The 144,179-nt window shown below is 45.7% G+C and overlaps 1 protein-coding gene across 2 annotated transcripts; it reads right to left on the bottom strand.

The window, feature by feature from the left end:
• Positions 1-44,732: 44,732 nt before the first annotated feature.
• ALKBH6 (alkB homolog 6, nucleotide demethylase) lies at positions 44,733-123,710 on the bottom strand. 2 transcript variants are annotated; one of them, XM_078661109.1, is made up of 8 exons: positions 117,592-117,663; positions 117,346-117,397; positions 101,238-101,380; positions 91,131-91,199; positions 83,931-83,991; positions 65,158-65,309; positions 46,819-46,935; positions 44,733-46,001 (listed from the first exon to the last, which is right to left on the bottom strand). In XM_078661109.1, exons 3-8 carry the CDS (start codon positions 101,289-101,291, stop codon positions 45,729-45,731), a joined length of 726 nt encoding a protein of 241 aa, XP_078517235.1. In that variant the 5' UTR covers positions 101,292-101,380; positions 117,346-117,397; positions 117,592-117,663; the 3' UTR covers positions 44,733-45,728. The 2 variants fall into 2 exon arrangements, with proteins under 2 accessions (XP_078517235.1, XP_078517234.1); XM_078661108.1 differs by lacking the exons at positions 117,346-117,397; positions 117,592-117,663 and adding an exon at positions 123,589-123,710.
• Positions 123,711-144,179: the final 20,469 nt, after the last annotated feature.

Raw genomic sequence — 144,179 nt, 5'->3', positions numbered from 1 at the left:
GAAATAAAGTATATTCTGTATCCACCCCATGGTTTACTAAATAATTAACCCACCCGATTAATCAAAATGTTACCTAGCCATTGCAAACAAATAAAGCAGCGTTTATATTTACCAGTCTCCGTTTTTCTATGAGACCCATATGCACCTAGAATAGTAGAAATGACATCATACAGACAAGGAAAAGCAAAACAAGCACATGCTTATTTTAAGTATGCAGCAGTTAGTAATGACAAAAACGAAAACAATAAATTATTTTATTATTTTGCACGAACAAAAAGATGCAACATTTATGCACATTTATGAGCACACATGTTAGTCCCCCCACGTGTAAAGCTTAATCTAGGTTGTATTAGCACGACATATCACAAATCATTAATAATTTTATTCATGTTATGGAAATGTGACTTTGCGAGTTTAAACAAAATTTTGTTTTCTATCTCGCTCCATCAACTCCCTCATCTGGTGATTAACAAATCACCACACCAGCACTCAAAATTTTGGTAAATTAGATTTTAAGAAATCGATTCAAATTCATTTGTATTAGTAAACCTAAAAATCTGTTTCAGCATAATCCTTGCAATTAACATGACGCTCTCTATGTAACTCCTGCAACTCAATCTCCCTTTCCTCTTCTTTTCTGAGTTTATAAATTCTCTTCTTTTCTCTCAAATGCTTCTTTCTTTTATGCAACAAACAACCTACTTTAGTCAAAATAAAAATGAATATAATTATAATCAAAGGTGCCAGAATCTTGCCAAGAATTGAACTTCCGATATTATGAAACCAGTTTTTAATTGCTTGAAACCTATTTGAAAGTTTCCCAGTAAAATCTTCTTCTTCTAAAGGAATTATTTCAGAATGCATTTGTGTAATATTCTTAATATACATTTCAATATTTTTACTTTCATCCGGTATATATGTACAGCAATGTTGGACATGTAAAATGCCACAGACTCCTCCCTCTTTTGCTAAGAGTATGTCTAAAGCAAGACGGTCTTGAATTACCATGGATCTAATTGCAATAACTTCAACATTCACTAATTGAAATCCATCAGCAGTGTCAGTTGATAATCTATCAACTATAGTGGACAATTTTCTGATTCTCCCTGCATTTAGGGTTATACCAACAAAAGGTATTACAGCTTGAAAAATATCTCCCAGAACTTCAGTAAAAGTTTCTCTTTTAGCTCTATTTACATAATTATGGATTTTAAATAATCCTTCTGAATCTCTGTCAACATGAAACACTTTAGGAAAAACAATTCCCACATAACAAGTTCCATACCAATGGTCTGGAAGGTTGTAGTAGGCTTTGTCACCACAAACAAAATAAATTCCAGGAAAGATAGGATCTTTTCCACCTTTAAATCCCCAACCTCCCATAATCTGATAAGTATCTTCACAGTTGCTTGCACCTACAAAATAATTATCAAAAAGTGTGTTATCTCTTCTAATGCAAAGCTTTCCACTAACAGGTTTGTCTATGTGAATTGCAATATTTTCAAGCATTTTGCCATTTAGTTTCTCATCCTCTTTTTGCCAGAATGATGACTTAGTCTGCTTGACTAATTCATTTCTCTTATAAATTGCTCTTCTCTCCTCAACCATATTCAGAAATTTCTTACCTTCAGCACTCAATTTACATGTTAGATTATTCTTGTAAGCATACTCATAAGTGAGTTCATTAATAACAAGGAAATATTCTCTCAATTGTTTAGCTTTCTTATGCTTATTTAAAGCATTATCAATCTTGATATTAGCAAAAATATGTTTAGTTTGGCTAGCCAGAGCTTTGCTTGTTATGTTAACTTTATGTAATTCTCTATTCATTTCTAAAGGTATAATCACAGCTAGTACCAACCAGAGCAGAACTAAAATGAGCAGACACACCAGAGTCATCTTACAGCATCTTTTAAAAACAGAGCATTTTGAAGTGCTCTCCTTAATGTAAGGCATTTTAGGTTAGTTTTAGCCTCAAAAATAAAATAAAAAATAAATTTTAAAATTTATATACACCCCCCTTTTAAAATATATTTTTCTTTTATAACCCTAAACAAGATTTCTTCGACCTTATGTCATACATAAGTTTTTCTTCTACTAGACAGTTTTTCTTCGACCTTGTGTCAACTAACAGGATTTCTTCAGCCTTATGCCAATTTAATAAATTTGTACTTCAATCATTGTCACTAATTTCTTGGATTTCGTTTTCTTCTTCACTACTATCATATATGTCTATAACAGGTGGAATTACTAAGTAAGTCCACTCAGGAGACTTGTATTTCTGGTTTGGTCTAATTATTCTCTTCCCTTTTCTTGATATCACTTCTATTTTTCTTCCAACTCCAACCTCTTTTCCAGGACTCTTTTGACTACTGATTTCTTCAACTTGTTCTATTGGCTTTTTAATCAATCTGACTCTCAATCTTCCACCAGGCCAGTAGTCTGCTTTTCTCACGTACTTTTTCTTTGGTTCAGAATTATTCGATTCTGATTTCCAAGTCCTTTTCTTTCTGTTTTCACTTCCACCTTCCACGTCACTTTCCTCAGTTTCGTAGTCTGAAATTTCAATTGACTCAGGAACTTCTCTATATGGCAATTTCACTCCTTCAGGAACTTCACTTTGTCTTCCATCACTGGTACTCGGTAATTCGTTCTCCTCCTCTTCCTCAATTACCTTTAGCTTCCCAGATTTCGGAATTTTGTTCCTTACTTCAGAGCTTGTTCTCTGCCTTTCGATACTCTCCTGGTCTGAAACTTCTTTCGGTTCAGCTTCTTTGTCTTCAATATAGACAACCGAATCCTCAGTTATCTTTCCTTTTAACAGATTCTCTTCACCTTCAGAATCTATTTCAATTATTTCTAAGTCTTTTCTTGTCAGATTTCCATTTACTGGCACAGTTTCCAGATGTCGACTTTCTTGTCGATCTTCAGAATCTGGAATTACTTCACCTTCTGTTCTGTCTTCTGCTTCAGAATCAGAGTCATCTGTGGTATCACTTTCAACATCAGAATTCTCAGGAGTTGGTATTGGAATAGTATGACTTGGATGAATCCAACGCTTCAATCCTCTGCACTTTACAGCATTAGTAGTGATCAAGATTACCTGCCTAGGTTTCTGCCATCTAGGAGATAGACAATTCCTCCTCCGATGTACTTTCGTTCTGACCCAGTCTCCAGGTCTCAGATCATGTGTCAAAACTTTGTCATTTGATTGTGCTTCAGTTCCCACCTGATTAGATACAGAAGTTACCATATCAGATAACCTTTTACAGTAATCCAAAATTGCACTGTCATTTATGCTCAACAGTTTACCTACAGGTACAAAAGCTTGCCTCATAACTCTTCCCATCAAAATTTCATGAGGACTCAAACCTGTCTTTTTATCTGGTGTACTTCTTATTGACATCAAAACAAGTGGAAGAGCATCAGTCCACTTCACTCCTGTCTCTAGACACATTTTCCCAATTCTGTTTTTGATAGTTCCATTTATTTGTTCAACTACACCTGATGCCTCTGGTCTGTATGCACAGTGTATTTTCTGCTCAATACTCATAGCTTCGCAAATTAATTTCAACAGTTTGTTATCAAAATGACTTCCTCCATCACTCTCAATAGTGACTGGAAAACCGTACCTTGGGATGATTTCTCTGAGCATTAGTTTTGCTACTGTAATTGAATCACAATGTCTTGTAGGAAAAGCCTCTACCCACCTTGAGAACAAGCATACAATTACAAGTACATATTTCAAACAGTTGTGTAAGGGCATTTCAATGAAATCTATTTGTAACCTGGTGAAGGGACCACCCTCTCGACCAATTATTCCTGTCCCCACCACTGATTTTCTGTTAGGATTCATTTGTTGGCATGACAAACACCTTTGACAAAAAGATTCTGCAATGGTTCTAAACTTGGTATTGAACCATGTTTCTTTAAACAGTCTGACCATAGAATCTCTTCCTAAATGTGCAGGACCATGATATAATCTGGCCATGTCAGAAATCATGCAATTTGGTAAAACTACTCTGCCATCTTTGTAAACCCACACTCCATCTTCATCACGTTGTCTACAATCTGATCTTAACCACTGGTCTTTTTCTTCATCATCTGCTTCGTTTTGTAAATCTCTAATCTCATTCCATGTTTCTACAATAGTTGTTAGCATTAATGAATTTGAATCAGTTTCTGTACTTCTATTCCGATTGTAAGAATAATTTTTCCTTGCGCAGTACTTTGCTGTTTCATCTGCGAAGGCATTTCCTTTGGAAATATAATCAGTCCCTCTAGTGTGTGCTGCACACTTGACTATGGCAATTTCTTTTGGCAATTGTATTGCTTCAATTAATCTTCTAATGAATACCGCATTTTTAATTGGTGACCCTGTTGATGTCATGTATCCTCTCTGTGACCAGAGTTGTCCATAATCATGCACAACTCCGTACCCATACTGACTATCAGTAATGATGGTAACTCTTATATCTTTTGATATTTCACATGCACGAATTAAAGCAATCAATTCAGCCACTTGTGCTGAACGAACTCCTTCAAGACATGATGCCTCTTCAACATCTTCGACTGTACAAACTGAGTATGAAGCTTTCAAGACACCACCTTCGGATCTTAAGCATGAGCCATCTACAAAGTAGACAAAATCCGATTCAGGCAAAGGTCTGTCTTTGATGTCCTTTCTGGGTTTAGTGCAGAATTCCATGACATCTAAACATTCATGTTCTGTCTCAATGTCATCAACAATTTCAGAATCAGGCAGTAATGTAGAAGGATTCAGATTCAAACATCTTGAAATCGAAACATTATCTGCTCCCAGTATGATTTTCTCATACTTTGTCAATCTGCTACTTGTTAAATGTTGAGTCTTACCTCTTGTCAGTAATATTTCAACTGAATGAGGCACAAAAACTTTTACAGGAAATCCCATAATGATTCCTTCACTTTGTTCAAGACTGATACTTGTAGCTGCAACTGCTTTTAAACAACCTGGTAATGCTTTTGCAATTGGATCAAGAACTGCAGAGAAATATGCAATAGGTTTCTTTAGGTTTCCATGTCTCTGAATTAACACAGATAATGCACATCCTTCTCTCTCACTGCAATACAGTTCAAAATCTTTCTCATAATTTGGCATACCCAAAGCAGGAGCTTGGCATAAGCTCTTTTTCAAGTTTTCAAAAGATTCCATCTCAACATCATTGAGAATAATTGGATCTTTTACATCTGATTTGGTCAGTCTTTGTAGTGGTTTCGCAATTACCGAAAACCCACTTATCCATTGTCGACAGTAACCTACCATTCCCAGGAACATTCTGACCTGTCTTTGTGTTCTTGGTGGTAACATTGCTTGAATCATTTTTATTCTCTCTATTGTTACTTGTCTTTTTCCTTTTGCAATTCTGTGACCAAGATATTTTACTTCCTGTTTGCAAAACTGTAGTTTTGCTGGGGACACTTTATGTCCTTCTTCTGCAAGGCGATTTAACAGAATTATTGTGTCTGTTACACAATTTTCTCTTGTCTTTGCAGCAATTAACAAATCATCAATATACTGCACCAACGTAGACCTACCTGGTAAGTCTAAATCTTCTAATGATCTTTTTAACAGTTCGTTAAAGATTGAAGGACTTTCTGTATAGCCCTGAGGGATTCTTGTCCATCCAAGGGTCTTACCTTGGAATCTGAAAGCAAAGATTTCATAACTGTCTGGGTGTAGAGGAACAGTAAAGAATGCATTGCAAAGGTCAATGACTGTGTACCATTCAGCATCATATGGAATCTGAAATAGAATTACTGCTGGATTTGGAACCACAGGACAACATGGAATAACAATTTGATTAACCTTTCTCAGATCTTGTACGATCCTAAATGTTCCGTTAGCCTTTTTAACTCCCATAATTGGTGAATTACAAGAGCTACTCTTCATTTCTTTCAATACACCTTGCTTGATTAATTTTTTAATTACAGGTGTAATACCTTCAATTGTCTCAGTTTTCATTTTATATTGTGGAGTGTTTGGAAATTCTATTCCCTGCTTCAATGCAATTTTAACAGGATCTACGTTTTTCATCAGACCCATCTCATTCCCAGTAAAATCCCATATTTCAGATTTCACTGTTTCTTTTAGCTCTTCAGGTAAATCTTTTTCTTCAAATGCAGGAAACAATTTTGTTTCTTCTGCTTCCATCATCATCATTGTCATTCTGTACAAACCATCTTCCTCCATTGTTTGTAATTCAACTCCTTCAGGAGAACAATATATTCTGCAATTCATTTTACATAGGATGTCCCTACCTAATAGATTTACTGGACTACTATTACAAACCACAAATCTGTGTTTGTCTCTGTAATTTCCAATTTCAACTGGTACTGGATCAGTTAAGTCTGTTTTAATTTGCTGATTACTTACTCCGACAACTTGGATGGTATCCCCAGAGAGAGGTAGGTTTTCAATTTCCACTGATCTAACAGTAGAACGGGTAGCACCAGTGTCCACTAGAAAAGTGATGTCTACATCATTAACTTTCCCGTTTACATAAGGACCAGACTGGTCAACCTCAAGAGTGGCTCCAACAACACACTCTTCCTCCTCTCTCGGGCACCGTCAGCAATAATCATCAGAATCACTGTCTTGGCTTTCTGTTAATAAAAATTGTTGTGAAGCATTTTGCATTTGAACCCTTTGCTGCTTTTGCTGTTTTTGTGGTTTTATTACCTGTTCACATCCCTGAAATCCCACGTTTGGATTATATTTTTGAACTCCCCCACAATTCGGAAAAGGTGGTTGTGGCAACTGGTCCTGTCGATTATTCACCTGTTGTTGTTGCTGTTGTTGTAATTGTCGCTGAATATTAAATTCATTTAACCCCTGTTGCATCTGTAGCTGTTGCTGCACGTTAACACCATTCTGCATCTGTGGATTTAATAAGGGATTCTTTAAGTTTCTAGGAGGATGAGAACACTCGTCCCTCCAATGTCCAATTTCGCCACAATTAAAACAAGGTAATCTTTGTTTCAGTTCTTCTATCTTTGGGCTAAATTTCTTTTGGAAATTATTACCTTTGAACTTTCCTTGTATCTGGTTCGTATTTCCAGTTTGAACAAAATTAGTGTTCTTATTTCCCATGCTGGCAATCTGTTGCTCAGCCACCTTTACCTGTGCCCACATGGCTTTCTCTTTTAGCTTCTTCTGTTTTACTTCTAATTCATCGCTACAATATTTTGCCTTTCTCAGAATATCATCAATAGATAGTGCTTGCCATCCGACAATACTAGTTCTGATCATTTCTCCAATTTCAGGTTTTAGTCCATAAACAAATCTATAGATAAAATGACTCATGTCTTTCTCATCTAATTTTTCATAACCACTGTATTGTTTAAAGATTAATAGTAGTCTTTCATAAAAAGAATGAACTGATTCTTTTGTTTCCTGCTCTGTTCTTTCTATTTTAACCCAATCAACTTCTTTGGGTGGAATTTTGTTTTTCATCCAAACAATTACTTTCTCGTAAAAATCCATTACAAGTGGATTTGGGGCACCTGTTTCTTTAATTCGCTCAGGTTCTGTTTTTGGCCAACTAATAGATATTTTACATTCTGTCCAAAGATCAGATGGAACAACAATGTCAAAAAATCCATCCAAATCAATCCACAGAACTTTTGACACTTTGATAAATCTATCGACTTGCCTGTACCACTCAACAGGTTTCTCTCTTAATTTTGGAAAGTCATTTGTGAATAACAGAATGTCCTGTCTCGACCATGGGACGTGAACATATCCTCCACCTGCAACTTCTCTCATTGGAAATTGTTTTGACATTCTTTCTAATCTTTCATCTTCCTTTCTTTTGGTCCATTTAACTCTCCATTTGTTCAGTTCTCCTAGCTTTTTGATATAGACAATCAAATCTTTAATGTGAACTATTCTTCCCATTGAGTTCAAACTCTCAATGTCGCTTTCTGAGAAATCTAATCTGTAATGTTTTGCAAAATTCTTTTGTTTACTCACATCGATTTCAAGTTCTGCAGCTAGATCCTCTAATTGATCATATTTATTTTTCGTTTTCCACTGAATACTTTTGCAAATGAATAATAGTTCATCATCCCGATAGTAATTTAAACTATCTGGGCCAATTGTTCCAATTATTAATTCTTCTATATTTGCTTTTAATTTGGCCACATCAAGCTTTGGTGTAGTTACCCTGACTTCAGGACTTCCTACATCTGACATAGCACCCATTGGTGTTTTTGGAGATAAATCTTCATTGAAAGTTAAATCAGGCATTCTCGATCTAGAAGTGTTTAATTCTGTCAAATCTGAATAAAATTTTTCAGCAGGCTTTTGAATTTCTGTATTTAAAGGAATAGTTAATCCAGTTTTGTTTGTATTTCTTTGATCAAATACAGGCTGAACAGGACCTATTGTTACTGGAACTGTAACAGCTTCCATGCCTTTTGTCATTCTTTTAATTAATTCTTCTTTAGACCTTAAGTATTCATTATAATCATCATCCTCAACATTTCTTGTCTCTCTTGTATATTCTTTTGGAGGTTCCCTTGCTCTTGGAGTCATTGAAAAATGTCTACCCTCATTTCGAGCATTCTCAAATTCTGGTCTTCTAGGAGTTTCAGTGATTTCACAATTATTTGGATAAAGTTTAGGAGCTTCACTAATTGGAGGTGCACTCGGTGAAGTTTCAGTAGAAACCACCGGAGTAGACCATGATCTAGAAGGTCTCAAAGGCTGATTAGGCTGTTTATTTTTAGCAGTTGTATATATTTCTTCCATAATTGCATCCTCAGATTCACTTTCCATAGATTTTCCTGTAGGAGAACCCATTACCATTTCATGAATTAAATACAATCCTTCACTCATGTTTCCCTGTCTCCACATTCGTAATCTATCTTCATGAGTTTCTCTTTTCCATGATGGATTTTTAGAAGGTCTTTTAATTCCACTAGCTTCTCTTTGTAACTGATACATCTCGTCTTCCCACTCAACTAAAGCTTCAAATTGAGTTGGTCTCGGTTTTGGAACAAGAGCATTCATTTTCTCTCGTAAGTTTCTTAAAACTCTTACATTAAATGAACCATCATCAGGCCAAGCCAAAACACCATCGTTTTTAGTATAACGTTTCCAACTGTCGAACCATAAGACAGTATGATATCCATATTCACCTTCCATGTACGCTGCAGGTGTTTTATACTTATGAAGTAGTTTACCACCTCGCGTTTCGATTTTCTTGTCAGGTGAAAATAAATTCTTAAATTTCTGAAATAATGTTGTCTTTTTCTCAACATGTTTAAAATGATAACTCATTTTCAAAAGTAAAATTTAATTCACAAAATCGTTCGTAAAATATTTCCGGGATGTTCCGCAAAACAACCAATCCGTGCGCGAAATACACTAACAAGCCAATGGCAGTTGAGCTACGTCAGTTTCCTGCTCAACCAATAAATTTTGGAGATTTTCCTAAGGACCAATCAGCTCACAGGCCGTCAGAGACTCAGGAGCCAATCAGAATACAGCTTGTGACGTAGGTCACCCAATCCCAGCGCGGCTCTGTGACGTACACAGCAGCTGCGGTTTCTCGCTTCTCACTCCTGGCGCTTACCCCTCCTTCACAAAATCTTTTCACAGCGCCATTTTAAGAACACTTTTCGGTGTAAATTAATTCTTAACAATCACTTATAAAGACAACATCTGTTCGTTTCACTAATTAGGATAGTTTACATACATTCAAGTATCCACACTTCGGAATAGACGGCGCTATTCACACTAAGGATAATATTCAATTGTTAGTAGAGTAACCTTACCCCACCCTTCTAGCAAGTATAATTATGAACTCGCTTTGCTCTGAACCCACCGCGAAGTGAAAGTTCTAAGAGTTCCACTTGAACATAAAATACAATTCAAACTCGCACTTTTACACGGAAAATTCCCTAATTTCAAACACACACGAAATCCGTACAGGACTCTCACCTGTTTATAGAGATCATGCACCGTTAGCAAAATAACGACGTTATCCGTACAGGGCTCTCACCTGTTTATAGATATGAAACATGTACCCGTACAGGACTCTAACCTGTTTATAGATAATCATGCACCGACGTTAATTTTACCCTTCTCTCAAGCTCGGATATAACTAATACTCTCATCACAGTGAGTTTTATGGAAGGCGCTTTGTCCCTATTCTCATGCTGCTTTGATTTCTTAGAAATTCCTCACTATACAAGATTCAGACCTAGCCCTAAAACTGTGCTGCTCGGCGACAACACTATGGTACACGGCGATACCTCTTGTGATACTCGGCGATATCACTACAAACGAACAGATGGCTTGCGTGACTAATTTCTCGCCACACAATCTATACCGGTATAGCTTACAGATAGGCACGAAAAACGAACTTAACAAGTGTTAAAACATTAATCCTATTTGTATACCATGACGTAATCCTTAGCAACCAACATGTTACCTTGGTTACTCCTTAGCAACCATCAATTTCTGCTACCAGATAATTGATCCAGCGGGCTATAGAAAATATATCATAAACTACGCTACCCAACTTCATAACCTATAAACAAAATTCTATACTAAATATGGACCCATTTATAAACCTGATATATTTTGGGCCTACTGAATCAGGTGGTCAGAATAAATCTATATACACATTATCTACACACTATATACATATTTATACAATTGCAGAAAGAATATTGTCATTAGAATAAAACTCAACCATTTAAACGACCACCATAGGCGACGTGATCTAGCTAAAGGTAACCTATACTTCTAAATAATCAAGACCAGCTTGTTTGTCAAAAGTAAGATTTTATTTTCTAAATTATGGTATATATGTTGTAAGTTTTATAAATGAAATTTATTTGCAATAAAGCAAGCATGATGGTAAGGAATATGAGAAAAATACAATTTAAGCAATTGAATCAATTTAAAAGAAATTATATAAAGTTTAGCATTTCTAAAACCTATTTCCCTAACTGAGCTAAATAAACAGAAATTAAAGTAAAGTTCTTTGAGGATTCTTACGTGCTCCACGCAAAGTCCAGCAGCACATCACCCTCATCGGAAAGTCAGAAAGCAGCAGCCAGCCCAACCCTAAGGGCATGACTTTTTATACCTTTCTACGCTAACTAAACTAGCAAAGGAAAGTTTTCAGAAATACTCGACGTCCCATTGGCTGAGAGTGACAAGTGACATGTCACCCGATTCTTAAAAAGTTCCACAAAATCATGTCTTACAAAGACCATTGTCTCTTCCACGTGAAGCCAGAGGCTTCCTGCGATTGCAACTTTGTTTTAAGTCATCCTCGCAGCTTCCATAGCTTTTCAGAGCAACTTCCGCGGATGCCAAGTTAAGGACTGACAAAAAGTTCACTTTCGACCTTGGCCATGTCCGACAGAATGATGTCAGCTCATCAGTTTTTGCTTTGTGAATGCAGCTTCAATAAACGTTTTAATTCAGAATGGGCGTCTCGTGACTTTCTGCAGAAATATGAATTAGCTCTTTTTGTGCGGCTCAAATAGTTAGGCCTCAAAAGCAGGCAACTTATGATTTCTAGTATAAAACAAACACAAGAAAAGTATTAATGTAAGAAATAAAGTATATTCTGTATCCACCCCATGGTTTACTAAATAATTAACCCACCCGATTAATCAAAATGTTACCTAGCCATTGCAAACAAATAAAGCAGCGTTTATATTTACCAGTCTCCGTTTTTCTATGAGACCCATATGCACCTAGAATAGTAGAAATGACATCATACAGACAAGGAAAAGCAAAACAAGCACATGCTTATTTTAAGTATGCAGCAGTTAGTAATGACAAAAACGAAAACAATAAATTATTTTATTATTTTGCACGAACAAAAAGATGCAACATTTATGCACATTTATGAGCACACATGTTAGTCCCCCCACGTGTAAAGCTTAATCTAGGTTGTATTAGCACGACATATCACAAATCATTAATAATTTTATTCATGTTATGGAAATGTGACTTTGCGAGTTTAAACAAAATTTTGTTTTCTATCTCGCTCCATCACGCGCACCTTAAATGAAAAAGAAATGCAAGTTCAAGTAATCACTGGGAAATACTCTCTTACATTGTGAAACCTCAGTTGGCTAATTCAGTCTTTCTCCAGATGTGTATCTGCTTTTAAGGAGAGAGAAATATAATGAAATCCTGGTTGGCACAGTAGGGCAAAGTGACTTGTCTATTTATAGTACTACGACATCCCCTTCTGCGACTGAGGAAGCACTTTCACTATGAAAGTCATTGATTGTAATGCACATAGTGGTAGATATGGGTCACTCAAAGTGTCAAAGATTTGGCTGTAGAATGTCACTCCTAAGTACACTGAAATCATGGAAATGCCACACATAAGCGAACTGAAAACTTGGCAGCTCTGGAGAAAGTCATGATAGGGCGGAGAGAGTGCCCCAGAACTAGGCCTGGGCGGTAAATTCCGTTCCGCTCGCGGAATTTGGGTAATTTCGCGTTCCGCGGGGAACGCAGAATTGACAAAAATTCTGCGATCCGCTGCTTCGTGGAATTTTTTGCTTGTACGCGCTTTCAAAATGCATGTTCACGAGACATTTCTTCCCGAGCACGCAAACAGCATTCGCAAACAGGAAAAAAGCATCACGAACACGCGAAACAAGACTACGCAAATTCCGCCCACCCCTACCCAGAACCCAGGGAGGGCTGGAGGTCCTGGCGGGCAGTGATGCGAGGTGCTGAGCACCTCGCACATTCACACCTAAGTGCCCTTCCATTTCCGGTGCTTTGCAGCAGTTGTAAGATTCTCTCAAGAGTTTTTCATTGTTCAAATGGGTGTAATTTCTGATATTTATATGTTTCCTTCGTCGTGACTGCTTGATCTTGATCACGTTAAAGTGTCACTCAAAGCCGTTGAACTGTCACTCATAATTGCACTGAAATTATGAAAATGTCACACATAGCAATCTGAAACCTTGGCAGCTATGCAATGCGTTCCTTCATCTCTAGGATATTAGTTTTAAGGCGGGCATTTAACAAACGCGCAGGTCACCTTTTAATCTGAGTCGACTCTAGCTTCTTTGCACATATATATAAAAGTCGAACCGGTGACAGCGGATGAGGACAGCCAGGGCCCTATGTCTCAAACAGATGGGCGATAAACAAGACCCATAAGGAACTCTACAATCAATGTTTCTGCATAGTTAGGCGTTCAGGGATAACCAGTAAATAGTTTAAACAATTTAAGACCCACGTTTAGCTATCACCGCTTTTTAATTAAAATATTTTAAGAATTATAAAGAGTTTCAATGTATTTAAGTAGTTGGAAGCTAGAACGTTTAAACCCTCATAAAAGAAAACCAAGAAGTCCGTGAATATAAAGTGGTTTAATTTGTTGCTCGGTACCGGATACGATTTTTCAAAGAGAACTTTACTCTTTTGTCTGTTTACCACGCAATTGCTCCATCTGCTGGTCATCCCCTAAGTAACACGACTTGCCTCACGTTATCATGTCTAATACAGGCTTAGGAGCTCTATGAGAAGTTACCATGAAGAGAAGGCCAGTAGATCCAACCTTGTGAGCCCATTTAGTCTGTCAGTTATTGTGCTGCGGAACCTAAAGGCTATTCTCTGTCTCCAGCTGTACTTGACCTGTTCTCCCCACTCATACTGTCGCCACAACAATCTTTCTAACTCATTATGAACCCATGGGCACCGAAAGACTTCGCTTGCTTTCTGTTTTGTTAGTCGCAGGAAAGCCACAAACACCTACCCTTTTCAAAACACAAAATGAAGTATTCCTACTGATTTCATCTTTATTATTTTGATAACACCAACTTTTTTCACAGCACACAATGTAGTATTCCTACCGATTTCATCTTTAATATTTTGATACAATTAAACATTCTGCTCAGTCATAAATAATTCGATTTTAGCGTCTAACCAGAGACTTTTTAGCATTTGTCCACGCTAACAAGGTTCATACTACTGACCCACAGCGTGTCGCGGATATGTGCCTTGTTTAATTAACACCATTATATCACAGGTGAGGCAGCCGGCCCACCTAGCTGCTTCATTATTTGCATGTTTGAGACTATGGCACTACCATGTCTAGTTGTTTCAAAGATGAAAGAAGTTTCCGAAAAAAACTTAAGACCTGGCTGATCCCTTAATGTTCTTCTCCACACTGCTTCCTTTTGGCAGTGCTGGGAAGCCCCTGGGCAGCCATGCCCTTTATAAGTCCCATAAGCACAAGTTACTACTTGTGTAACGATATATCTGTAAAATACATTAGTTAGTGATAGATTCCTTACCTTAGAATATCCCCAGGCGTCAGACTGGATACGGAAAATTTTGTGTAGCAATACCCCTGCGTGCCGGCAGGCGTCGTCCGCGGCTCCGCGTCCGTCCTCGTTAGCACCGGAATGACGTTGTCGGAGTACTTAGACGCCGCCCATGCGCGCTGACATCAGTTCTGATACACAGCTTTTCTGCGCCAGATACGCAGAGCCATGATAGAACCAACACTGGTGCCATGAAACTAGGGCACTGAAAGGGGATGACCTTAACCCTAGATATTGGTTCGCAGAACGGGGAGGATGGGTGAGTCGGTAAGGAGTCTATCACTAACTAATGTCTCTTACAGATATATCGTTACACAAGTAGTAACTTGTGCATCTGAAAGAGACACGTTAGTGATAGATTCCTTACCTTAGAATAGATACCCCAGCAATACCAACACCGGTGGTGGGTCTGCAAACCAATAATCACACCAGAAAGTCCTGGAGGACGGAACGGCCAAAGAAGCCATCCCTCCGGACTTGACTGTCCAGGCAGTAATGTCTTGCAAACGTGTGCAGCGAGGCCCACGTAGCTGCCTGGCAAATGTCCTGCAAGGGCACTCCCTGGCCCAGGGCAGTGGTAGTCGCCGTGGCCCAAGTGGAATGAGCCCTCAATCCAACAGGGGGCTCCTTCTTAGCCTAGGAGTAACATGCCTGGGTACACAAGATGATCCACCCGGAGATTGTCCGCTTGTGCACCACCTTTCCCTTCTTAGCGCCCACGTAACCAACAAAGAGTTGGTCATCCACCCGAAACTGCCGTGTGCGATCCAAGTAGTAAGCGAGCGCACGTTTTGGGTCCAGACGGTGGAGCCTCTCTTCCTCTTTCGAGGGATGCGGAGGCGGAAAGAAGGTGGGCAAAGTAATGGACTGCCCGATGTGGAAGGCCGTGACAACCTTGGGCAGGAAAGAAGGTCTTGTCCGCAACACAACCTTGTCCGGATGAACAGAGAGGAAAGGAAGTGTGGAAGAAAGAGCCTGGAGCTCACTCACTCTCCTGGCAGAGGTGATGGCAACCAGGAAAGCAGTCTTCAAAGTAAGAAGACAGAGAGGACAGTTATGGAGCGGCTCAAAGGGAGCACACATTAGGTAAGTAAGAACAAGGTTCAAGTCCCACTGAGGCATCACGAAAGGAACAGGAGGGAACATGTGTGTGATGCCCTTTAAAAACCTATTTACAATTGGGGACTTGAACAAGGAAGACTGATCAGGTAGCCTTAAGAAGGCGGAAAGGGCAGAAAGGTACCCCTTGATAGTGCCCAGAGCAGAGCCCTGCTGGGCAAGAGAAAGAAGGAAGAGGAGAACCTCAGAAAGGGTTGCAGAGAGAGGGTCCACAGCCTTTGCTGTGCACCATGCCACAAATCTGTTCCACCTGCAGGCGTATACTGACTTTGTGGAGGGACGCCTGGCTGCCAGAATGACATTACAGACTTCAGGAGGCAAGTCAAATGGCCTCAACTGCCGCCGCTCAATCTCCAAGCTTGTAGGTGGAGACTGGACAGGTTCGGGTGGAGGACCGTCCCCTGCTATTGCGACAGAAGGTCCTCCCGAAGAGGCAAATGAATCGGGGAATCGACTGACATGCTGAGTAGCTCGGGATACCAATATCTTCATGCCCAGTCCGGAGCCACAAGGATAACCTGGGCCCGGTCGCGCCTGATCTTCTTCAGCACTCTGGGCAGAAGTGGTATAGGTGGAAAGGCGTACAATAGACCGCAACTCCACTCGCGACGAAAAGCGTCTCCAAGCGAGTGCCGCCTTGGAAATTCCAACGTGCAGAACTGATGACATCCCGCATTCTCTTCTGTGGCAAATAGATCCAACCAAGGCTCTCCCCACTGCTGAAAGAGGCCTTGCGCCACGTCCGAGTTCAGATGCCATTCGTGATCCATCATGCGCCGACAGCTGAGTTCGTCCGCCCTGGCATTCAGAGAACCTGCCAGGTGTTGAACCACCAGGGTCACGCCCTGATGTTCCAGCCACTGCCAGAGGCGCAGAGCCTCCTGGCATAGGGGCCACGACCCCACCCGCCTTGTTTGTTGCAGTACCACAAGGCGGTGGTGTTGTCCGTGAACACCTGCACTACACTCCCCCTGACAGAGGGGAGGAATGCCTTCAGTGCTAGACGGATTGCCCGCAGCTCCAAAAGGTTGATATGGAGCCGGGACTCCGCCGGAGACCAGAGGCCTCTGATCTCCGCCTCTCCCATGTGGCCACCCCAGCCCTGGAGGGACGCGTCCGTCACAACCACGTGCTCCGGGTGGGGTAGATAGAGGGATCTGTCACTGACCCAATCACGGTCCGTGAGCCACCACTGTAACTGTCTTGCAGTGCCCTCCGAGATCAAGACGTGATCGGACAAGTTGCCCAGATGCTGGGCCCACTGAAACTTCAGGTCCCACTGCAGAGCCCGCATCCGCCACCGGGTGTGATGCACCAGAAGGATGCAGGAGGCCATCAGCCCCAGAAGCCGCAGCGTCAACCTGACGAGACTCGGGATAAAGGCCGAAAGATCGGAATCAGAGCCTGAATATCCCGAACCCGCTGTTCAGGAGGATAAACCCAAAACTGCGCCGAGTCTAGAACCGCTCTGATGAAGAGGAGCTTCCGAGAGGGACACAGGTGTGACTTCGGCACGTTGATGGAGAACCCCAGCAAGTGCAGGAGGTCGGCCGTAGTCTGGAGGTGGCTGACGACTGTCCGGGGCGAGCCCGCCTTCAACAACCAGTCATCGAGGTAGGGGAAGACTGACACCCCTAACCTGCGCAGATGAGCTGCGACCACCGCCATCACCTTCGTGAACACCCGTGGGGTGCTGGTAAGGCCGAAGGGGAGCACGGTAAACTGAAAGTGCTCGTGGCCTACCGTAAACCGCAGGTAACGTCGGTGGGCCGGCAGGACGGGGATGTGAAAATAAGCGTCCTGCAAGCCCAACGCTACCATCCAGTCTCCGGGGTCCAGGGCAGCTAATACCTGAGCCAAAGTCAGCATCTTGAACTTCTCATTCCAGAGGAAGCCGTTGACGTTCCGTAGGTCCAAGATAGGGCGTAGGCCCCCTTTGCCCTTCTTGGGTACCAGAAAGTAGTGGGAGTAACAACCACGCCCTAATTCTGGCCCAGGAACGCGCTCGATGGCCCCCTTGGCCAAGAGGGCCATGACTTCTTCTTGCAGAAGTTGCAAGTGATCCCCGACACGTGGTGGAATTGCGGTGGCATGGCTGGAGGGGTCGCCTCGAAGGGGAGGGAGTAGCCCCTTCAGACGATTTGCAGCACCTACCTGTCCGACGTGACAGTGCGCCAGTGGAAAAGGTGATGGCGAATCCTGCCCCCCAATGGCGTCACATGGGCCTGAAAACACGGACTAGGAAGGTTTTGAGGCGGATGCTGCAGGGGGAGGTGTGGACTGGCCGCGCCGTTGTCCCCGACCGCCACCACGGCGGTTTCCACGGCCGCCACGCGCTGTTGATCATTCTGCGGTGCGTGGCTGGCAGCACGTGTGGGGGCGCCCCTTCCGTGGCCACGAAAGGAGCGAAAGGCACCCGATTGCTGGCGTGTGGCCGAGAGGCCCAATGACTTGGCCGTAGCCCTGGAGTCCTTAAAACGATCAAGCGCATGGTCTGCCTTGTCGCCAAAGAGGCGACGGCCATCGAACGTATTGTCCAGAAGAGTGGCCTGGATATCGGCCGAAAAGTTGGCGGTCCTCAACCAGGCGTGGCGTCGAACCGCCACCGTCGTTGCCATCTCCCTGCCCAGTGAGTCCGTGGTATCCAGCCCACACCGGATGGAATATCCCGCTGCATCTCGACCCTCCGCAAGGGCTTGGGCGAGATTAGCCCGGACCTCCTCCGGACATTGTGGCAGCCCGTCCGCGACCGTGTCCCACAGGGTGTGGGTGTAGCGGCCCAAGAGGCATGCGGTATTGACAGACCACAGTCCCAAACTCAGGGACGAGAACACCTTCTTCCCGAACTGTTCGTACCTCTTGGATTCCCGATCGGGCGGAGCCGTCGGGAATGCGGTCTGGGAAGTGGAGGCCTGGATGACCAGGCTCTCGGGGGTGGGATGGGTGGACAAAAAGCAAGGGTCGCCCGGGGCCGGGCGGTAGCGTCTGGCCACGTTCCTATCCACAGGCGGACCTGTGGCGGGCTTGGACCACGTGCCCACAAGAACGTCACACAAGGACTCATTAAACGGCAGCAGAGGCTCACTGGAGCTTGCCTGCGGTTTAAGGACCTCAGTGAGGAGGTTAGTCCTCACGGCCACGACAGGGAGCTCAAGGTTTAAGGCCTTGGCCGCCCTCGTCAACACTACACTGTAAGCAGCCCCCTCCTCCGTAGCCACGGTGGGAGGGGAGACAAATCCAGTGTCTGGCGAAGTGTCAATACCACTGGCCTCCCCAAGCTTATATGTCCAGTCCTCTTGAGACTGGCACTCCTGTGCCAGAGGGTCCACAGACCCCTCCCAATCACCCTTGTCACCCGTCTCCTGTAGAACAGGGTCAACAGACGGGGCCTCCTCATGGAAATAAAAATCTCCAAAGGCCGTCGGAAGCGGCGCCCAGCGGCACCGTTCCGGCGCCAGAGTCGGACCAAGGGGAAGATTGGGGACGGCGTCCGCAGTGGGCGCCGGGGGCGACACCCGAGGGGCCGGCGCCGGTGAGTTCGTGAGGTCAACCGGCGCCGGGCCAAAGCACCCGACGGCGTCGGGCTGAAGCACCCGACCCGCAGGGCCTCCAGCCGGGACCGTTGGGCCCGGAGGCGCCACGGGACCCGGCGGAGAAGGGAGGGACCTCATGGTCATGAGGTACCGCTCAACCTCCTCCGGCGTCGCGCCATGCCCAGGAAACCAAAGGTGTGGGGCAGTCAGCGACGTCTGCGACTCCGTCGGAGCCGCGTGGGTGGTGTCACCCGAACCCCAGGCCGCATCGTGCGAGCGTCGGGGTGGGTCGGAGGAACGATGATGCCTCTCCGACCTCTCATGCCTCTTACCTGAGGACTTGTATCCTGACGACCGGTGTCCACTTCCGGAGCTTCGAGGACTCCGACCCCGCGACCGGTCCCTCGACCTCCTGTGGGACCGGGACCTGGAGCGGCGTGGGGCCGACTGCCAGAGCTCGTGCCGCTTGCGGGACCGCTCCCGCCTAGCCTTCGACGTCAGGGCCCGGCAGTCGGAGCAGGTGCGGTCGTCGTGGTCGAGGCCTAAACACTTGAGGCACCGGTGATGGGGGTCGGTAACCGACATCAGTCGGTCGCACTTGGAACAGGGTTTAAACCCAGGCATCCCTACCGGCACCGTCGGATTCGAAGACTCAAGATGAGAAATGATCAAAAGATCAAAAAAGTTTAGTCAAAAAGTGACTAAGGGGTAGAGCTTCTCCGGATCTGCGCTAGCTGGCGCGGAAAAATGAAGAACTGACGTCAGCGCGCATGGGCGGTGTCTAAGTACTCCAACGACGTCATTCCGGCGCTGATGCCGCGGACGACGGACGCGGAGCCGCGGACGACGCCTGCCGGCGCGCAGGGGTATTTCTACGCAAAATTTTCCGGATCCAGTCTGACGCCTGGGGATATTCTAAGGTAAGGAATCTATCACTAACGTGTCTCTTTCAGATACATATTAATGTGAATACGTGAGCGTGAGATTAATCAAATGTCAGCTGGTGCCTCTTACAAATAATGCAAGTTTTGTGTGTAACGCGTGAGCGTAGTATTGGTATATGCTGCGCTTATGTTGTCAACCGCGGTCCTTGCAGGGAACAGTGGTGGGGCGGTGGGGACGGGTAAAAGGGGGATTTCGAGGAATGATGCCGAGGGAACATTAAATAATTATTTTTCCCTCTGCACCATTCCTCGAAATACCCCTTTAAAAGGCCCCATCGCCACACCTAATGTTGTTATCATATAATGCATGGTTTCAAACTGTAAAATACAAATGATGCTTCCTTGTAAAAGGGTACAACTCACTTATCGTTGCTGTGTTGTTGTTTGAGGGAGTGGGGGCGTGGCATGGAATGCAGGGAGGAGATAAAAGCGTGTGGGGAAGGATCGATGAGATTCATTGACTGGATAGGAATTATACATGAAGCACTGTGTTGGGTATTAAATTCCTTTGCTCCAGAAATTCCTTGGCTCTGTGGAATCATTTATTTCAGTGACAATACCCCCTCATGGGTCCTCCCCGTCCCAGTCCTAACAACGTGAGGCAGTCCTGCCTCCACCCAGTCAATCACAACACCAGTATTTCCTTAGTACATAAGCCCCGCCCACCTACCGCCATGTCTGGTTTTTTTCTGCTCCGACGGCTGTCGGAACGCTGGTGCTCCCGGTTCTGGTCCCTGGATCCTGTTTCCTTTGGTGGCGGTTCCGTGAGTTTTTCTTGTGTATTTCATTGATTCTGTTGTGATTCTTGTAATGCTCGGCTCGGCCGCTCCGGTTTTCCAGTTGGCCGAGCTCCTGTTCTGGGGTCAGGTACGCTCCCCGCTCATGTGCTGGGCTGGGGCGGGGAGTTTTGGTGGTGTCCTGGCCTCGGGTCGTTCCGGCGCTGCTGCACTATCGCAGCATCCGGCCCCCGCGGCCATTCTCTTTTGACCTGTGGCTGTGGGTGGAGAAGTCAGGGCTGCCCTCTTTTTATTTTCATTCTTCAAACACACCTTTGCGTGATTGGTTGATTGGGGGCAGTATTTATTGGAGGTTGCTGGGCATTTCCTTTTGTTGTGGTGATTTCCTGTTTGGTTACTTCTGGGTTTTTTCACCATGAGTGAGGGGGATTCTTCTCCTGTGCCGGCTAAGGCTGTTTCCAAGCAGCATAATGTTCAGGATCTACAGGAGGACGACGTCTTGCAGATTTCTAGGGCTGATTTACGGGACTTGATTGATTCTGCGGTCCAGTCTGCGCTGCTGGAGCCTGCGGCTAAGTGGGCTAAGGATGATGAGGAGAAACTGGACAATTCCCCTAAGGGAAAGTACATCGAGGGCAAGGTTTTTTGTACATGCTGGTGCATATTCGAGAGGTGCTTGGGTTTGACCCTAAATCCCTGTCTGAAGATGGGTTTTACGCACAGTATAGTTCCTCTGTGGTGGATGACCTCCCCTTCCATGATGTCCTGAAGGATATCCTCATGAAAGAGTGGCTGGAGGTGGATAAGCAGGGTATTCCGCGATTCCTGGGAAAGCGATATCGCCTGGCGGACTTTGATTCCCAGTTTCCTGTGATTCCGAAGGTTAATTCTCTTTTGTCTTCTATGGCTTCCTCCTCTTCCTCTTTATCTTCGGGGGAGGCTTCCCTGTCTGATCCGGTGAAGCGTAAGGTGGAATCTGCTCTCAAGCGTTCTTACGCCGCTTCTCACTTTGGGGTGCGTGCTAGCACTTATGCGGCCTATGCGTCAAAGGTCCTGCTCAAGGATTTCGAGAGGCTGTTTGACTGTCTTCAGGATCATGGGGACCCTACTCCTGTGTTGGCTCAAATGGAGGTTTTGGCGCAATTCCTGTCAGATGTCACTTTTGATTCCTTGTGGGCTTTCTCCTCGGCTGCTGGGGCGGCGGTGGCTGGGAGGAGGTCTCTGTGGACGAAGCCATGGTGTCTTGATGCTGCTCAGAAGTCTTTGGTCCATAAACTGCCTTTTGAGGGTCCCCGTCTCTTTGGGGATGCCTTGAATTCGATGGTGCAGCGCTCTGCGGAGGAGAAGTTGTTGAAGCCTTTTCAGCCTGCTCCTAAGAAAAGGTCTTTTTTCCAGAAGCAGGGGTTTCAGGGGGTTTTGTCCTCTCAGCCCTTTCGTGGTCGGGCCCGTGGTCGGGGGGGGGGCCGCGTTCCATTATAAATCCCGGCCTCAGCAGCAACAGCAGCAGCCGCTGCCACAGCCTCCCTCTGGTGCTGGACAAAAATGAATATGCCGCTGTGGGGGCTCGTCTCCATTTGTTTCTGGACCGTTGGTCAGCTCTGATCTCCGATCAATGGGTCTTGGATATCATCAGGTGGGGTTACCGGATTCCCTTCTGAGGCCCTCCCCCTCTGGATTGTCTTCTGGTTACCCCGTTGTCAAAAGACCCCGTGCGGCGGTCTGCCATGTTGTCCGGCGTCACCATGTTGTTCCAGAAAGGGGCGGTGGTCCCGGTTCCAGTGGAGGAAGTGGGCCTGGGGTTCTATTCCGACTGTTTCTGGTTCCAAAGGCCGACGGTTCCTTCCGCCCCATATTGAATCTCCGTTCCCTGAACAAGTTGGTGCGGTTGGATCATTTTCGGATGTTCATGTTGCAGTCCGTCATTCCCCTCATCCAGGAGGGAGATTTTTTGGCTTCCCTGGACTTGGAGGACGCCTATTTTCACGTTCCGGTCCATCCTGCCAGTCAGCGGTTCCTGAGGTTTGTGGTCCTGGGGATGCATTTCCAGTTTCGGGTTCTGCCGTTCGGCCTCTCCACTGCTCCCAGGACTTTTACCAAGGTATTGGCTCCTGCTGTGGGGGTTTTGCAACATCAGGGTTTCTCCGTGTTTCCCTATATTGATGATGGTTTGGTCTCTGCTTCCTCTTTCCCTCAGGCTCTTCTGGCGGTGGAGGCTATGTTGTCCCTGTTCCAGGAGCTGGGGTTCAAGGTGAATTTGGCCAAGTCTCATCTGGATCCTGTTCAGAGACTTCAGTTCATCGGGGGTCTGTTCGACACCTCTCTGGGTGCGGTATTTCTCCCTCCTGTTCAGATCCTTTCCTTACAGACTCTGCTGCGGGATCTGTTGAGGCGTCCCTCTGCCCCTGCTCGTGTTTGGTTGCGGGTCCAGGGGTTGATGGCTGCGACCACTGCTGTGGTTCCTTGGGCTCGCCTCCATCTCAAGCCCTTGGTGACTCATCTGTTGGCTCGGTGGGACCCCTCCCGGGCGGATTACGAGACTCTGATTCCTCTCTCTCCTGCTCTGATTCGGGACTTGGAATGGTGGCTTTGCACTCCCAACCTGGAGAAGGGGGTGCGGTTTTGTCTTCCTCCTCCCCTTTTGTTGACGACGGATGCCAGTCTCTTGGGTTGGGGGGCCACTTTGGGGTCCTTGGAAGCCAAGGGTCGGTGGTCTCAGGGGGACAGCACCCGTTCCTCAAACTGGCGGGAGTTGGCGGCTGTCTGGGAGGCGGTGCAGTTCTTTCAGGTTCCTCTCCTGGGGGCGAATCTGTTCGTTCGTACCGACAACCAGGTGGCTCGTTGTTACTTGAACCGTCAGGGGGGGACCAGGTGCGCGTCTCTGAACATGTTGGCCTCCATGATTTGTGCTTGGGCGGAAACTCATCTGTTGGCCTTGAGGGCGGTGTACATTCCGGGACGGTTGAATTTTCATGCGGGCGCTTTGAGCCGCAACCTTCCATCTTCTGTTCTGTACCATCTCTCCCTTCCTCTGTTCCTGTCCCTTTGCCTCCGGTTTGGGACTCCTTGGATCGATCTTTTTGCGTCCCCTCACAACTCTCTCCTCCCCCGGTTTTGTTCGGAGGTGCTGTTTCCTCAGGCTTGGGCGGTGGATGCTCTTTCGATTCCCTGGCCTTCGGGTCTTCTGTATGCATTCCCTCCCATTCCCCTCCTCCCGAGGGTGCTGCAGAAGATTCGGAGGGAGAAGGTTTCGGTCCTGTTGATTGCTCCTTTCTGGCCTCGCCGCATTTGGTTTCCTCTCCTGTGGAAGCTGGCGGAGGGTCGGTTTGTCCGCATTCCTTTGTGTCCATCTCCTCTTCAGTTTCCACTCCTATCCCTGCCTTGTCTTCGTCGTTTGCAGCTGACGGCTTGGCTCTTGAGCGGTTGACGTTAGAGTCTTTGGGTTGTTCGTCGGTGGTGGCTCGTGACATCCAGTTGTCTCGCCGCCCTTCGACCCTTAAGTGCTATGGTCACCATTGGGGTTCTTTTGTTTCTTGGTGTTCTTCTCATGGGGTGGATCCTGTACTGGGGGTTCCTACTTCTGTGTTGGAGTTTCTCCGGGATGGTTTTTTGAAAGGCCTTTCCCCTTCCACATTGTCTGCTCAGTGGGCAGCGATTCGTGCTTGTCTGGGTCCTGGGGCCTCCATGGAGGGTGTTGCCCCTTTGGTTAGTCGGCTTCTTCTGAGCTTTCGGCTTCGTCGGCCGGTTTCTCCTGTTCTCATTATTTCTTGGGATTTGCCTACTGCTTTGCGTGGTCTGCAGTTGCCCTCTTTTGAGCCTTTGATGGAGGCGGATTTGCTGTGGCTGTCTGCTAAGGTGGCTTTCCTGTTGGCCATTACCTCCGCTCGCAGGTTGGGTGAGTTGGGTGCCTTGCTCGTTTCGTTTCCCTATTTGCAGTTCCTCACGGATCAGGTCGTTTTGCAGCTTGATCAGGCTTTTCTGCTTAAGGTTTCTTTGAGTTTTCATTTGCAGCAGGAGGTGATTCTTCCTGATTTGCCTGCTGAGGGGGATTCACTTGTTCCTCCTTCTTTGGATGTTTGCAGGGCTCTCCAAATTTACAAACAACGTTCCCTGGGGTTCCGGAGTTCTCCTGCCCTGATTGTCTCCTGTGGGGGTGTAGCTAAAGGGAAGAAGGTTTCCACTTCCACGATCAGTCGGTGAGTTCGTTTGGCGGTCTGTCAATCTTACAAGTCTTTGGATTTGTCTCCTCCGTCTCATGTACAGGGTCGGTCGACGCGTTCTGTGTCTGCTTCCTGGGCTGAGGCGGCGGGGGTCTCTGTCCAGGAGATTTGTAGGGCGGCCACCTGGCAGTCTCATCACACATTTGTGCGACATTATCGGCTTGATGTTTTACATGCCTCTGCTGACAGTTTTTCTGTTGGCGTCTTGAACTCTGTTGTTCATTGATCTTTTATTGATTAAAGTTTTGTACTCTGCATGGATCCCTGGTGTCCTGCGTGTTTTCTTTATTGGTTCTCTGCTTGTGAGTTCCTCACGTTGTTAGGACTGGGACAAGGAGGACCCATGAGGGGGTAATGTCTTATTACTTACCGGTAATCCTCATTACCCCGATTAGGGTCCTCCCCGTCCCAGTCCTCTTCCCTCCCACCCTCCCGCTGTGTTTGTGTCGGAGTCTTGTTGATAACAGGCATGGCGGTAGGTGGGCGGGGCTTATGTACTAAGGAAATACTGGCGTAGTGATTGGCTGGGTGGAGGCAGGACTGCCTCACGTTGTTGGGACTGGGACGGGGAGGACCCTAATCGGGGTAATGAGGATTACCGGTAAGTAATAAGACATTATCGGCATATCTTACACTGGCGACGAAAGGGCTTGGATTGACATAGATAGTAAGATGGTGCTGGTCACCAGGCATAGATAGCTTTGTAGACCATCAAGTAAGGATATGCCAGAGCATTGATTTAGGACTCCAACTTGGTTGAGTTGCCAGTGGGGCTACGGAGGAAACTAGGGTTGAATAGAATTGGTCCATTTGTGCTGTTACAAAGTCAGGAAGCATTTGGCATTGATATGGTAGATTACTTTTCTAAATGGCTCAAAACGAAGGAGGTCACATCAGAAAGTGTCGTAGAATTTTTGACAATGTTTTTTTACATGGAACAGGGGCGGCCTTAGGCATGTGCAAGCTGTGCACCTGCACAGGGCCACCAAACCCCAGGGGACACCACGCCAATAAATATCCTTAATATAATAATCCTCGGAGGATGGATACATATTTGCGTGGCGGCCTCCGGGTCTGTTCCACTTCCTAACACCCTGACCCTCCCCCTCTTCACTGGCCTCCGTGCTCCCCCGCCCGATCCCCCTCTTCCGGGGCCCCCTACCTACGCTCCCTGCCCAGGGCCCCCATGAGCCTAGAGCCGCACCTGCATGGAAGGTGGTGATAGATAATGGCCCTCACTTTGTCAGTAATTATATTCACAGTTACGTGGAAAGATGAGTTATTTTGCACCAAAAAGTCTTCGTTTTTCATCCCAAATCAAATAGTCAAGTAGAGAGGTTCAACAGAGTAGTAAAATAAGCGATTCGATTGTCGGTAAGGGGGAGGGTTGAACTGGAGGAAGGTACTGAATCCATGTTGCTTGCTTATTGAACTTCCCCTAATTCTGTGACCTCTGTGAGTCCATTTGAGTCATTGTGGGGGAAGAAGCAGAGCACAAATTTGTTCTTGTGGTGCTTAAGGAATAAGAAGAAAGGCAGTACTGAGGTGGCTGATGTTGATTTCAAGGAAATTAGGCATACAATGGAAGAATACAAGTCGAAAATGAGACACATTGAGGAAAAGAAAAGGGGTTCTTAGCAGACAGTGTGTTCATGTTGGGGATATGGTTCGCCTCAAAAAGGGGAGAAATGTGAGTATAAGATTCGCGACCTGGTCAGACCGTATTCGTGTTATCGAAGTGTTCAAGTAAGCGGTTTGTATGGACGGAGGGAGTGTTTGGTATCTCAACCAGTTCTCTCATTGTTCAAAGGTTGAGGTACCAAGGGGTGTGTTTACAGATAATTAAGGAAGCCCAGTGGATCAATGCACTCATTTAAAAAATGCTTTTGCATCTACAGGGCATGATATATTCGTATGATGCAAGGCGAGACTGAGCATTTGAGCATTGTGATCAAATAAAAATTGTTGTGTTGGAGCATATTCTAACATCTGAGAACAATGGAGGATGGAGAGGATAGTTGAGGTAGAAAAACATCAGGTGGTTTATGAACTCTATCATTTACATTAGACTGTGGGGCTTGTTAGGAGGGAGTGCGTTACTAACACAACTCCACAATCTGACACAGACCCACATGAAAATACTACATGCGTGGGCTACCAAAACACCCTAAGATGTTATACAAATGGCAAACTGTGCAGTGTTTTAAGGTCAAAAAACGAAACATGAAAAACATTATCAGTTGGCGGGTAAATTGTGAGTCTTGTTTTAATACAGGAGAGTTGCCATGCACGTGACAGGAATCAGACTAGGTGCTCAGTGTGCCCCAAGGCCACTTAACTGAATAAACAAACGATATTAGAGCCAGCTGGTCAACAGAAAACGCTCGCTCTGTCAACAAACTTACCATTGCTAAAACCAAAGTCGCCATCTTGAATAATCATTTCTTTGTTTCCACAGTGAGCCGCTCACGGCAATAAAAGTCTAAGTGACGCAATAGCAAACATTTCAAGAAATATATTAATGTACAGCGTTTTATTGATGGAGATAGACCGAACATTGTTTTTTTCCTTTTGACAGTAATATGAGGGTAAGACGAAATAGCTCAGAGTCCAGTATGTTGTTGACTACGAAATGAGGGCTGAGAACAAGTGACTACAATATCTACCAGAAAATACAATCCTTGAACATTGCCCACCCATCTCATGACCGCTGCGTACCAGAATAAAATATCTAGCAGTTGACTACCCCAGACCTGGGAGGAGGTGTGGCGCAGTGGCCTGGGCCAGATTCTGGAGGAATGCGCAGACTTTCCCTTCGTCTCTCTGTCTTATCTACCTCCTACCCCTTTTACCCTACCCCTTACCCTTCTTTCACTCCATTTCCTAGTATTTTATGATCCTTAAATGTTTTTGTCTGTAACTAATGTAATTGTGACTGAAGCAACTCCGTAACATTGTTGAATCCCATGTAAAGCGCTCTGATACCCTCGGGTCTAGCCAGCGCCATATAAAACTCAATAAATAAATACATAAATAAATGTTAACCAGCTGAGCATAACAATCCTCTTTCTGGGTACGCCACAGCCCAACCCTGCCCGAGTGTCTCCCCCAGACAGCTGTGGTGCACGCATCGCATCTGTCTACTGCACGTGCCGATAACGGTCTACGTAGCGGCCCAGACGCACTACTTGAGGAACAGAGTACATAACGGTCAGAGCTGCCGACTTTGGAACTGGAGAAACAGGCTCGGGTCTCGGCGTCGGCTCAACATCTTGTGATTCTGGGCAAATCGCTTAATCTCCCCCTCCCTACCAAAGAATAAATCTTTCCTTGTGTAACGTGACTGGTGCTCATGTAAAGCGTTGCAGTACCTTCATACCCTCGGGTCGAGTTCGCTCTATAGAAAACTGCAACAACAAAAAAAGATAAGGCTGTCACTACTACAACCAAGCCTGGTAGAGATGCCATAATAACGTAAAATTGCGAACAGGGAGAGAAATAGGGAAACCGAGATTGGGAGTTGAACTGAGGTACAGACAGAAGAAAGTGATGCTCAGATTAACAGGGGAGGCCAAGAGACACACTAGCCTAAAGAGAGATAGGTGAAGCAGAGAATTAAGCAGTAAGTGGAGAGAAAGTGACTGAGGGAGGAAATAAGAGAGGGAGAAAGAAACAGAGAAAGGGAAAGATGTTAAGACTTCGGATGAGACATACGTGTGTGAGGGAGTGGAAAGATGTTAAACACACAAATTTCAGGGTCTGCAGAGGGGACAGAGAGAGAGGAGGGAGAAAAAGAAAGCGCATAGACTGACAGACAATGGAATCTGGGGAGACTAAATGGGAGAGGGGAAAGGTGACACTCTATGAAGACCAGAGAGCTGATTCTAGACACTTCAGAAAACAAACAAAACAAGCATTTGCAATGCAGTAGGTCTCACATTTATGAGAGGTTGAGCTATTGGCATTATAAATGACAATAGCATAAAGTCTCACAAAGGCGAGACCTATTGCATTGCAAATGCTTTCTTTTGTAAAAGCTCCCCATATAGTGCTTTCGCGTTAATTGCGGCCACGCCCCTTTCTTTAGACGAGTCGCATGTTAAGCCAGTGGGGGAAGCTACTGGGGGGGGGCAGGGTTGAGCAACATTCAGGCAGAAGTAACATTGTGGAGGGAAGCAACACAGGGAGTGAACGAGGGGGGGAGTGAAGCAACACGGGCGCGGGAGAAACAAAATGGGGGGACGTGTAAGAATAAACAACAAGGGGGTGCTGGGATCAAATGAAAGACAGCAACAAGAAGCTGGCAGGGAGAAAGCACACAGGTAAGGAGGCAACACTGGAGGAAAGCACAGAAGCGAAAGAGCGGGAATATGGAGTGCATCGAGGGAGAGAGAAGCACACAGGAGAGAAAGTTGGAAATCAGATGCACTCTCTTAGAGTGATTAAACAAAATGAAAAAAGTAAAGCCTCAAAAAGCAAGCAGTAGGACACAGTAACGCACCCATGTTCTAGGGGAGGCACAAACACAAGAAGAAGGAATGCCTAAACACACTAACAAACAAGGAGCAAGCAAATAAGAGTGACACTGAAGCCAGCCAATGGAAAGCAGTGGGCAAGCTCTAAGTCCACTGTAAGCTAACAATATGAGAGAGAGACTACTTCTGGATGGGGCAGCACTGCGCTACACATCTACATACAGCACGTCAGAGGGACAGATCCTAAGAGGGAAGAGGGAACAAGGGAGAACTCTGCAGTAACAAAGACAATGAGAGACAGTCTAAGATAGAAGGTGCTGCCTCCCAAGGTTTCTCTGTAACGGGACACTGCAGGTGCAGCGTCATTGACCAAGAGGTGCCCATGTGATTCTTTTTCTGCACAGAGCACTTTACATTTCATGTTTTTTTGTAAATTATATTCTGGCCCGAGATGAACTTTTAAAAAACCATTACTAAGATTCTTAAATATTAGAAAGTGCCAATCTGCGCAATGTCACTTACTTCTTTTAAACAATGAATTAACCTGCCTAATGATTGATAGGTATATTTCCTCTGCAGTTCGGCTTCGTAAGATTGCTAAAAAATGTTTGCAGTGTTTTGATTTTGTCAAAAGATGAATTTTATGAAGTATAATCATGTAATTCAAATGTTTTTATCGCTCTTTTGTGGCTAAATTAGCCGAATTACGATATTTGACTGACTGACTGACCAAGAGGTGAGCGGATAACCCCACCTCCAAAGGTAAGTCTCTCTAATGGCTTTTCCTATCATTTATTCGGGGTGAGTTAATAAAAAGTACACCAAAACCAGGGCCGCAGATGTGAAAGTGGTGAGAAAATACTGAATGAAAACTGTTATACTGCCGCAATGCTAATGGAATGCCTGAAGGTAGGTCATCTTTCCTAAGCAGGAGGTCAACTTAATCTGCAAAAGCAGGGGTACGGGCACTCCAGGACTTTAATTTCAGGAGAAAGACAGCATTTTATTTCTAGTTTTGCATTGTATTCAACAAAACGCTTGCTTTGCACTGTGTTATTCAGGGTGTAGTGAGGGGTCACGTGAATTTTGACACGCTTAACTGTCCACTGTTACCTTGGAAACATAATTAATGTGATGTAGTCATAATGGATAAATAATAGGAGTCAATAATAACACTTGAATGGAGCAGTCCGGTCACCTAAAAGTACCTTTTTGACCAATGGAGTAGGTACACAGGTGGTTTGGAATCTGTGGTGTTTGTTTGGTAATGGATAAAACTAGCGCCTGATGTCCACTACTTTGGGTGGAAAGGCAACTGTAATGTGTTGTGTCCCTGCAAATTCATAATTGTGCACACTATTTTCTCAGCTGACAGATACCTCCCAAGGAATTTAATCAAAACCATTTCCTATTTTTCAAGCATGTGCTTGCTAGTTCAGATTATTCCATGCTGCAGATCTGTACAAAGCCACTGCTTCAGTTATCCAATATAGTGGTGTGCTTGTTATCAGCATAAAAGACTGGAAGACTAAGTCAGTGCCATCAAAATTCAACTCTGACCTGCATTTTCATGCATATCTCTGAGGGAGGAGCTCAACCCATCAAGCTACATTAAAGGAGTACTAGATTCTTTGTGTGCCCCACAGACTTCCAGTTGTCCTCGATGCTGCACATCTGGCTCAAGCGTCTGTCACAAGCAGCCTGGATGCAAAGGGATTAACACATGAGCAAGCGAGGCATCGAAGGACTGCGTGTCCCAAGTCAGTGCTTTAAATGGGCCGGTACTTACCGGTACGGAGTACCTGCACTTTTGTATTTTTGGAGGGAAAGTACCGGAACTTCTCAAAACATAGATAATACTTTTAATTGGAGAGTACCGGCACTTCTCAGGAACAAGCAGTTACTCTGGTACAGAGTACCTGCACTTCTATTGTCCTATTTCAAGCACTGGCCAAGATTGCACACTTTGTTCATAACCTCTTAAGTTTGACCACCCCTCCCGTGCTTGCCTTGGATCTGCCTATCAACCCCCACGAAAAAATAAACTATAAATACGAAGCCAAGCCCTAGGCATTAACTCACAGAAATAAATATTTGAGAAGATCACTCGTATAATATCTGCAGCTGGTGCAGGGCAGGCTGACCCTCCTCCCCCCATAAGCCCCGGTGACACTGCACCACTGATAGCTACAAACCTGACGTTGTTTTGTCTCATGAGACAGGACAACAATCTCTCTAAGGCACTGGACAGCTCAGTGTGAGCCCCACTCCTTTCTCAGCTAATCAAAGGTTGAGGTGTGGGTAATAATTCTTGCTGATCCCACAGCACCCTGTAGCGATGTGGGAAAGGAGCACCCACGCTGGTTGGTATCAGCCTCGGGCAGCACAGGGCAGGGATGCAGCTGAAAGCACCCAGGCTGCGTTCAAATAGCAAGGGGCCCTGTGTCACAGGAGGGTGTGGCCCTCTAGCCTGACAGGTCGCAGAAACCAGGGATGGAAGCAGGTAGGCCTTAGAAAACCTGTGGCGTGGCACATGCACCAGTGCATGTGCCTATCAAAAAGGCTCTGACTGTCCTACGCTAAGAGTGATGGTCATGATAGTAAGGACAGTACAGCATGAGACTGAAAAACATAGGAGGGGAGAAAGGGGGTGTCAGAGTCCCAAATCCCGTATTAATGAGCCATAATTACTCCTCACCCTACTTAGGGAAGGACAATTGTGTCTAGATTTCCATGCTCGAGACTGTCTTGTGAGGCCCAACGCAGGCACAAGTAGGGCCCAGTAAGCTGATTTCCTGGAAAAGAACACATAATCATTCTTTGTAAAACCAAAGGCCAGTCAAAGCCTTGAATTCTGGGCTTTCTGGCACACAGACAAGGCTCAGTTCAGTTCAAATAACTTTATTTCGGCCACCAGGGCCATACAAATATAAACATTATAAATACATAAAATGAATAAAACATGCTTTAAAAAAATGCTCGGACAGAGAATGCATTTCTTGGATAGACCTAGAAAAAGAGCATTGCTGTGATCCACCCAAGAAGTAACCACTGTCACGATTAAGTTAGCTCTACAGGAAGAATAAAATTGACAATTTGTTTACAAACACCTGGAATATGACGTTCTTAATAGTATGCTTCACCTGAGCCTTCATAGAAAATAAGCATCTCAGAAAGCACTTAGAACCTTTACGCTCTACTTAGGTGGAATCTTCTCATTGGAGTTTTGCTTCACCAAATAGACTGTGTTAATGTTTTAGAGTCTGACATTGATAACAAATACAATGGCTTTGGTTTTGCTCCAATTTAGATTAAGTTAAGTGTGGGTCATTCACTGTTTGATATCATTGAGGCACGAAAGAAGAGTCGGAGAACGGGGCTCACTCCCACTTAGAACTGAAATCCTAACTTACAGGTGTAGATGATAATCCTAAAACAAATTATATAAATATTTAAAAGGAACTGGAAAAGTGCATAGCCCCGTGAGTCCCACAGATGATTAAGGAGGCAGATGATCAAAATGACACAAACTGAACCTATTAACCTCTCTATTAAAGAAATGATGAGAACAACTGGATGACCTGAGTGGGTTTGAGCATTTGCCATAAAACTACCCTGTATTAAGGGCTCCCTAAGTATTTATCCAGCGAACTCTAGATAATCCAAATGTGGAGATTGTAAGAATGATAGAGTGTACAAGTGCTTGAAAGCTTGCACTGGCTTTCGGTGGCCTCACAACCCAGATTCAAGGTACTGTGTATGGTACGCTGCACTATCTGTACGAAAGCTCCAGAAGTTCTATAGCCAAACTGGTTAGTTGAACACTTTACTTACTGACTCAGAGCAGATTGCATGTTTCACCATTTAAGAAACAGAGCACAGAAGGTTGCTTCATTTCTGGGATGGCCTCTAGCTTCTGAAGATGACTCCTACCAAGGTTTGACAAATTGAGCATTTTTTTGAATTTTGGAAAAGACTGAACAGACATTAACTGAAAATTAAGGTCTGAGTTACCTACCATGCTGTCCTCTAAGGCATGGTGAGCTGAGCAAAGAAGCCTTAGAACCAATGTTACTTGTAGGAATAGAACATCATACTGCACAATAATGTTCCCATTGCTATTAAGGCTGATAATCATCTATCTATATAATGGTTCTCTGGGCCTATATATTTGCATATATGGCGAGCCTATTCACATTTGATAAATGCGAATGAAATCAGGATATTATGCCAGCATTCTATTCAAGATAAAGGAGTAAGATTGGCTGTCTTTTGCGCATGTGTACTTGCTGTTTAGAGGTGACTGGGGGAGTTAAGGGTTGATACAAGGTATATGTTGAACGTTTGGTCCCATAAGTATACTATGTTGAAGCTCACCAGTGGGATTCAATAAAAAACTGGCATCACCACACATACATAGTTTCCATCTTCCATGAAAGAGATTAAAATCTGTTGCCTAAAGGGTGTGGCTTGGAAGCCAATAAAAATGGTAATGTTCCTTTCAGCTCTCTTGTCAAGGTAACTTTACGCCTCATACTTGAGTCATTTTCAAGAGAACTGGGGCTGCAGACCCTGATGCAACAGAATGAGTTACTCCACAGGACATCATACTGGGGATCACAACATGTTGTCAATGTACAGGAGTGGCTGGATGAGGGTGATTTGCTTCTCTCTTCCATACCAACAAAGGCCCAATGCCGTGGTAAATGAAGGACCCATACACTGCTGCATTTACATCTGGGTGACCTATAAACAGAACCAATAGCACTAATGGTAAAACCTGTACTTTTCCCTTCTATCCACATATGTGATAAAGTTTGAAATATTTCTGGACATATTTTTACCATGAGGCATCATGGGGGTACAGCTGCAAAAAAAAAAAAAGACGTATATGAGACAAGAGGAAGAACACTATTGATAAGAAACTAATTCATACAAAGTCTCTATATGTATATAAGCTTAGGCTAGACCAAGAAATTTCAGATGATTCAAAGCTAATGAGATAGTAAAGTCTCTGCTGCCAATATGGGTCTGCGTAAAGCAAAAAACAACTCTGAGGAGGTGTGCAGGCATATAAGTGGACAAAATGGCAGAGCCTGGTCTGCAAGTACATAGGCTCTGTGCCGAAAGAGGCCCGACTGGCAACCCTTAGACCTTCAAACTGAATACATTCTGAGAATAGAAGCCACTCGACAGGGTGCAATTCCGATACATGCAACTTCTGCAAATCAAGCAGAAGCCTGGTGGCATACCTATTCTGCTATCAGTGGATTTCTTAATGATGTCACCTGTCAGTCTAAGGACCAAGTCATTGGCATATTCAAGTATGGATAGAGTACTGGATTCTACCACAGGGGCATACAATAACTGTAGTAGGAAGGGGAGGGTCCTTTTTATTAAGAGCAGAGATAAAAACAGGGGGTAACCACCTTCATCTGTGGGCCTCTGAGAGAGAGCTTTATCATGAAGAAAACCCAGGCTTCCTATTCGAGAACACCAGGAAGGATGCCAGAACCAATGCGTAGGCCACAGCACATCACACCGAAAAGCATGGTCCCTCTCTTACTACTGGTGTTTCAACAATATATCAAGGAAAGAATATTGTGAGACACATACATTGTTTTCTAAATATTGTGATATCACAAAACTCGTGGGTTAGAATATCACAGATAAGATTGATGTATTTAAAAATATTTTTAATATTGTTGTTAAAAATATTGCTTTGTGTTAGATCATTGCAAATTATATGTCTAAGTTATGTTATGTTAATTGGAGTTTTATTGAGCGCTCAGCTACTAATGCAGAGTGTCCCGGCGCTATCAGACTCAACACAACACAGCCCCCACGGAAAAGGAAGATTATTTGCTGAACAGCCACGTTTTAAGATCTTTCCTGAAAGACAGTAAATTCTCACTCTTTATTAGTGACAGCGGCAGTGCATTCCAGGCCCGGGGTGCGAGATATTTGAAAGAGCGACCCCCGATCCGAGCACGCCTAATTGCCGGGACAGTAGCCAGGGACAGAGACGCCGAACGTAAGGCTCTGGACGGAAAGTGAAATCCAATCCTCTTCCTCAAATAACAAGTGCCAGTGCCATTGAGTGCTTTGAAAGCAGTGGCCAAGGCCTTAAACGCTATACGTTTCCGAATCGGTACCAATGGAGGGATTTCAGCAGTCCCGCAGCATGGGCCCTCCGGCCAAGGCCAAAGATTGCTCGGGCAGCTGAATTCTGCACCACCTGCAAGCGCGATAGGAGATACTCAGGAAGACCAAGGTAGAGCACGTTGGCATAGTCAAGTCTAGATCCCATCAGGGCTTGCACCCTGCTCTTCCTGTGGGCAATGGATAGGAGGGGGAGTGTATTTTAGATTTTTTTTGCATTGATGTATTGATGTGTTTTTAAATTTGTTTTGTATAGTTACTTTTGGAACAGGATGTTGGGGTTATAGGATATAGGGTGACAGGTAAATTAAAAGTTTTGATTCTAAAGGTTTATAATGTTTAAAATAGAAAGAACAATCAATCATTGTTTTATGGAATTTTATATTTATTTCTAAAAAGTAGTATGTAAAAAAAATATTTTTATACGTAATGTTTTTAACATTTTTATTTACGTATTGTTATATTTTTGAACTGTTTTATGTATGTTTTTCTGAATAAAAGTTTCTAAAAATTGTTTCTTAAAATGTATTTTTTTTTTTTTAAATTCAAATTAAATTAAATGGATTCCATTCATCTCAATGTTTTTTGTTTTTAAATAAATGTGTTTTAATAATTTATTTTATTTCATTGGGATGTTTAAATTTAATGGAATTTAAAGTGGTGCTAACTTTTTAAATAAAAATATGTTTTTAATTATTTATATTTATCAATTTTCATACTATGTTAAATATTGTTAAACTTTTTGGTGGTGCTCCCAATTTACCTTATTTATATCATGTAGTTTATTTTTGGGATAATTCAAATGGTTTTCAGTAATGCTTTGATTACTTACCGGTAATCCTCATTACTCTTAGTTTTACTCGTCCTCGACCCAGACTAACTAATGAGGGTTGCTTTTAGGCTCCACCCACCCTTCTGCCAGGAATTATAACCACATACACTCGTAACAACAAGAGAGGAAGGGAACGGACTCAACGCTCCTATTCCCCTCGAGAGAAATCAAAGAAACAACTAAGGAGCTTCATGCCAAAGGAAATAAAAGAGCAAGCATGTAACAGTATCCCCAGTCCAGGATCAACTGTAGAAGAAACCTCATTAGGTTGTTCAGAACAACCTGAACATCCTAATAAGGTTTCTTCTACAGTTGATCCTGGACTGGGGATACTGTTACATGCTTGCTCTTTTATTTCCTTTGGCATGACGCTCCTTAGTTGTTTCTTTGTTATAACCACATAGCCAGCAGAAAGCACTTCCTTACATACCACGCAGAGGGAGGGTGGTTAGGAAGTATGACTGGGTCGAGGACGAGTAGGACTAAGAGTAATAAGGATTGCCGGTAAGTACTCAGAGCATTACCTCTACATCCCTCGTCCTCGACCCAGTCATAACTAATGAGGCATACCAAAGCAATCAAACACATGAAGGCCTTTGGCACACCAGCAGAAACAAATCAGACCGCACACAGGTGTGAAGTGCACCAAAGTGAAAGGTTTAATAGCAAAACAAAATCAAGTGGGAGCAACAGGCCCCACAGCTTGCAAAACACCACAACCAAAATTCACACGGTCAGTCAAGGCACAATTCAAATGGTAATGCTTCACAAAAGTAAAGTCAGAAGCCCAAGTCCCAGCACGACTTATCTCATCCAGAGGCACACCTTGAAAGGCAGCCCAGGAAGCCTTGACACCCTTCACAGCCCGGGCCAGTACCCCAGAAGGACAAGGCAAACCAGAGCCCTGATAAGCCAAAGAAATAACAGGCTTGATCCAACAACCCAGTGAAAGCCCGGAAGCAGCCTTCCCACGACCAGCCTGCCCAAAACTGAGTCTGAAGAGCAAAAAGCCACCAACCGGGCCAAATATACAGTCAAAGCATGTTTAACATCAAGAGTGTGCAACAATTGCTCAGCAGGAGAGGAAGGAGAACGGTAGAAAGAAGGCAAGATCAACTCCTGCGAAGTATGAAACTTATAATGCATTTTAGGCAGAAAACCAGGATCTAAACAGAGGACCACAGCATTATCCATAAACCTCAAGGAGGGAGGAGAACAACACAAAGCAGTGACTTCACCCAACCTCCAAGCCGAGGTAATGGCCACCAGAAAAGACACCTTAAAAGACAGGAATTTGAGCTCAACAGACTCCAAAGGCTCAAAAGGAGAGGACTGGAGAGCACGCAGGACCAGAGAAAGATCCCACGGAGGCATAGAAGAACGAACAGCAGGAGAGGAGCGAAAGAAACTCCCGAAAAAAAACACAACAACAACCCATCTGAAGAGGGCAGGGACCCGGATCCTGGAAATCCTGAATAGCAGCCCACTGGCCCATCAGGGTAGAAAAAGCATAATGTTTTTGGAACCCATCCAAAAAGAACTGCAGAATATCAAACAGGGCAAGAGGTAGAAAACAGACCAAGCACAGAACAGCAGGAGTTAAAAGAAGCCCAATGCTTAGAATGAGAAGGTAAAGTGGACCTCCTACGGGAGGCCTGCTTCACAGTATTTATGTGGTCAGGCAAACCCCAGCCCCCTAGAGACAGCCAGTCAACCTCAAGACCGCCAATGTGAGAGGGACCAGGAGAGAAGGAGTGGTAGACCTCAGGGGAGACAGGCAGCGAGGCAAGATCCAAGGAGGACCAACCACCAGACTCTGCATCCTTAGGAACCAAAACCTCCTGGGCCAGTGAGGCAACACAGCCACCACCTGTGCCCACACCCTCTGAACCTTCAGCAGAAATGAGGAGGAAAGGAGGGAAAGCATATAGTAACCAAGTGGGCCACCGGACAGACAAGGCCTCCACCCCCCAAGCACCCAGCTCTGGAGTCTGGGAACAAAAGAGGGGAAGCAGAGCATTGGTCCTGGAAGAGAACAAATCAAACATGGGAGTCCTGAACTTCTGGCAGATTAATCGGAATACCCGGGGAGAGAGGCACAAAGTCAGAGAGGACGAAAACCTGCGACTCAGTGCATCCGCCACAGCATTGTCCAAGCCCCAGATGTTCTTAGCAGAAATGGCCAGAAGATGAAACTCCGCCGAACTCGCAATCACACAGGCCACCAGATTCAAGGAAGGACTGCGAGTACTGCCCTGATGATTGATGTAAGCCACAGTCACGGTGTTGTCAGGCCGCACCAGAACATTGCAACCCAGTAGAGGATACTGAAAGAACCGGAGGGCCCGCTCCGCAGCAGTCTTCCAGTTGGAGGACCGGCGGGACTCCGAGCCTTGCCAATGAGCCTGCACAGTATGCTGTTCCATAGTAGCATCCCAAAACTCACGCACTTGCATTCGTAGTTAACACCTACGGGGGGGGGGTTCAGCCAAATGCCCCTGGAATCCATCCACCACTGCAGATCCGCCACTATCTCCGAACACACTGGAACAGGCACAGAGAAGTCCTGAACAGGGAGAGGCACCAAGCGGTGAAGATGCCACAGCAACAGTCAACGATGCAAACTGGCCCACGGAACCGTGAAAACTGTTGCAGCCATGTGACCCTGTACCTCCAGTCACTGAAGCAGAGGTGCTGTAAACAGAGACAACAGCATTCCCAACAGCGACTGCAGATGCAGAATCCTGGAAGGAGGCAGGAACACCTTGCCCGGAACAGAATCGGAGTCGCTCCTACAAAGGACCCCCGGGTGGCAGGAAGAAGATGGCTTTTTGGAAAGTTCAGGAGAAAGCCCTGGCTTTCTAGCATATGATTGGTCAAAGACAGATGCTGAGACATCACCAAGGTAGAAGGGGCCTGCAGAAGCCAATCATCCAGGTAAGGAAACATAGATACACCCAGGAGGTGAAGATGGGCCACAAGAGGATCCACCACTTTATTGAAGACCCTGGGAGATGACTGCAGGCCAAATGGTAGGCCACAGAGCTGCCAATGCTGACCTTTCAAGTAAAACCTCAAAAACAGCTGACACTCCTGCAATACCGGCACATGAAGGTATGCAGCCTGAAGATACAAGGTAGATATCACCCATCGAGCCGGAATCAACAAAATTACCCACTACAGGGTCTCCATCTAGAAAGAAATCTTCAGGAGAACTGGTTCAAAGGCTGGAGATTTATCTCAATCCAAAAGTCCCCCGTGATCTGTGGAATGAGAAAGATGACAGAAGAAGTCCCCTGATCCCATTACGACCTGGGAACAGGCACAAGCGCCTTCTTCAGAAATAGAGACTCAACTCCGTCCAACAGGGCTTGACGATGAGACACATCTTTGGGCACAGGGATCCGCACCCTGCCCGACGCAGGGGGAAGGGATATGAACTTGATCTGGTAACCCCGTTCCAGGACATCCAGGACCCACTGGTCAGACGTCGAGAGACGCCAGAAAAAGATGCAACCTCCCACCATCCTCTGGCAGTATTCCAGATGGAACGATACGGGAGTCGGCATAGTCAGGAACGCTGATGTCCAGGACCTGCATCCGGAGGGTTTTATTTCTGAAACTGCCGTTGGAACCCCTTCCCAGCACTCTTCTGGTTCCTGAATGTATTCTTTTGCAGACGAGAAGGCTGACTGAAAGATTTAGCATTGGCATAGAACGACTCCTTATGACGTGGACCAAGCACAAACCATCAGAAGACTCAGAGCTGGAAATATCGGAGTAGAGGTCATGACTCCCACCAGAAAGTGTACCAACAGACTTTTTGGAGGACTTAAAATCAGACAAAGTCTCCAAAATCAATCTTTTCAAACGGATGTCATCATCCAACCTGGCCTGCTTCTCAGGAGAGGCGGAATCCACATTGTCCCCTGGAGAGGAAGGAGAAGACAGAGGAGAAACATGCCTGCGCTTCTGGTGATGCTTTCCCATAGTGACAAACACTAAATAATTCAGCAGTAACACATTTTTCCCCCTTTGTATGCAAATAAAGGTGTAGAAGCAGTTCCAGCAAGCGCCGTGACTGGCAGCTCAACCAGCCGTCAGCTAACCGTGAGGAACAAATGGAATGAAGAAGGGGCGTGGCCTACAACACCACAAGACTGAAATAATAGAATTTTCCGACCGCTGTAGGTTAAAATGCAAAAGGAAGAGCTCCTGCAGTACACTGCAGTGGAGTAGCAGCCCTCGCAACAGCTGACATCTAGCGAGGCAGACTGAACCGACTCACCGTCACTCAAGCGGTACAGCGCCTGCCAGCAACTCCGTAGCTCCACCCCACCTCCTATTCATAGGCTGGACAAACAGAGGAGGATGGAGAATGGCACACCAGCCCTAGGAAAGCCTTCTACACCGCGCCTCCCCTGAACCCAGCATGAGAGAGGCTCTCGCTGCAGCAAAGAGCAGCAGGAGCCAAACCGCCAATGAAAAAAAGACCATCGCAGCAGTCCCTGATCCCCACCACTCCCACCTACAGCGGAGTGCAAGGGGAACTGCAAGGAAAGACACTCCCGCACTGCAAACAGTGGTAGAAATGAAAAACTGTACCGCATCACTAGTGCGGTTGGCATGAAAGACATCCCAGCACAGCATCAATAACCTCCAGTAATCTGCAGAGAGGCATAAACAGCCAAGAAAACATGCACCGAAGAAGAAAATGAAGAAGCTGAAAGAGAACGAGGCCTGACAAGCCCTGAAACACAAGCACCCGGGCGTCACTTACGGAGTCCAGAAGGCCACGTTTCCCGACTCCAGCTGCTCCCACACAAGTCCAAAAGCACCCCCAGAGCCCAGCAAAGAAGGTAACTAAAGAACATCAGCAACAAGGTAGGTGCCCAGCAAATACCACAGCGTCCCCCGTCATGTCCACCAACAGGAAATAAAACCGGAATTGCTTTCTGCTGGCTATGTGGTTCTAGCCCCTGGTAACAGGGTGCGTGGAGCCTAATAGCATTTCCTGTTTTGTTTCCTGTCAGTGGAATATACCTCATTAGTTATGAATGGGTCGAGGACGAGGTACGTACAGGTAATGTATTATTTTTTTGTGTAACAGCCACTATAATTTTGTGGGAGTAGTTAGTGTTGTAACCTAAACGTACAGCATTGCCTAATGTGGTTACGGTGGTAGTGCGATTAGTAAATCTGACCCTCCCCAAAAGTCCAACACCTTCTACAATGTGGTCAAGTGTGGAGTGACAATTGTAAATATGACCTCCAGTCCCACCCCAAACATCACCACTTTCCATTATGTGGTTTAGTTTGGAGTTGGAATAGTAAATTTGAACCGTACAAGGTCCAACACTTTCGCCGAGGTGGTTACATTTGCAGTTGCAATAGTAAATCTGACCATCCCCATGTCCAACACTTTTCCAAAAGTTCGGAGTGACAATATCAGCCGCGGCCGGTAGTGGGAGTACCGGCAGGGCGGTGACCTGGGGAGGGGGAGGGGCAGGGTGGGGGGTAGTAATGTATGGATTACGGACTTTAACAGGTAAGTAAACATAAAAATAAATAAAACGAATTTCGTTGCGCGCACTGCATCGCATTTGGTGATGCAGTGCAAGCAACTAAATTCGTTTTATTAATCATTATGTTTACTTACCTGTTAAAGTCCATGACTGATAGAATAAGACCCAGACTAGCAACAGCTCAATCTCACTGTGGTTTTGTCAGGGACTGGCAGAACTGGTGCACTCGAGAAAGCTTCCGATAAAATTTGAACATGCCTCCCCCTCTGGGTTTTTTCAGAGTCACAGCTCACCATCGTGACTCCTCCAGATGCAGGTGAGAGTAAGGGATTTGAGACACAAATCAAAACCCTGCTGATGCACCTCTACTAGACTCAACATAGAGTTTACCAGTTGAAAATGAGTCGCTCTAAAGACTCGCAGTAGAGTTATGGTAGCTTTAAGGGATTTATCAATATATACAAGTAAGTCTTGATATCAGTCTAATTAGTATGTTTCTATGCTAACCCAAATGCTCCAGAGAGCCAGAGAATGGGTGAAATACAAAATTTGGACAGCATCAGGCGACCCTCTGGAGGTTCGGCAGCACAGGAATCAGCTGAGCTGAGTGATGGCAAAGATGAAACTGCCAGGAAACCTCTACAAACTGAACAAATGGCAGAAAGTCTTACAAAGAAAACACAAGGCAGGAAAAGGAAACACAACAAATATTCAGGAAACACTAAACAGATGGCAAACTAAGCAACAGTGGGAACCTTACCACAAAGTAAGTTGTGAGGCAAAGACTGATTCCTGCTGCCTCTACTGAAAGTTCCCCAAAAATACCCACCATATCCTATTTACTCCAGACAGCAGGGATTGGGTTTGCCCAATCTACAGCACTATTATGAAGTCACACAGGTATGTTACATGATTGAGTAGCTTTGGGGCTTCATAGAGCAAAAGTTAACAGCCCGCCCACTGGGGGATGCCCTGCGGGTCCCGAAGAAGCAAAGATGTCAGAATCTATACACGTCTCCCATTAACAGAGTAACACTAGAGACATGGGATCGTTTAGTCCGATACTAAGGCCAAACTACATACCGCTCTCCATGACCCCTGTCTTGGACAACTCTGACTTTTCCCCCTGACACGATAGGACCCTCTTCCAAACATTGAAAACACAGGGATGCTTCCGCCTCTGTGACTCCTACAAGAATGTGGAAAACTGTTCTATTGACAACATCAAAACTACATGTCAGAACCTTGAGGAAGAGAGGTTCCAGTTACTTGCAACTCAGGCACTGTGTCACACAACCCTGCAAAAAGGAGGGAACCACACAGCTGCTCACAACTTTTGAAAGATTTCTGTAAACCCTCACAACAACATGGTACTAAGTTTCTAGAATCTATGCTATATTAGATGCTCAACCCCCTCAGTTAAGCTTTGCCTGTCAGATGCAATGAGAGAAAGACCTTAATCACCTACTAGACCACAAACATTGGGACGCTATTTACATATGGAAGAATAACTTCCTACATCATGCAAAAGGGAGAGAAATGCTTTACAAAAGTTTAAACGTTGATATGATACTCCATCACGACAACATACTATACATTCTGCTGGAGATTATGTGGAGAACTGGGTACAATCGTGCACATTTTCTGGACATCCCCTAAACTCAAGGACTTCTTAGGGAATTTGATGAATAATTTATCCCGAATTGAGGGTACAAAGACAGACAGAAACTCTGTGCCAATCATTTTAGGGACCCGGTAGCCAAAATATACCCACTACACTCGTTTAGAGGGAAAATCATTTCCCACCTATTAAGAGCCGCCTAACAAAACAGTTTGGGACTGCGGGCTAACACACTAGCACTGACTCTTGAACTGTGGCTCCAGAAGATAATAGCTTAAGATTTGAAAGGGGAAATTCCGAAGTTTAACAGACATTGAAACCTAGAGTACCACTAGGATGTGGATGTTATTGCTATTGTGTTAAACCAATAATTCAAGAAGGGCAACAGGGTTGTACAAGGGCAGCTAAAAGGACGGTTCCATGTCTAAAGAAATAAAGGCAGATGGAAGGGGGCCTTCCTTCTTGTGTGGCAGTCACTGTGTCCCCAAGAGGTCCCCATTCACACAGCATGAGAACTCTCAAGACATACACCCATGCACAACCGTACTGCACAGGTTGTGGGAGGGCGAAACAGGTTCTCCACGGGGTGAATAAGTAAAGAAGCTGGCGCTCATGAATTACACATAAGAAATCAATATTGTTCTCTCCTGACAGCCTGGTGAGAAGTTCATTACAGCAGTGGAGCACACTTTGGTGGACCTATTCCCCTCAAGTAGAGCCTGGAGCTCTGCTGGGGAGAAAACAAAAGCACTGTTCAGCACTTCCAGGGTGCTGGCAGATGTCAGTTCAATCAGAAGGAATCATACTGGGTCACCCTGAAAGAAAAGAGAGCAGCAATATGGTACAGCTCTTTGATCCCTAAATAATCCCTAACTAGGCTGCTTGTTAGATCTCAGTTCTGTGGTGCAGTGTGAGGTACAGGCATTCTGCAGGGATTCATACAGGGGCATAAAGAAGAAAGGACACATACAGGAAGCCAGTCATACTCAAAACCAAAAACTCCATAAGTGCCACAGAATCCCAGTCCCAAAGCCAGACCACCCCTGCCCAGATCATCCCTGCATAGTTTCTACTCGTAGTCCCAACGGCTTTGCTAGAACCTCCCTGGAAGCCGCAACACAGATATCTTCCCTCTCCACTGTAAAATTCTGCTCCTAATACAGTATCCCAGCCCTCTCTCCCTCTGCAATATTATTTACAATAAAACCTGAGAGAGCTATCAGGGTATTTGTTCCACTTCTCAATGACGTTATTGCTATCATTTTAACATGTATCTAATGCCGCTCTTATTCTGTCTTATTCAGCATATTTACATTTCAACATACTGTGAAAAACCAGGAATCTCCAAACTGGTAGTTTTTTTTCAGTAATAACTTCTCGCTTTCTCCATGGGGTTTTGTGACAATGTAAGGAGATTCGATTGAGTTCAAATGGGAAGTCCCAAAGGCCTACTACTCACTGCCGTGGCAGTCTGTAAGGCCCTCACCCACTCCATGACACTGTAATGCTCCATGGTTTCCTTCTGAGTGGTGAGATGCAGTGTGCTGTGCCGTGGGCGCCTCAAAACCTCTGGTGACATGTACAATGGCAAGTATGGTGTTTTTAACTGGAGCACAGTCGGTTGATCTAGGATTCACTCCAAGAAGAATCAGCTTGTCACAGCCGATGTGTATCTAGAGATCTCCTAGATTCAACTTAAATTCAGTGGTATAATCAAATCTCATTCAGGACCTAAATCAATCATGTTAGTTCATGCCCAATGTACCCTGGGTAGACTGATGCTGACATCCCAGTTGTGTAGCTTCTTTCTTCTCACCAAGTCCAACCAGGGACAGAGTCCCAGTCACATTTCAATGGCACAGTGGGTTAATCTTCCCGGCTGTGAATCAAGTTGCAGTCCATTTTCAGATCAAAGTCATATACTATACTATCATGTCCATCTACGTAAAGAAAGCTGGCTGTCTGGTCAAGAAGGCGGTATGGAGATATAGTCTCACTCCACTGCAGGCCTCACTGATAATGCCCAGATCAAGGGACGCCAGAGAGGCTTATGTGTTCTCTGTGTTTGGATTTGACAGGACCTTGAACCAGTTAGGATTGCAGTGTGCAGTACTCACAAGTTTCAAAACCCTGGAGAGGTTTATTAAATAAAATCAAGAGCTTCAGATTCTACGGTGAAAAGGCATGTGTCTCATCTCATTTTCTTCTTCCCAAGATGATGGTTGTCTTTAACACCTTCGGCACGTGGCGGATAGTAAGGGACACCCGGGTTCCTCTGTTTAGCATCTCTCCTGGTTTGGCGCTGCAACTGGCAATATTAGCTACTTGCTCTGTGATGACATCGGAAGAAACGTTCTTGATCCCATGGAGATATTTCACATACATGTCGTCCCTCAGAACAAGCAGGCTCCGCGGCTCCACAAGCAGAGACAGGAAATGACGTTCCTCCTCCGTCTGGGGCTTGGTAACCTGCACAAGAAGTCAACATAGCGCAATGCAAGTGATGTTAGTCAGACTAAACAAACCTATACTGGTAAAATTCACAGTGTTCAGGATATACTATAGGGCACAGATAGTTGACTGCTTTTAGTGGTGCTGGCTTGTGGCTGATCACTAACCCCTTGACCTCGACTCAGTATGGAAATTCAGAAGATGAACTTCCTATACCACAACTTGCTTAGGAATCAGCAACTATGTGCATTAGGTTGAAAAAACGTGAAAAGCTCTGTGCAGAATGAAAAATGTTGCATAGGTTTTGAGGAAACCAGGATTGGAAAAAAGCCTTTACACCCGGCCTTGTTTTGTAATGGGGATGTGGTCTGAATTTCAGATACCAGCAGCTAATCGGACAAAGTTTAGCCCAAATTCAGATAATTAGATGACTATATTTATGATTATCTAGAAGAAGCCAAGTAGTTAAAGCCATAATATCTCAAATCTAAAAAGAACTTAATTTTTTTTTAAATGTTAAGTTTCACAATGAGCTCAAACCAATGTCTACTGTTATTTTCATATATTATGGCTTTAATTACGTAGATTAGGCTAATACAAATAAGTGGAATACTTGAACCATGCCACAAATTGCCCAAGCCCGTTTTTCTTACTTGTTTATCAAGTTTGGAACAATAGTTACGAAAAAATTACTGTTTTGCTCTGTTGTTGGCCCATTTGGTCGTAACCTGCAATACATTTTACTTAGGGTAGTACTTTTTAGAGGCCTTCCATGAAGTGACTTGACAGGAAGTATATAAATGACATTGTAGCAACTCAGAGCTAGCGACAATACCTGCTCACTGTCCCCTTCCTGCTCCTTGCAGACGGGGCGGTAAAAGTCCAGCATAGTGTGGGACCCCAGGCTGATGGTAGTCACTGTTGGAAAGTAGAGAGGGCCATCCTCATGGGGCTGAAACAGAATTAATCAAATTACTAAATATACTGGCAGCTTGAGTTTAAAAATAAATGTCTACACAACGTTCACAGCAAAGCAAATTGCCTACGTAATTTTGAGACCCGATCATTGTTATGATCTACAATATTGCAAAAAAATGATTCTGAGCTGAACTATATTTTGCAACTTCCATAATTGGTGCTGCTTTCTCACAAATCTTATTTGTTCTTTTTGAACTTCTAATATTCACCTATGCCTTACTTCTGAAAAAACGTTTTTTGCACCTTCTTGTTTTCCAAAATATTTTACTTGGAGCAGCTTTCTGAGGTTGAGCCTGGGCAGCACATGTGCTGCTCTGAGAAGCATGCTGTATTCAGGTAGGGACTTGAAGCTCCGCCAACTCTCCATCCATATTTTTCATTGGCTTGTGTCATTGTCCACTGTAAACTGTGGCTGTTCATTGGTCAATAGGCTTAGTACTCCCTCCTTAGTATCACCTTGTCTCATTTTGTAAACTCCCATGGCGACAACCCCTGTTAAGTGTGTTGTTTTACTATTTTCTCAAATAGCCTTGCCCTATAGCACGTATGCCGAACGCATTTGTAATGCAATGTGTCTCGAATTTGTGCGAGTTTAAGCTATTGGCATTGTAAACGACAATGCCTTTTATTTATCTGTTTTAAAAACAACACATAAATAAAAGGCATTGTCATTTACAATGCCAATAGCTCAAACTCTTGTAAATGCGAGACCCAAGCATTGCAAATGCTTGGTTTTCATTTGGACTGGTTCAATTTTGGCGCTTCCTCCCACCTTTCTTTTTTCATTTAATTGTTTTTAAGTGTTTGCTCCTCTGCAATTAGCTTCCCATCTTTTCAAATATGTTTACCAAATTGCAGTGTTGATCTGTTGACTTTAGCAGCATGGTTCATTGGAAAGGTCTCAGAGCGGCTTCCTTCAAGTACGAGGAATGAAGGGTAGATGGCACTCTGGCAACGGAATACTGTGCACGAAACTGAATCACTTTTCAAATCACATTACTGAGAATGCTCAAACATTGTATTTAAGCCCTTGTAAACCATTTCACTGTACAATGCCTGGGGGAAGAGTAGTTTCTTGTATGTGCAGCTTGAAGGTGAAGGCATTCGTAGTTCTCCAATAATAATAGGTAAAACTCCCATTTGTGATGCCCTTTTTTGGAGTAAAGGTTACGGGGCAGCAACAGAGTTATTGTCATTTACCAATTGTATCCTGGGGCCACAATATACTATTGTACCCAAACTGAATGACCACGTTCTACTCCTTTTCATGACTTGATTTTCCCAGGGTAAAGGGGTTGAGCAGTCAAAGCTTAGAGGAGAAGGAGTGGGGTTAGAAACTCAGGAGCACAGAGGCATTTTAAAGGACATAACAGTACTTAAATGTCCAGACAGTAAGTAAGTAAGTAAGTAAGCTTTATTCGATTTTTCAAGTAAAATCATAAAAGCACTACAAAGACATTTATACATGCAACATTAAAAATGGCGTGTGCATAATCGGTACAAAATAAACGCTTACTTGATCATTAAAAAACATTTCTTAAGATTCATAATAAAACCATGAAATATTAGTATTTCATTAGTGGCAAACAGCAATGTATCACAAGAAGATAATTTAATACAAAGATTTCCTATACATTATTACCATTTTTAAAAAACATGAGACGGCGTAAATAATATGATCTCCTTCTAACTGTAACATTTTTTGATATGCTGGTCTACATTTTCGTATCCCCCATCGTTTTAATAACGGCATCAGAAATTGGTTTCTGGGGTTCGTATATAATTTACAAAAAAACATAATATGAATATTAGACTGCACCGAAGTGTTATCACAAGAGCATATTAGTTTGTTAGAGGACCAATCATTAACATTAGGTAGAGTGACCATGCGAAAAAAGAAGCCCAGACGCAAACGGGTCAACAACATTTGAAGATATGGGCTCTGTACCAGAACGAGGTAAGTTTGCAAACCCTCAGTTGGTGTAATTTCCTGGTAATTTAATACTGTGCGCCTTAATTTTTCGCTATTCCATCTGGCAGTTTCTAGATGGATGGTTATCATTTTTTTCAGGGCTGATCTTGATAGTCCATCCAGGGTTGTAGGGTTATCAAAATACTCTGGATGGCCTAGATCAGTAAGTGTGGATCTCACGTAAGATAACCATTTAACATTAGCTGCCCCGTCTAGGGCTAGACAGTCTTCGATAAGGTCTCTATTGAAACTGGCTTCGTGTGTGGCCCACACTTTATGCCAAAGCAAAATGGGGGACAACTTAATGATATCGTTGAGATATGTAACTCCTACTTCGATGTGTGACATGTACGTGGAGGTACTTTTGGCCACTCCCAGAAGATAGCAAATGAATTGATTTTCACAGCTCTGTAGGGAGTGGTCTTTCTCAGTTCCCCATATGCCCGCGCCATAGGTAGCCGTAGAAACGCATTTAGCCCGATAAATCTGGATCAGCTCCTTAACGGGCTTACCGCCAGTTCCATCGGAAAAAGCACGTAAGGCGCCTATGGTGCGGCTATAAGCCAGCTTCCTAGCTGCTATCGCTGCCTGCCAACGACACCGTCTATCAAACAAAACACCTAGATAACAGAATTTATCTGTAGTTACAATTTTTTGGTTATCTAGGAATATGGTACAAGGTGTTCTATTAATCTTCCGAGTACAAGGCATCGTAAATGTTTTCGAGATGTTGACTCTGAGGCCTCTATCCCTCATGTAACACGCGAAACTATTTACCGCCCTTTGTAAGCCTACCTCAGTCTGAGACATTATAGCCGCATCGTCGGCATATAATAAAATTGGAACCGGTGAGCCCTTAACAGTTGGATAATCATTAGGTAGGATTGAAAGGTGCTGTCCAACTGAGTTAATATAGTATGTAAAAAGCAGCGGGGCCAATATACAGCCTTGTCTCACCCCTCTAGTGATCGGGAATTTCTCCGTACATTCCCCCTGTTTACCATACCTAACTCTTGCCCCTGCATCTTTATAGAGCTCTTTAATAAAAGTAATGATGCGGTTATCAATGCCCAATTCACCCAGTGTTGCCCACAGAAAATCGTGATCAACACAATCAAACGCGGAGCTGAGATCGATGAAAGTTATAAAAAGAGCTCCGCGTTTGACATGAGTGTACTTGGAGACGAGGAGGGACAGATTTAGGCACTGTTCAATTGTCCCTATTCCTTTTCTAAACCCATACTGTAGGTGGGAAACTACATTATGGTCTTCCTCCCAGAGTTGCATTCTCTTTAAAATTATTCTTCCAGCCACCTTCATTAGGCCGTCCAAAAGGGATATCGGCCTATAGCAGGTAGGGTCGTCCCTATTACCTTTTTTAAATATAGGGACCACAATAGCATCAGTCCAGGTAACAATGAACCCACTCTGGTTGCCCTTATTTAAAACATTTGTGAGCAAGGGAGCCCAGAAGTCCGGCTCTGCTTTATAAATATCTACCGGCATACAGTCTAGTCCTGGGGCTTTGCCTGATGCACTTTCCCTGATGGCATCGTGAACTTCCTCGACGGTGAATGATAAATCTATAGGGAATGGATGGACTGAGGGACTAATATGTACTCCCTTTTCTATTAATGGGCATACCCGTGGTGGTATTGTGCTTTCTCCGGGGGTTGTGTAATTATATAATTGTCTAAAGTGGCTTACCCACGTTTCACCCGTTATGGCTAAGTCCATAGTGTTATCGTTATCCCTTGACTGGTATAAAGATTTTACCGCCCTCCAGAAAAGAGAGCTGTTCTTCTGCCTTGATGCCTCTATTAATGATTCCCATGCCTCCTTTTTCAAAGTCAGCTTTCTTTCTTTAATGGATGATTTATATACTCTCCTAGTCTCGCGTATTAGGACTGGATTTTTTGGTTTTAAAGACAGGGCTCTTTTTAGTTCTTTCAATGCCTTAGAGCACTTCCCGTTGAACCACCCTTCTGGCCTTTTGGTGTTTCCTTTAGGCACTCGAACCAACAGATTTTTAATGTAGTGCTGTATTTTTGAGAAAGCAGCCATTACGTTCTTTGGGGCATTGTGTTCTTCTAGACATGCAGAAACATCAACAGCACATGATGTAAGCACATTTTGGAAGAACACTCGGGGCACAATTTTTTCCCATTTAACAACATAACCGTTGGTTTTAGTTAAGTTGATCTTATATGGATAGGTACATACAGTCGCTTTCTTACGGTGGAGCCCTGTGACATTTACACCAATAATCAGTGGGTAGTGATCACTCAATAGATCTTTCCCAACTTCCCAGGAGGTTATAAATCCTGGGATGACAGGGGTAATTAAGGCAAAATCGATTATCGAATTACAGCCTCGGCCATTAAAGGTTGGCTCAAATGGAACAGGGGGTGAACAAATCTGGTTGACAAATGAAAAATCAAAGTTAAAAACAATGTCATTAAGAAGGGACCCCATCTTGGTGTGAGAAAAATGTATGGGACCATCCTCCCCGTAATCTGAAAGACCGCACAAATCTGTTTCAGTAAACGAGCAGATGGTACAATTAAAATCCCCCACCCACACAATCCTTTTTTCCCCTACAAGTTCTTCAGCCAGTCGAGTAATACAACTCATCATTTTTGCCATAGTGGTCTCCATCTCACTGCTTGACATGTTATTATAAAAGTTCACTAATACAATATTATGAGTAAGACCCCACTTAAATGATAATATTTGAAAATGCTGGCTAGAAAAGAATTTGTGTACTTTAACATCCTCAGTAGTTGAGACATAGATACACAGTTCCCCCTTGTTGTGTCCCTGTATAGATGGAATAGCCGGAGAGTGAAAAGTCTGGTATCCTAACAAGTGTGCTTCCTCAAGAAGCCATGTCTCTTGGAAGCAAAGTATGCCGTGATTTTGGATGATGTCTAGCCAGGGCTTATAAGTAGTTTTACTTCCAAGACCCGCCACATTCCACAAAAGCAGCGAGTGAAAAACCTTGCTAGGATCGTCTCGGTTGTATCCGGGTCTCCCATTTGAATTAAAAACAAACGAGGGGGATGTGTGTGGTATATCCACTGTTGTCGTGGAGATAGCAGAGTTATAATCATTTAGGGACAAGTGGGATTGATAAGAAACAGAATTAGGATCCAAAGGAATACTCTTTATATTTTCCCCATTTAATAGCGACGCTGAGCCTTCCTTCAGGTTTGAGGTCATTGGAAGTGGCCTTGGGCTATCCTTTGCATTTTCTTTATCAGTTTCATGATAAATTTTATTTGCCCTTTGCTCCTCAGGAATGCTGACAGAATCAGCTTGACCTGTATCGTCACTATTATCGTAACCACACGTCAGGTACCTATCAGGCGATTTTTCCCTCGAACGTGTTACATTAAGTCATTCGTTCTCATCCAGTCCAGAGAAAGGGTGAAATAAATTTGATAAAGGTATGTCCCAATTGTCCCTAGGATTATGGATATGGAAATTGTCCCTGGAATTATTAGTATAGAGGTTGTTGTTATTAAACAATGGTTGATTTGGGTACGTTGGTGAAAAACAAGGGGTATTATTCCTGCTGTGAAAGTTACGAACAACCGGATTCATAATTGGAATCGATCTGTATAATGCATGGGGTCTATACATCTTGGGAGGATAGGGAGTAGGCGTGGGTTGGAAAAAAGGGGAGTCATTTCCGTTGTAATATCTATGAGCTGGGTTAAAGGTTGGATTTGGTCTATATAGACCTTCGAATCTCCGTTTGTTTAGGGGAAAATGATTTGTGTTCATCAATGATGGATTATTATTATTTGGGGGCTTCATAAGAGCTTCCGGATAAAAGTAGCTCAAGTTATGCATAGAGATTCCTCCCTCACCTCTCCCTGGGAACCAGTCACTGATGTATGTGACCAGTCTGTGATCTTTAAAGTTGACGATGATCACATCCCCTTCAATATCCTTAGGCCTAGGTCCCACCCAATTGCATCGCCTGACTGAAACTATATCTCCGTTTAGATGCGTTGGAAGTGGTCTATTTTTCCGCAGCCAGTAAATGACTATTTTTAAGACTGGGGTTATGTTCTGGGTTACCAGCTGGCGTGACCGGGACTCCTGTAATAACGATGACATAATTTAAGGATTCCGGGGGCAGATCGACAACATTTCTGATTTTTGTTCTAGTTGTTTGGGTAGGCCTGCTTGGGGCTTCATTTGTGGTATGGCCTTTTTTTGGTATGCCTATATGGGGGTTATCCTTATTAGTTTTATAACTAAATGTTAGAGGTTTAGTACCCGCCAATGCATTAGATTTTACTACGACGGGATTTTTATTTGATATAGGAGTGGCAATTTGTTGCTTGGATAGGTTGTTAAGAGGCTGTTTACCTACCGGGTGCATGTTACCTTGGTCACCGGATTTGTGACAAGCTACTACCTTTTGCTCTTGCAGGATCTGATCCATTTTCTCTCCTAACCTTTTGACCCTTTCGGTAAGTGGGAGAATCAAAGCTTTAATAAGGCAATCAATATCTTTTAATAGCCCTTCATAACTTGGGGCAAGTATCGATTTAGCAGTCAGATGCCCTATAGGGTCCACATTCCCTGTTTCCTTAGTAATCTTGTGCGGGGGGTACCTATTACTAATAAGAAGTCTGTTCCCCTTTTTGATTCCACCCTTCCTTCTTCTCTTTCTCGGTGGTGAACGAGAGACACTGTTGAATCCCTTAATGGGAGATTTTTTAAACTTTTTATCAGGTACAGTAATCGGGTGGCAATCAGATCCTAAGGGTGTAAACACAGGGGAGGGTACATTTATATGGTGGAGAGGTGCTACATCTTTAGGTAACGGAGTACTTAAGTCAATTAACTGATTTTGGTTTGACTCAGAAGAATTGTGGTCAGGAATGACTATAATATCGTTTTCGGCAAGGTAATTATTCTGAAATATAAGCGGGATATCATCTATACTAGGTAGATCAGCATCAGATTTTTTGTAAGTAATTAGATCTGATGTAGGACCTGTATCCACCCTCTGGGCAGAAAGTGGTCTTTGTTTTAACAGCTCAATAGAGACGGCGCCCAGCTCGCTTCTCTGCAAGCGTAATCTCCCTATCGACTTCATTCTTTACTTTAGAAAAGAATTTGTCCAGTGGACCTAGTATAGGAACCCCTGCCTTGCCAGATAAGGGATTCGTTACAGTGATGTCATTTTAGGCGTAAAAATAGAGTTCAAAGGAACAATGTATGGAAAGCCTAAGGGTGCAATCAATAACAAACCCGGTTAAGCATAATAAGTCATGTAGAACATCGCAATCAATAATACTAATACAATACGAGTGGTATGGGACTATAAACAAGGTCAAAGTGTAGTAATTATACCGCAAGTCCAGTTTCCAAAAGTAAGGGGGGTGGCCCAGCCCGGCCTCCTTCGGCCTTAGACGGCCCGCCCTTTGCCCGGGCTTCGCCCCGGGCCCTCCAGCGCAGCTGTGTTGAAACAGTAATGAGGGCGAGGTAAGGCGAGGGGCGGGGCAGGCAGGGAGAGCGACCCAGATGTTGCGGGTCTCGACCTCACGCAGGGACTCCTGGTATATCGAGTCCCTGCGGGTCAGCCTGCAGCCCTGCAGCTCCCACACAGACGCCAACAACGCAGCGGGACCAAGGGGCTGATGATAATCCGACGTTCTCTCCACTCAAAACGCAAGGGCAGGCTCTGTCTATGACTCCCACGTAGAACAGCTTACAGCTTACAGGAGATCCCAGCGAGGGAGCGGTGCAGCAGATCCTTATCTGCTGAGGCGAGGGCGGGGCAGGCAGGGAGAGCGACCCAGGTGTTGCAGGTCTCGACCTCACGCAGGGACTTCTGGTATATCGAGTCCCTGCGGGTCAGCTCGCAGCCCTGCAGCTCCCACACAGACGCCAACAACGCAGCGGGACCCGCGCAGCGGGTCCGGCAAGGGGCTGATGATAATCCGGCGTTCTCTCCACTCAAAAAGCAAGGGCAGGCTCTGTCTATGACTCCCACGTAGAACAGCTTACAGCTTTACAGGAGATCCCAGCGAGGGGCGGTGCAGCAGATCCTTATCTGCTGAGGCTAGGGCGGGGCAGGCAGGGAGAGCGACCCAGGTGTTGCGGGTCTCGACCTCACGCAGGGACTCCTGGTATATCGAGTCCCTGCGGGTCAGCTCGCAGCCCTGCAGCTCCCACACAGACGCCAACAACGCAGCGGGACCCGCGCAGCGGGTCCGGCAAGGGGCTGATGATAATCCGGCGTTCTCTCCACTCAAAAAGCAAGGGCAGGCTCTGTCTATGACTCCCACGTAGAACAGCTTACAGCTTACAGGAGATCCCCAGACAGTCCTTTACTTTCCCAAAGGAAATTGCTTTATTACAAGTGTTGGGATGGAAATGTCATCTGCATGGTAAATGCTGCATGTAATTCTGCCCCGAACGCCTGACTACAATTGAAAATGGTATCCTGACGTTTGTTTAGGCCCTTCCATTATACTAATTTAGCATATGCGCAGAAACCTAGGCTGGTCCATGAAAGTGAGTTTGCATTTCAGGAACCACCAGTCGCAGTCAATAATTTCTGTTGACCAGGACACCCACAATGAAAAATCCAGTGGCAAAGGGATCATGATCAGTGCTTCAAACCACATTATCTCCAGAAGAACTTAAGCTAGACAAATGCGTCCAACATTTCCATAATCACAGTAACGTGATGCAGATGATGGACAAAGATGCCAGGACAGGTTTTAAGTCTTCCAGAAACGACAGAAGAGGTCAGTAAATGCACCTATCGAGCACAGGGATGGTTGGGGATGATGTAGGCTCACCCTTCTTAAACGTGAACACGATGGAGCAGTACCTTGACCCAGATCTGTTGAAGGCTCTGTGAAGTTGGCTGGCTTTGTGACTTTAAGGCAATCTACTTCCATCGAGATGGAGATGTCCTCCACTGAGGTTCTTTCAGTTAGCTGGGCCTTGGCTATCCTTGATGGGATGGGTCACTTCCTTCTGGCCAGAGCACTCTGCCTCCTCGTGCGGGCAGGTATAGCTTTCTGTCTCTGCACAGGTCCAACATCAACACAGATCCACAGACTTCCCAACATAGGCCCAGTCTGAAGGATGAGTGGTGGCTCCACAGCAGCCCCACTCTTGGTTCTTTGGTATCTGCTCTTCTGCAATGGTGTACTTGACCTCCTCATTGATGAGCCAACACTGAACAGAGTACTGTCTGAAGAGGCCTTTTCTGGTGGACAGACAATGACAATCAGGAATGCTGCACCCTTTAAATTTAGAAGCGCTCTTCCAATGCGGGAGGAGTATACTTCTGAAATACCCAGCCTCCATGCTAGGGATGTAGACCAGGCAATACCACTTGGGACTGAAGTGAAACGGTCTATGAAAATGTAGCATGAATCCAGAGAAGGAGGCCATTTCACAACGAGGTACTGATTACAAATATGAAAAATGATGGTGGCTTTACTCTAGCAGGGTCAATGCTGCTACTTCAAGGAGATCTGGTTGGCTACCTCCAGTCAACCAACAGAGACAAACTGTGTCAGGAAGAGGGGATAGATGAAGGGTATATGCAAGGCCCGGTCTCTGAGATGAACACGGATTGAGACAGGCACACAGCGACAAAAACACAGAGAGACACAAATACACACACATAACCCTCAATATACCCTTACATTATGATGGCAAAGGATCCCTGTTTTGGGGCATCAAACAGAACTTTTTCTAGGGGAGCCGGAAGGCAATCCAAAAAGGAGGTACAGGTAAAATGTTTGTCGCCCCTGCAAGAATTTTCGGTTGACTACACTGTCTGGAGAGCAGTCATCCTCGCAAAGGGACAGATACTCAACAGTACCTCCACAAGTCTCACATGAATGCAGAGCTTAATGAGGGAAAAACAGACCAAGTCACACAGAGGACCTTTGGCCCAAACAAAGTACAAGCAGGCTGAAATATTAACACCCACATTCTGAGCTGTGCGCAAAGTGAAAAGTCGGGAACATACTTTTTTCATGTGGATTTTCCACTTTACAGCCATTAGACATTGAGCCCTCATATCATTCACTCCCATTTACATTGGGTACCACTTCCGCCAGGTTCTACCTCGAGGAAACTGAGTGGGCAAGAGTGTGTAGTATTGGTAATATTGCATTTTAAATCAATGCAAAATGTTTTCATCACTATTCTCCATTATTTACTACAGGAATGGGAAACACGTGCAAAAACAAGCCTGGTACCATTCACAAACAGCAATCTGTGCCAGGGTGTTATTGTAGCCATTATTAAATCGCCAATTGGAATTTATTTATCTTCACATTTTATATAGCTTGAAAAAACCGAAGCAGTACAAGAACGTTGGAGAATGGAAATGTCCTGACAGTGAAAAGTAAGAAAAATTATGAACATTAAGGGTCAATATAAACTAGTTACCCACAAGAGACACATTTAGCAGCTCACTTGTTAAAGAAAGATGTGAGAGAGAAGTAGAATTGGGAGGCAAGGTAGGGTGAGAGGAGTGGATAAGAGCAGGCAATAGAGGGAGGATAAAGAGGTATCTCATGGGACAAGGTTGTGGAAGTGGTTTGCGAGGAGTGACCAAGCAAATGGGGAAGAGAAAAAATCAGGAGGAATGGAGATGTAAGTGGCACAGATTTTGTTTTAATTTGTTGTTTATTTTTAATTTAGATTGACAACATTTTGCAAAAAAAATAAAAAAAATAAAAGACATGGAGAAAATGTTGAAACTGTTTTTTTTATATAAAGCTCTCGACCTTACTAAAACTCTGACACTGCCGGTTGTCTTGTTGTTAATTCACCTAGGAAGATTTACTGGTCTAATACTAATCACAGCACTTTTTGGAATAGTAGTGAGTGTGAATTTCAAAGAGGCTGACTGACCATCTTGAGTTTTACGATTGCTGATGTGGATATAGTTAATGGGGAAAGCTACCAGGGTCAGGAAGACTTGTCTGACTTGTGTGGTGTTTCCCTTAACAATAATGCAGTGGACTTCAATGGTAAACATAAATTAAGGCTCTAAAGAACCGTATTACATGCAATATTGCATAGTTTTTCATCAATCCCCTGTCAGAGGGGGAGACCTTTCAAGTAGGCTTGGTCCATGTCCCTATCAGCTGCAGAATATCATTAAGTGGGTTTCTAAGTGAAAGAGGGTATGCGGAGACCTAGCTAGCTTCGCCAAATACATTGTGAGAGAAACTAGACCATGGGACAAGGTTTCACCACCGAACAACCTCAGATCAAGATATCATGCCATCGGGGGCGTGGCCAACTGCCGAACATGGCGGCAGCTTAACTCGGGAGCTCCGCAAGGCAATCCGGCCCGCGCAATAATCCGCATGCACATCCGTTTACTAACCTGCCTGAAGGGGTGAAATCGGCTCCGGGAACCGAGCGGCACACATCGAGCCGCCCCTGGCGCAAATCCGACGCCGGGAAGTGCTCCATCCGCCGACAGCGGAACGAGGCCTAAGACAACTCAGCAGCACCGGCCTAAAGTACGGGGGCAGGCCGACCGGAAGCGCACCTTGCCCAGCCGGAAGAAGTCGGCCTCGGCCGGCACCCGCTTCTCTCCGCCTGGCGCCAAGTTCCGCCACAGCGCTCTCATCCCGCTGCACTTGGGAGCGACCTCCGGTCCCCCTGAGCCAAGACTTCAAGATCTCAGGGGCGAGGGAGGCCCCGCACAACGTCGAAGCAGTGCTGGATCTGCGCTGCCGGGCGGACGCCCAGACAAACACGGCAGGGTAGGGCGGAGGACGCCTGGGTCGACGCAGCCCCCCCGCGGCACTGAACATTACTCCGGACCACCGTTGGGCTGAGGGGGCCGAGTACAACGCAAGGGCACCGGTCCCCGGCTACCCATTACAGCCCGAGCAGGCGGCGCAATCCACGTGGAGCGGGGAAACAGTGCGGTGTGCGAGAGATGCACACACCCCCAACAGCACCGCGGGAACCCTTCTGCTAACTCCGACGGCAGTCACAATAAGGCTACACTTCAGGCCGGGATCGACCTGGGCCCTGCGGCTCCTGCTCCTCTGCCGGCTGCTCCGACGGCAACCGCCAAGGGGAGGGCCTACACAGTAAGTGGCCGGGCCGGGGACAATTGAAGGACCGGACACTGTCAACCCAAGCAAGCCAACATGACGGGCAAAAACACGAGGAGCGTGACAACGACGCAAGCGAAGCTTGATAAATTTGCCTACGCCCAGAACAGCCACTCACAGGGACCTGGCCGGCACTCCGCCGGTGCCTCCTCCGACGCCAATGGCACTGGAAAAGTCACGCTGGAAGCCATAATGAGAACTCTTACCGACGTCCAGGCGACGGTGGGCACCATCTCCACTGAGGTGAACCTGCTACGAGCAGATTTTAAGAAAATGTCGGAGAGGGTGTCGCAAGTGGAGGTGGTCACGAAATCCCTCATTGAAGACACTTCAGACCTTCAGGTGGCGATGGAGCGACTAGAAAGGACCACTAAACAACTACAAGAAAAACTGGATGACCAGGAAGGACGCTCGAGAAGAAATAACGTCCGCATCCTAGGCCTTCCAGAATCGGAAGGGAAGGGGGCCATGGACCTGTACATCGAAGACCTCATTAAGACCAAACTGCAACCTAAAGGCCTGTCCGCCTTCTTCTCCATCGAGAGGGCTCATCGGGTCCCGGGGGGTACGCCCAAACCGGGGGCCATGCCGCGGCCGGTGCTGGCCAGGCTCTTCAACTTCAGGGACAGGGACGCCATTTTGCAGGCGGCCAGGGTGGCGCCACCGGTGAAAATCCTGAACTCCACGCTGGCTTTCTTCCCAGACTACACGGCCGAGGTGGCCAGGCGTCGAAAATCCTTTAATGAAGTCAAGAAGACGCTGCGAGACAGGGAACTACCCTATTCAATGCTCTTCCCCGCCAAACTGCGGATTGTGGCCGAGGGGAGGACATGGTTCTTCGACAATCCTGAGGTGGCACGGGAATGGCTGGATGGCTGGAGACCGGCGGGCAAGCCTCACCGCCCACATAAAGACCGCCAGGACCGCCGTACTGTGAAGACGCCGGAACACCGTGCGGCCAGCCCGGCCAATGAGCAGGGCGCGGCCGGGGGCCTGGAATCTGATCTCGAGAGGGACCCGTTTGACTCAGGTCAGCCTAGCACGGGCTAAATGGCTACACTGGAAGCACCAAGATTTGGACACAGCCCGTGGGACCTTGGGCCGATGGAACTGAGTAGGGCAGGTTTTGGCCGGAGCCTGTAGGGGACTCGCCAACCCCACAAGCAAGTAAGACTAGATAGGGGGGGGACAAAAGCACTCTGCCAAGTTGGGGATGCGGGCGGGAACTCGTCCGTGGTGCAGGGGAGCAGGGAGGGGGTGGAGGGATGGGAGTTACGAGGTTCAAGTTAAAGTTAAGTTTTATGGTCATCATCCTTGCAATCTTACAAGGCACGGAAACACTACTCACTATGGGCGGCGTGCGACGCCTCCGCGTTCTGGCGTCCTCATCCTGCTGAACATGGATCACACGGTTCATACACTCAAATGGCACGACATGATCGAGCTACACCCGCATTGGGTGCCCCTGTAACGACATTGGTCCCCCCACTGGGGCTCCTTACATGGAATGTCAGGGGGTTGGGGGACAAGATTAAACGGGGTCTGGTGCTGCAAACTGTTAAACGTACTCGATCAGACCTAGTGCTGCTGCAAGAAACACATCTGGCAGGGACCACCTGTAGGGCTCTGAACAGGCGTGGGTACACCATGGCAGTACACTCGGAGTTTACCTCAGGTTCCAGGGGCACCGGGATACTCCTCAGAAACAATTCCCCCTTCTTGGTCACGGGCCACAAGACAGATGATCAGGGACGGTTCGCAGCACTCTCAGGCCAGTGGGAGGGGAGGGCCTTGAATGTGATATCTGTATACATCCCCCCAGCACTGCATGCTACAGCCTTGCCGGCGCTTAGCCAATTCCTTATTAATCTCCCAGAGGGGGACATGATCCTGGGGGGAGACTTCAATGCCATCGCAGACCCCCTGCTGGACACTTTTCCCCAGCGGGATCGCCAGAGAGGGTCGGCCACACTTCCGGGATTCTTGTCAGCTATGGGCCTCGAAGACGTCTGGCGTCACCTGAACCCTACAGCGCAGCAATACACACACTACTCTGCACCCCACAATAGCCTCGCACGTATTGACTACTTCTTCTTTCTAGGGGTTGGACTGAGCTCTGTGGATAGTATTGCTATTCTCCCACGAGGAATCTCCGATCACTCCCCGGTCTCCCTTCACGTTTCTACCAAAGATTGTAAACGGGGTAGGCTGTACCCGATCTATCCCAATTATCTGCAGGTCCCCGCCATTAGGAAAAAACTCAAGTTAACCACCACACACTATTTTACTGAGAACACGGGGTCGGTCACCTCACCCTCAGTTCTGTGGGAGGCTTACAAGACGGTCCTCAGAGGGGCGTCCATATCTGCCATTACTGGGCATAAAAGGGAGTCTAGGGCTACACTGGCCAATTTGGAATTAGCATTACACACGGCAAACACTGCGCATATGGCAGACCCCACCCCTGAGACGCTTCATGAACTACAGCTCCGTCAGCAGCAGCACCAGGCACACCTCACTGTGATCACCAAAGGACACCTCGCGAGCACGGCGCACAGAATCTATGATGTGGGAGATAAGGCGGGGAGGATGCTGGCATGGCTGGACAAACGAGGGGGCAGTAACAAGGGGATACACGGGCTCTACGATGCGGCCGGCGTGCTGCAAACTCACCCGGAACAAATAATCCAGACTCTAGCTCGCCACTTCCAGGGGATCTACACACCGACGCGGCCAGTCACTGAGCGGGAGGCCACAGAATCACTTGATCACATCCCTGTCCCCGTGCTCGCACCTGAAGCACAGCAGGAACTTGATGCAGATCTGACAGAGGGGGAGGTCCAGTTGGCAATACAGGCGCTGCAGTCGGGCAAGGCCCTGGGCCCAAACGGAATTCCTGTGGAGTGGTATAAGGCGATGGACTCTGTGCTGGCCAAGCCCCTCTTAGACATGTATAACGACAGCGCAAAACAGGCGCTGCTTCCACTCGATCAACGCACGGCCACCATTGTGGCCATCCCCAAACCAACCAAGCCACCGACAGACAGTGCCTCATACCGACCCATCTCACTGCTCAACACAGAAGCAAAGGTACTGGCGAAGCTCCTGGCCAGTCGCCTGACCAAACATCTGAGTACCCTAATACACCCTGACCAATCGGGATTTATGCCGCACAGAAGCACAGCGCTAAATCTACGGAGGGTCCATGGGGTACTGGCGCAGGCGCATCTTCTTACGGAGCAGGCTGTGATACTTTCCCTGGATGCTAAAATGGCATTTGACTTGGTGGAGTGGGAATACCTTTTTGCTGTCCTGGCCCGCATGGGATTCGGGCCCCAGTATATGGCATGGGTGCGACTGCTCTACGCCCAACCGATGGCACAGGTGGTTGCAAATGGACGCATGTCCTCGACCTTTCCACTGGGGAGGGGAACTAGGCAGGGGTGCCCGCTGTCGCCCCTGTTGTTTGCGATAGTACTGGAGCCACTGGCAATCCTGCTTAGATCGACGCCGTTGTTTCGGGGACTCACTTGGAGCGACGGGCGGGAAGACAAAGTCTCCTTGTACGCCGACGACATGTTAGTATACATGACCGGCCCAACTGAGGGGGTCCCCGCCCTACTGGCAATCTGCGATGAACACGGCAGGGCCTCGGGATATACCCTGAACTGGTCCAAGTCTATACTCTATGTCCTTACTGGCCCGGCTCCGGTGTTGCCGGCTAACTGTCCTCTCACAATAACCGCCTCCTCCTTTAAGTACTTAGGTATTTATGTGACGAAGGACTCTAAACAGTTTTATATCGAAAACCTGCAGCCGCCTCTGCAGAGATTGCGTGCTGATGTCCAATACTGGGCGACGCTGCCGCTGACCCTCCTAGGGCGCGCGGCGCTCTATAAAATGATGGCTCTCCCGAGATTTTTGTATGTGCTAGAAAACTCCCCTTATGTGGTTAACCCACAGTATTTTAGACGGGTAGCGGCATTGGTCTCCAGCCTGTTGTGGGGTAATGGTCCGGCGCGGATAGCGCAGGCAAAACTGGTGAAGAGCTGGTACGAGGGGGGTATTGCATTACCCAATCTCCAACTATATTACTGGGCGTCACAGCTTAAAGTTATTAATCATTGGATTCACGTTTCACGGAACGACCCCGCATACCAGGCGGACTGGTCGCAACTGGGGACTGAGGGCATGCTCTCGGTGCTGTACAACTACCCGCAGGTAAAGACCCTACTAGGCCCAACATTCCACACAGCGACAATCTGGCATGCGGCACAATCACGCCTAGGGTGGAAGGGTAAAATCACCAGGCTGACCCCACTATGGGACACTAAAACACTGGGTAACCTACGGACCTGTAAGGGATTTGCGAGGTGGGACGACATAGGGATCTCGGTAGTTGGGGACCTCTGGGACAAAGGCACGGTTATTCCCTTCCAGCACCTCCAGCAACAATACGGCCTGGGGCCCACTGAAACATACCGCTATGTACAAATCCGGCATGCACTACTACAGGCGATCCCACCAGACACCACACTCCCAGAATCATCGCCACTTGAGGATAGGCTGCTCACCGAATTCATGGAGCAAAAAGCGACCTCACTCACGTACAAAAAATTGATTAACAACATGCCGGATCCCACACACAAACTTAAGGAGAAATGGGTGGACGAACTGGGCAACATGGATGAAACGGAGTGGAATGAGGCATTGGCCTCGCCGAGGGAAGTGGGCATATCAGCCAGATTCCGCCTGGTGCAACTCAAGGTACTACACCGCACCTACTACACTCGCACGTTACTCCACAAAATACAGAGAGCACCACACCCATACTGCCTCAGGGGATGCGGGGAGGAAGGGACTCTCCTACACACGTTATGGGAATGTCCACAAATCAGGGAACTATGGCGTCAGATTATGCGCACAGTCTCTCAGGCCATCAATGTTTCTGTCCTGCCGGAACCTCGTAAATGCCTGTTGAACATTTGGGACCCTACAGACTTAAACAGGTATGGACAACTGTGGGTCACCCTAGCGGTGACAGTGGCCAAACGAAACATTGCACAGAAGTGGGGCGCTCCAGAATTGCCGACGGTGGCAGGGTGGATAAGAAACATGGACCTTCTCATGGTAAAGGAGAGAGCAGTATATGTATTAAGAGCCTGCCCCCGCAAATGGAATCGGGTGTGGATGCCATGGAACGCATATAGGGGTGACCCATGTGAGGCATTGCCGGAGGGTGAGGACTCAGACTCAGGGGAAGACGAGGACTAGTGGCTATAGAGATGTTAGCATAAACGGGGGGGGGGGCCGGGGGGCGGAGGGCGTGCACCGCTATTGCAGACGAAATGCTGAATGTGTAAGCATGTGGGATAGTGTATATGACCGTGCACAAGTATTGGTAAACTGATGACCGTTGTTGGGTTTTTTAGATTTGTTTTCTTTATTCTGATATGTCCCCGCTAATACCATGTGTGGGGGAAGTCAGCCTACTGAATCGAAAAAGTATGGGCGGGGTGGGCGTTAAGAAGAAGGGGTAACATTGGACCATGTGATACATATGTCTGTCTATTCACTTCTTAACTACTGGGCCTTACATGGAAATGATAATTGTTGATACAATCTGTGTTAAATCCTTTCCCCACCGGGGGATCATATTACTGTTATGTCGCTTCAACTACAACATGTCGATATGTATATCTCTTCTACTCTCCTGACAATAAAGAATTTAAAAAAAAAAAGATATCATGCCATCTTTGCTAAGTACAGGCCCTCGCATACATTTATGATTCTTGAACAACCTCAGGAATATCTACGTCCTAAAAAAACCTAAAGCCCTAAAATAAGCAGTAGCTTTTTTAAACCTGTGAGTCAGCCCTAAAAAAAAAAGAAAATAAATTGGATAAAGCGAAACTTTGGCATTGTGCTATATACTATCAGACCCGCTGTCACAGCTCCACTTTTCAAAGAAACAGACCTATCTCTAACATTGTTACATTCTACTTCTTGGTTCGTTTTTCCCAGCTAGAGTAGCAACCCCATGAAAAGAATGAATATAAGACACAGAAATCCCTGAAGTTACCATAATCCCCTCGCCAGGGCGATACTCATTCACCAGCACGTGGTTCGCCACTTTTCCATCAAACAAGCCAAAGGATGAGATTTTCTCTGCATACTTCTGTAGCCAATCGGGCAGGCTTTCAGCCAGCATCCCTCTGGGGTGTGGTAAACCACCTATTAGAATTAGATAAAGAAGGAGTGAAAGAAAATTATGGAGCATCGCATTTAGGTTGCAGATGCGGTAGAAATAAAGGTAAATGATCAAACATTCCAAAGGTTGAAAGCGTTGAAGTTGTTGTCTGAAATGCGTTATTTCGATGAGGCAGTTGGAAATGCACATTTTATATTAGCTTTCAAACTAAATTTTAAGAATTGGTTTGAATAGGATGTGCTGGTATGGAGGATTTGGGCTGCTAGATTGCAGAAGTGATAAACCCTGCTGTGAATTTGATTTTGAACACCGCCCTGCGTGAGGGGCACATGGCGCAAACCTGGAAACATGCAAACATTCTCCCTCTTTTAAAGAAACCCACAGCTGACTCAGAGGTTGCCGGTAACTACAGGCCTATATCCCTGCTGCCTTTCTTCTCCATGGTTATGGAGAAATATGCCAACACAGTCACCACGAACTACGTGGAGGCCAACCATCTTCTGCACCCGAGTCAGTCGGGTTTCAGAGCTAATTTCAGCATGGAAATCACAGAAACTATAAAAGCTACTATGGATAGGGGAGGCAATGCGGTTTTGGTGTTGTTGGATCTTTCCGCGGCCTTCGATACCGTGCCCCACAATAGACTATTGCAAAGAATTGTGGAGGGCGGTATCGGAGGCACGGTATTAGGATGGTTCACTTCATTCTTAAACAACTGTTTACAAACTATCTGGTCCCCTCCTTTCGCTGCTGAAATCCCTCCCACAAATGTCGGGGTCCCACAGGGCTCAATTTTGAGCCCAACACTGTTCAATTTGTATATGGCCCCTCTTGCACTTCTCGCCGAGAAATTCGGGGAAGATAGAGCATTGTATGCGGACGACACGCAATTGTTCTTCACTTGCGAGAAGGGGGCTGAGTACAAGGGCAATGTGATCAACACATGTCTCTCAGAGGTTTTAACTTGGCTTAGACAAAACCAACTGAAGTGCAACTCTGAAAAGTCAGAGATTATCTTCTTCGGCTCACGTCCTTGTGAAGCATGGTACAAATGGTGGCTGCAGGATATGTCTCCCCCCACATCTTCAGTTACCACCGTGAAAAATCTTGGGGTCAGATTGGATGCTGCCCTCTCTATGAAGGTTCAGATCCAATCGGTGGCCGGCACCTGTTTTGGGGTTTTGAGAATGCTGAGGAACTTTCTCCCCCTGCTCCCAGTTTCTCACAGGAAAACGGTAGTCCAGGCCTTGGTGGTCTCGAGACTGGACTATGTAAACTCCCTGTACCTGGGACTCCCGGACTACTTACTAGGCCGATTGCAGGTGGTCCAGAATGTGGCAGCCAGGGCCATCTTTCTGGCAGGACCTAGAACACGCACGATCCATCTTCTGTTTTCCTTGCATTGGCATCTGGTTCGAAAAAGAATCAATTTTAAAGCGTTCGTTTTGGTCTTTAAAGCCTTTCATCAGATAGGAGACCCTTACCTTAGGGGAAGATTTCAACACTATACCCCTCAACGTACCATGAGGTCCTCTGCTCAGCTTTTGACCTCTACTCCCAAGGTCCTGCTTTCCCGGGTAGGGGGATGATCCTTTTAAACTGTGGCCTCTCGTCTCTGGAATAGCCTCCCTCTCTCTCTTCCATCATCCGTGGAGCTGACCACGGATGATAGAACTCTCCCCGTCCAGACCCCCACTCAAGAGGCATGTAACACCCTCAACCTCTTTTTCATGGAAAAGATCACAAAAATCAAAAACTCTATACCTCCCCCACCCCAGCTACTCCCTTTGGACACCCTCACCGACAACACCTCTACCTTGTCCATCTTCCCCACCCTCAACCCCATCTCATTAGCAGAACTCGCTACGCGAGTGAGAACCGGCTCCCCTAACGATTGCTGTCCGCCATCTGTCCTGCGGAGTATCTGCCTCAATCTACCTGATTGTATCCTACCCCTGCTGAATGGCTCGCTCAGCAGTGGCATTGTTCCTGGTTCTCTTAAGGAGGCCACTCTTGTGCCCCTCCTCAAAAAACCTGGCGCCGACCCCCTGGAACCATCGAACTTCCGCCCCATTTCCCTCCTTCCCTACTTCTCGAAATTAATGGAGGCCCACGTCACCCGATGCTTGTCAAATTTCATCGAATCCTCATGTCACCTCGAACCCAACCAAGCTGGCTTCAGACCTGCCCACTCCACTGAGGCCGTCATCTTGGCAGTTCTGGACACACTCAGGAGGAACGCGGACGCGGGGTCTCCCCAAGCCCTCGTGCTTCTGGACCTGTCGGCCGCGTTCGACACGGTGGACCACAACATTCTTCTCCACCGTGTCAGACAGGCAGGCATCCATGGCTCCGCCTTTAAGTGGATTGAGTCCTTCCTAACAGGCAGAACTCAGGCTGTTCGTCTGGGCTCCTTCACGGCAGCTAAAACCCCCACGACTTGTGGAGTCCCCCAGGGCTCCTCCCTCTCACCGCTTCTATTTAACTTATACCTCCAGCCCTTGATCCACTCTCTCCAGAAATGGGACATCATCGTCTATAATTACGCTGACGATTTACAGCTTATCCTCCCGCTCAATTCACCCTCTGCCATCAAAACTTTCCATGCAGTTATGATCCATATCCAACATTGGATGAACCAAAACCAATTGAAGTTAAACCCCGGGAAAACCGAGCTCCTCCTTCCTGGCCTCAGTCATGCCCATTGGGGCCCGCAGTTCTGGCCCGCGGAGCTCGGCTACCCCCCAGTTCCGGTCAAATCAGTGAAGAGTCTGGGAGTGATTATCGACACAGAACTGTCCCTCAAAGCCCAAGTGGGTGCGGTAATCTCATCCTGCATGTACCAGCTCCGGAAGATCCGCAAAGTTCGCCACCTACTCCCATCCACCGCACTTACCCAAGTTGTCATTGCACTTGTGCTTTCTCGGCTGGACTTTTCCAACTCCCTCTACCACGGTCTCCCACAATCCCTGTTACACCGCCTTCAGGTGGTTCAGAACCAAGCGGCCCGACTCATTCACAAAACCCCCAGATGGCAATCGGCCAAACCTTTACTTCACCGATTGCACTGGCTCCCAATAGGCCAAAGGGTAGCTTTCAAAGTGGCCTGCCTTACATTCAAGGCCCTCCACTGTCCCGGCCCCGCGTTCCTCAAATCTCTAATCACTCCCCATCAACCAATGCGCAATCTTCGATCAGCCCACCTTCATCTTCTAGTCTCCCCCAAAATCAAAACCAAGAAATTCGGTGGCCGCCGCTTCTCCCACCTGGCTCCCGGACTTTGGAATCTCCTCCCTCTATCCATCAAATCCACCCTCTCTCTCCTCAACTTCGGGAAATTGCTTAAAACCCACCTCTTCCCCCCTCTTGGTTAAAACCCCGCCACTCATGTTTCTCCTTCATTCACTCTGTCTCACAGCGCCAGGAAACCTTTGGTGTCAGTGCGCTCTATAAATCTCACCTAACATAACATAACATAGACATGTTCAGGACCTCCTTACTTTTAGGAGGAAATTAAAAGCATGGCTTTTTCAACTTCAGGTCCTAGACAGTTTCTGCTTTGGGTGTTCTTCTGTTAGCTGTTACGTGGTTTTTCTCTTCATGCCAGGACACTCTTGGGAGTAGCCGTGCGCTTTATAAATACCAAATAACATAGATGTTTTTATATTGTACGGTTGCTCCATTGTTTTAGTATGTTTAATGGACAATCTTCCCAATAAACTTTTGTTTAGCCTCCTTCGCTTTAAAGGTAAATGAGGCAAGAGCAATAACACAGGAAGTTGTAAGAGCTGTTCCTGACCACTAATTCTACAAAAACCACAGCTGTCAGGGACACAACATCTCTTACCCTTGTTCAAAACTTCAGTCCATCTCAAGAGCACAGGAAGGAAACCGCAAAATAATATCTATTGGATACACTGCATCTGGTGGCTACATTCAAAGTACTACACGGCTCATTATTTTTAATTACCTTATAGGGTTTCTACTTCTAATTGTCATTGACTCCATCCAGATGATGACCCTTTTAAATAATTCTTAAGGTCAGAACATCAACATTTTGAGTGTGGGTTATCATTCCACCTTCTGCTTCCTTCCATTTTCCTTGGTCTCTTGATATATAACTTCTGAGAGCCATTGTATTTTAATTCGAACATTAAACCTTCTATTACTGCTATCAAATCTTTGATACATTCTTGCACAGTGGTGTCACCTTACACTTTGACGTAGCATCTTTCTTTGCACAAATTATTAAACGTTTTTTCAATATGTTAAATGTGGGGCTTTTCTTTACTTATAGTGTATTTATATTGATAATTTAGTACATTTCGTTACTCTTTCAGCCCAGTGTGGTTCCATTTATTTTTCCTTGAAACCAAGAATTCATCTTCACAACTAAAACCCAAAATAACCACTATTCTTCTTTACATCTTGAGACCCGAGCGCAATTTGCTCCTCAAATACCCCTGACTTGATAGAGAAATGTGCTTGGTCGCTCTTCAAGACTTCCTTGCGATTGTTTACCCTTCTACTGCGGATATACCATTGCCCCTGATTATTTCTCAGAGTCCCAGCATTTCATAAATTTGAATTCAAGTACCGTAGGAGGTGATCGGATAGAAATCAGTCTGAAAACCTAAGGCGTCTGTTGTCTTTAGAATGTGATTACAGAGTTATCACAAGTAATAAATACTGTACAATTCAGGATTACACTTTGCTAGCCTTGAATTTCCTTTGAATATTATTCTGGAAAGCTAATGTCGTCTGTGAATCAATTCAACTTACTTAGGACCTGATTCAAAGTTAGGCGGGTGGGTATTCTGTCACAAACATGACGGATATCTGCCTGCCTTATTACAAGTACATGAAGTTATACCACGCTTAAAAGACGAACAAAATAGTCGTCAGAGCACTTGTCTGCCAAACTCTAAATCAGGCCTGGGTGTGAAATTCAGCTCCGCCGGCTGAGTTTTTCCCACTCCACACTCCGCTTACTGAGCAAGGATCTAAAATGTCTGCGAAGCCTAATTTTTTCCTTGCTCGCGCTTGCCAACGTTAAGTTGGTGAGCGAGGAAAATCTTACTCAAGACCACCTCCCAGCGAGATTTTTCAACGTGGGTGGTTGCGGATGGTTGCTTACGCTCGCATTGAGAAAACTTCATTTGCGTTGAGGAAGCTGGCGCTCGAGTGGAACATCTACTTGAGCAGCAGAAAGAAGCAGCACCCTCTCGTAGAGTGGTGCAGAGTGCAGTGATAGAGAGTACAGTGGTGCAGAGTAGACGGCAGTGACCTAGAGTGCAGTGACCTATAGTGCAATGGTGTAAAGTGACGTTGCATGCAGTGGCATAGAGTAGAATGTTGAAGAGTATAGTGGCATAAAGCGCAGTGATGCAAAGTAGTTCTTGTAGGTGCAGTGGTGTAGGGTGCACTGGTTTGAAGCAAAGTGGTGTAGAGCGCATTGGCATAGAATGCAGTGGTTTAGAGTACAGTTGCATAGCATAGCCTGCAGAAGTGTGGAGTGAAAGTCTCTGAAATTGTTTTGAACCAGACACCCGTATACGGGTGGAGGGATACACCTACGCCCAAATCTTTACATCTAAATGATGGGTTACATGATGCCCTGTTGACGCTATCTGCTCATATAGGTATAACATTGACCTAAGACACACCACATGCCTTTTGTTGATTAAAATAATTTACCTAAACCGTCTACAGAATAAACATCAACAATTAAAGGAACCTGCTTGAGCCCTGAAGAAGTCCCAAGAAGGATGAAACGCGTTGGCGAGCAATTTTGTTGTGTCTTCTAAGAATAAATAATTTGGGAATAAAAAGGATAGCGTTTTCTACAATCAAAAACATCATCGTTTGGTCTTTTAATTGGGAAGCTATTTGTTCTATATTATGTTTTGCCTTTGAAATATGATGCAACACTGCTGTTAAAAGATAGATTACTTGTGTTTCTCGGGTGCAGGGTCAATTTTGTGCTTTTTTTTAGAAGCGTGGAGTGGCGCAGCGTATGGTGGAGTAGAGTGGCGTAGAGTCAGTGGCGTTGAATAGATTGTTTCAGAGTGTAGTGGTGCAGGGTAGAGCACAGTGGCATAGAGTAGAGTGGTGCAGCGTTGATTGCAGTGGCATCAAGTGGAGTGTTGCAGAGTAGAGGGGCGTATTGTGCAGTGAGATACAATGCAGTGGCATAGAGTAGATTGTTTCAGAGTAGAGTGAAGTGGTGTAGAGTGGAGTGGTGCAGGGTAGAGTGGAGTGGTATGTAGTAGTGGCATAGAGTGCAGTGTTGCAGAGTGGAGTGACGTAGAGTGGGGTGGAGTGGTGCAGAGGCAAAAAGTGCATTGGTACATAGTAGAGTGGGGTAAAGTGCATTTGCAAAGAGTAGATTGGTGCATAGTAGAGTGCAGTGGTACACAGTCCATTAGAGTGGCACAGGGCGCATTGGCGTAGAGTGCAGCAGAGTGGCGTAGAGTGGTGCAGAGTAGAGTGCAGTGGGATAGACTAAAGTGGCGCAGAGTAGAGTGGGGTAGGGTTCAGTAGCAGACAGTGCAGTGCTGCAGAGTGGAGTGTCGTAGATGCATTGGCATAGAGTGCAGTGACGTAGAGTGGTGCACAGTAAAGTGTCAGAGTGCAATGGTGTAGAGTATAGTGGCTTACAGGGCAGTGGTGCAGAGTAGATTGGCATAGAGTGGATTGGTTTGGCTAAAGTGGTGTAGAAAGCACTGGTGTAGAGTGGAGTGGCATTGAGTGTAGTAGTGTGCATAAAGAGTGGCGTAGTGGAGTGGTTCAGAGTGGAATAGAGTGGCGTAGACTGCAGTGACATAGAATAGATTGTTTTAGAGTAGAGTATGGAGTACAAAGGCGCAGAGTGCAGTGGTGCAGAATAGATTAGAGTGGCTTTAGGTGGTGTGGCATAGAGTGGAGCAATGCAGAGTGGAGTGGCGGAGAGAGCAGTGTTGAAGAGTAGAGTGATGTAGAGTGAAGTGGCAAAGAGTGGAGTGGTGCAGAGTGGTGCAGAGTGGAGTGGTGCAGGGTAGAGTGCAGGGGCATAGAGAGGAGTGATGCAGAGTAGAGTGGTGTTGAGTGCATTACCATAGAGTACAGTGGTGCAGTGGCGTAGAGTGCAGTAGAATGTCGTAGAGTGGAGCAGAGAGCAGTGGCATAGAGTATAGTGGTGCAGAGAAGATTAGAGAAACGTAGAGTGCAATGGTGTAGAGTGATGTAGCGTGCAGTGGCATAGAGTAGAATTTTGTAGAGTATAATGGTGTAAAGTGCAGTGATTCAAGAAGCTGACATAGGTACAGTGGCGTAGGGTGCATTCGTTTTTTTAGCAAAGCCATGTAGAGTGAACTAGCATAGACTGCAGTGGTTTAGAGTAGAGTGGCATAGCATACAGAGCAGTGGCATAGAGTGGCGCAGCATAGAGTGCTGTGACGTAGAGTGGAGTGGCGCAGACTAGAGTGGCGTAGAGTGCAGTGGTACAGTAAAGATTGCAGAGTGAAGTGGAGTTGTGCGGGTTAGAGTGCAATGGCATAGAGTAGTGGCATAGAGCACAATGGCGTAGAGTGGCACAATGTTAATTGCTGGCATAGAGCGGCGTGGCACAGAGTGGAGTAGAGTGGCAGAAAGTGCAGTGTAATAGAGTGCAGTGGCATAGATTACATTGTTTCAGAGTAGAGTGCAGTGGTGTGGGGCAGGCTAGAGTGGAGTGGTATAGAGTAGTGGCGTAGAGTGCATTGGTGTAGAGTGCAGTGTTACAGCATGGAGTGGTGCAGAGTTGAGTGGTCTAGACTGGAGTGGTATAGAGTGCAGTGGTGCATAGCAGAGTGGGGCAGCGTGCAATAGCATAGTGTAGAGTCGTGCAGAGTAAAGTAGAGAGGGATAGAGTGAAGTGGCATTGCGTGCAGTGGTGCACAGTAGATTAGACTGGCATGAAGTACATTGGTGTAGAGTGCAGTGGCGTAGAGTGGTGCACGGTAGAGTGGTGCAGAGTAGAGTGGCATGGAGTAAAGTAGCAGAGAGTGTAGTGGTGCAGAGTAGAATGTCGTAGAGTGCAGTGATGTAGAGTGGTGTAAAGTGCATTGGTACAGAGTGCAGTGGTGTACAGTGGTGCAGAGTAAAGTGTCGTTGAAAGCAATGGTGTAGAGCAGTGATACAGAAAGTACGGCCCGGGGGGTGCATGCACCCCCCTGATCTTTCTGTGTGGCCCTCTGGTCAACGGCTGCACTGGGCTGCTGAATACTTGACATAGCACTAACATAATATGACAGGTGGGGGACCATACAGAGACCTATTCAAGTTTACCCACACCCCCACTGAGAGGTGGGAATTTTGCCACTGGAATCACAGAGACAACTAACAACACTCTTGCATTAGAGATTATAACAATTTTCAGGCTGTATTTATTACAATTAATAAACATGACATTAAAAAACATTCGCAGCATTGTTGCAATTCAATTCAGACAGTGGATGTACATGCGTCACCAACATCAAACCTACCCCTCTACAACCACCCCCTACTAGCATCAGTGTGGCCCTTCGTCACACCACCAACCAAACTTTTTGGTCCCTGGGAAAATGTTTGTGAGTCAGCATGGTATAGAGTATAGTGGCGTTACAGTGCAGTGGTGTAGAGTAGATTGGAATAGAGTGCAGTAGTGCAGAGTGTATTGTTTATGAGTAAAGTGGTGTAGAGTGAATTGGTGCAGAATGCAGTGGCATAGAGTGCAGTGGCGTAGAGTGGGGCAGAGTAGAATAGAGTGGCATAGACTGCAGGTGCATACAGTAGATTGTTTCAGAGTAGAGTGAAGTGGTGTAGTGAAGTGGTATAGAGTATAGAGCCGAACAGTGCAGTGTAGAAGAGTAGATTAGAGTGGCCTACAGTGTACAGTTCAGTGGCGTAGAGTGGCATAAACTAGAGTGGCACAGTGTAGTGATGAAGAATATACTGTTATAGAGTGCAGTAATGTATAGAAGAGGGGTGTGGAGTGCATTGGCGTAGAGTGCTATTGTGTAGAGTAGACTGGCATAGAGTGCAGTGACAGAGTACAATGGCACAGAGTGCAGTGGCATTGAGTATAGTGGTGTAGAGTGCAGTGGTAGAGAGTAGATTGGCACAGAGCGCATTGGTTTTGAGTAAAATGGTGAAGGGTGCATTGTCATAGAGTGCAGTGGCGTAGAGTGATGTGGAGAGCACTGAGTGCAGTGGCATAGAGTAGATTGTTTCAGAGTAGAGTGCAGTTGTGTAGAGTAGAGTTGTGTAGAGTAGAGTTGCATAGAAGGGATTGGCATAGAGTGCACTGGTTACGGTGGAGTAGCACAGAGTAGAGTTCATTGGCGTAGAGTCCAGTGTTGTGGTGAAGAGTAGAGTGCAGTGGCGTGGAGTTGAGTTGAGTGGTGCAGAGTGGGGTGGGGTAACCTGGAGCATGGATGGTATGGTATTGTACTGCCATTACAGACAACATCTTTAATTGAAATGACCATTACATTTGCACTCATATACAGTTTTACTGAGGGGCGTGGTTTGAGCGCCGATGGCGGAGGTCGTCTAGTCGCTCGGCTCCGAGATCGAGCCGCCTATTATCCTGCTTACTGGGCGTTGCGGGTGCCCCGACCCCCACACCGGTGACCGCTGTGGGTTCTGCGCGGGTGAGAGCCGCCGGGAGCCGATGGTAAAGCCCCGCTTGCTAGAACCAGACACCCGCGGACTGGGCGGAGCGGAGAGCAAAATGGCGCCCGCCTCCTCTTTGTGATCTAGGACGGCGGAGGACCCCACGGAGACCGGCGCCCCTAACGCGGCGGTTGCTATCCGCTCATCCCAGGGGAGGCCGCTCCCGAAAGTTGACTACCGGGACCCGAGGACGCCTGCGGCTACATCGGATGCGGCCCCGCGTGACCGCCGCTGCACTCCACGGCGGAGCTGTGCGGTAAAAGTGAACGGGGGCCTACACCGCGCGACGCAGACCGCCACGGCCATCCGCAGCCCGGGTCCCCGGCTTCAGAGGTGAGAGACCTTACAGCCGCTCCACGGTGGAAAACCTGGGCCCCCCCCCCCCGCCCGCGGGAGAGAGGAGTGACCGGCGAAGCGACGCTTGGGCCAGCCGCTGACTGACCGGCGGGGGCCCCCAGCTGGAGGTGGGGGAGACGGCGCAGCGGGGACCCATCGTCCTTGGAGGACCGCCTGAGACTGGAGGTGGACCAGGCCCCCCCCCCCCCGTGACGGGGGTCATTGATTTTCGACCGGCCTGTGCGCTAGGCGTGGGAAGGATGCCTGGCCTATCCGCATCGCGTGGCGCTGGCGGAGGCTGCTAGTACACGTGGACCTGGGAGTTCTTGCCTCGCCGGCCATTGCCGCTCCGCTTGGCCCGCTACACTTCCGGCCGCTGCTCTGGCCTCCCTGGATGTCGACTAAGCGTTGAGAGGTGGGGGGACCGAGTGGTATCGCCACTTCCCAACACCATACCGCAGCGGCGAGGGGCGCCCTGCTTTGCCCTTTCCCCGACCGAGGTCTCGCGGAGGCCCCCGCTGAGGACCCTCTCCGACATGGGAAAAACGAGAGGCGCTAAGGGGGGCGTCCAGACTGCCTCTGATGTGGAGACGCCTGATAACGACGACCGCTTGCACCCAGAGGGACCAGGGAACCCGCACCTTCAACAGCAACTTGACAAGATCCTGATAGCGATCACTGAAACGCGATCGGCCCTCCAACAGGACATTGCTCAGGTCGCGACGAGTTTGGGCCTGCTCAGAGCGGACCATGGTAAGCTCTCGGACAGGGTTAAGGAAGTGGAAAGCTCGATGGGGCTCCTGGAGCCTGCTCAGAAATCGTTGGAGGCTACAGTAAAAGATGCTCTGTCCCGCATAGACGTCCTGGAGAGACAGGCGGAGGACGCGGAAGGGCGCAATCGAAGAAATAACATTTGGGTGGTAGGCCTTCCGGAAAAGATTGAGGGTGAGGACATGGTGGCGTACCTGGAAGATTGGCTGAGGACGGTGGTGGCGCCAGAAGGGCTTCCCTCCTTCTACACTCTGGAACGTGCACACAGGGTGCCAGCGAGACCGCCACAGCAGGGCCGACCCCCGCGGCCGGTGGTGGCGCGGCTACTCCATTTTCGAGACAGGGACTTTCTTCTCAATGCCGCCAGACAGAAAGGTCCGTACCAGGTGGCAAACAGTCGGGTGAACATTTTTCCGGATTATACGTACGAGACGCAACGGAGGCGGACCTCCTTTCTGGCGGTGAAAAGGGAGTTGAGGAGTGAGGGCATCCAGCATTCCTTGTTATTTCCAGCACGGCTCCGTGTCATCCTGGACGGCACGACCAAGTTCTTCGACACCCCGGATGACGCATGCAGCTGGCTTGAGCTGTACAGAGCTGGCAAGGATGGCTTTGGGGCCTCCTCCCAACCCACTTCAGAGAGCAACCTGCTGCGGAAATCTAGGCGGGTCCGACATCGCCAGGGCAGGACTGCTCGACCCTCGACGCTGGAGGCCGAGGCGGAGCGGCGAGGGGCGCTGGAGATGGTCTCCAATATCTCTGGTTCCCAAGGCGAACACGCACCTGAACATTCGGAGCCTGGTGAGAGTGGTGGCCGCTCGGACACAGAGGGATCTGAATCAGACAGTGTGACACTCCCGGTGATCACCCCGGAGACGGCGGAAGGCCTCCTTGATGGACAATGATGACTTCGGGTGAGCCGGCTCTGGTTGGAGGGAAGGAGGCGGGTGGGAAGAGAGAATAGAAGGGGGGGGGGTTTAAGAGGTACTGTTAAGTTACAGATTTTATGGTGGGTTGTGGTCGCACCCTTTACTGGCCCTAGTGACTTAGGGCTCGATCACACTTCGGTAGCATTGAAGTGCGGAGACCCCCTATCGGCGCTCGCCCCCCACACTGCCCTTAAGGCACACCTGCTGTGACTACCGTCAGGCTAGTTCGGGGGGGAATGTTTGGGGACACAGTTTGGATGGGAACTGGGTGGTACTATCTGGAACCTGTTCTGGGGGGGAAGGGAGGGGGTTCATGTTATGGGGTTGTTTTTTTGTTGTTGAGGGGGGTACTCGCCATCGGTGTGGGATTGACTAGGTGCTTGACTTGGATTGTACAGAGTTTGGGGAGACCAGAGGAAATAATTTGGGACAATGGCTGATCCATCAACCCTGAAATGTGTTACTTGGAACGTGCGGGGACTGAATTCCATGTCCAGGCGACACAAAGTGCACGCTTACCTGGTACGCAGAGGCGTACAGATTGCGCTACTTCAGGAGACGCACCTCACCAAGTCTGAGGGACTACAGCGTAGATGGCGAGGGCAGGTATTTAACACCACATACTCAGCTTATGCTAGGGGCGCGCTGATCTGGGTGAGGGCTGGGGTCCCATTGCAGGTGAATAGATATGTTGTGGATCCGGAGGGGAGGTATGTGGCACTGGCCGGCAGGTTGGGGGGACGAGAGCTGAACATTTGCTGTATTTACGCGCCTAATACGGACCAACTCGCCTTCCTGACCGCTCTGTCGGGGTCCCTGGCCTCTTACTTGTCGGACCCCTCTTGCTGGGAGGGGATTTTAACTTGGTGGAGGACGTTAACCTCGATAGGTCTCACCCTCCCCTCCTGGACTCGCCGACCCACCGGGTGGCCAGGGGCAGAACGGACTGGCAGACTAAATGGGGACTGACGGATATCTAGCGGGCCCAGCACCCCTGCACCCGCGACTACTCCCATTTCTCCGGCATGCACGAGTTGCATGTCCGGTTGGATAGTTTGCTGGGATCAACGGAACTGGCTTCCTCAGCCGTGAGATCTGAATATCTGGCAAGGACCATCTCCGACCACAACCCGCTGTTGGCGGATTTTCGGTGGCTTCCGGGCACCCCTTGTGTGCCGACTTGGAAACTGCGCCCCGAGCTACTGGAGGATCTGGTGTTCCGAGATGGCCTAGAGGACAAGATCATTAGGTACTTTGAAGCGAACGAGGGCACGACTGAGGAGAGAGCCACGGAATGGGACGCCTTTAAAGTGGTGGTTAGGGGCTATTGTATCTCACAGAGGGTTGGAGTGCGCCGGGTCCTCCTGGAGGACCTGACCAAAGCTGATCGAAAGCTACGCGATCTGGAACTCCTCCGCCCCGGCCGCCCGGAGCTTCAACAACAGACCCTGGCGGCGAGAGAGGCTGTAGCGGTTGAAGTCGAGCGGCTGCGAAGCTATGATTATAAGGCTTACATGACTAGGTCGCTTGCCGAGGGCGACAAATCGGGAGCGCTTCTGGCTTGGCTTGCCAACCCAACGAGGCACACCTCACCCATGGTGGCCATGCGCACTGCTGGGGACAGGGAGGTTTACACCCAACCCAAGATCCTTGACTGCTTTCGGCGTTATTACGAGGTACTGTACAACAGTAGGCTGCCACTTGACACCACCCCTATTGACGGCTTTCTACGAGACCTGAGGATCCCCACCCTGGAGCCCTCACAGGCGAAGGACTTGGGGAGAGATGTGGAACTTGGGGAGATCCGTGGCAGAAAAGATGGCGCGTAACAGGACAGGACACCTGGCCTTGACGGACTGCCGGTGGAGTTCTATTGCACCTACGCTGACCTCCTAGCTCCAAGACTTTTGGCGGTTTACAGGGAAGCGAAGACCCGGGGGTGCCTACCCGGCTCGATGCGTGAGGCCCTAGTGGTACCCTTGCTCAAACCCGGTAGGGAGGGGAATGATCCTGCGTCCTACAGACCGTTGTCGATGCTTACGGTCGATTATAAGATCTTAAGCAGCATATTAGCCTCCCGTCTACTACATCACATGGGCTCCTTGGTGCATGATGACCAGGCGGGTTTCATTCCAAAGCGTAACACCACGATGAATATTCGCCGATTGTTTCGCCTGCTAGAAGGCGACCATGCTGAGGCTCCTAGTCCCATGGTCCTTTCGATTGACCTGGAGAAGGCCTTTGACAGCTTGGAATGGGCGTCCCTCCATGGAGTACTTGAGCGCTTTGGCCTGGGAGAGGGTTTTCTGCGGTGGACTGCGGTGTTGTATGCGTCGGCGGTGGCTAGGGTTCGCTCGGGCCCGCTGATCTCCCAACGTTACTCAGTGGAACGGGGCACGAGACAAGGATGCTCGCTGTCCCCGCTGTTATTCGCCCTTGCGGTAGAGCCCGTGGCGATATCGATCCGCATGGGAACCCATTACAGGGGATTGCAGACCTTAACAGGGCACCACTACATCTCCCTGTATGCGGACGACCTACTGCTCTTCCTTGAGGACGCTGGTGCGGCCTTAACCGGGGCTGACGCAGTGCTCACGGTTTTTGGCGAGGTATCGGGTCTCAGAGTCAATTGGGCGAAGACTTGCCTGTTTCCGATCCGTAGAGATGAACCCCGGCCGGACACTCCCAGAGCGATCCGATGGGAACCTAGCTGTTTTAAATATCTCGGGGTGTATGTTTATCATCGCCCGGCTGACATCCTGGAGGGCAATATCTCCAGATGCATCCGAGCATTGAAGGGTAGCATGTCCTTTTGGGCCACCCTACCGCTGTCGGTAATGGGACGGATCGCACTGCTGAAGATGGTGGCGCTCCCTCGGCTTTTATATTATTTCAGGACACTCCCGGTCTCGATCCCACCGTCCAGCTTACGATACCTGGACTCCTTGATCGTGGCATTCCTCTGGGGCTCGGGCCGCCTTAGAGTGGCGCTCAAGACCCTGATGAGACCGAAAGTGGAGGGGGGATTGGCCGTGCCCAACTTTGAAACGTACTACTTGGCTGCCCAGTTGCAAACTTACACTCAGGAGATAGCACGGGAGTTTTGCGGTCCGGAAGAAACGCGGGGATATGGCATGCCCGGACATGTTTTGTCCTATGTTGCGCTGCAACAAAGACTAATTTTGAGGGACCTCACCCAAGAGGAACGCACCATTGGATCGTGCTGGAACCGAGTACATCGCAGGCTGGGAGTGTCGAGACCCTACGCCCCGGAGATCCCGCTGGGGATGCTCACCGCCCTACCGCATGGCGGCGACTGGTCGCGGTTGCGGGTCTGGGAGGATGCGGGCATACAGCTCGTGGGCGACCTGTATGAGGACGGGATGATGTTGCCTTTTCAGGCACTTCTGGACCGATTCGACATCCCTCGGGGTGATTTTCTACTTCACGCGGCGGTCACTAGGGCGCTCCAAGCACACTGGAAGACTGGTTCTGAGGAACCGCAGTTATCATCGGCGTGTCAGTACGTCATGATGTCAGCGGGGACGGTTAAAGCGGTAACTTGCTTGTATTCCAGGATGACCAACGAGAAACTAGCCCCCCTGGAAGTGCTCCGGACCAGATGGGAAACTGACATTGGGAGGGACATCCCAGAGGCCACGTGGGCCCAGCTGATACGCCGGGCCTGGAAGGGCACGCGTGGCGCTCGGTTCCAGCTGGTCCACTTCTATGTCTTACATAGAGCCTATTTGACCCCGGAGAAAATACAGAAATATTTCGCCTCGGACACGGCAGCCTGCCCTAGATGCAGGACGCTCGGGCGGACCTCATTCACATGTTATGGTCCTGCTCCGCGCTGACCTCCTACTGGACGGTCATAGGAGATACGCTCAGCGGAGTAACAGGAAGATCCCTGCAATTCGATGCTGCGGTGGGGATCCTGCACTGGTTCCCACACACCCCCAAAAACAAAATCTCTAGTAAGTTTATTGACCTGGGGTTGCTCCTGGCCAAACGGGAAATAACCAGACATTGGAAGGCGCGGGTTGGTCCTACGGGCACTAAATGGCGCAATGAACTTCTTAAATGGGCGGGGAGCGAGAGTAACCTGTGATATCAGCTGGCGAGGCGGCGCCAAGACGAGCGAGCATTAGAGGCGGCGCACGCTTGGGAGACGCTGGTGCAGGCCCTGCGCGACCACGACACACACACTGACTCTGAGAGTGTTGATGGGGATCTGCCCATGCCCCAGTAGCATCATACAGGCAAAATACTTGCACTTGAAAAGACATTGTCTCCTACCATAAGCTCTTTGAAAGTATACTAGTTCACCGATGGCGGGTGGGAGGGGGGTGGTGGATAGAGGAAGAGGGAGCTACTTTGGCTTCCGTTAAGCACTAAAGATTTGTGACACTGCAGACTAGAACATGATCCTTTGGGGGGGTTAGTAGTTTGGGGGGGGAAGGGAGTTCGCCTAGGTTGTTTAGAAAAGCAGAAGAGATTTATTCATCTTCACCTGTTTAACATTCACAGAGCGCTGAACTGTCTCACGTTGACTCGAAGTACATGCCGCCCGACCTCCGGGTTGTGGGCTGAATGGCCGTGTATAGATGTAGTTGTACTATCGGAGTAACCGTAACGAAACACAATACAGGTGACTAAGTTGTAACTGTAATTGATTCCTGCAATAAAAATATATTTACAAAAAAAAAGCCTTCCTCAGGCACTTCTCCAGAACCAGCATGATTGTCACATAAACCCTCTCACGTTGAAGTCGGACAAAGAAAAATAAACACCAAGATCCCTGGAAGACACAACTTGACATTTGACCTCTGTCTTTGAATACACAGATAAGAAAAAGATTTAAAGGCCTGTTTACAGAAAGAGAGTTTGTGGAAGAATACAGTACACATGGTTTAGGCAACAGGAGGGACAAGCTGAACCTGGACAGCCTAAATCAGATATACTTAGCAAATAGAAAGCCAGAAAATGAGTTAAAAACCACAAAGCCAATGGTAATTAACAGGTAGCATGCATTCCTAGGTCAACTTTCTGAAAGTTCCCAAGATGTCTTTAGCAATTCAGACAGCTGTGCTGTCTGGTAGGCTTCGACAAACTATCAAGAAAGTAGAGGGATTTCAACAAGTACTAAGACAATGTTAATGATAATGTGGACATGTTTATTCTCCTATGGGATCACGCAGGTACCTGAAAAAATGCCACAAATGTGCAGAAACTACTTCTTCTTACTCAGAAAGGGTACAATAACAATCACTTTTTCTTTTAAATCCAAATATGTAGGATAGTGCCCTAACAAGTAAAGACATATTTCTTCTTACCAATCTTATAATGTATTTCCATGTCTACATGATTTGATTTGGGATACCAAGGCATGGTGACTTTAAATTCTGAAAAAAGACTAATGTGTAGCAACTTGATCTGCCCATATATCACTATTTGTGCAGAATTTAAGTCATGTGTCAAACTACTTCTGTAATACTGTTTCTCTGCATCTGCAATGCCCGACAGAGAAATTGTATGTCATTGTCATCAGTAAATGTGTGTAGGTATTTGTACAGGTATAAATGCGCTGTAATGGTTTTACACCCTCTTAAGTCCCATTTCTACAGAAAAAAACAAGTGCAATAAATAATTCAGCAGCTGGCTTTTACCGCCTGAATTTGCAATGTGCTTTGAGTAAGCACCTTAGCGTATTAGAGTGTAATGGTTCACATGAAAAAAAATCTGTGCTAGTCAGAACTGATCCTCAAGACATTTTCTTGGGAGATAGTTATATGTCTTGTAGCACTGTCATAAAGAAATATGCAAGCCACATGAAAAGTCCAGTCTGTAAGGACATATTTGTGCACTCTTGTTTGATAAAGAGTTTTATGAAGACACTCTAAAATCTGAACATAAACTGATTTCCGAATATGATCTTCGATGAATTAATGAAAGACTTGTAAAGCCCCAAGAGTATTAATAGGGGTGTGGTGATGCTAAGACTGACCTGCATGTAAGAAAGTAAATTAAAGTGTGGAAGTGAATAAACATGTTCATTACAGTTTGTGGAAAGTAAAAATTATCCTGAGAATGGGACAAGATCAAAAGGGAGTTCCTAAATTGGAACAGGATGAAGAAGAAGGGACATCCAAGACGCCCCCTAAGGATCTTAGGCTGAGCCAGCAATTTTGCAGTGAATGAAGCGAGAAAAAATATAAAGAAAAAAAGCCATGTTGAAGAAAAGTAGAATATTTTCCAGATGCAGCTCTATCGCATAAACCAAGACTTTTAAAAAAACAGAACTTTTGGCATAGGTTATCAATTATGGTTGTTTAGATTAATAAAAATGGAGGAGTGGAAGTGGAGCCCGGTACCTAGGCAGGCAGCTTCTTTCAGGATGACCTGTAATCCACCATCTTGTGCAGGCCGACCATTTGGGGAGCGCAGCGTAGCAAAGACAACAAGACGATGGACGGAGTGCTGAAATGTTTCAACCACCCACTCCCAGTAAAAAGATCTGGGTTGAATCAATTGTTCTTTTGCTCACTATGCCACCCCAAGTTGGACTCAGCCATTTGCAAATCAGCCTTGTCCCTGCTCCTCATAGGAACATCCAGTCCGAACTGGCAGGCCATTTGGAGAAACAAAAAAATCTTTATCAGCACTGTGAATTAGAAGAAGCAGTTAGTTATCACTTTGTTGACTTGGGGATAAGAGAGTCATTTGTCAGAAATGAATCCCAAGTAGAGAATCAAAATCACTGGACTGATGGGAGATCCTAACAGAGGGAAACTCTCCTGAGACTAGATGGTCGTGCGGGAGGGACGGGGGGGGGGGGGGGAGTCTTCTAACCACAGCAGCTCACTTTCATTCAAATCTAATTTTATTGACTCGCAACAGAAATGTACTGTAGTTCTGACTCGCACTCACCCCAGTTCTGAAGCTTCCTTCCAGACAGGTGAACCCATTTGGGTTTAGGGGCACTGTACACCTGAGGAAGTAAAGAACGGGAGAGCTATTCATTTTGGTAATATTCTTTGCACAACTTCATTTCCTGATACAAAGATAAAAACGAAAAGACAAAACAGAAGACGAGTTCTTCGGAACCTTTACATTATGGAGCCTTTATGGAAAAGTGAACAGGGAAACACAACAAATGGGTGAGCGCAAAGGAAGCTGGAAGAGGTATGAAGGAGACATCCGCAAATGGTAAAATGAGATTCTTTTATTATTTAATTATTTCATGATGCCACTTTTATGTAGTGTTATAAGTTTTTGGTGTAGCCCCGTGCTTGGTAATTCCTTTGCCTCTTGTGTTTTCGGTTGTAGAAGGTAGAATCCTGCAAATCTGAATTACCTGACATAGGGTCTCAGTTAGCTAATCGCACCTTCCTAAGCCTGAGCAAATGTGGGTGATGTGGTTTGTGGGGTGAGAATCTTCCCCACTGAGGTGTTCTGGAAGAGGAACAAATGTTGTGACCCTCTGAATGGGAAATATGGTGTGGGTTCACCCAGCATGGTGATTCGGATGAGCAGTTCAAGCCACCCAGCGCTTATCAGCATAGCAGTACTTTATGTCTTTTTCTGGGTAGTAATAGATCTCTTCACTAATAGATCCTGTGACTTTCCAGTAAGACTGTTTGTAGAGCCAAGTTTGTGGATCTGGTAATTGTCTATGGTGTAATGTTACTTACATAGCTTCTACTGGACACAATGCTTCCACAACTACTTATCACTGGGTATCCCTCTAGTTGGGATGGATTTGCCACCTTCTTGTCCTGATTCTTTTTGTAGTACACTTTACCAGCGAATAGAATGAGGTATTTTGCAAACATGATAAATACAGAACCAAGCAATATAGTACAGCAATACATAAGCCCCAAAAAGCATAGGAAACACGAATACTTGTGTTTGTTCAGGAACATATTTAGTCTTTGGAATAAGCTGTGAAAAATACATTTTCAGTCTTGTGGAGGAGAACACGTCTTTGACACAACAGCAGATATTGACAGCATGCCGATGTACATCCTGGAAGGGGTTTGATGACCTGCAGAACTCAACTTGGACAAATTGTTAACTTTCTGACTGAAAAGATGAGGCCCATCTTCTCTTTTTAAACTGACATGGGTTTCTCCTGGTCAATCATGTCAAAAATCAAATGAGATGTATGGAAATGTCATTCAGTTGGTGCTTCGATACCAGTGGAAGATTTGCAATCTTGGTGATACAGCGTTGCCTGACGTCTAACTGGCAGTTGTGCAGGCGAATATTATCATTGATAGGTTTCTAAAGTTGTGATATAGCAGATTTTTCTAGGGTCCTTTCCTGGAAGGTCAATTTTGTGCCCACTCTACTAATAACTGTGAGCCCATGGAGCACAGTGTTGTTTTCAGGGAGATGCAAAACTATGAATGTTAGCATGGCAGTTCTGAAGTCACTTTCAGGGAGAAACCGTTTGACTTTCTTTAGCGGCTAGAATTGTCAGCGGGTTGTCTTTGCTTTTTTCAGGCAATGTTCCTTGAGGATAAGTGAGTTCAATATATAGGGTGAAACCGAATGAATTGGCATTGGGTGAAAGTTGAGGATCGAAACGGTACAGGCTAAGTGCCTTATAATTAGTTTGGTGGAGCGGGACTGCCCCGCTCCCGCACCGCCAAACCCATGTACAAACCTCCTGCCAGATTAGGAGTTTTCTCCTGTCTGGTGTGTGGTTCTATGGCGTTCCCAGGGCGGTGTCTATGAAATAGGTACCACAATGGAAAATCAAAGGCAGTACCTGAACGGCATGGACTGCTGCAGTCTATACAGGGCAGATACTGGGGGGCAGGCACACAGGGGGACATATGTTGTGCCCCCCTGTGTGCACCCACAAGCCGTGAAGCACCAGGGGGTGCAGTAGGTCCCCCTTTGTTTCCTCACCACCACACTTTTCATGGTGGTCGCACCGCCATGAAAAGTGTGGCAGTGAGGAAGCCCGTAATATGCTTGGCTGAGCCGCAGCGGCCTGCCAAGCATATTGCGGCTTCAGGACCACCGGGCGGTGGTCCCAGGGCATCATGACCGGCCTGGTGGTAATGGGGTGGTCGGAAGATCGACACTAGTGCACCCCCGCAAGCCTGGAGACTGTGGACCGCCAGACTCATAATAAAGCCCTTAGTTTTGTTGAGCCAGGTTTGAAAAATGTGGCAAGGAGGAGTCACCTAATTCATACCTTCTGCCGCCTCCTGATCTCTAGAAGGCAATCAGGAAAACTCTTACAGAGGTTTAATTATTACTGTAAGAGACGCATCTGCCCCCTTGTAAGATTCTTTTTCTAGGTTAACTGGGATAGAGTACTAATCCTCCGACTTCTTTTGGTTACCCTCAGTGTCAGACCTCGTAAAGATATAAAGCATGAGATGTCCATTGAGGTGCTGGTAGAAGATAAACACAACAAAGAGATCAAGGCAAACGATATGGCGATTTCAGGTATTTTTGTTAAATAGGCTTTCCTATTCTTCCATAGCAGCGAAGAAAGATTTGATTCGCCAAAATTATGCTCACACGTGGAAATTATCTCATTCAAACCTTCATTTCTTGGGTTCTTGACATCATATAAAGAACGCCTATGCACAAACCCCTCTTCTATCATTTCCGCTGCCACTGGTAAGCATAAAGGTCATGCCCACCTGCATCCTTAGTAATGGAGAAGGAATGAAAGACTTGGATATCTAAAGAAAAAAGCAAATGATATTGGACAAAAAAATTTAGTCTGTGCTATGCTGATCAGAGACAAATGTTACATTGGAGATGAAATGGATAAATGTTCTGATTTTCTCTCCCCAGAATAAAAGGATCGGTTCAGTTTTTGTTATGAGATTAAGCACATCCCCAGCAGCTTCTTATAAGCAAAGAGAATATCTTGGCTACTTCCACTGACTTCAATTGTCAACACTCTGGTCATGATCTGAGGAAAGGCACAGGTGAAATCAGTACAGTGGTTGAGCTGACCTAGCGGTAGCAGTGGAACAACCAGACCCTTAATTGAAACACATGACTGAAAATTGCTGGTGCGTCCTGCAAATTTTTGATCGGTGGTTGCTGTTGCCTGCATTGAATTCTGAGGAGGGCCTAATCTGACTATCAGAGGGCAACAGAAAAGTAAGCAACCTATTCCAGAGCACACATTTGAGGACGCGTGGCACAAGAGTGATATAGATAAAGTAATTGAAAAATGTTTGAGGCTGATGGAGCTGAGTAAGTGTTTCCAGAGGGCATGGAGGATGGGTCCAATAGGCTTGCTTCTTGTGTCCTGTTTGCTGGATAGCATCTCTAATAACTCCCCTTCACCCTGTTTCTTTCTGATGCTGCTACACGGAGTGATATACTGTTATAACTGCGAGGAGTAGGCGGTGTTGTTCCCGTTTCCGCAACTGCCTGCCACGATTGCTGCCATAAAAAGCTAGGTGATTTAAAACTAAAACATGTTTAGCAGGACAGTGCTGGAACGAGATTAACTGTAGGAAATAACGTGTTTTCGTAAGCATTTTTCGAACAATTAGGAAAGGATACTCCTGGCACAGTTACTACATCAATGCTGGACACTGTCTCCCTGAACAGGAAAGCTTATCTTGGATCAACTACAACTGATCAAAATGTTCAAGACAAATGACTAAGGGCCAGATGTAGGACACCAAATACCGGTCGGTAACAGCTTTTTTGAGATGTAGGGGGCCCAAATTTTAACGATTCGGTAAATTTACTGATTCGGTAAATTTACCGATTCGTTAAAATACCGAATCGGTAAATCTAGATGTAGGTGGCACTTAAAATAGTGCCACAGGCCCTTTAGAATTCGTTATTTACCATGAAATACTATTTCATGGCAAATAACGAATTCCTGTGTACATGCACATCTGTGCATGTACACCTGTGCCATGTGGCACACATACATGCCCTAAGGGCATATATGTGTGTCACATGGCACACAAGCCAGAATAAGGGGTGCAACAGGGTGTCAAAGTAACACCCTGTCCCCCTTTACAATTCGGTATTTTTACCGAATCGGTATTTACCGATTCTATAATTGCCATTGATGAGGCCCATAGGAATCAATCGCAATTACTGAATCGGTAAATACCGATTCGGTAATTACCGAATCTTAACGATTCGGTAATTTTTAAAGAATATTTACCTACATAGCATTTACCGATTTGTAAATACCGAATCGGTAAAATTCGGTATTTACGAATCGGTAAACGCCATTTACCTACATCTAGCCCTGAATCTTACTTTTGATGGTAAAACTCATTTTGTGATGCAAGACAGGAGTTCTGACAGCAGAGTCTCTTAGTCTATCTCTGCTACAAGTGTTTGTTGCTCTTCAATTTTAGGTCCTCCTAGGTACTGAAAGCCTTCAAGACATAAGGTAAGTTGTCGCTGGTCAAACATCTGGAAAAAACTTATTTTTCCTCAATCAGCCAATACTCCTGCAAGAAACAGCCTTTTGTGATGGTTGATTTTTGCTGAAGCAGCACCCCTCTCCTCTCTATATAAGGCCAAGGTTTTCGCACTAGATATTTGACCACATCTAGGAAACTAAGGTTCAGCTCTCCTATTCTCGATCTTTACTATCTAAAAATATTTCTAACTTCTTGAATCTTTCTATGATTACTTTCACTCTTGTCCTGATAAAAACAGATCAGCCAGAAATGGTCACATGATCAGTTTTGATACTGCAGAAGAGGCTATCAATTCCGGAATTGTTACTAGCTATAGACTGCATTACTATAAGCCGCAGACCTTTGGATATTTAGAAATCCCTGCGGATCAAGTATCTAATAAATAGGTATTGCACATGCCCCATAGTTCTAGACCTAATTCCACTCTGGCATTTCATCATTGCCCTGATAGTATCTGGACTTAATATCTTTGAACTGACAGAATGACTGTCATCCATGGTCATATCCATCTGTATTCCCTTCACTAATTCCTTTCATCATTGTTTTCACTTATTATTTCCATTATCGGTTCCTTATGGAATCGCTTGAAATTAGCACCCATATCTTTCGTCTGTTCATAACTGTTTTATTAGTTTTGGTCAAATGAAGTCCACACCTCTACTGTTCATTCTGTATTTTGTTAAATGTTAAACTCTGCTATAGCACAGGTCTGATCAATTCTTGCATGTTGTTCTGATTTAACTGCATGATTGACTGCCTATTACTGTGTTTCCTAAACACTGTTAGCAAGCAGATCACCCCATTTGCAGATAATAATATAAATAATAGGACAATATTTTTGTAGATTATATGTAGGACACAATATTTATGTCAGATGTAATATTTTTGTCAACAATATTCTGACATAATACTAACTACCCAACCAGAGGACCTCACTAGAAAAAGAATACAATAGAAACGCTTTATTTACTTCCTGGACTGGAGGAGGAAACGTATTTCACACATTTGAATAAAGCATGGAGTTCTTTTTAGTGTGCGCTTTCAAGAGCATCATTTGCACTGTTCACACTAAATGGACACAAATGAAAACTGTATTTTGCATGCATTACCAATTGTAAAATGTCTTGGTAGTCCAGATCAATAGGGCACCGCCATCAACAATTATGGAGTCTGTGACTGCACTACCAATTGTGGTTTACATAAATGTTTGTCAACTGAAATCTATTTTGCTCGGGCTTCCAACTGTATTTACATTACAGGTTACACTACTTCAATGTTTTACTTGACCAATCAGGGAGCAACTAGCTCTTCGGAGTTTTGTCAGGCTGGCAAGGGGGTTGCAGGACTGGATCATTAATTAAAACATTTCAGTCCAAGCAGTCCACCTTCCAAGAGTTCAACATTTTTTGAGCTTACATTTTTTCCTCAAGAATTGAAACTTTCCACTCTGGATATTCAACGCTTGGACCTTCCTTATATCAATGTCACTGCTACCATATGTCCCCGGTGCTGCATTGAGAAGACGGAATGTCAGGACTCCATAGGGGATGCACTGTTTTTGACTGGTCCAGAACGATTCTTGTGCCCTTCCAAGGTTTCCATTGAGTTCCAAAACATTACTCAAGGTAAGGAAACGTCCCTGCAGCCATACAAATCTGAAAGTTCCTGAACACTCCTCCAGAACTGATTTTCAGAAGTACTTCTCCTGTCAAAGAACCAGTTTCTACTCTTTCGAACACACTTTGTCATCTATTTCAGCAACGTGGGGTAAATCGCAATCCCTCGCTTCTGTTGACTTGAAAGCATGCATCGGACACAAAAGACTTAGGCTCATATTGATTTTGATCATGCTTATTGAAGAGCATGTCAAAAACATTCCATGAACAATCAATATTAAGAGTAAAATGAATGAGGTTCTGCCAATGCGCGAAGAGAAAAACGACTTAATCCCGTTTGAGCAAACACTGCTGTGGTCCTGTCTTTCATTTCCTGCAAAGCGAGCACTAACCTTAACGCCAGAACATGTTTCCTACCATACATTGATTTAATTTCTAGGATTATCTCAGAATTTCCTTTTGTCAGTCAGGAAGTCCTCCTTCCAGTGGTCAGTCTAGACCTTCATTACCTCCTCCCATAAAGTCTTTACATAATTTTGAAATTGCTATGAGTATCAAGTTGTATTTTGAGAGGCCCTCAAGACATCAATTAGCAGATTGATGCTGAAATGTATTTACAAATTAAAGGGCTCAATTACCCGGGAAACGTAAGAACATTACACAAAAGTTAAGGCTACATTGCTGGTCTAAGAGAAGCATGTAAAGGGCTACCATATGGTTCTCTCCGAATGTGTCTGTACCCATTATTACCGGTACACTTTGGTTAGGCCATTTTGTTTAATCTTTGATAAAATAATTATAGGGCATTTTGCTCCAATTTGCTCAATTGTATATTTGACAAAATATGTCCCAAATATGTTTGGAAGGAGGAAAAGCGAGATATAAAATATATTTCAGTAGTAATCGCAGGTTCTTTTAGTTCTTGCTCCCTCGCCTTCACAATAACATATAGCCTTTCACGCAGCATTCACGTGGGAGCTTTATTTCTAGGCATATATACCAAATAGTTCAGTCAGGGGATACAGACACATCCTATATTAAGATGAAGGAGGTGTTATTAATGTGTCACTTACCTGCTGCAAGAGCAATGTCTCCTCTGATTCCGTGATGAAGTTTGGGAAATAATACACGGTCGGAGGTGCCTGAAATAAAAGAGAAGCAGCATTATGAGCTATTTGGCATTCATTCATTTAGCTATTCAAATGAGTTATCCACCAATGCACTGTGCCAAAAGAGAACTGAAGAATTCCTACAGCTAATCTCTTTAATTAATTCTCGGTTTCATGGGATTAGAAACAGTTAACTTCTCTTGCTGTGGTGGTACATATTATTATTACACAAGAATAACACATTTTTAAAACTCAGTAAAGGAGTAGAAACTCAAAGTTCGTCAAACTCTTTCCTGAGTAATCGCCCACCCCTTAAGCATAGCACCTACAATTATTATGATTTCCGAAGAGATCACTATACTAACCTTTTGCCAAGCTATGCTGGGTTTCTATGGAAGGCTCTCAATAACTAGCTAGTTAGGCTATTCATAGGTCTGCATCATGAATTAGCAGACCATACAGTGCTCCATATCTTGGCTACACAGAGCTGCAGAACAAACAGTGTGCCAGATCATGCAAAGCTCCCCCTCTTGGAGTGAATTGTACCACATGCAGCTCTGAATTACTGTTTGCATCACATTGGGCTGACTTGTCATGCCCCTCAGACCTCCAAATCAAAAAATGTATATTCAATAGTCACACAAGCCATGTGCACACCTTGTAAATCCATGCAGTGTTCTGGGAACTGAAATGTGAGGAACCTTGCCTAGCTATAGTTTATGAGCTGCTCAAGACAGTGCTAGACTGTGTCAAGAGAAAAGCCAGCTCGTCAGGATTACAATATCAAGCATAGGGACAGGAGGCTCAGAGATCCCTGCTTAGGCGTGCCTCAGACCATATAAAGCTCTGAATTAAAAAGGGCGGCAGAATATGTAACAGCCCATCTCATGAAGACCTCACACTATGCAGAGATCCACATTATCTGGTGTTTCGCAAAAACAAGGGTGTGAGACTTCTCATCAAGAAGTGCGTGAGACGATGCTGACCTCTGTATTTAGAAGAGTGGGGAATCATGTGGAGCTACATATCAGAAAGCCTCCCTCGCCATGAAGATTTCCATATCAATAAGTACATCAGATGATTCAGAACTCCATATGAAGAAGAATGCAAGACCAAGTCCCACCCTCTACCAGATGGTGCATCAGAAACCAACCTGTGAGGTATGTTTATTTCCTCTATCTCCCTCTTTAAGAGCACTGTTTTCTCCGCCTCTGCATTCATTTGTGGTGTGCTATGTATAAATACACAATGATGCTTGCTAGTGTCTTGTTTAAATTGGTTTTGTACAACAAGTAATAAACTACATTTCAAACAAGTGCATTAAACCAGGTAAAATTGTATATACAAAAGTATGTCAGTGTATGTGGACGACCATATTAAGTGTGTTTCACTATGCAGAGATCTATACTACATAGTGTGTCAGGCTATGTAGAGTTCTAGGACACAGTTGAAGTCCTTGGTGCCCAGCTAGCTCCACCATGGAGTGAAGTCCATGATGCTTAGTTAGATGCCTAGCTAGCTACACCCTGGAGTGAAATCATTGATGCCTAGCTAGCACCAACATGGAGTGAAGTCCTTGATGCCTAGATAGCTCTGCCAAGGAGTGAAGTCCATGATGCTTAGTTAGATGTCTAGCTAGCTCCACCCTGGAGTGACATCATTGATGCCTAGCTAGCTCCATCATGGAGTGAAGTCCATGATGCTTAGTTAGATGTCTAGCTAGCTCCACCCTGGAGTGAAATCATTGATGCCTAGCTAGCACCACCATGGAGTGAAGTCCTTGATGCCTAGATAGCTCTGCAAGGAGTGAAGTCCTTGATGCCTAGCTAGCTCCGCCCTGGAGTAAAGTGGAAATATATGAATTTAGAGGAAACACAGCAAATCTGCATTTATGGACAGGTGCTTTGACACGCTTTTGTTATATAACCAAATTGTATTGTTTTAGGTAACACACCATAATACCACAGCTCCACAGTGCAACAATTACACTGATCAGCTGCCCAGTGCGGGTCACTGTACAGTTACCATCACCCACTGAAATGATCATTAAGTATCTCGGAGTAGCCCCACTAGCATCCCCATATTTTGGAATGTTTACAGAGCTCTGTATATGGGTTCTTCAACCTTAGCACACCTCTCCATTGCGGCAAACCACGTTGAGATGTTGGAGGCCACCTTAGTGTTCCAGTGGCGGGCTATGTCCCTTTTGGCCAAGAGTGCAGTGATACCCAACAACATGAGCTCACCCTGGGTGCCCCCACGTCACCAGGATGCCCAGTAGTGCTACTCTTGCGGAGAACTCCAGGGGCCTCGACTGGACCTCAGTCTGTGTCATCTAGCAAGGCCTTCTAATAATATTTCACTATCACTGGGCATCGAGGTAGAATTCGGCGTCCGGAAAGGAACATATGGGGCATTCTGACTTGTCTGATTTTCCCGCTCTCCACATTAGCATGGATGTGAGATACTGGGTGTGTAGGTATTTAAGCTGGACAAGCCTTAAGTAGGCAGAAATGTCCAGGGTGCGGGGTCCATTCATTCGTCCCTCCAGTATGCCTCCTCCAGAGGTCCTATATATGTGAGTTTTATATTTGAGAGATCCCCACTTTCCCTAGTGTGCTTTGAAGGATTCTGACCTCAAGCGAATTAAACTCTGGTGGGTCTACGATTTCCACCGATAACATGAGAGTGTGTGCCCGAGCTGCAGGCATTAGTTGAATTGGATGGAGAGGTTGAATTGGGACTGGAGGTCTTGAAATGATTTCATGGAAGGTCCTTGCCAAACGTCACCCAAGAATGTTAGCCCTATTTTGTCCTATTTAGCAAACCCCCTAGTCGTGAAGCTTGGCGAGCCAACGACCCTTCCAAAGTGGGGTTTGCTGTATGGGTCTCCTATCCCAGCCCATCACCCGCAGAGCGGCGCGCCACACCTGGACTACACCTCTGGGGAGCTCTGGAAGCTGTTAGGAGAGAGTGGCCCATTATAGGACAGCCAGGACATTGTCCAGAACCAGCTGAGCGTTTCAAGTCTATATGTCAGGTCCCTGAGCCCTCGTTGAGTCAGTCATCGATTATTAGGAGTTGAGAGGCCCAGTAATAGAGACAATATTGGTCATGGCTATGCCACCATCATAAATTGTTTGGCAACACTTGTTAGGAGCTGTAAGGGGGGTTGTACAGCCCATAGGTAGGATCGCATCTGAGTAGTGAGAGTTTGGAACCAGGAGCCAATGCCATCCTGCCAAGAAAGTGTAACGGCAGGTGTGGCCAAGTGTTGAAGTTATATTTCATAAGAGTCAGCAGAGGGGGCAAGTTGAGGGAGGAGGTCAGCTTGGTGATCACCAAAATGTGTATGACTAAGTATTTGAAGCTGAGCCTTCGGATGCGGTCAAAGATGGCCACGCAGTGACATCTGAGTCTCCTGTAAGAGGAACTAGAAGAGATTTAGACCAGTTGATACGGAGACCAGATGCCTCTTCATAACGAGACAGGATCTGCAGTATCCGGGGGGCCGAGCTGTGGGGGGTTTTAGATGTAGATGAGTACATTGTTGGCATACAAGGAGATCCTGTCCTCTTCATCCTCTTTCCAGCGCCAATCCTGCACATTGCACGAAATGAGTCTCATCAGGGGTTCAATCGCCAAGGCAAAGAGGAGAGGTTATAGGGGACAGCCCGGCCTAGTGCCTCTGCAGATTGGGTAAGGGTCTGAAAGTGGCCCACTGATGCACACCTGTGCTTCCAGCGAGGGGAACTGGAGTCTTGCATATCAATAAAATCTTGATCCCATGAGCTGCAGAACCTCCTCCAGAAAGGACCAATCAATGGAATCAAATGTTTTTTCAAAATCAACAAGGAGTAGAACACACAGGTGTTGCATCTTCGATCGCCGAGCTAGTGCCAGGTGCACTTGCCTGATACAGTGTTGTGTGCTATATCCCGGAGTAATGCCACACTGGTTGGGATGGAGAAGTTCCAGGAGCATCTGAATGAGCCTTTGGGCAAGTGCTGTGGCAAAGATTTTGATTTCGGGAATAATTAAGGAGGTTGGTCTGTAGGTAGAGCAGCACTCTGCAGGGCGTGCAGATTTGTATAAGATAAGTATGGTTGCTAGGTCCAATCCAATCCCTTGGGAATGCTCCATTAACTTCAGCTTCTAGATAAAGATTGAGCAGTCAGGGTGAGAGCATCTCACAAAGGTTCAGACAGTATTCGATGGGGTAGCCATCAGGGCTGATATCTGTACTCTGACATCTATAATCTCTCACATCATTTTTCATCTTGTGATGTATTTCCTAAATATAATCACCCTTGGAGAACTGATTTGGTAAAGAATGCACATCAATGAAAGTTCTAACTCCAGAAAGGTTTACCAGTTCTGTCATTAAAGCTTTGCTACAAAAAATCTTGTGGGGATGCAAACCTCATGTGTATTTCTCCTCTTCCCTAGGTGCTCTGATATGTTACACCTGTTAAGGTCTTATTCCCTTAAGTCTTCAGAGTCAATGTGTAGGAAATCCACCTTTTCTGCCTGGTCACCCCAGATTTTTCGTATTTTGCTGGACTATATACTTTTATAGCTTTAGAACTCTGTATACTTTACCACTTCTAACCAGTAGTAAAGTGCATGTACTCTCCCTTTTAGCATGGTCAATGTGGCATACTCCTAATTGGTATATTTAACTTGCCTATAAGTCCCTAGTATATGGTAGAAAGTGTACCCAGGGCCTGGTAGAAATATTCAACTAGTGGACTGGAGGAACTACTGTGCCATTCACTACAGTGGCAGTGCAAACATGGCTTCAGGCCTACCCTTTTAGATAGACTGTAGTAGTGTAGAACCAGCATTTTTAACCTGTCAAAATAAATCCTTTGACAGGTCACAATATTAATAAGTTGCCCCCATGTAAGCCTTGTTACCCACAAGGCTGGACAAAGTATTTAAAAATAGAACATGTAGAAATGCAATATTAACATGTCCTTACAGTGACTAGCACCCAAAATCTGTTTTCACTGTGGCAGGCTTATGTAGAAAACCAGAGTACAGATCAAAATCCTAATGCTGTATCTTGGGAATTGGACTAGCTATAAAAATAATTAAACAACAATTTTTACTAGTTATTCAAATTCCAATTCAATGGTGGAGTCAGTTTTTTATAAATATTAAGAAATAGAAACTTCTAGGAACTTACCTTTTCACTGCCTAAAGTTCCTGGAGGTTACATTTGCATTTACTCTTCCACTTCCTCCAGCCAGTAATTCGCATTTGCAAAGGCGCAAAAAAGGTGTAACATGCCTCTAAAACAAAAGGGATGACTCTGATCCTCCCAAAATATGTAGGGTCGGGGGCTGTGAGCATACTTTTTGTCATTAGTATCAAATCCTGCTTGAGTGTCAAAGTCTGCTTGACAGATCTGCCTTTTCTTTTTACATACAACACTTAGGGACACACTTGCCTTGTTGCTGAAGGACCTGTTTTGTTCCACCAATCTTATGCCTCTGGTTTTACATATAACACTTGGAGCGCACTTGAAAGGAATAGAAACTGGATGCCAAAACAATTCTTGTGTATCCACAGTCTGGTCACTGCAGTGCTTAATTTGTAAAACTATAAGTGCCGGTGCTCATGGACAGCACTATCGAAAATTTGGGAGTCCAAAACTGAGGCTGCATAGTAGTGATTTCATATCACCTCATGCCTCTTTAATGTACCTCCACACACTACCTGTCCCTTTCTCTCTGCCTTGCATGTTCCATTTCATCACTGCTTTCTCCCTTTGTTACTGATTTTCAGGCTGTTTCCTTTTCTTTCCTTTTTTTGCAGAGTTTTATATAGCGCAAACTAGACCCGAACCGAATCAGGTATCAGAGCGCTTTACATAGCACCAGTTACGTTACATGAGGACGGACACATTCATTTTAGGCACGGGGAGATTAAGTGATTTGCCCAGAATCACAGGAGGTTTTGGCGTCGTTACCGAGACTCGAACCCAGATCCCCAGGTCCGAGGTCAAGCGCCCTAGCCCTAGCTCCAGACAGGGCCGGACTGAGAACCAAAACCGGCCCTGGCAAAGTGCTCGGCCGGCCGTTGGGGGGTGCCGCCGAGCTCTTTGCCGGGGCCGGTTTTCGGCCGATTTTTTTACAGGGCCCTGTAACAAAAACGGCCCCCAGGGGCCCAAAACCGGCCCCCACCCGTGTGGCGCACCGGGGGATTGCCCGGTGCCTTCTACGGCCAGTCAGGGCCTGGCTCCAGAACAAAGACCATCGAGGACAAATAAGTGCCGATCCCCAAAAATAAGTGCCAGTGGGCCCCACCTTCAAACACCTGCTTAAATTAAGCACTGTAATCAACTGCAAGACATTATTCCCTTTCACTCAGGACGGATCTATATATCTAGCCATTACACTTCCAACAAAATGATTGCTTTTCTCAACAGATGAAAGTCCTGCCAATCGGAAATATCACCATTTAAGCCAAAATCTATGCCATTTAGTTACTTTTACGAACATCGTTTAAGTATGATTAATCAAATCACTCCTCTCTCCAGGCAACATGGTATGAAGTGCTCAACAGAAATTACAGACACTGCATTTGATTTTTACAGGCATTATCCTCAATGCAAGTTTAAATAGTAATGACGGGGAAAGGATATACTACACTGAAGAATGAATAGTATTCGAACATGCTAGAAATTTCGGGATTACATTCACAGTCTGAGCGGCCCAGCAAGTGGACAATACATTAAATCGCTTTGAAGAATTAATGGTTGCAGGGAACCAAGACATCCATCCCTGTCTTGTCTTCTAACCTGAAAATGCAGTCACTGCATTGTGAATAAGGCGATATTTGAATATATTTATAAAGCTAGAAAGTTGAATGCTATGAATGAGGCATACAACATACACAAGGCAAATGACTGGAAACAAAAGACTGCCAGAGTGGCGGCTGGCAACTACGGAGAGTGGTAAGACAGGCAAACAAATGGTGGGTGGATGCATGTATGTAAAGCATCAATAAATTCATGCACACATCAAAAGTAGTCCTGTGCGCAATCACAGGACTTTAAATCCATACAGCCATAGCACGTTGTGTGTAAAGACTTCTGCTGTACTTTAACTCATCCCAACCGTGCACACTACACTAGACAGTCACCCCGCTACACTTAGGATTCCCATGTTCACGTGCACCGCGAATCCCTTTGCTTTTGCTGAACTTTGAGGAATGTTCTTTACTCTAAAGTCTCCTAAACCGCTCCTGCGGCACTTCAAGTTCACATCCACTCGCTGCGTTCAGCTATTTATTAATAGTTTACTGTATGCACTTAGAAGTAACTGCCTTTTATTTTACATCTTTCGCTCAACTTTCACTTATTTTTTATGTCTGCACTTTAAAGTGGTCGAGTTCTTGCATTGAGACTTTGGACACACACTTCCCTGCCACGCACAGTATGCATACTTCAGGCCACACTCAAAATACATATCCCCTGCACTGTTACACTCTATATTCACTGTACATCGTTGCACTTTCAATGACTATCCCTGCCCCATGTACTTTACCCTGTAAGTTATGGGCTTCACACTGGACTTTGAGCAGATATTCCCCCCCACACCTTCCCCAACTTTGTACTGGTAGTTACGAGAGGCACACTGTGAAGGAATATTGCGGAACTTCGAATTTTACATTAGAAGTTACAGGTGGCACTCTGAAAAAATGTCCTCGCCCCACAGCACTTTACACTTGTAGCTACGGGTGGCACTTTGAATGGATATCCCACTCCACAGTACTTTGTACTGGTAATTACGAGCTGCACTTTGAATGTAGATTAGAAATGTGTCCTGCCTTGGAGGTGGAAGCCTCGGCTCGCTCGAAACAGAGAGGTACCGAAGTGCACCAACTTATCACTTCATGCATATGAAGTGAACTGTAAAGTAAACCACAGAGTGACGAGTCCAAGGCTTGCCCTGAGCAATCATGCCTCAGGCGCCAAGCACGGGGCACCTGACCATGTGCAAGTTGCCCGGCCCAGGCCTGGACAGGAGAAGGCTGGAAGAAGGAGGGCAGGGGCCGGTACAGGGCCACTTTAATTTAACCCCAGTCTTCATGCGGAGGGGGAGTCGGAGCTACCACGCCGGTGACAGTCACGTCACATCAGCCACGAGTCCCCGACCCACCAAAAAAAAGCAGCGTTGGTAATTGCTTATTATGGCTGTTACTTATGGTTACTGGTGGTGGTGGACGGCCGGGTACTGGCCTGCCTGCCTTTATTCGATAGGCGGCCTAGGCCTGCTAGTGCTGCCTGAACTATGATGTCGTCGGGTCGGGCTAACCACCTCAACCACTGATTATTCGTGGTGGGGGCATGCAAGTGTGCCAGGGTGAGGCATTTTGAAAAAAATCTTGCACGCTGCCTGCCGCACAGCCCTACCCCCGCAAAACCAAATCCAGCCCCCTGCCCAATCATTGTCCCACCCAACAGCAAGGGCCGCCGCAGGACCGCCTAACTAAAGCAAATTCAAAATGTGCATCATGACCATCCATATTGGATTCATTCATGGAATAACTAAATTATGAGTCGGACAATGTGGACCAGTATGTGATGCGCTGAGTCAGTGAGGCAATTTAATTTTATATACTGTCTAGTCTACGGCTATGTGCACGCCACATTCACATTGCCATATGACGTGCAGAGTTGCAGATGTGTGGTGTTATGCAGCAGACCCAGCCCTGATAAATAAGTGCCAGTGCTAAGCACCTGAAAGGACAGGCACAAATTAGGCAGTGGGTCGCTGGAAACCATACTTTTGGCCTACCAGATTTCTGTCTCTGGGTTTCTTTGAGATACAGTGGCTGCCTCAAGCCAGATTTTTGTGTTAGATGTAGAGGAACACAAGAATTGCTATAGTGCTCTCCCCACATACACCCCCAGCCCTCAGAGCCCAAGTTGAGTGTGGCTAAATACTTGCGCCATCTTGAAAATGCTTGAAGTGGGTAGGGTTGTTCCCGGGAACTTTTACCCCCTTGGTTAAGGCATGTCTAGGAGTCATTCCATCCCCTAAAATGTGCCAGACATAAATGGGACATCTACAGGCACCCACTTGAGAACACTCTCTGGACCTGAGAAGAAACAGAAGAGGACTGGATCTGCTGTCTGTGACCTGAGAGGAGCCCTGAAGGACCTGATTTACTCCCTAATGTACCCAGGACAAAGAAGTGCGGGCCACCAGTTCAAGCTACAGTGATACAAAAAGCTACAAGAGGCCTTTGTGGCAACTACCCAGCTGGAAAATGGCAACTGGACCTGGATCGGATCTTTCTGTTGGCCTCTGGCTGACACCCTACGATCTCTAAGTGCTTCCCAAAAGGGCCCCCGGGGCTTTAGAGGTGTACTCCTAGGGCGGATTTGGACGTAAAGAACTAATATCAGAAGGTAAAACTTTGACCAAGACAAACCTCCATCATGGGCAGTGTCAAACTGCACCTAGTTCCCAGTCTCCCATCATGATTGACTATTATTGGCAATTTGTGCTTCCTGGTGCTACTCTTACTTAAAATTGTGAAAATCCAGATCTCTGGTTCTCCTTATTGGATTTGTTTCATTTTGGTGTAATTTTGTTTATTGAATATTACCATATTTTTCTAATTCGGTTTCGGGTTTATATTGTATTGCATTTTAAATTTATTACTGTTTTAGTCCAGTATATATAATTTACACATCACCACAAGTTAAGCCTGTCTGCTCTGTGGCATAGCTACTGGGGGTTGAGCTCAGGGTAATTTAGTAACGGGACTAAGGTAGTGATTGTTCCTTGAGGTGAGTAGTCACTCACCCCAAATGATAATCCAATATCTTACACAATCTTACCCTACAACTTGATTTCCGTTATTTAACTAGTGATAAATCCCCAAAACTAAATTTCCAACATATGCTCCGACTTTCACACATTCTTATCCAAAAACTGCATTCTGAATGCTTTCTTGGCAAATGGTACAAGGAACAGACGGCCCAGTGATTCAGATATGCTCAGCATAACTTGAAGTGACATTCTTTTACCATGTAGAATTCAAATTTACCTGTGTTATACGAAAAGGCTCTAACACATCAAATCCAGATGTCCTCTCCTCCATCTCCAGAAGGTTTTATTACACCTGAATACTCCGTCCCTGTGGTCCCAATTCTAATAAATGGCATTAAAGTATGTGTCCACAACTCCTTACTGTTAAGAAATGGACAAAAAGTAAAGTTAGAAGTTAAATGCTCAGTAAGCAGGATCACAGAATCATGTGTTCTGTACTGGTTGGGTCAGTGGGCTTTGTGCAGAGGATTTCTAGGTTTAATATGTAGCTCTCTATTAAACAGTGTCTGTCAGAATATCAGCAGTTCATTGGGCTTCCAAATGTTCTTTCTGACACAGTGTCTATAGACAGTATAGTGAATACTAAAAAGGAAGTGCAAACACCCAGAAATGCTGTTATGTCAAAAACTGTCGATCAAACAGTAAACTGTGGAATTCTCTCCCAGAAAACACCAAACTGTCCCTTTCCCTGCTCCATCAGAAGGGCTCTAAAAGCCTGCGTGTCCAAAGCACATTTGCTGAAACACACTGTGGCCCTCATTATGATGTTGGGTGGACGCCACCGACAGACTGTCGGTGGGGGTCACCCCAACATACAAGGCATCAGTCCGACCACGGTATGACAATGCAGGTGGTCGGAGCGATAATGTCGGGCGAAAGACTGCCGCCTCAGACAGGATCCAAGATCCCGTCGGGGCGGTGGTTGGACTCCTATCCCCACAGTGCCATAGGGATTAGAATGTCCCTTTCTAACTGTCTTTTCATGGTAGTCCCACTGCCATGAAAAGGCACACAGAAACTGACTTTGGGGACCCCAAGAAGGACCCCCCCATGGGCCACTGAAAAGGGGCACATGTAGTACCTCCCCCCCACACCCATGCACCGTGTGCCAGCACCACATGGTGCCTGACACATGGTGCATGGATGTCCATAAAGTGCCTTTCTCTACTAAGGCATGTGCTATGGCCCTTTTCCTGGGCAGCAGCACCAGCGAAGTAAAAAAAGGCACTTTCTGCCCGACAGCACGGCAGTCCCAACCTAATTTGGTGGATGGGACTGCTAATTCATTGCTGAAAGAAGCAATGTCGGTCGGCGGCCCGGCCGACTACCATCGTAATAAGGGCCGATATTATTTCTGTGCACTGTTGCCATGCTTATCTCTCACTTAACTATAATGTTGTTCTGCTTGATTTGGTGTGATATGTATATCCAAGTTCCTTGAACAGTGCTCTGATACTAATTAATAGACAATAAATAACAGAACAATGGTGCCTCTGGCCTCCAACTACGCTTTCTCCCACCACTGTTATTCACATTTACGATTCAGTTAATATTGAATGCCCAGTTCCGATTCCATGCCCTAGTATGATTCCAATATTCCCCTCATGGGTATCATCTTCTATAATGTGAAATTCCCCCAAAAAACTATGAAAAAGAACCTGTTGCTAATAGCTCAAATACTCAAAAATTAATTTATTGGAAATAAATTAATGGATATAAAGTCTGAGCTAAACAAATAGACCAAAACACAATAAATGAAATAGCTATACATTATTTACTAAGAAAAACGTATTCAAAGAGAAAAATGTGTAACACAAACTGAGTCCTGTATAAGGAACACTGTTTTAACATTAAAGCAGATAACAAGAGGTAAGAAGAAATAGGTGGCGAAAGGGGAAAGACCTAATAAGAGGAATCAGGGCACAAAAGGGTGCCCTGTACAAAAAAGTGGAGTGAGTACAAAACATTTTTTTTAACTGAATAAAGGACAAGGATTGGGTGAAGTGCGAGGTAGAAGAGGAGGGAGGGAAAGGGAAATTGGGAGGGAAAAATCAATGTAAAAAGGAAATGTGAGTAAACCCCCAATACAGAATTGTAGCGACAGGACGTGCAAAGAGGAGAATGAGGGTGAAGAGAAAACATGTTTATCACAATATTTTAGAATAACCAACAGAGAGAAGCCGTTTTCAAATGCACTGGCAGCCACACCTTTAGCAAGCATTGGCAAAGCAAATAGGTCTCTGCAATTCGAGAGCTATAGGAGTCTGCAATGTTAATGCATTCGTGTTTAGTGCTGGGGATGGTTTTATTGACATAGGGATTCTCGGCAGAAGAATATTTTCGTAGCTGGTGCTGGCCGTTATGTCACAACTGAGAGCTAGGGGTGGGGGGGCTTGGTTTTGTGCATTAAAATTGAGCTCCCGTACCTCCTTCCTCAACTGGGTGAGTTATTAACAAATTGGCTATTCGCAGGTAGTTCCTCGGCAGCCATGGCCCATATTTTGAATTCTGCAATTAAGTTATTACTTTGTCAAATGGAATGGCCCGGCTGCTGACTGATAAGACACATCCCTGTAAGCAAACAGAATAATTTGTATGAATGAGAAAAACAAAGTTTGTGAAGCAGCCGTCTTTTTTTGTGCGAGTGGGGGAAGAGTTGAAGCAACATCGGGGCACGGAGACTCAACCATAGGAGAAAGAAGGAGCAGGGGTACTGAACATACGGGCGAGAGAGGTACATGGAGAGCGGGGGGGGGGTGGAAACATTCATGGGAGACAGCTGGAAATTGGGCCATCGCTCTGTATTCTGAATCGAGTCCAATTATTAAAACAATAGATAATAGTTATTTTCGCTATTTACATTATTGCGCTGGTCCAGTTACACGTCAGACAAAGAGACTGGCTGAAGCATGCCTACTGGTATGCAAGGACATCCCTTGGCGTAATACAACCATCACAGCAACATGATTGGAATTTGGCAGCAATCATTAAATAGCATCTGTGTGTTTCTGCAGCACCAACAGATCACACAACAGACGAGATGAAGCCACTCCACTGTGTTCATCAATAGGAGAGGGAGAGGATGTGGCATAAGGACCAGAGCTGCCTACTTTGTAACTAGCAAATCAGACTCTAGTTGAGGTTTCTGCTCAACATCCTGGGATTCTAGACTCCCTCATGCCTAACAAAAACAAGAATGCTGCTTGAGTAAAGCATGCGCACCATCCTCTAGAAATTATTACACTACAGATGGCAGTCGCAACGAGAAGGCTGCTTGTGTTAAGTGCTGAAAACAAAGTAAAAATGCGCACCAGAGCACGCTACTGAAAACACAAGTGCTCGTGTTAAGTGGTGAGAAAAAAAAACAAGCACTTGTGTAAATGGTGAACACAAAAAATGTGCGTCGTAGTGCAGTGTTGCTCAAAACACAAGTAATTGTTTTAAGTGATCAAAACAAAACAAGCACTTGTATTAAGTTCTGAAAATAAACGAAAGATTATGCATCAGAGCACGGTGCGGCTCAAAACACAAACGCTTGTTTTAAGTGTTGAAAACAAACCAAAAATGTAGTCCCTAAACACGATTCTAAAATGGGTGGAGTGGATGAATGGTAGTAATTGGTCCCTGCTCTCGGGAGAGAGGTAAAGACAAGAAAAGGCATGAAGCATGCATGCCATTAAAAAAGAGGAGAAAAATTAGGAAGGTGACGACGAAGCCAGCAAATAAGAAAGTTAAGGGTGGGCCCAAGCCCCTAAATTATATACAACATGTCTTTCTTCAAGACCACGTATGCGCTCCGTTTGAAGCCGAGACCTAAAAAGCACGTACAAGGAAATATTAAGAAAGACATTTATAAATTGGTTGCTATCAAACTGTAATAATCATTCATATTGAACAGTTCCATTAAAATAATTTGCAGAAATGGTTTATCGGAATCAGTATTCTATACATTTCTTTTTCTTCAACATCATAAAAAAACTATATTCTTTGTGCAACTAATATAAAGCACCACAAATGTATTTAGTGGGAATGAGATCATCCAATGTGCGTCAATCATTTGTCAATCCTCACTACAATGCAAAACAAGGAAGGGGGAAATCTGTAAATTCATGATTTTCACTATCTGATCTAACCTCCTTGAGGATTCATAGTGCACATATGGCTTTCAAAACTATACAGTGTATGACTATCGACGCTTGTTTTTTATTTTCCTGTTATGCCTATAGACTTTTTGATCATTACACACATCCTCACACAGGAGCTCTGTCTTCTTTCTAATTTCTCTTCCATTTCTTGACACTTTCTCTCCTCAGCAAACACCTACTTCTTCAGTGTGCCTAACTCCATACAACTTTCCACCCTCATGGACTAGTAAAGGCTAGTCAAAGGGAGATCCGACACCTTGTCTCATCCTAAATTATCTTAAACAGATAATGTTCACTGCAATGGGTAGATATGAAAAGTGGAACTTACACAATCTCCTCAGCAGTTTTATGGTTGCCACCATAACACCTGAGCCAACAACAGAAACATTTGCTTTAATGAATAACTTTCTCTTTACCACCCTGGTTCCCTTCTCCTCACGCTTGAGGGGTTAGGATATAAGTGGCTTTGGTAAAATGAATGCCGTTACCGTGGATGTATACCAGCACAGTGCTGTCACCTCATATGTATGTAAATACAATATTTGTCTTTCATGTACATCACTCTGAGCGCTCATAAGAACCACCCTCACATCAAACACTTCACACATCACTCTCTTCATTCATCCAGATTATCAAACACATAAGCAGACTCCAGCCTGCAAACAATTCACACAAGCTAACAAAAAGCATTCGGAGGCCAGACTAGTGGTTGAAGCATGCTACACAAATGTCAATAACAAATATTAAGCGCAACCCGGGGAGGTCAGCAGCAGGTTGGTTTTGAAAGTGCACAGTATCCATGTTCTGCAAATCACATATATGTACTGAGAGTTACAGTAGTGTGCTGCCAAAGTCTGTCTGAGCCACAGAAGTCTAGGGATCTACCCAACAACATGAAGTGACCACATAAGGTATTTTGATAGAATGCAAGAAAGGGTTTCAATGGCCTCAGCACCATCCAGCCTTGACAGTTTCAACCATATCTTGTGGTTCTTTTGAAACTACGCCTAGAACAAATGCACTTACCAAAACAGGGTACACATAAACATGGAACAGGCAACCCTGGTCTGAAATGGCAGGATACAGATATATATGAAAACAAATACATTACAGACCAAAATACCTAGGATGTACTCAAAATATTAGATAACGAAGGGGCTCAATTTACTCTGGGTTGCTCATTTAATGCGAATGGTCTCATCTGTTCAGATCGAGGCGCTCAATCATATAGGGTTTAGAGTGGCTGTCTTAGGAATTCATATTTTATTGTACATTATTAATTTATATGGACATTATATTATTAGAATTCCTTATAAAAAATACAATCGTACACCACGCACAATAAAATTGAGATATCTGAAGTACAGCTATTGCGGTTCCTATTGTGATAGTCTTAAAATCAATTAATGCACAATTGTTAAAACAGAACGACTGTGCGCAGGCAGCCTAAAACTGCCCTTTGACATTCGATCTTTAGTTGATACAATTTTATAAACTAAGTGATCTTCCAGCATAATATATTTAAGGTGTAAGGAAATCAGTTTTTTGCAAGTTTGCCCACACTTTTTGACTACTGGATACTGGATCAGAGACACAGTTTCAAAGAGTTGCTGAACTTTTAAAATGTTTTTCTTAAAGCTCTGACAAAGTTCCAACACGTTTCAAAAATTTGACAAAGAATCAAAAGGTTGTTGAAAAGTTTGGGAAGTTACTTTAAGCAAGGGAAACTCAGAGCTTAACCTGGCCAGTCTGTCCACCCTCAAAAGGAGCGAGCTGGGGAAGTTGTGGTGGGACAGAAGAGTCAATGCGGCTGAGCTCGTCATGAGTTGCGCCGCTCGCACGCTCATGACGAGCTCAGCTCGTCATGTAACGCGGTATTTTTAAAAAGTCAGCGCACAGCGGGAAAACCGCTAGCGCTGATGCGGTTAACTGGGAGAAGGGTGCAGATGGTGAGCTGGTGATCCCAGAGGGTGGTAGTAGGCCCTTCCACCAGGTCAAGATAAATGGGATCTCAACCACTGCCCTGATGGACACAGGTACCAGCCACACCATAGTGAACTGGTTCGTGTCTCCAGACCATTGGCTGCTAGGAGAGGTATACAACGTAAAGGCAGGCCCAGGGCAAGGCACTGTCCTCCTGTGGCCTTGGTTTCCCTAGAAGTAGGGATTACTCTTAGCTGACATAGGGTGGTAGTCAGTCCTGACCCCCCTAGACTGCCTCCTAGGCAATGACCTATTAGAGATCTATTTGGAACCAGAAGGAATGGCTGCCCAGGGCGCTGGAGGTTCCTTACCCAAGGTTAGGAGTTGTAGATCCCAGAGGAGAGGTAAAGGTAGGAAGGGGAGATCATACTTAGGTGAAGCTGCGGGGAGTCATAGCCAACCTACCCAAGATGGGGAGGGGCCCCAGACTGGCCCTGGCAGTGTCTCTCCAGGCCCCAAATAAATACTGGAGTGTTAGGCACCTGCTCATATTCAGTGTATCCACCCTGAACTAACAGGACGAGTGGAAGAAGGGTGCCTGGCACCGGAGGCGGTAGCCCCCCCCCCACCCCGAAAAGAAAGGCCCCAAGAATCCACAATTGCCACTCAAAAAAAACCATCCATCTGTCAAGGAAGAGCTCAGAGTGTGGTTCTTGGCACTGACAACTGTAAGTAGCCTCTGTTGGGTGCTTGCCTTTGTGGCAGCCCTAGTCTTAGCATGGGATCAGACCTTCTGCTAGGAGGCAAAGAAGGCGCGTGCCCTGTTGGTCATGGTGGGGTTACTTCTGTTTTGGGTAACCTCTGCAGGTAACCTAGATGCTGCCCTGGCTAAGGTTAGGCTAGGTGAAGGTGGCACCTCGCAGTTTCATGTAAAAGGGTGGACAAAAAGTTGGCAGCGAAACAGTCCTCGCTAAGGTCCAATTTAGGATGAGGCCTGTCATAGTTGAGGTAGGTAAGCTACGAAGAGGGAATGACCCTAGCAGAAGAATGTGAGGCTAAATAGGCCCCGTAATCGTTAACCAGTTTCTGACATCCTTCCAGGCTGAATAATCAAGGAGAACTACCAAAAGTCTGGTTAAGTTCTCCTGGATGTATTAGCTGGGATGGGAGGGGTTGCATAAGGAAAGAGACATTTTGCAGGTTTGCCCCCACTTTTTACCCCCGTTTTGACTACTGGGTACTGGTGTAATGACTCTGAAATGCCCTGAGCCTAGCTAATCAGGATTCAGTGCATGTGTCCTGAGCCTTAAAATGGTGTATGTTTAACTGGCGTGTACCCAATTGGCATAGCCTAACTTACTTGTAAGTCCCTAGTTTATGGTACCAGTGGTACCGAGGGCCTGTAAGTTAGAGTGTCCCCCTGAGTGGGACATAGTAAAACATGGATCCTATTCTGCCACCACCGACTGGAAGGGTAGTTTTAAACTGCTAACTCAACGTTGCCATTACATTTAAAGTAATGGCGAAGCCAAGTCCTACGTTTTTATTAATATTAATAATAATCATAACGCGCCCTACGGCAAGGTGCTGTATATTAAGAAATGGTTCTAACACATACAATTATGGGGGACCCTAGGGCTAGTTTAATGACCGTGCTCTGGATACACGCCCTTCCAAACCTTTACAACAACAAGAGTGCCAGAGGGTCAAGATAATAACAAGGAATGTTTGGATAACGGCCGAGAATTAGTACCACTAGCCATATCCCAACTCTTCTTAATAAAATAAGAATAAGCCAAACAAGTGTATGGTCTTGAACACCCATCAGTCACCACTCGGAACCGCCCTTCATCATTTGGGGTTCCAGGGACCCACACAACAAACTGCCTGATAACAATCAGAAAAGGGCCTAATAGATGATAAACGGTCCCTCCTGTGGGCAGTGTGGGGTCACTTTTTTGTCAGGAGTAGTTGGTTATATATATATATATATATATGAGTGGAGTGCTAATGGGGTAACAAACTAAAGTGCAGTGCAGAGAAACTGTGATACCAAAAAATGCGAAAAAAGTGTAGATAAAATTGGTTTAGGAAGCAGAAAACTATTTTTAATCGGATATAGCTTCCAATGCCAACATTAACAAGCATTTACAATGCAATAGGTCTCGGGTTAATTAAGTTTGAGCTATTGGCATTGCTAAATATTGCAACACCAACTGCAACAAAAGTCTATAATTTGTAGGCCAAAAAAAGTGTGTATTTATTTTTGTAGCAATGGTGGCATGCTGCGCTTTAGATGAATATGTTTAAAAGTAAAGTGCACCATACTGCGATTGCTGTGCAGTGACGGATAGTGGTGTGTGCCTGGTGAAAGTGTGCACTGACGGCTGAAGGAGTGTGCCTGCTGAAAACCTGAACCGGCACCACTCAACCCCTACCCCCTACATCACCACTCAACCCGCAACGCCTACATCACCACTCAACCCGCAACGCCTACATCACCACTCAACCTGCACGCCTAGAGCACCACTCAATCCCCACGGCGTACAGCACCCCTCAACCCGCAAAGTCTTTTTTGATGCAGCACTCTTTGCCATTAGTCAATTTTACGTACCGTCAATCATGTTATTATGGCCATTTCTTCAGCGGCTCATGTCAACATTGGGGTCACTCTGCATTTGAAAAGATATCAGGGTGATAACCACAAGGCTTTATTCCCCGACACCTCTCTCCTCATCGCATGCTGGGGTGCAGATTTGCAATCAAACTCAGCATCAGTTCTTGACAGCCACAGAGGACATCATTGCACTAGGCTGAAGTGACGCAACTGCCTTCATTTCTAGTGCTTGCATGAGGAATTTCAAACCGGCATGTACAAGGATGTGTGCTAAACTGGTGAAGACTAGGTTTGAGTGGGATATGATTGCGTTTGTAAGAATATAAATAAATTGCAAACCACAATTTCCACGTAATCCACTCCAATGCACACGCCACTCTAATCCATACAATCTACTCCATGACACTACTCCACAAACTTTTGCCATGCTGAACAACAGCCACACTGGTGTACAACATGGGTAAAACAATTGATAAAGCCAATAAATAGCTCTTGCATAAGCAAGACCTCTTGGCTTTGCCAAGGCTTGTTATATTTTAGCCTAAAAAGTTCTGCCAGTCAAGCGTCCAATCTCATCAAAAGCACCCAGTATGTTTCCAATACTTTCTATCACCACGCCCACTGGCCAGGGCTTAAATTGTGCCGGGTCTGTCCAGGTATAAGAACTGGTAGTAATTAATAGTGGACATTGAAACAGCTCCCTATTATATATCCCTATATATTCAGTGCCCATAACATTGTAGCCAAAAGCACTCATTGACGACTGATAAATGAATGTAAAAATGTTAGTCAGTGATTTCATTCATATTTACATTCCAAATGTTGTACTAGCCCTGTGATCCCTTGGAGTGTTTTCAAATTCCAGGAAGGTGTGTTTCTGAATGTTTTTTTCATGGACCATATTACTCTTGTATAGTGCCTACTTTGAAGAGAGGCCCTCTAGGTGTATATAAAGGACCACAATGAGGGGTCTGAATTTGAGGCGAAGGCCTGTTTCAAACATTGCCTGAAAGCAGATGAGAAAGGGGTTTACAATGCATGGTCATGCAGTCCTTGGCCTCTCTGCAGAGAGCAATGGTCCGGCATTACAGCTGCAACTATGATTCTGTGCAAATGTGTGAAAGAGGTATGCAGTTGTCAAAATATTGACAAGGTGAAAGAAGTATAAGAAAATGCTGTGCTTACAAGGGAAGGGGGCGGTGTGTGTTGGGGTCAGTGGAATGAAGGAGGAGGGAGGAAGAGCAGAAGAAAGTGAAAAGCGGCGCTAGAGAGTAATGAGAGGAGGTGTACGGTATATAGATACAAAGTGTTGAGAGAAAGAGGTTGCACATGTCCAGAATGAAATGAACATAACAGAAGTTATTGAGGCACTGACAAAAACTGCCCCTTCCACAGGCCTGAGTGATGGTTATTTCAGTCCCACAATGTCAGAATGAAAACAATTCAATATTAATTAACAACAAAATTGTCGTTACTCGTTTTTGTTAAACAGCTAACAACCAATGACAGTTAACATCCTTCCCAGCCTTTGATGTAACTTCAAAGACACAGTCTCATCACTTGAGAACTGAAGCATTTGCAATATTATATACACAGGTATTAGTTGTTGCTTATTTATTATTATGCAGCGCACAACCATTGAGAAAGCCTAGAATTCTGGCTTGTTGTAGCAGTAATGTTACTTGCTGTATTATATCTGGATGCAGGGACGGAAGCAGCAAAATGCCAGTCGGCCAGCACACAATGCTAACGACAAATGTTGTGTTGTTTTAAGCCTCGCCCTTAAAGTCATCGGTCACGCCCCTCGGTGACCCACCCCCACCACCAGTGTTTTCATCCCACTGTCTGGAGGGCGGGCATTGGCTCACCTGGCAGCGCGTGGAGGGTCCTGTTATGCTTTGCCCCCTCAGTGCAGGCCACGTTCAAGGACGCGAGCTCCGGGTCTCCAGGGAGTGAGGCTTCTTCGGGGGCCCCCATGGCCGAGTAGTGAAAGGGACTCACTGTTCACAAGTGCACCCGGGGCGGCGGCGGCAGAGGTGAGACGGCCCGAAGCTCTGCGGCCGCGCTTGGTTCTGCTTATGCAGCTGCGTTGTCAGGCAACGCGATGCAATCCTTTTCCCTGGGTGAAATGCGGAGTCGGATCTGTGCCGGACCCTCTGGAGTAAAAACTCTCGTGGGGGGCAAAGTGCTGCTACCATGGACATTTTTTTAAGTATGCACAAATCTGCATCCGGATTGAAAGGGGCGGTTCCTTCCACCCACACAGCGCTGCGAGTAAAAAATACGCCGAGGAGTCCGCAGCCCCGCCCCCTCCCCAGTGCACCGCGTCCAGTGCAGGCTGCCAACCAAGCTCGGCTGCGACGCCTTATAAACTGTCCTGCAGTCCACGCCTCCACTGCACTTGAACATGGGGCAGGGGAGTAGGACCTATCACACCACTCTCTGGTGATATCACTCGTTCGCACGGACCGAAAGTAAAAACAGAATTGATCTGGTAAGTTACAAAGGGGGGGGGGGGCCTCGGTTCCCTCGTTGTGTATGCCTGTGTGTGTATGCATGTGTGCGACGGCGGGGGAGAGCAGGGGTGCACTCGTATGTGTGTGTGGGGGGGGGTGCGTGTCTGTGTGTATGTGCGTGGGCGCTTGTGTGTGTGTATGCGCATGCGTGTGTGCTTCCCAGGAGACAGTGCCAGGCCACAGCGCTCGTTCGCGTGCGCGTGTCAGTTTGAAATCGCCTCCAAGGCGATGCGCGCGGCCAGGATTGTCTCCTGGGAAGCACACATGCCGACAAAAGAGCTTCGGCGGAGACGCGCTTCCGCGCGTTCAGCTGAGCCCTAAAAAGAACGTTAAAGGGAAAATAAGTAGTTTGTGAGTCCAGACATTGGAGGTTCTGTTCAGCCTGCGATGAAGGAAGCAAACGTGACTGGAGGATCCTTTACACCCGCCCCAATGGGTTCTCTTTGATCGAGGCCATAGGTATTGGGAATGGCTGAATGGTTATGCATTTTTCTCCTTGGGAAGGGTTGTTGGACCTTTGTAGGTCAAATTATTGTTAGATTCAAAGACCCTATTAAGCTTTAACTTCCGTGCCCCGTGGGATGTGTGACCAGCTGAAAAGGTAGCAGTAGTCTCAACGAAACGCGTACTGTGCCGTTCATTACAAAATGAATGAGGCCGAACCGTGAAAAATAGTAAAAGGTTGGGGGAGGGGGGGGGGGGTGAGAAAGGGCTACCAGTCTGCTGCTTCAGCAAACAGGCCGTCCCGCGTCAATAAAAACTGAAGTCATTACATTTAATCGATGGACTGAAGATTTCACCGATACGGTGTCAAATATGACACGCTTCTGGTCCCAAAAGCAGCTCTGGTGAAAATTAAAATGGGTATGAGGAGGCAATGCCAATGCGGGCATCGGGATACACAGGCCACCCGAGTACTGAACCAAGCTCCGGCCCCGTGCTCCTAGTTTAAATGAAATGAAGAATTTACAAAGCCCTACATATACCCAGAGGTGTCTAGGTGCTACCTTCAGATAGGACTATATAAGGTTGCCATGGGATCAACCTCTAAAAAGCAAAGTTTTTAACCCCTTTCTGAATTTTAGCAGATTCGTTTTTTTTAAGTTGCACGCCTATTTAAATCTTCATTCATAATTCTGCACCAAGGTGTCACAGCCACAAAAACAAAATTGAAGTTTTTCCATTCTGTATAAAGGTTTAAAACCTCAATACCAGGCATAGCTTTTATTTTCTAAGACATTGTATTTAAAAACTGCTATAAACAAAAAAGATTTAGGTAGTACTACTTCCAAAGGGAGAACTGAAGATCCAGATCCAGTGAGGCTATAATCTTACTTTGCGGATTTCTGGCAGGAACCACAACTTCATGACCACAATCAGCACGGGCTGCAATTGTGTGTGTAAATTTGCTTGTGAGTGGCTGTAACTGCCCGCTGTACACAGCCCATTATGGGCTGCTACTACTGAAGTTGTGACCAGCCAGAAGAAAGTGTAGATGCCAGAAGAAAGTGTAGATGCTGAAGTGTTATCTGGCCCGATTGGGGCCCAGCAAGAACTACCAGTTGAGGCCTAAACCCAGCGTGGAGCCCCCAAAGTCACATTAAGGTAGGACTCCTGTCTCCGCTCTTCAAAGATCCAGGTGGGCATACTGTCGTGAGCGGCCGCAGCACCCAAAACAATACGGAGCAGCTGCAGGTACGCCACCTCCTGCACTGGGAGGGTATTGACCCTCTGTAGGACCCAGCAGCGAGTCTGACCATTCCCTTCTACAGCGTGGTAAGAACTGTTGAATGGAGACTGAGCACATACATTTGGGTGTGATTAAAAACTGCACCTGAGCTTAATTCATGCTACTACTGCATACCCCATTACAGAATGAACGACCACGCAAAACTAGGAAAGAGCCTGGAAAGATGGTGAGGGTGACCAGAGGGAGCGGAAGGAGGTGCAGCACCAACCTTAATACAGCTCAGAGACACTAAACTGTATTCTGAAGAACAGTTGTGTGCAATATTGTACTCCATTTAGTTTTATAGATTTTCTTTTCGAGTTTTATGTAACGCAAACCTGACCCAAAGGTATCAGAGTTTTACAGAGTTTGCACAAAAACATATACAAGGAATATGTAGTACGCAAAATACAGGGAAAAAAAATATATACAATATATTCTGATGTGCATCTACTACAATTGTAGTAGATGCACAATATAGTTCAGGGGTAGCGATGGAAGGCCTGGAATATTTTAGGAGGGAGGGTTCAGGTATTTGTTGATAAAGAGTAATGTAAGTTTTTTTTCTGAAGTAGAGTGTCACGTAGAGCCTGTGGCAGAGCATTCCAAATTCTAGGGGCATTCTCAAAGAACGAACAAGTGAGTGATTGCACTAGTATACAAAAAGTACTTTTCTTGTAAAGATAAGCACTGGGCTGGACATTCCTTACTGAACTGGTTGTTGGACTCCAAGCTCAGGCACTCCCACACACATTCTGTGAGAAGCCAGTCACTGCTCGCCATCATTATCACGAAGAGTGAAGTAGCAGGACAGACCCCAGGACATCGGAGGCAAACAACCTCAATAACCGCTGCTCGATGAAATCAGAAAGGGCAGGGTCTAAATCTAAAACCTAATAAATATAATCTAAATTGTAGGTTGTTCCACAGTCATTGACAGTTACTCAAAGGATGAGGTGATGGAATAAATGCACTGAACACCATATCACTGGCAGCAGAACGTCATTTGGCTCCGAAGACCACAACATGTGATGTTTCATGTGTCATGCCGGAGTATGATGAATCTTTAATATCCCAAAGTGTACCAGAGGGATTATATTCTCTTCAATAACATTTCAGACTAAAAGACGCAAGAGATGGCAAAGCAAAAGGACTGAACGTTAGAGAAATTGGACAAAACCCAACAACAGAAAGAGCCTCCACTAACGCATTATAATTCACCAACTACTTCAGAGGAGCAGAGACGTTAGAGTAAACGCAGACCAGAACTTCAAGATCAAAAGGCAATGCCGAGGATAACAATGTGCTAGCCTCCTGTCCAAAAAAAAGGAAAGAACATACTAACAAGAACAAGCCTTAGGATGTGACAGTCAGATAGGCAGAACAGAGTTTTAATAATCAAATCAAACTACTAAGTTAGGTCTCCTTTCATAACCCACACCCTTCTTTATTTTCTTTTTACAGTTTAGAAATAGTTCACATATCTATGTTAAGTGTTCGCACATCTGCTAGTTAGGTGGGATATTTTGTGACAACTTTGTAGATTGCTCTGCAGATCGTGAAAGAGGTTAATACAGAGTGACGTCACCTTCGCCTGGACGTGCAGAAATAGAGGAATCACCAGGCGGGCAACTAGAGCCAAATTTCGGGGGGGGGGGGCGGGGGTGAAAATATTTCGGGTAGGGGCTAATTCTTCCAACCACGGACAAAGTGGCTGTGAGAAGGGGTGACCACACAATAAAAGCCTCATTTACAACTAAATGGTCTGTAAAGACATGTTAAGTACTCGGGTGCGGCTGCAATTACATGCTCGCCAGCCCGCGAAGCTGTGTCAGCCCGGGCTGACAGGCACGCCTGGAAGTCACTAGTATTTCCCTTACCTCCCCACCTCACCATCACCCGGGTACTTACTTATCGACCTCTGAAGGATGACACTGATTTCCACCTTCCTTCCGAGGGACGGAGCCCGTGAATCATAAGCTCTACACGGCCGCATTACCACACTGCGAGTGACTAAACGTGCAGCCTGTTCCAGGACTTTGTATGACTCAGTGCCCCCAGCATGGCATGATCAGAGGAGTGTGTAACCGAGAACCTGCGCGAGCTCAGAGGCGGGAAAAGGGGGGGGGGGTGGAGTATCGGTATGTGCTCGTCACCCACTCCATTGCATAGTAACCTCTCCGATCCTTCCACTGACTCCAACTTCTCTCTGAAAATGATACCATTATTACCCAATGCCTTTTCCCTCGAGAGGCAGCGCACAGCTCGTTGCCCGCTCGTGCATGCTTCCAGAGTTCACGTAAACAGGCGCAGCAACAGTCAGCAGGGGCTGATCAATGGCGGAGAGCTCGGGGGTGTACGCACTTCCCGTCGCGATGCGTGCGTGCTCAGGTCAGGAAGTGAGTCACGCGCCAGGGCGTTCAGATAGGGCGCTTTGAGAGCCGGGTGTTTACAACCGAGAAAGAGCTGGCAGGTGGAGAGCCGCATGAGTGTAAATTCACCAAAAGTGCCAGGATGGTGGAAGGAGCATCAGCAGGGCACAGGTCCTTTAACAAGCGGAGGATCGCCCGGCGTGAAACAGCGCCGGGCGCACGAGACGAGACGCAGTGCCGTGAGCGTGCACATCAGCTGTAGCGGTGCAAGCTGAAAATCGTCGGAGAAGACACGCCGACCTCCGAATCTGCCTACTGCCGAGACTGACCAGCCGCGGAGGGCAAGAGACATGCGGAAATAGCCCGGTGAGTGGGGGGGGGGTGTGTGTGTGTGTGTGCACGCCAGAGGATCAACGGGCGCGATACAGCGTGGTGGGCGCGCACGACGCAGCGTGGGCGTGCACATCAGCTGAAGATCACCGGAGAAGACACGAGTCTGCCTTCTGCCGTGACTGACCCGATGCGGAGGGAAAGAGCCCGGTGAGTGGGGGGGCGGCAGAGAGAGAGAGAGAGAGAGAGAGAGAGTGTGTGTGTGTGTGTGTGTGTGTGTGTGTGTGTGTGTGTGTGTGTGTGTGTGTGTGTGTGTGCATGCATGCGTGCGTGTGTCTGTCTGTCTGTGTGTGTGTCTGGCGCATGCCTGCCTGCCTGCCTGCCTGCCTTTGTGCGCGTCCACAGACCCTGGTCGGCTCGTCCACCTCTCTGTAGTCCCTTGCTAGCTTACTAGGCGACAATAGTTCTCGTTGCCGAGACCTAAAAATAGCCAAGACAGAGAAAATTTATAAACTGTCTAGTAGTGGAACGTGGTCAACGTGTTTCAGCAAATAACGGCCATGTGGCCTTGCTTTCTTCAGGACCTTATCAAAACGACTACTGCTACTGCACACAAAACCAAAATGTGAACAAAATAAAAAGAAACAGTGTTCTAAAGAAGTGAAACAACTCAGATACTGGTATAAAAGTCACCTGGACCTCCTAGGTGTACTCTTCCGTATCTTCTTACAGATTCGGTTGTTCACTAAAAGAGTTAAAAGAATAGCATGAGTATATCACACACAACCTGTCTCCAAACATCCTTGTCTACATTGTAATGAGTAAACTTCATCATCAATAAGGCCTGTGAAATAATGAGGCCGATTGCACTGTATGTACTAGTGTCTCCTAGTTTACACAGAACTTGAAGATTTTCAAATTTCATATAGCGCATCTTACCCGATGTGTAAGATGTGCAGACCTCACCCCACCTGGCTGCGGCTCAGGACATAAGTGAAGCACCGCTCTGTTGAGGTAAATAAATACAAAAAAGATCACTCAGAACAAACGTATTATAACACAGCATGGAATTCGCTCAATCTCATAATCTCCGATTAGAAGATGATGAACATCACAACCTTCTGTTCATCATGTAAAAAACGTCTATTTATAAGGTACTGCTCCCAAGAGAGTTCTACTACTGCATTCCATGAAATGAAACTGCAAGGATGAAATCAGCATGTTTTTCTATGGCTGAGGTCTGTTATCAAAATCACGTGACCCTCCTCGTTTGTATCGACTTAACCCACTAGGAAGAGTGATATTGTTCTGCCTTTATCGGTTCTTCAAGGACATTCCACTTATCGTATAGTGAGCCTGAAAAGCACCCGACATCATAGCACCACTAGGAAGAGCGATGTCGTAATAGCTCAACCGATCTTGCATCGACACCATAAGTGGACCAGGCCCCTCATGCCTCGCTGTGATCATTCAATAGTGTGTCTAAGGCACTTACACGCTTACACTTATTAAGAAATGGAAAACGCATTTTTTTTTGTTTTAATGTGCAAAGGCTAGTACTCCCATTGGCAATTACAGAGTTACAGGCTGATATCAGAGCCACTTTAATTTCTGCTTCTGACTACTAAAACTGGTACTGTAAGATATAAACAAATCAGTGTATTAAAGTCGATGTAATGGTTAAATCAAACTTAATGTTGTTGGTGGGCAATGAGCAATTTTTAAGTTGCCACTTTTGTTGCCCAAGGTTTCAAGTGGCTACAGATGTACACCGGGTCTGTCCTCCAGACAGCTTTCTGCACTGCTAAGGAAACAAATGTGTGACTCCCAGGAGGCCTGCCACTGAAGGAGGTGTTACCTCCTCCAGGCAGGAAGCCACACAGGCTGTTGCCCCAAAAGGCAAGCTTTAAAGGGGAAACCACATTTGAAGGGAAAATGACTAACACTTGGGAGATTGGCTGCTCTGTTGTCTAGGTAGAGAGGCTGGAACTAGGGACAGAGAGGGAAAGCCAGATGCCAAACCATGTTTTATATAGGTGTGTAGCCCTCAGGTAGCCACACCCCAGGGAGTAGTCACCAGGTAGCCACAACCAAGGGCTACTGAGCTCTGAAGACCGAGAGAGGGATTCTGGCATTTGAGATTGGGCAGAAGAGTGCACTCTGGGATAGTACAGAGTTACAGGCTGACATCTGAGCCATTTTAAACTCTGATTGCGACTACTAAAACTAGTACTGTAAGGTATTGAAAGAATTAGTGTATTAAATCCGATGTAATGGTTAAATCAAATTTAATGTCACTGGTAGTCAATATGTATATTTTAAGTTGCCGCTTTTGTTGCCAAAGGTTTACAGTGCCCATTTACAGTTGTACACTGGGTCTGTCCTACAACCCAGGAATGTGCTACTAAGCTCTAAAGACCGAGAGATGAGTTCTGACATATTGAGAGTGGGGTGAATAGTGCACTCTGGGGAAACCAGTTATTAACCTTCACAGGAAGTGGTTATCAGGAGGAAGGGAACCTTGTAGCACATTGGATACCATACACGTCTTACCCTGAGCCATTTTCTGTGCATAAAAAGGACACCCCTATCACCCAGAACTCAGATCTGGGCAAAACTGGAAAGAGAACTGAAGAAAGATGAACATAGTGCACGCATGTTTCCGGGCGAAGAGAGGCTGCACAAACAGAATGCACCTGCTGTGCCTCGTGGTTTGCAAAGGAGAAGGGACTGTGCCTGCAATGTCTTGCTCAACGAGACGTCATCTCCAGAGCTCAGCCAAAGATAGAGACTCCAAGGGTCAGTAGGCTGACCTTCTGTTCGCATCTCAGGCACACAACAGCTGAAGAAGCCTGCTGGGACGAGTTGGCAGCCCAAATCTTCAAGCCACCTTTTAGTGCTGCCGTGCAGCACGAGAGACCGGGACCTGATGCTGTAAGTTGCACCCGAGTCTGCTGGACCTCGGAGAGTCATCGGAGTGCAGCTTTGTCACCCAGATGGCAAGTTACCACTCCAGAAAGGATTTCCCTGTGACCGTGATACCAGGGGACTATTAGTCCTGTGGTAACTGGACTTCTGCCAGCCTCAAGAGGGCTTCGAGGGAAGTTGATCCTGTAAACACAACAGCATCAGCACGCCTGTGGACAGAGGAGTAGCTGCAGGAAGACCCCTGTCAACCAAATCACATTCACAGCATCCTAAAAAGATCTTCAGCATTCTTTATCCCTTGCATCAGGATCACTTGCATAGGTGTCTCTGGCAAGGAGATAAAGTACTTCAGTGCCTAATTTATTAAAAATAATAAGTGGCATTGCCCTTGTCAGGAGGCCACTGCAGCTTGAACCATCCATTGCCCCTGCCAGTGATGCTAGTGACAGTAACAACACAACTACTAACCATCATATTCCTACGAGTGTGACAATTCAGGCTATTCCAGGCACCCAAAGATATAAGAATGTTTGGTTGACTGATATTAGTCATTTTAATGTATATTGAATTTTATAACAACTGATGTAGTCCTCCTCTCTAAGTTAGACAGCATCACCCTGTGGCAGACTGTCATAAGTGTCAGTGTTGATAATTAAGTGCCTGTGTCTAGCACCAGAAACCACAGGCTTAAATTAGGTACTGAAGTGTTTGGACCCGACTGGAGACTGCTGAGGAACTTGCTAGTTTCCGAGACTGGCTCCCTGCCCCAGTTAGTTGTCCAAAGTAACTCTAACCGACCCCAATAAAACTAGCCAAAGTTTTTGCTCAAAAACTTTGCAACTATCAAAGTTGTTGAATTTGCCAATGCCTGTTCGCCGTTGTGTAAAAAGTGCATATTTACTGTACCTTGCAAATTCTATATCTCCAGAACCTTCTGGTGGATGTTTTTCATTGTGGTGTCTAAAAGTACATAAAATATTCTATTTTTATATATTGGTGTTGGATTTTGTGAGTTTCTCAGTTATTTCTTCAAGTGTTTTGGTGCTGTTTAAATGCTTTACACTTATTCCTTTGAATAGGCCTTGCTCTGAGCCACAGCTACCCGGGGTTAAGCTAGAGAGTTTATCTGACGAAACCTACTGTTCCTAAAGGGGTTAGTAAGTGTGTTACACGGTGAGGTCACACCACCACACCATAAAATACACTGCATTTCTTCACGTAAGGTACTTGATAAAAATAGGTGACAGGATCATTTAGTTTGAGTAAGTTCCAAGTTTTAAATCAATTCAACGTAACTTAACACATTTCCATATTGAGCAAACACTGTAATATAGGCAGAGAAATAATGCTTCCTTGCAGGTATGTGTTCCTTTCCGTAAGAGCATGGATTTCAGCAGGGTGCGACGAGCGGTCCCAAATTTTGCGCAGTAGGTGCATGAAGGATAATTTTTTTAAATGACAAAATCTACATTTTGGAAGAGTGGTGGACCTCTTTCTCCAATTTGATTGAAGGTATTTGATTGGGAGTGACAGGAACCTGGCAAGCATAACGTTACTCCAATATTCCTGACTCAATAATTCTTTTGAGTCATTTTGCAAGCGTGGAGTTTCATATGATGGTAAAGTGGGTATGTACTGTTCATGTGGTTGCAAGGGATTAGATCTGTTTCTCTTGATGTTGCAGCGCCTGTTTTTTCATAGTTTGCTACAAGGCTGAATAAGATAGAGTGTTTGATCTTAATATGTCTATTTCAGAACTCACAGTTAGGTGTCAGGTCCATTTGTTATTTGGTCCATTAAAAACCTCTTGCAGTACTGTTTCAAGTCCCGACTTTAGCATGGATTAGCTGATAGTAATTTTTAAGAAATTGGAATTTACAAACTAGGTCTTGCTTTGTTAGTCCAAATTTCAGTTGGATTTGGGCCCTTCGGGTGTACTCTGGTAGCTGTAATATATGTATGTAGGTGATGCATTACAGCTAGTCTAGGATAGAATCCATTTTAGATGGTAAGGCTTGTTGACCGTACGAGATTGCTGGGATTGGGACTCAGAGAATAACACTATTTCTGCGTTGAAAAGATTCCCTCTAAAAAATACCGTTGGAATGTAATGATATCAATTACTCTGGATCCCTTAGCCAGAAATCACCAACCGGCCCCTCACTGGGCATCAAGGTAATCTCGCTTCCCCCCTACTGGCCCTTAGTCAAAAGTGGGAAGCGGCGTTAGCTAGGGAACTGAATGCTAACGAATGGGATTTGGCACTAGAACATCCTAAGCGGGTCTCCCGTAATTTCCAATACAATACTGGGGTTGATATTACATAGGGCCTACCTCACGTCATTGGCAATACAGAAAATGTACCCTACTGCTTCCTCGGACTGTCCGAGAGGTTCTCGTCCAGATGCTGACTTTATTCACGTTATGGGCTTGCCCCTCCTTGAGAGTTTTACGTCTTAGGTACCGAATGTACTCCTTGGGCCACCATAGAAGCCTGTCTTTTGGGCCTCTTTCAAGGAAGGCAGCCCTGCTGCGCCATTTAGCTGGACTGACCCTGATGCTCGCTAAAAGACTAGTCACACAATGTTGGAAATCTCGCAAAGCACCGCGCGAAGGTAGGTGGAGGGAGGAAGTACTTAAATGGGCAACAGCTGAGAGGGAGGTGCTACAGTGTGAGGAATACAGAGGACTGAGGAAAAAGCTGATCTCCTTGGACTGGACCCGACTGATAGAACAGTTTAGATGACCCTAAATGAAGTGCTTGATTCATAACCATACCACAGAGCGCAAATATGTGTCTGTTTCCCTACGCAGCCCTTCCTCCCTATTTCTTTCCACATTCCTCTCCCCTCCTCACCCCTTGTTCCGCCCCCACCCCTGCCCACTGACCCAGACAGGACAGATTAGTTTGCAGCTGTAAAGTTAAAGGAATGTTTTTGAGTGGGAAATATAATGGGAGGGATCAGAAGTTTATTTTGAATGCATTGAGGTCACTTGATTGGACGGAAGTTCGTTTGAAAGTGCAAAAAAGTAATTGAATGTTAGAATACGTATATATTGACGAAATGTTTCCAGATGTTTATGTTACCATGCGAGAAGAATTATCTAATGTATGTACAATGTCAAAAGAATTAATCTGTAATGTAATACTCGCTTGCAAACCCTGATGCCTAACAAAATCTGTGTTAAAAAAAAGATAATCTCGCTTTATGCTTGACCTGACCGCTTAAGTCAAGTAAGTCAATATTGAACACACAGTCAAGCTTCACTTCGAAACATCTGGCAATGTAAGTGCCTAGATATTCCTGTGGCTAGATTAGTTAGATCAAGATTTACAACTAGGAGAAAAACACCCTATTTACAGTCGATAGTCACATGAATCTTGTCCAGGGAACTTCGCAGTGATGCCTTCCCCCACATCACACTGAACCTTTACCAAGTACCATCTTGAGTAGTACATTTTCTGCAGCTTTATATAGCTCGAATTCCATCCAAAAGTGTTAATTTTCTATGAACGCCAGTTACATTACACAAGGTCATATTCATACTTTTTTTTGGACAAGGTTGGATTAAGAGATTTGCACATAATCATAGGATTTTGAGACGGCGCCGAGACTCGAAACGTTCCCAAATTCCAAAGTCAGCAGCCCAGTCCGCAACGCCATATCCCAACTGCAGTATTGGTCCAAAACGTGCAGTAATCTCATGACCACAAACTACAGTTCAGATATATTAATTCTTTCTGAACGAATTCCCCTTTTGCAGTGATCCTTTCTTCATTACCTCACCTACTCTTAAAGGAAGTCTCCCAAACGACTTTACTATTACATGGATCCTTTCTTCTTTAACTCGCCTACTTTGTAAGTAATCCTCCCTACTCTAACTTTCTTCTACTTAACACCTGAGGCACCGAAAGTAAGACGGGGCGTTACTGAACAGAAGCTTGCTGAAGATTACTGCAAGAGTCATGCTTTCTTAAAGAGCATCATCCGCTCTGATATAACTCACCCTTAACAGTAATGTTTCCTCCGTGAACCCCACCACACTTCTATCAACAGTAACCTCCCTAAAACGATCTGATTCCTTAATACGTGCAGGGAAGTACCTGTTAGCAATAGCAGCACATTCACGCCTGAAGGGGCGTGGCAAAGGGACAGTGCCAGCCAATCACGGCACGAGCTACAACACAATTAAGAGAGAAAACGGACGAAAAGGGCCAGTCTTCCTTTGTCTTGTAACAGCAGTCGCCATTTCAAAAAGACAGTAAGTTGCTTACTGACTAACGACACAAATCGAAAATGATAAAGTGGCACCTAATTATAGTGAACACAATTACTCACTAATTGTAGATTATTTACTAAATTGAGTATTGGTAATATCTTACTTAAATCGTACTCTTAACGAAAATAAACTAAAAATGCCCCACTAGTTACAAAAAGTGCCTTATGGCATATCGATATGTCTGTATGTTTCGACATAGTGATTTGATTCCTTTAAGATAAATCGTCAAAAAAAGCGAGTACTGGGGAATGTGATAGTAGTGCTGAAAGCTACAAGCTTTAAGAAAGTAAGCGCAACTTCCTTATAAAATAAGACCCACGGAGCCCAACCCCTTCGGTGCTGATGACGGCCCCCATCCGTCATGCACTACGGCGCTCGTGTGCTGATGACGGCTGGGGGCCGTCATGAACCCACCCACTTTCAAAAACGACCGCACCGCACGAAAATCGCGGCCGCGCCCAAAGAAGAATTGGATAATAGTCATTAGAATTGTGAAATAATAAATAATACATTTGCTGCTGCTGTTGAAATCGTTTTCTGGAACCTATATGGTCAATGCATGCAGCATAAAGGACTAGCAGACACATAGTCTCTCTATTATCTGAAGGAAGACCTTCCATTATAGAGAATTCTTTTCTCCAAGACTATGAAAGTGCCTTCCCAGTGTGTTCTGCCATTTATTGCAGTATTATCCTTCTACCTGTGTTTGGTACTCTTTTGTAACATGCACACGTCACTTTTCCCTTGTAACACACTGTTTGCTACCTCTTACATGTTGTTTGCTTTAGATACTTGCACAAGTGCCACCTAGGGTGACCAACTGGCATTGGTGCAAATTCAGGACGGTGAGTGTAAAAATTCAGGACAAAGGGTCAAAATTCAGGACACAAATTTAGGACAGGAGGTCAAAATTCAGGACAAAACTTCAGCACAATAGGTAAGTTTTACAGACACATCAGAGGAGTCCGCGCAATAGTATATAAGTAAGCCCCAGCACAAGACGCGGAACACGCTTCCAACGCGGCCTGGGACTTAAAGTCCGTACCTCCTGACGGGACCTGGTAACAATTACCTAAAGGTTCATTCTGTGTACACCCTAAATAGAGGTGACTATTCAGAACCTACATGGGTAAGACTATTATGTTGTATAGACCCACTATTGTCACAAAATAGTGACAATATACTTTTAACTGTGTGTGTTTATTGTTGTCCTGACGAATGCTCTTAGACCCACGGGCCAAGAGAGCAGAAACATGTTGACGTTTTTTCTGTCCTAATGACCTATGCTAAGGATTCCTAATTATCCCCAGAGCATACCCTTATATTTTAATTAGTGGACCAGCGATTTGAATAAAATATAGTATCGCCTGGAAACTATTTTACTCACTTTTTCAGCTTCAGTGGGGTCACTCAAACTTTCTCTGGACACTACCACGATAAAACCAGAGATCGCCTCGGGTGAGGCTGGCAAGATACTGAATGCAAAAACCCAATGACTGTTGCCATAACGTTTGTGTGGGGCGGAGAACAACATATACCGCTTCTCGTAAAACACAACGTTTATGAGGGTTTTTCATCATATTTCAATATATCTCTTGGAGTAAGTGGTTACAAGTGTCCTATCCTTTTTGATGAAATTTACCTAGTTATGGGGAACAGATAGGACACCCATTCCTCTTCCCTCATTTTGATGAAATACTCTTATAAGTAAGCCCAGCCATATCCAAACATATTCAACCATTTGCAAACCTATCCATCATGCATCCTTCCATCTATCATTTCAGTCATCCATCCCTTCATCCATACTTTCACTCATCCATCCATTCACCCTTTCACCCTAACCATCTGTACACTTATCCATCCACTCTTTTTCCCATCCATCCATTCACGCATCCATCCAGCCATTTACCCCTTCACCCATCCAGCCTTCCTTTCATTTACGCATCCATCCACCTAGTCACTCATCCTTCCACCCATCTACCCTTTCAGTCATCCATCCATCCTCCCTTTCTCACTCCATCGACCCTTTCACTTATCCATCCTTCCTTCCATCCATCCATCCACTCATCCACTCATGAATCCATCCATTGACCCTATCACTCATCCATCCTTTCTCTCATCCATCTATCCTTTCTCTCCTTCACTCATCTATTCATCATTTTGTCCATCTACCCTCCCTTTCACTCACCCATCCATCCTTACATCCACCCTTTCACTCATACGTCCATCCATTCACCCTTTCACTTATCAATTCATCAATCCATCCATCATTTCACTCATCCATCCACCCACTCACTCATCATCCACCTTTTCACTCATCCATCCACCCATTTACCCATCCAGCTACCCTTCCACCCATACATCCAGCTATTTACCTTTTCTCTCATCCATCCTTCCACTCACTCATCAATCCATCCATCCTCTCTCATTATCCATCTATTCAGGCTTTCAATCATCCATTCACCCTTTCACTAATTCATCCAGCCATCCACCCATCCCTTCACTTACTCACTCGCCCACCTTTTCATATTAATTTTGAGCTGAGCCTTTTTGAGAAGAAGCCCATATAGAACGTCACCCTCGATGCAGGAGCCATTCCAGGACTGGGACAGAAGCCACCCAGGGCGGAGACATGATCCACCACAAGGGGGGACAGGAGCCATCACAGGTGGGGGGTGGGGGGACAGGAGCCACCACATGGGGGGATAGGAGCCATCACTGGGGGGGGCAGTAGCCATCACAGGAGGGGTACAGGATCCACCAGGGTGGGCACAGGGGTGGGTATGCAGTATTCTAGTATCATCTTGGTCTCTTCCAGGGTGGGGTAGGGCTCCTCACCCCTCCTGGACAAGACAAGGAGAAGACAGACTCTCTTTCCAAAATGTTAGTTTTGCCATCCCCCACTGTGATGTACAATACTTAAAGAAGGTGCTCCAAGAGAACTGATTTAACTGATTGTCCTCCATACTTTGTTAATCAGTGTGGGTGTGATTGTGCCGTTTCTTTATTTTATTACATTATAGACTGCATGTTTGAAGAACCGAGGTTCGCTTACAAGTTAGTGACAGTAATTAAGCTCTGTGAAGAGAACCACATGCTGCCTTGGTGTAATCAGATGTTTGGGGCCCTGGGCAGAAAGGGAATGTGTGGAGCCCCTCTAAAGTGCAGAGACATGGCGCATTCAGGGCTGTTTGCATCTGAATAGATGCCCCTGCTCCTGAAGCTGCAGCCCCTCCCTCTCAGTCACCTTCAAGCACCTCTTAACAACTCATCAAGGGCTGAAGGTGTGAGGGTTGCCATCCCGCTGTGCCTCTCCAATGCTGCTGGGTATCTGAGCTTTAGTACAGCATCGGAGTCAAGAAGGGAAGTGGGTGGAAGCTGTGCCGGCTTCAGGGTGGTGCGACCAGTGCCAGGTTAAAATTACGGACAAATGACGTCCGTTAAAAATCCTTCACGGACAACGGACAGACGGCCGAAATTACAGACTGTCTGTGAAATTTACGGATGGTTGGTCACCCTAGTGCCACCATTGACTACGTAACGTTTGTTCTTGTGTTTGAGTGTCTGCCATTTATTGCAGTACTATACCTCTAATTGTACTTTGTACGCTTTTGTAACCTGCACACATGTCACTTTTTCCTCCTGTAATGTACAGTTTGCTACCTCTTGTATTTTGTTTGCTCGCAATTGTCACTTTTGCCTCATGTAACAACGTTTGATTTCGTAATTTGTTCAGTTGTAATTTCCTCCTCATGTATCAGTACTGTTCCTATTGTGAAGCGCTCTGACACCTTCGGGTAAAGTCTGCGCTATATAAAAACGCATAAAATAAATAAAAAAAATTAATAATGAAACAATCTCATAGGATGCTTCGTCAGGGGTAGTAAGCGCTATATAAATGCAATTAGTGTAGTTAGAGAAGGGGACGGGGCCTTGAAACTTGAATAACAACATCATTGGATGCTTCTTCAGGGGTAGTAAGCACTATATAAACACAATTACAGTAGTGCGTAGGCCTAGTGCTCAGAAGTACCTACAAGGAACCTTTGAACTCCAACTACCCCTAAGCTCCCTCCTCCCAAAAAAGGAAACAAGCATTTACAATGCAATAGGTCTCACATTTGTGAGAGTTAGAGCTATTGGCTTTGTAAATGACAATGCCTTTTACCCATGTGTTTTCGTTTGGAGTGGAGTGGATGTATGTGGTGTGGAGTGGAATTATGTGGGTTGAATTGGTGTTGTTAGTTGTTGAATTGTGTGTGGTGGAACTCTGGGGAGTGGATTTGTGCAGTGGAATCGTGGTGGGCAGTGGAATTATGTGCAGTGGGACTGTGTGGCATTGAGTGTAATTATGTGGACTGGTATTTTGTGTTGTGGAGTGGTATGTAGTGGAGTTTAATTATGTGGTGTGTTGTATTTTGTGGCGTGGTGTGGAATTCTGTGTTATGGATTGGATGTATGTGGTTTGTTGTTGAGTTGAATGATGATGTTTGGTGTTGAATTATGTGGTGTAGAATGGAAATGTGTGGAGTTTAATTGTGTGCATAAACAAAAGGAATCCACAAAATTGGGTTCGGTGATCCCTACAGTGGTGGGGAGCAACCAGTGTTGTTTAAATACCCCTCACACACCAAAAGGCCCCTTGGTGTCATGCTTCATCATCGGGGTCTTCGCAAACCTCTACGGAATGCGGCGTGCTGCGACTCACGACTACGTAGGAGCACTTGTAGGTGAACTGTGTGGTGGTGTGAGTGAGGGTGAATTACTGTGAGTAGTGAGGTGAAAGAACGAAAAACTAAAAAATACCTGGCTCGTGGGTTTCGAAAAATTTTATTCAGTCCCCGGCTGGTATCGTTAAAAAGTGCAAAGGAGGTAGTCTTTACTAATTAGGGTAAGATAACCTCACAAGTGCGTCGTCAACATGTTTCGGAGTAAAGAACTCCTTCTTCAGGACAAGGATATGCACTAGGTATCCTCACCTTACTCACATGAGTGTAGATGTAAAAGTGTGCTCTACAAAAATAAACCTAGGTGAAATGTATCTATCTGTTTTATTAAAGTTCGTTGCGCCCAATTGGCGAAATTACTGAACCTGTGAAGGAACAAAAAGGTCACAGTAAACCAAAATGTAGGACAAATGTGTAATCGCATAACAGAGTAAAAAGGAACCAGATGCGGTCCAGGAACGCTAGGAAAGAGAAAGTAAAAACAGACAAACAAATAGACAGGGACACACATTAATCGTCTCTTGAAAATCATCATCAGGTACCATACTATGGGAAAATGGAATGGAAAGCATGCTGTAAGGAAATCTGTTGCTTACTTATGATCACAGATCTAGTAACCACATGAGCCAGATGTGTAGTATTGGGGGTCTCCTGTCCTGCCCACTTTGGCAACCTATAAGGTGTTTAAGCAATCAGGCTATTAGGATCAGAGATGGTAGATCCAGATTCAAGCAGGAAAAACACCTCTCACATACACACACACTCACGGTTACAGCAGTGCCTGCTTGGCTTCCTCCCCTCAACGCGGCTCCGACGATGTGTCGGTCCTGTGGGAGGTTGCCCATTTTATAGTATCGTCACAATAGGATGATTGCCCCTTAATTGAAAGCGGAAAATGCCCAAAAATGGATGTTGCCTTTAAGTTTATCCCGGTACTGCGCGGGTTAACAGGGCGCGTCCAGAAACAAACAGAGCATGCGCAGACGAAGGATACTATCCGTCGGCGCATGCACACGAAGGTAGTGTCTGCGAAAGTACCCGGCTTGCCAAAGGAAGTGGTTCGCGCATGCGCGGGTCCGAGTAAAGTTACGCTACTCCCGCTGTTTTTGGTAGGGTGCAGCGTGGGCCCCATATGCACGTAGTTATATCAGTGCAGCTTAAAATAAAGGAAGGGATGATATCTACTTGCTCAAATATAAGCAGGGCCATCAATCTCTCATTTTATAACCTATTTACGGGAGTGCATAGGGACTGAAGGTGGCAGTAAAGGAGACAATGTTCAATGGGCTGAGGTTACTCATAGTGAGAGGGGACAATATGCACTAGGCTGAAGTTTTTTTGTTTTGACAGATTACTGTCATTTGGTTAGCGTAATTGGCTCCATGGAATGGAGTCGTTAAGCCCATCTGTGTCTGAGCCCAAGCGAAAGACCCATCTCTGTTCTTTCTCAAAAAGGCCCCTTTCAGAGGGTAGTTGTTCAATGACTGTCCAATGTATTTCGTTCACACAGTGTTGTGCCTCCAGGAAATGTGATGCCATTTTTGTGGTCTGTTTTTTGCACCTCACATTGCTTTTATGTTCATTAATCCTGGTTTTGACAGCGCATGTGGTCATCCCTACATATTCCTTCCCACAAGGACATGTGATCAGATACACGACATTCCTGCTGTTACAGTTTGTGAAGGCACGTTGATCCCATTTTGTGCCATTTCTGAATACGAGGCTGAGGCTTTTTTCTGTGAGGTGACAGTTATTACAGTTACCGCATGGGTGGTGCCCATGGAGATCTTGCAGTGTCGTTTGTCGGATCACCTGGGTACAGGGTCTGGTGTGCACCAAGATATCCTTTAGGTTCCTTCCTCTCCTGTGGGCGAACAGGGGTTTTTCTAATTCTAGATTGCCACTTGTCAAAATACGCCAATGTTTGTTTACCAGTTTTGAGACCTGGTTTGAGACGGAACTGTACGTTGTCACACAGACTGTTCTGTTCTCTGTCACTTCTTTAGGAAGACAGTCTTCCAAAAGTGCTTCCCGATTGTTGTTGCGGGCCCTTTTCATTGCCTGTTTTATAATTCTTTCCGGATACTTTCTTTGTTGCAGTTTCTTACTTAGGTCTAAGGCTTGGGACTTGTATTTTCCCACATCACTACAGTTACGTCGTAGGCGTAGGAACTGCCCGTATGGTAGGTTTTCTCTTAGGTGACGTGGGTGGAAACTGTCATACCTAAGGAGACAGTTCCTAGCTGTAGGTTTGAAATGTGTCTCAGTTTTCAAGTAGCCTGCCTCATGGTAAATGTTCAGGTCCAAGAAAACCATGGAATCATTGGACATCTGGTGGGTGAAATTAAGGAACTGGTTCTGATTGTTGATCCATTGCATGAAATCAACGACAGTCTGACCATCCCCTGACCAAATAACCAAGACGTCATCGATGTAGCACCTCCAGGAGAGAATCCTTCTCCTGAACGGGTTACTGGGGTGCAGGATTCTGGTGGTCTCCAGGTGGTGTACATAGAGACCAGCCAGACTAGGCGCAAAAGTGCTGCCCATGCTTGTCCCATGGCGTTGTAGATACAAGGTTCCTTCATATTCGAAGAAATTTTTGGTAAGGGCCATAGAGATACATTCCATCACTACCCCACGAGGGGTATGATAGTTCCACTGTTTGCTGTGTAGTACTTCCTCAATAATGAGGAGAGTTTCATCGTGCGGGAGACTCGTATAAAGGCTCTCAACGTCGAGGCTTAGTAATACTTGGGAATCAGGGTCGAATGGGTGGTTTTGTAACATTTGGAGCACAGCTTTTGTGTCCTTAAGGTAGGTGTCCGTAGCTTGAACCAAGGGTCTTAAGAAGGCATCCGCGAACTTGGAAAGTGGTTCAAGTACTGACGATATGCCGGACACAATGGGGGCGGCCAGGTGGATTCTGCTGGTTCTTGTGAACCTTGGGTATTGTGTAGAAATAAGGTTTTCGAGGGTTTTTTGTGTCAGAAATTGGGCCTCCTTCTTCGAAAGCCAATCATGGGCCAGAGCTTCTTCAGTCATTGCCCCAATTTGAATTTGTATGGACTCTGTAGGGTCCTCAGCTAGAACCTGATAGTTCCTCCTGTCAGAGAGGAGTCTCCTGCACTCCTGGTCATATGCCGTGGTTGTTTGGATAACCACCGCCCCACCCTTGTCCGCGGGTTTTATCACTATCTGTTTGTTTTGAGAGAGTTCCCTTATTGCTTCACTTTCTTGTCTGCTAATGTTCTGGAATACTCTCGGGTTGGTATCCATTTTGCCTAATTCCAGCATCACAGCTTTTTCGAAGGCTAGGACTTCCACAGGGAGTTGATGATCCTGTGGTATGAAGGATGATTTAGGTTTTAAGCCTGTATCGGATGTCTCGACTGTAGGTTCCTGGTTATAAAAGAAAGCCTTCAATTTGATGGTTCTGACAAAGTGCTGAACCTCTTGGTGTAGGCGGAATACATCCGGTTTATTGGTAGGGACATAACCTAGAACTTTATTGAGTACTTGTACCTGCATGTTAGTTAGAGGCCAAGGGGATATATTTATAACTAGGTCCCCCTCTTGCTCGTTGATGCTCGACCCGCTGTCATGCTACTGGTGTGTACCCTGGGATCTGTCTCGGGCACTGGCTGCCAGGTAACATTGTTGCCTCTCCTGTTCCGGCCCCTGCTGGATCCTGGGCCCCAAGATAAAAAAAGGCTGTTGATTTTGAGGTGGTGCATTGGTAGGATCTTCTACCCACTGTAGGTACATTGGTCCCATTTGTGGGGGGCCGTATTGGTACTGTGGGATTTGATATTGGCCTTGGAAAGGGTTGAAAGGAGGTGGTCCTTGGTAACCTCTCCACCCTCTTCGGCGTGGGAACTGGGTTCTTTGTTGGCGGTAACCTCCCCTCTGCTGTCTTTTATTCCTGAATCCCCCTGAGTTAGTGCTGGTGGCACTGCCATCTGAGTTGACGCTGTCAGCATCACTTGTATTACCATTAGATACATAATCCGCCTTTGTATATGGGTAAGCCCATTCTGCTGTAAAGCGGTCTTTGTCTTTCTTATATTTGTTAAACTTGCTCTGTTTCAAAGTGGCCTCAAAATCTGACATTTGTTTGTTAAGTTCCTCCAGCCCCTTCTTAAGATCTGCTGGTGGAATAAATGCTTTCAACTGGACCTCCAGTCTTTGTATCTCTGTCTTTAACTCCTGAGATTTTCGGCTGGCAGTCTGTACTATTAACACCAGCCAATCTCTGGTGCAATGCCAGGAAATCAGGGACCACGCCTTTTTGAAGGTAAGGTCGTCTTGGAAGATGAAGGGTTAGTTTTTGACTAATAAGCCATGAGGGGCCAGTTTATTTCTTAAATACTCCCTCATCAGTAGACCATGTAGGGCAGCCCTTATCTGCACCTTCCGCACATTTGTCAGTTCATCCCAATCTCCTACTGCAGGAGCAGGATCATTAGTACTTAGTCCTTCGAATGGATTCTCTTCTGCCAAAATCCTATCAATGTCATCCTCACTGAATGTTTAATTGTGTGGCATGAAAGTGTGAGGCGCTGAGTGGAATTATGCGGATTGGAATTATGTGGCATGTCTGCAGTATCTATGTGGATTGTTGCTATCTGACAGTGGTTTCATGTGTGGTGTATTTATGTGGTATTGAGTAGAGTGTAAATGTGTGGAGTTGAATCATGGTGTGTGTAGTGGTATGGTGTTGTGTTATTTATTTGTATTGTATTGTAATTGCATTTATATAGCTCTTACTACCCCTGGTGAGGCGTCAAAGCACTTTTTTGGCGAGTAGCACACTACTCCGGAACCCATAAAGGATAAGTGTTGAAGTAGTATAGTGAAATATGAAAGTAATTTGAGTGGTGGGTAGGTTAGTCAGCTATTTGGATTCAGAAGGATAGCGAAGGGATAGAAGAGTGAAAAAGGTTTGCATTTATATAGTGCTTGTTATCCCTGATGGGGTGTTTAAGCGCTTTTTTGGGCAAGTAGCACGCTACTCTTGAACCTATAAAGGATTAGTGGTGAATTAGTGTAGTGAAATATGGAAGTAATTTGAATGGTGGATATTAGTCAGTTATTTGGAATAAGAAGGATAGCGGAGGGATAGAAGAAGGAAAAAGGTTTGCATTTTATAGCGTTTGTTACCCCTGATGGGGTGTTGAAGCACTTTTTGGGAGCGAATGGCACGCTACTCCAGAAACCCATAAGGATTAGTGGTGAATTAGTATAGTGAAATATGAAAGTAATTTGAGAGGTGGATATTAGTCAGTTATTTGGATTGAGAAGGATAGCTGAGGGATAGAAGAGGGAAAAAGGTTTGCAGTTATATAGCTTTTGTTACCCCCAATGGGGTGTAGAATCGCTTTTTTGGCGAGTAGCACACTACTCCAGAACCTATTAAAAGATTAGTGGTGAATTACTATAGTGAAATATGAAAATAATTTGAGTGGTGGATATGTTAGTCAGGTATTTGAATTGAGAAGGGTAGCGGAGGGATAGAGGAGGGAAAAAGGTTTGCATATAGTGCTTGTAACCCCTGATGGAGTGTTGAAGCGCTTTTTCAGTGAGTAGCACGCCATTCCGGAACCCATAAAGGATTAGTGGTGAATTAGTATAGTGAAATATGAAAGTAATCTGAGTGGTGGATATGTTAGTCAGTTGTTTGGATTGAAAAGGGTAGCGGAGGGATAGAAGAGGGAAAAAGGTTTGCATATATATAGCGCTTGTAACCCCTGATGGGGTGTTGAAGCGCTTTTTCGGCAAGTAGCATGCTTCTACGGGAACCCATAAACGATTAGTGGTGAATTAGTATAGTGAAATATGAAAATTGAGAAGTGGACATGTTAATCTGTTATTTTGATTGAAAAGGATAGTGGAGGGATAGAAGAGTGAAGGATTTAGACTTTTTCTTTTTTTTGGCGGTCATAGCAATAGTAGGAGGCTTGGGATGAGTAAAAGGGATGGGGAGGGGAAGAGTCAGAGGGAATAGTTTAGAAAGGCTTGTTTTAGGGGATCCATATGTTAAAAGAGGTGTCTGATGGTGCAAGGAGGGGTAGAGAGAAGGAGAGAGTCTAGAAAGGGCTATTTTGGGGATCATAGTAGTGGTATGGGGTTTGGGATGAATGAGAAAGTGGATGTAGAGAATATAGTGATAGTGGTATAGGGTGAGAAATAGGGTAGTGCATTGGGAAGTGTAGTAGAAAGAGGTTTGAGATGAGTCAGAGAGTTGAAGTGGAAGATATATTGAGAGAGGTATAGGGTGACAAATAGGGTAGTGCATTGGATATGCTGAATTAGAAGCAAGTAATAAATATATAGATCCATAAGTACATGGAAAGTATATAGATGCATAAAGGAAGGAAGTAGATGTAAATTAAATATATTGATAGAGCTATAGAGTGAGAAATAGGGTAGTGCATTGAATATGCTTTTTTGGGGGGGAGAAAAGTAATACATATATAGATCTAAGTACATGGAAGGTATATAAATGCGTAAAGGAAGTAAGTATATGTAGGTTAAAAATGCATTCGATAAACTCTGGTTTTCAAGTGTTGTACTTAAAAACAGATTTTTTGTTGGGGGTAAAGAGTTCCATATTTTGGCTGCTTGAACAGAGAAGAATGTTCCACCCATGTTTTTTTTCTTGTATCTTGGGATTTTGAGACAAGGTGCCACTCTAGAGTGGATTTTCTATGTTGAATGTGTTTGGTGATTTTATTCATGATGAAGAGTGGTCCCATTCCATGTATCGCTTTGTGGGTGATACAAACCAGCTTGAACATGGATCTTCTGGCAACTGGTAACCAATGCAGGGCTTTCAGGGCTTTCAAGGCAGGGGAGATGTGGTCCCACGGTTTAATATGCAAGAGTAGTCTGGTAGCCGAGTTCTGAATCCGTTGTAGTCTTATCATAGTCGTTAAAGGTGATCCGTGGCAGAGGCTATTAGTGTAATCAAGTTTGGACAGAACAAGGTAGATGGTAGCTTGGACCTTGTGTGGAAATCCCAAAGGGGGAAGATTTGTCGCAGAGTTTTTATAGTAACAAGTGTCCACTTGGGCATTCCTCAATAGATTGGAGTCCATGGTTATTATGAGGTTTCTTACTTCTTTCAATACTTTAGGTGGTGATTCCAGTTCATCAGGCCAGGCGGCAAGCGGGTCTAATGTTTCCAATCGCCACACATGAGTATTTCCGTTTTGGAAGCATTCAATTTGAGATGGCTTCAAGTCATCCATTGATCCAGAGCTCTTAGACAACTGAAAATCTGTGAGTTTCCAATGTCTTTAGGGCATTCCAGTTGAAGGAGTATTTGCGTGTCATCTACATTGTATTGTATTGTATGAGATATTTGTAAAGCACACTGTGACCAAAAATGGTATCCTGGGGCTAACTAATTATAGCACATGAGGTGAAATTGATTGATCAGTACCGGTAATGACTTCATGTAGATGTTAAAAAGCATGGGCGAGACGATAGAGCCTTGATGGACCCCAGATTTTGTGGAGTACAGTTTAGATGAGAAAGGTGGGGTATGGATGACATTAGTTCTGTTACGAAGGTAGGACGTGATCCAGTCTAAAGCAGTCCCCTCTGTGCCAGCTTCATAGAGATTTTGTACCAGAGTGACATGGTCAACCGTGTCAAAGGCAGCTGAGAGGTCCAAGAGGAGTAGCGCAGCAACCCCGTTGCGGTCAACTGTATTCTTCAAGTCATCCCAGATGGCAAGGAGGGCAGATTCTGTGCCTCCTCTCGGACGGAATCCTGTTTGGAAGTCTGAAAGTATTTCATTGTCTTCAATGAATTGTGACAGGAAAGGTCCATTTGTAATGGGTCTGTAGTTGTCAGGGTTCAGCGGGTCCAAGTTTGTTTTCTTCAGTAAAGGGCTCAGTAAAGGGCTTATGTATGACTTTTTGAGTTCTGGAAATATTCCGATAGTTAAGGAATCATTGATGATTCTTCTTACTGGAGTGGCAGCAGAGGTTGTTAGAAGAATTGTCTTGAAAGTTTGCAGTGGACACGGGTCAGAAGGCCTGCCAGCAGGCCTGCTTGCTGTGACCAGGTCCATAAATTCATTGTGTGAAATGTGTTGGAAGGAATGGAGAGGCTGAGTTAGAGTATTCTTGGATTGTTGTTTTGTAAAAGGGTTAGTGCTGGTGCTTTGTCTCTGTTTTAAGTACGAGTCCAATGTGTCTGCTTTGTCCGTGTAATGATTTGCCAGTTTGTCTGTGAAGTGACGCATCTGCCTAGATGCCTAAGTTTGTAAATAGGGCGCAGTGTGGTGCATTGATTACGCCACAGCACAGTCACAAAAAAGTGATGCAACAACAGCGTAAGCCGCTCATAAATAAGGGCCTGAGGGGCTAATTTACAAGCCCCTTGTGCCGGCGGTACGTCACTATATCTCATATGAAAAGCATCGCAGTGGCGGCGCAAGGGTCTTGTTGAGAGGCCCCTAAATCCTTTCAGTCTTTGCTGGGGCTGCAGAGAGCATTACAGCCTATCCCCCGCCCAACCCCTGCAGCAGAATGGAGTAGAAGATAATGCTCCCACTGGGCTCACTAAAGCCTACCCTAACCTCCCTGGCCCCCAAGCCCTACAGCCCCTTTCCAGACACTGTTCGGAGAACTTGGCCTTATGGGCCGAGCGGCGCAGGGCACCCCTAATATCTCCGGGTTCACCTGCCTTGTCAGACAGAGACACAAGACACTCTGTTAGGTGTAGAAAATCAGGTTTATTAGCTGCAGCTAAGCACAGTTAGCCAAGAAGTACAGATGTATATTCTTAGGAGACTGCCTCTCAATTCTGTGGCGCACAATCTTTTATAGCACACATATTTACAATGTCTACTCCCAAAACATACGAAACTGACAAATAGGAAAAGTTTGAAAACAAGCTATCAAGTATCTTGAATACGCCCTTCTTTCAGACCCCGTGTTCTCTCCTCCCCTCAAGTTAATCAATGCTAGTGCATGTAATTCAATTTGCAGGTGGCAGGACGTATTTGCGTGCTTCAAAGGATAGTTGTGTAATAGGAGAATACAAGGAGAGAATAGCGTAGGCCAGTCAAATAAGATAAAGTAAAGGAAGAATTGTGGGACCCAAACAGTCAACTAAAACAAGGATCAATCAGTCTAGACATGGATTAACCAACTCGGCCAGACCCTGACATCCTTTTCGTAAACAAGGACAAGGGGTTACTTTTTAACAGAAGAGACGCATAGCAGCTGGAAAGGCAAAAACACTCCGTTCGCCATGCTGCCTGAGTAAAGGCAACACATAATGGCGACGGTCACAAAATGGCGGCTAAATACAAAGCGAAGTCAAAAACCACAGAACCTCAGACCCTCCTTTTGCCATTACTCAGGCAAAACACAGAGGACTCAAGTTAGTCTGAGTCAATGTCAATGGTCATGAGGTCATTGAGCTGTTGCTGCAACATCATTTTAATGTTCTCTGTTTTCTGTGACACAGGCTTTGGGGCACAAAGACCACAGATGGCGGGGCCACACTGCAAACAAAGACAGCAAGAGAAAATGATGGCTAAAATCATTCCAAGGAAAGTTAACACTTTCCATCCCCATGTGGACAGTAGTCCCCAAAACCATCCCATCACAGACCAATCTCCTGTGTCCTGATGAATAGACTCGGAAATCACGTGTAACTTAGAAATGGCTTGGTATACTGTAGGGGCATTATCAGGAATGTAAATGCAGCAACTAGACCCAATCAATTTACACACTCCTCCTCTGTCTGCTAGGACAATGTCTAAAACCATTCGGTTTTGCAAAGTCATAAGACGATCCGCCTGAAGTTCAGCTGTCAGATTACTCAAAGCTCTGGAAGTTACATTTATCGTAGCCTCAACAACACGAACTAACTGTCTAATGTTTCTGCTATTGGCCATTGGGCCCCAGAAAGGAAGAAACCCTTTGATAAAGTCTCCTCCCTCTTGTCCAGCTGTGTCTTTAGAACCAATAACCCCTCTGCCATATCTCTTTCTGTGATGACCTGAAGGAGCAGTATATGTAGGGGGAAGAAGGAACGCAACATAACATGTTCCTGAAAAATAGGTGGGAAGCCATGTATAGGCTCTATCATGACAAACAAAATATGTACCTTGAGATGGTACTAACGGTGAAGAAATCAAGGGTGAATAGATATATGTATGGGAACAAACACTCTTTTCCTGTTTATTCTTTTTATTCTGATCATTTATCTGCAGACACAAGTTACCTTTATGAGGTATGGTCCAAATTGGCAAAGATCTTCTTTGTCTAGCCTTATCAGTAAGGCTAGTAACGTAACGAGTCACGTTCCAACCATCATATGCTCGTTTCTCATCAACGGGAATCTTACCAATGTCGGCAATTTTAGCCATTGTCACTATCCCTTTTATCAAAGAACTATGACTAAAATCTGCTCCACCATTATATGGACCATCAAGAGGATGTTGAAGTTGATTCTTGTATGCATTAGAAAACATGGCCAAATAAGCCCAAGCGGAACCTTCATAAGAAAACGGAAGGACTAAATATGGCATCCCTTTTTCAGCATTATGGGGCATAAGCCCACAAACCCAACAATCAGTAGTGTTGACTACCAGTTGATGCTGATGTAACAACTGGATGAATGAATTGTTGAAGTATTCTGTTCTCCTAATTTGCTCATGATCTGGTAGTGTATAGAACTTATGCGAGGAGGTAGTAGCAGAAAAAGGCAAAGAAACAGAAGTTGGAGCAGGTGCTGGCTGCATAGTGTGGACAATCCAACCCACACAAGCTAATAAAATACATAAACATACTAAAATACACAATGCTACGCCACATCGATTAAAAAATAATTTCTTATACTTCATTTTCATTGCAACTTTCTTATCATTCCCTTCCACTTTATTATCCATTCTCTAAAGCGTTGCTCGCGGTAATCTTCCTGGATCACTTAGTTGTGGTTATTAGCCGTCCTATGACACTGCAAGTCCTGCAGACCTATGTCACTACTCAGGTCACTATTATTAGTAACAAGAGCAACCCATATGTCCTTGCAAAGTGGGTAAGTACATCCGTACCAAAAAACAACGTTCACAAGGAACTCATTTTCAATATAAATGACACTTTGTGGCAAATAAAGTAATTGCAATGCTTAATAAACAATTATATACTGGTTATCTCTTATACATATCAATGAATTAATCATATAACCCTTTAAGACAAGCTCACAGAACATTCAATTAGTTGTACCAAACTTCAGCCGAAGTAGGCACTTTTATTTTTACAAAAGGTAAGCAATTTAATACATTTTCACTTAAAAACTGTTTTCGTGACCCCAAGTGTAGTGACCATAAACATATTTACAGTGAACATTAAGTGCCATATTCCAACAAAAAAACGGTTATCAGTAAATTTCACAAAAGGACAAACTATAAGGATAAAAAAAAATTTTGTTTGTTAAGGTTGTCTCTTTTCGTAATTTCGTCGACGGCGTTTCGACCCTCTCTAGATCCCGGGTCACATCAGGACAGTGTATCTGGGGACTGAACAAGGACAAATTATAACTATAATCATATATGGGATAGATTGAAACGGAGCTTGTCAGGGAAATGAAGGAAGAGCTTACCAGTACTTGAATGTAGTACAGTGGAGCATCCAACCTGTAATTATGGAATTCATGATTTAATCTAGTGAGTATGCAGGGTTAATCTGAATCATAGTGCTCACCCTGTGTATAATATTTTAAAATGAGGTTTTTACTAACTCACGATAAGCAGTCTCTTAATCTGAGGCAGTAGAGAACGGTGTGATTCTCGTGTTGGTAACCGCTTCAAGAGCTCAACTGCCTACAACGAATGGAAGGGTTAAACTACCATCTTAACCAGTATAGTAATACCTTAATATATGGTCTTTTCAAGGTACTTACTCAATAGCAGTAGAGCCCTCTAGCATGTAATTCACGTCATTAGCTCAGAAGTAGCGAGAGAAGGGGTATAACTCTTATGGAGGATAACCATCCGATATCTCGACCACCTATAATGAGTGGACTATTAGATAGATATCTTCAGTGCAGACACAGATAATATGTGTGAGAAGTTGGCCTGATGTGCAGTGTTCACTATTCTAGTGATCACTATATATCAGTCCAAACAACCCTTATTGATGATTGGTTGTAAGTCAACCTTATAGACCAGCTATCCTAGTAGCATGGATACGAGCAGTCTAAGGCTAAGACTCTAGAGGGCGTGTTAAGCCAGCTGTTTTACCATCACATTACCCCTTGAACACCCAGTGAAAGGACACCACACAAGTGTTATGAAAATAAACAGTGTATTTATTAGAATCACAACAACCCTGTACTCTTTATGAGGACAGGGTGCTAGGCACACAACAAAACTCTTACGAAAATACTTAAGTTAGCACGTTATACACAAATGCCCGAGGGGCACGAAAAACCATATACTTAAAAAGTGGAATGCGAAATTACTAGCAGGTAAGTACAGTACTAATAGGCTTTGGAATCGCTAGGACTTGACTATAGAATCGTTAGATTATTTCTAGGAGACCTAGGGGACTCGGGTGCAGAGTGTGCACTCTCACGCGGGATGCGGGACAAAGTCTATGGAGGCTAGTAAAGGCAAAGTTAGTGTTCACGGGCGAACCCGACCTGGTAGGAAGAAAACGACAGTGGATCCTGACCCTAGGATAGTGAGGCTATGCTGGGACACCGAAGTGCCGAAGTTACCTAGCCCAGGGGCTGCAGCTGCATGGGTCTGAAAAGACGTCGGGGATCTCGTTGCCGGACCAGGAGCCTGGAAGAAGGAAGTTGCTGGCAGGCGACCAGTGAAGAAAAGTTCGATGGATCCAAGCCTGGATCAAGGAAGAAGAAAACCTGAAAGCAGAGGGGACCAAGTTCTTGAATCACTAGCCAGTGATTAAGTGGGCACCAGGATGGCACCGGGCGAAGTCACCTCGACTAGGTGAGTGGGCGACGCTGGCTCTGCAGATCTCACGGACCAGGAGGCGTTGTCGGCGACCAGGATGGAGAGGCGAGCTGTCCCACGATGGATGAAGCTGTCGGCGTCGAAGTTACCCAGGATTGGGCAACAAGCCTTGGCTAATTCAAGCCCACGCGGTGGACTCAAAATGGCGTCTTGAGTGGACCAGGAGGGTCCGGGGTGCTCCTCTTTTGGAAGGGAGCAAGGGCCAGCCTGGAGCAACCAGACCAGCAGTAGAAATGTCGTCGGGCGTCGTTCAGAAGGCCACAAGCCAGCGGGCTAGTAGCCAAACAACGCGGTGAGCAGCAAAAAGCAGAAGGGCCCCACGCTGATCGTGGAGATGCTGGGAGGCTGCACTTCGGTGCTGGAGCTGCTCAGGGTCGGGGCTTCTCGGACCCCAAAGCACTCACCAGGAAATTACTCGGCGGGCTTGCTGGAAAGAAGTCGTGCAGTCTTGAAGATGGCCGGTCCCTCGAGGTCTCGTCACACCCACGAATCTCAGCGTGACTGATGATGCAAGTAGAGGTCAGAGGTGCCAGGGAAGCCGGTTCTCGTCGAGCTGGGCAGTCTTGATCCGGAGGAGAGACTTGCAGCAGACCGCAGTGTTCTTAAGATGGTGCCTGCGGATGCAGGGTGACTACTCCTTAGTCACAAGGGAGAAATCTTAGGAAGAAGTCTTGAGTTCCTTTCGTGGAAAGTAGTTTCAGGATTCAAAGATGATCTGATTTGGAAGGGGGCCAGTTCCTACCTTTATCCTGTGAAAAGGGGCTGGCACGCGACTAAGTCCTGCCCTATGGGTGGGACTAGGAGGGGGGTGGTTACACCCACTTCCTTGGCGGGCTTTTCCCCAGCACAGGGTCTGGAGTGACCCTGGAACTGGTTCCAGCCAGCCTATGCACAGTGAGCACCGGGGTGCCACGTGCAGTCACCTTCCTCTAAAGCCCTGCCTACCTACAATACACAAAACCCTGTCTGGGACGGTGCTGGCACCGCCCCTGGCAGGAAACCCTTTGTCCTTATCTCCTGCTCTGGGAGGACTCCCAGCAGCAGGAGGGCAGACTTGTGTCTCGGTGGCAGCATCCATTTTGTGGATGCTAAGGCTCTGTCTGACTTTAACCGGGGTTAGGGGTTACATACATGTCGTGTCCCTCTAGAAGGGTGGAATGCTAACCCCGTCACCAGAATTGGCGAGGGGTTAGTATTCCAATTCGTATGACACCTTACTCGACATGTTTTGATAAAGCGATACCAGAGTTGGCATATAACCGCGAGGATTATAATGCACTTAAGAGTATATGGTATGCGATATCATGGAAACGGCTAAGGGATGGATCCCGAAAGCCGCAGACAGGCTCAGCTCATGCCAGAGCACCATCTCACACGATTCCAAGCACTCTGCCTTCAGGATTGTTAAGGCCTGCCATAGGAGTGACTGATAGGAGATCTGTGTGTCCATTTTTAGGGTTAGATATAGGTATACTATATCTAAAGCAAAGGGTGATTATACCACCTTGCCCCAGCTGTCGTGCAGCCAGTTGTGTCAGATTTGGATGGCCAGCCAGGGGTGGCATAATACATGCTGCAGCCCCTGGTAGGCCCTGGGTACACCTATGCCCTGGGTACCTAAGGTACACTGTACAGGGACTGATAAGGTGACTCAGTATCCAATTTAGATATGTACCTAAGGTACATGGAATCCATTTTACAGAGAGAGCAGTAGGCCTGGGGTCCTGAATAGCAGGGCCCCAGGTCAACTAAGTCAGAAAACCAGCAAAACACCAGGCAAAAAGTTGGGGGCAACCATAGTCAGGGATCTACCTTCCTACATAACCCCCCCCCAAACGAAAGGAGATAAGGCTAGCCTTGCCAGGTAAGCCTATATTGCCTGAGTGGCCATATAAGGAAGTACCAGCACTGGCATGGTTACCCCCTATCTCATGGTCCACTAAGCAATCCCTCACCCTAAGGGTGTCTGAGGGTCTCCACCATAGGGAATCTCTACCTGTGGTGTGTTTTGGCAAAGTAAAAGGCTGGTGCTGAAATGGAGTACTGAAGTGAGGCTCCACTAATTTTGGGCTCAGCTTCCTCCAATCACTATCCACCATAGAGGCCTTTCTTTCCAAGACTGAGTTGTTTTGGGCTCTCAGGGTCAACCTCTGGCTACCTACAGCTGGAGGTTGGGTCCCTCTGTTTGGCTTACTGGAGGGACAGGTCAGGTCTGGGGCCTTCAGGTCCCAAGTTTGGCTGTGCCCACAGTGTCCATCTGTGGGAGGTCCCTAACTAAATTTAAGGGGGATCCCTCAGGAGTTTGTTTTATTTTCACTTGGCTAGGACTACTAGCTTCAGTGCCCTTAATCTGCTGATTTGGGAATTCTTTTGGACAGGGGGCCCTTTGGGGTCCAACACTGGCCTCCCTGACCTCTACAGCCCTGGGCTGACTGAGGCAGGGTAGAGAGGGGCAGGTTACCTGCTCCAGACTGGGTCCCACCTTGGAAGGGTCCACTGACATCAGGGGTTCTGCCAGGCTAGGCCTGACTACCTCTGTGGCAGTTTCTTCACAAGGGGTCAGATCAGTTCCCTGAGGAGGC

This window comes from Lissotriton helveticus, chromosome 9, assembly GCF_964261635.1.
Source record: "Lissotriton helveticus chromosome 9, aLisHel1.1, whole genome shotgun sequence".
In the NCBI taxonomy this organism is placed as follows: Eukaryota; Metazoa; Chordata; class Amphibia; order Caudata; family Salamandridae; genus Lissotriton; species Lissotriton helveticus.
This window is presented reverse-complemented; position numbering and strand designations above follow the sequence as displayed.

Bases quoted from the DNA above. Each gene is read 5' to 3' on its own strand.
- ALKBH6 (XM_078661108.1), bottom strand. From the start codon at position 101,291: ATGGAGGAGAGGACATCTGGATTTGATGTGTTAGAGCCTTTTCGTATA. The intron at 83,992-91,130 runs GTAAGTGACACA...TTACTTCCTCAG, and splicing joins AGACATTGCTCTTGCAGCAG to GTGTACAGTGCCCCTAAACC. The intron at 46,002-46,818 runs GTATTGTCGCTA...CTTCTTGTGCAG, and splicing joins AGGAAGGGGACAGTGAGCAG to GTTACCAAGCCCCAGACGGA.